Source organism: Peromyscus leucopus, chromosome 8b (genome assembly GCF_004664715.2).
Source record: "Peromyscus leucopus breed LL Stock chromosome 8b, UCI_PerLeu_2.1, whole genome shotgun sequence".
Classification (NCBI taxonomy): domain Eukaryota; kingdom Metazoa; phylum Chordata; class Mammalia; order Rodentia; family Cricetidae; genus Peromyscus; species Peromyscus leucopus.
The window spans coordinates 71612216-71753466 of NC_051086.1; the positions used below are offsets into that span (position 1 = coordinate 71612216).

Here is a 141251-nt window from a genome sequence, read left to right on the forward strand (position 1 = left end):
ATCAGATTGGCAGCTAAACAGTTGTATTAGATAATCCTCAAATCTGACATCCAGCCTGTTATGCTTGCTCTAGGGCTCGCTGCTTGGCCTGCATTTACCTTTTACTGTGTATTCATTTCCCTCCTAAGGTGTGCTCCTAAATGAAGGTTTCTATGTACGCAGATGATGATTTTACCTGTCAATACCAGCACTGTATTACTAACATGCAAAATACTGCAGATTTATTTTGACAAATTAAAGTTAACCAGTCACAACTGTCATGATGGATTGCTTAATACCTCAGAAGCTTCATCAGTTCACTGTGATGGTAGAAAAATGAAGTACTACTTCCCAAGGTGTGCACTTCCTGGTACTGGGCTGGAAAGGGAGGGTTGGTTGTACCATGATGCCATGGAGAAGGGTGGGTGGGAAGGCACCAAACTACAGAAGGGTTCTCACCCCTGCCACACAGCTCCACTAAGGACTGTCGAGAAGCCAGGCAAGGGTAGACATCAGTCAGTTGTCATGTAAAGCCTCCAGGGAGGTGGTTAAGGCAGATGTGACAAGTACCCAAATGACGATATCACTAAGCAGCAAATCAAGATTCTGACATTTCATTTAATGGAAAAGTTTTGGGTGCCTCCAGATTTCCTGTGCTAATTGCTTTAGTCTCCGATGATTCTGAATACAAGTAGACGAATCATGTTCCTTGTGTTTTGTCTTGGGAATAAGGGAGGTTTTATTTCACCAAGTTGCTAGTTGACCCAGCCCATGTATCTTGCTGTTTTCCAGGGGCCTTACAATTTGGTCCTCTGGAGAAAATAAGTTCAAGATATAAAGGGGTAGGTAGAGGTTTTCACTCTATTATCCTCAAGGACCACTGGACAGAAGATCTGATCAGTTCGTGGTCTGGCCCAGTATCCTGTTCCTTTCTTTTTTAAAGCATTTTATAGCCTGAAAAAGTCCCATGTGTATCTGTAAATCCCAGCACCTCTGGCCTGGCCCTGGCAGGTGCTGGCTGAGTTTTTGAAGTAGAATCCCTTGGTGCTGAATGCTCTCTGAGCTTGGGAAGTGGATTCCAGCTTCTCAGTAACCACCTTCAAGCACCTACTGTTGTTCCAGAAGACCCAAGTTTGATTCCCAGCATCCACATCTGGAAGCTCACAACTGCCTGTAACTCCAGCTCTAGGGGACCCAACACCTCTGGCTACTGGGAACATAAACACAAACACATGTATGCATAATTAAAATTTAAAAAAAAATCTTGTAAAGAGAGAACGGGGCCCCTCAAAGTAGGTGAGTCTTTCCACTTCAATTAGCATAATCAGGATAGTCCCCCACAGATAATTCCAGATCTGTCAAGTTGACAAGTAAAATACCAATTGCAGACCTAGTTCAATTGATCTAATTGAATATAAAAGGCTTAGACAAGGCCTGATACAGAGTATAGGACCTCAAACTCCAAGATTTCATGTGTATGGGTGTTTTGTACACATACACCATATATGTGCCTAGTGCCCTCGGTGTCCCTCACCATAGTTGTTAAGCGCCACGTGGGTCTTGGGAATCGGACCCAAGTTCTCTGGAGGAACAACCAGAGCTCTTAGCCACTGAGCCATCTCTCCAGCACCTAGAACCTCAAATTCAATGCACACTGTCTTCCCCTAGCCCTTTTCTTGTTTTGCTTTTGTTTGGGCCGTGCTGGGCATCGAACCACAAACGTGGTTCACATAGTGGGCAAGTGCCCTGCACTGAGCCACACCACCAGTCCTCTCATTTCCTGTCTCCTCTATGACGATATCAATCTGGACGGGGCTGTCATCCAGCCTCATCCCAGGAAGGAGAAAATCCGATGGAAGACACGTTGGGAAAACCACCAGTTGGAAATTAGCTTGAGAAGTGTTGAGAGGGGCTCAGGCTAGAATCCCGAAAGAACCAAGAGGTCAGGAGACAGGCTGTGTGTCTGTCTGGGTATGATGCGTCTTCCTTGGGGAGGCATTCATTTCTTCTTCCCTCCCCTCCCCACCGTTACTGAATCCGCTGGAGGTACAGCTCTCTTGAGTAATCCCACCCTCCTGGACATCAACCTCCTATTTCATCAGCGAGGCCACACAGCGGGCTAAACCGACGGTTCTCGACTTGTGGGTCGCGACCCCCCGTGACAGCCCTTTATCTCCAAAAAGATATACACTGCAATTCAGAGCAATAGCAAAACTACAGCTATGAAGTAGCAGCGAAAATAATTTTGTGGTTGGGGGTCACCAGAACATGAGGAACTGTGTTAAAGAGTCGCAGCTTTAGGAAGGCTGAGAACCATTGTTCTAGGCCCTCTTAATCCTGAGGCAATTCCACCCCTCCTAGGATGTCCTGGGCACGGTGCGCAAGGCAAATGCGGCGTTGCCATGGCTGCAGCAGTCCAGGTTCAGCGTTCTCTGCCTGCACCTTTGGTTTAATCTACTTTGCGGGCCTCCAGGCTGCTTCCATGACAGCCCTCTTTCTCCCTGGAACGGGATGCCAGCGCTGTGGGGGAGGGGCACCAGGCCAACAAACAACACTTTGGAGGGTCAACCCCGCCCAGCCTAGAACATCGCTGAGCTAGGATTGGCTGAGGTATACCGGGCCCTGATTGGTTGGGTTTTATCCTCTTGCTCATTCACAGAATGCTGGCTACTGCGTCTGCAGAAGCTTGCGTGTAGAACGCTGCTTCATTTCTACACTTGGCACGGTGGTTTGTACTCATTCCACGCAGACCAGCAAAATTCGGTTCTAGCTGGCTCCTCTAAGGATGGCTGGCTGAGTCAGTGTGTGTCTCGTACATCCATATCCTTTGAGAGCAAGCGAGGGAACCGGCCTGTGGAAGGGGTGGGGGAATAAATTTTGCAACCCAGAGAAGACCAAAATCTGTGGTGGAAGGTGACCGGCTGGGCTAGCCTTTCACCTATCCCAGCAGCATCTGCCCTTTGTATCATCCATACTAACGCCATACCTCCTTGCCTTGGACCATGGGGTTCTACACACCACGAAATGCTTTTCCTTCCCATTTACCTATATTTAAAATGTGGCAAAATGCTCTGGCTCCCTTGGAATTCACTCCTTACCCCAGGCCTCCACAGGTAAAGATGACTGCAGAGTTATGCAGGGAAAACTCAAAGCGAATATTTTTTTAAAATATTAATAAAATAAAATAGGAGGTGACGTTTTCAATTTTACAGTAAACAGCTATGCCTTTTCCCCACCCAGCTTTGCAGAATTCATTCGTTCTCACTCTAAATTACTGTGGGCTCTCTTGCTACTTTTAATGTAGACCTGGTCTGGCCTGGCTTAGAACTCCTAGAACTCAATGTGCAGACTGTCCTGGCCTTGAATCGCAGAGATCTGCCTGCCTCTGCCTCCTGGGTGCTGGGATTAAAAGGGCCACCACCCTGAGCTCTTTTTCTAGTTTTTGTTTATTGGTTTATTGTTTTCCTGGACTACTCTGGATTTCATACACCACACCTGTGACCTGTGAAGACTTCTCTGTACGTTTACTCTCTCACACCCCAGCCCAGCTATTAACTTTCTATATTTATATGATACTTTCATTGAATCAGCTACTTGTAGTCCAACCTTTTCCTGTGATGATTAACTTTATTGTCAACTTGAGTGGATTAATAAACACCTAGGGTATTAATGAGGCACACCTTTGGCTTCTATGAGGAAGTTTCCAGAAGATGACTCTCTGTGAATGTGGGAGGCACCATCCCATGAGCTGGGGTCCTCAACTGGATAACAGGAGGAAGGAGAAAGCCAGATGAGCCCTACCACGCTCCTCCTCTGTCTGTTGGTCTGTAGACAAGCAGCCATGATGGACTGCCCTCCTCTGAACCGTGAGCCAGAACAAACCCTCCCCGGAAGTTGCTTTGGCAGGCATTTGATCACAGCAGAGATATAAATAATTAATAGACCTTCTTTACTCCACACATTCCGAACTACATAGTTGACATTTCCAAAGATACAGACTCCAGGCTCCCATGGGGCTAGGGTGGTGGCTCAGTGGTTCCGAATGCTGGCTGCTCTTCCAGAGGACCTTGATTCAATGCCCAGCACCCACATAGCAGCTCACAACCATCTGTAACTTCAGTTCCAGGGGATCCAGTGTCCTCCTCTGATGTCAGTGGGCATCAGGCATGCATGTGGTGCACAGCCATACATGCAGACTCAACACCAATACACATACATTTTATAAAAAAGATATCCCTGCCTTGTCTGGATTTTTCGTTTTTTGTTTTGTTTTGCTTGAAAGTTCCTCATTTTGTGTTTGCTTGACATTTTCTCACAACATTCTTCACTGTTACCTGGAATACTGCGTGGGCAATGTCCCCAGGGTATCACATCTGAAAGCACAAGATGTCCCTCTGACCCACAGAGATGACATTAATTTTAATAGAGTACTGCCTGGTTCTCTCTCTCTCTCTCTCTCTCTCCCCACAACTAAGAAGTATTGTGAGGGGAGTGTGGTTAGGACTCTTCAAGCTCTTACCCTTCCTCAGGGTTTCCCTCTGAATTCACATGAATTGGTTTGATTCAGTCTTTACCATAATGGACGAGGCATCTCTGTACAAGAGACTGAGGAAGGGGCCGGTTGTGGTGGTGCGCATGTCTGTAATTCCATCACTTGGGACGTGGAAGCAGTGAGAAGAAAACACTAATCCAGGATCCACACATAAATGAGTCAGTGCTCCTCCTCCTCCTCCTCCTCCTCCTGCTCCTCCTCCTCCTCTCAGGCTCAGCTCAGAGCCCTGGGAAGCAGCCTCAGGTGGGAGGTCAGCTCCTCCATGCTGTCACCAGTAATGTGACACATCCCTTCTAGCCAACAGATGGAAAAGGAGCAAGCCCTGGAGGCTGAATGTGGGGGCTTCTGAGGGGCTGGTCCCCAGGATCCCAATCCTGCTATCTCCTCAGGATCCTCCTGTCCCAGGAGGCTTAGCTCTGACTCAGGAAGAAGAGGGTTTCTCTTTCCCTTCTCTCTCTTCTCTCCTCCCCTCCCCTCCCTCCCCCATCTCCAGGGTCTTGCTACACAGCCCTAGCTGACATGACACTCACTGTGCCATCCAGACTGGCGCGGTTACAGTTGTGAGCCTTTAGGCCTGACCTTGTTTTGTTTTTTAAAGAATCGCCTGGTGAGTGATCCCTCCCTCAACGCTGTCACTCAAGCACCCACTGCTTTGGAACCATGATGCTGGACAACCTAAGTGAGGCTCTTCCACAGAAGAATAAGACATTTTTTTTCCCCACTCCCACTGTGCTCAAGGACCAGTGAGGTAGAGCCAGGAAGAGAGGATGAGAGATCTCTGTTTCCCTCTAAGAAGGAAGGATCCTTCCCCCAGAATGTCACAGTACCTGTGGCACCTGCTTACCAAGTCTCACTCTGGCTCACTCAGGAATGTCCATTCACCCACCCCACTGTCCTCGGTTCCTTCCTTCCTTCCTTCCTTCCTTCCTTCCTTCCTTCCTTCCTTCCTTCCTTCCTTCCTTCCTTCCTTCCTTCCTCTCTCCCTCCTCTCTCTCTCTCTCTCTCTCTCTCTCTCTCTCTCTCTCTCTCTCTCTCTCTTTGAGATATGCTCTCATGTACCTCAGACTGGCCTCAAATTCACTATGTAGCCAGAGAACACCTTGAAGATTCTTCCTCAGAACAATAAGAATGGCAATAAGCAAAACAGGCATCTGTTGTTTGAGTATGAGACTGGCAAGGAATAAACTCTACAGCCAGACGACTCATGACTTTGCCAAGAAGCAGCAACTGACTGTTGAAACTGGGATCATGGCGGCACCTACTTCTGGGCCATTGAGCAGTGAGTTACTATGTGGTAGCCAGCACAAACGCACACGGGATGCTTGCTCTTTTTTTTTTTTTTTTTTTTTTTTTTTTTTTTTGGTTTTTCTAGACAGGGTTTCTCTGTGTAGCTTTGCACCTTTCCTGGAACTCACTCTGTAGCCCAGGCTGTCCTCGAACTCACAGAGATCCACCTGGCTCTGCCTCCCGAGTGCTGGGATTAAAGGCGTGTGGCTTGGTATGCTTGCTCTTGTGGTTGCTATTGTTATCACCAGGTGTGCGGTATTTGCTGGGCTCTGGAGTGGGGGACAAGTCTTTCTTGCTCTAGGATTTCAGATGACTTATTCGATCTCCCTGTATCTCAGTTCCCTCATCTGTAGTGCTGGGCAGGGTTCTTCCTGAAGAAAAGTGCTTAAAATGGAGCCAGAAGCACTGTAAATGATCAAGAAACATAGGACCAGCAAGATGTCTAAAGTTGGCCTCTGACCTCCACATATACACTCTGACACACATACATGCAGGTGATCAGTCATACAAACACACATGTACACACACAATAAATGAATGTAAATTTAAAAACTTTTAGAAAAGAAAATGAAAGCTTATTCCCCATAATTCCTATTCCAAACTATTGAGACAGATGCATCCTCTTTGCCATTTTGAGATTATGAAAACAGAGTCAGGGTTGGAGAGATGGTTCAGTGGTTAAGAGCACTGGCTGTTCTTCCAGAGGACCTGGGTTCAATTCCCAACACCTACATGACAGCTCACAACTCTCTGTAACTCCAGTTCCAGAGGATCCAATATCCTTGTATAGACACACTCTCAGGCAAAATACCAACACACATGAAATATAAATAAATCATTAAAATATTTAAAGAAAAAATGAGGCCATGTCACCCAGCAAGGAGGCGGCACAGCAAAGATTTACCTGTGCCTTGGCCTGACCAGCACTTTGTCACCACATCATACCCTGGGGGAGTAGGAGCTCAGGATGTACACGCCAGGCAGAACCTCCCCACCAGAGGACCAACAAGTTCTCCTCTTCAGTCTGTGAATTATTTGTAGCAAATACTTGCTTCTTAGTTGACTTACCTAACTGAGGTATGAGACCTCACTGTCCATACCTGTTTGTTTGTTTGTTTGTTTGTTTATGTTTTTTTTTCAAGACAGGATTTCTCTGTGTAACCCTGACTGTCCTGGAATTCCCTCTGTAGACCAGGCTGGCCTCAAACTCAGAGATCCACCTGCCTCTGCCTTCCAAGTGCTGGGACTAAAGGTGTGCGCTACCACCACCCAGCCAATTCCCATTAATTTTAAGTTTTTCTTCTTCTTTGAAAGAAATGCCTCATCCACGCCAGATACAGAGTCAGTCCTTGGTTCCATGTTCTAGGCCATTCCCTGTCACACTCTCCTAACATTTCCAAATCTACTTTGATGTTCACCAATCATCTGCCTTACAGATTGACTTCACCACCCCACCTACATGTACCATGCACCCCGCACTCCAGAGTGCAGGTCACTTGTAATCAAACGTTCCCCAATCTCTCCTCTATGCCTTTACTCACACTATACACAGGGTGGAAACACCCTTATGCCCACTTAGCTGGTTTTCTTTTTTGTCTCTCAAGGCTCAGCTGTGTGCTAACGCTTCTAAGGTGTCCTCATTGGCCCTCCCCCAACAGAGCTAACCACTTCCTCCCTGTGACCCCACAGATATGCATGTCACGTGTCATCAAGTGGCGTACACTTTGTGGTATTACTTACCAGTTACTTTACATCTGCTTTCCACTTATACTTAGTGACAGTGTCAGGGAGGGTTGCATAGTTGTCATTTTGGGGATCTCAGTGTGGGCGAAGGAGAGGAAAACAAAAGTGGTCATGAACCGAGTTGGAACATCCTGTGATAAAGGTCGTCATTATAGAGGGACTAGAGGTGTGGCTTATTTGGTACAGTACTTGCCAAGCATGCAGGAGGGTCTGATGTGTTGGTGCAAACCTCTAATTCCTACACTGAGGATGCTGAAGCAGGAAGAACAGAAGTTCAAGGTTGGGGCTGAAGAGATGTCTCAGCGGTCAAGGGCACTGGCTGCTCTTCCAGAGGACCCGGGTTCAATTCCAAGCACCCACATGACAGCTTACATTGTCTATAACTCCAGTCCTAGGGGATCCAACACCCTCATACAGACATATATACAGGGAAAATACTAATGCATATAAAATGAAAATAAATAAATCATTAATAAAAAATGGAAAAAAAGTTTAAAATTACCCTTGACTATGTATTAAGTTCGATGCCAACCTGGGCTACATAAGACATTGTCTTAAAGAATAAAGATACAATTATAGAGAAAACTTTATTTATATTTATTCTCCCTTCTTTTAATAGTGGTGATTTGTTTTTTGTTGTTGTCTGAGGTCTCCTCACCTGGCTTTAATGTTATAATAATGATTTATTAAATCTATATATTTGCTGGGCAGTGGTGGTGCACACCCTTAGTCCCAGCACTTGGGAGGCAGAGGCAGACAGATTTCTGTGAGTTTCAGGCCAGCCTGGTCTGCAAAGCAAGTTTAGGGCAAAGCAGGCATGTCTTGGGACTACTTCTGTTCCATAGAACCTGAATTTGGTTCCTAGCACCCACGTTGGGTGGCTTTGGTGGCTTATAACCTCTTGTAACTTCAGCTCCAAGAGAACTGACACTCTTCTGTCCTCCAAGCACTGAGATCAAGGCGTGTGTTACCATGTCCAAATTGATTTTGTTTTTGTGTTTGTTTGTTTATTTGTTTTTGTTTTTGTTTTGAGGCAGATCTTACTATGTAGCTTTGATTGGTTTCGAACTCACAGAGTTTGATTGCCTCTGCTTCCTAAATGCTGGGATTAAAGTCACTTGACACCATCAAGACAGGGTTTCTCTGTGTAGCTTTGTGCCTTTCCTGGAACTCACTCTGTAGACCAGACTGGCCTCAAACTCACGGAGATCCGCCTGGCTCTGCCTCGCAAGTGCTGGGATTAAAGGCGTGCGCCACCACTGCCCGGCAGGAATAACTTCTTAATGAGTGCATGAGACATAACTAGTTTTGGAATTTTTTTCTAAGATTTATTTTTTTTTATTTTTAGTTTTGTGTCCCTGTGTGAGAATATGCCACATGGGAATGGATGAGTGTCCTCGAGGGACAGAAGAGTATCAGTTCTCTTGGAGCTGAAGTTACAAAAAGTTTGTTTTTCAAGACAAGGTTTCTCTGTGCTGTCCTGGGACTGCAGAGATGACTCAGTGGTTAAAAGTCAGTGTGGCTCATGTAGATAGAGGACCTGAGTTTGATTTCTAGCACCCATACTAGACAGCTCATACTCATGACTGCCTGTAACTCCGATGCCTTTGACCTCCAGAGGCATCAGCATTCCTGGACACATACCCACAGACAAACATAATTAAAAATAATAAAATAAATCTTTTTAAAAAGCTGGCCCTAGCCAGGCAGTGCTGGTGCACGCCTTTAATCTCAGCACTCAGGAGGCAGAAGCAGCAGAATCTCTGTGAGTTCGAGGCCAGCCTGGTCTACATAGTGAGTTCCAGGACAGCCAGGGCTGCACGAAGAAACCCTGTCTCAAAAAGCAAAGCAAAACAAAACAAAACAAAATGTTGGTCCTTAGGCAACCAGTTACTCTCTCTTGGGGACTTGCTGGGCCGGTGGTCTGGGGGTGGGGGTGGGGGGACAGAGATAGTGATGGACGCATCCCCCACCACCCAGAAGCTCTGCAGAGACCAACTACACAGCTGCTGGCCTTCTAGGCTGCCTGGCTGGGTTCAAGGACAACCAGGGAGGAATGTGTCATATGTGGGGAGGTGATGAAGATCTTGGGGTACTTCTTAGGCACGATATTAGCACCCGTTCAGTTATCCACTTAGTAACTATTTCCTAAAAGGCATACTTCCCCCCGCCCCTCCTTTTTTGTTCCTCTAGATACTGCTTCTATGATTCAAACCCTCAAGTGATGTCACTGGCGCCTGACATGTCTCCTTTAGTTTCTCCAAGCTGTAGAAGGAGATGGGGTTACCTGCCCCTCCCCCCCCGCCCCGTCCTACCACAGGTCTTGTTAATGTCTTAGGTGGTGCTCGGAGCAGTGGGTCTCCTGGGGGTGAGGACAAGGTCGCTTCTGAAGCCACGGCTGCTTGCTTTTATGCCCTCTCAGTGCCTTGGCCCTGAGCTGGAGAAATTCTACAGGCAGAACATACTGTACTCCCTGGAGGCCAGCTGTTGGGCAGCAGCTGTTCACTGGCCTCATCTTCACAGTGAGTAATGATAGACATCCCAGTGGCCTGAGCTTAGCATGGGCAGGGTCTAGAAAAAGGCTCCCATCACCTCCCCGTTGTTTTGGGGAGCAGCGAGCATGGGGGGGTGTTGGTTCTAGCACAGGCAGGTGGGTGGGATGAGGACAGGAAGGGGAATAGTATAAAGACACCCCGGAAAGAGCCTCTCTATGGCTTAGTCAGCTTTCTATTCTCGGAACAAATGCCTAACACGGTCACCTTACAAAGGGAAGATTACTTTGGACTCGGTTTACCAGATTTCAGTTGGTGGTAGTGGGTTTGGGTCAAGGGACATCTATCTACACCTGTGTATCTCTCAGGAGGCTCCCTGAGAGGACGAATGTGTGGGGTAGTGACGTGGAGAGAAAGACCCACCCTCTGTGCAGCTCAAGAAGAAACGAGGGGAAAGAACGCATGCTAGCCTTCCCTTCTCTCTGAGCAAGTGCGTCTGTTGGTGATGCCGAGCTCAGGCACCAGCCCTGATCAGGTCTTTCAACATGGACTCAGTGTGAACTCCCACCACAGATCTCAGTGCAGGTCAGGACTGCTGTGCTACCCCACTTCTGGCTCTGAGCAGCTACGGGGTTCTCGGCTTCTCCAGTGTGCAGACGGCCATTTTGGGACTACCCAAAATTTTGGACTATCATGTAAGCCAACCTAATAAATCCCCCTTTTTATTGTTTTATTTTTATTTTTGGTTTTTTCAAGACAGGGTCTCACTATGTAGCCCTGCCTGTCCTGGAACTCACTATGTAGACCAGGCTGGCCTCAAACTCCAAGATCCATCTGCTTCCTGAGTGCTGGGTTTAAAAGCTTGCATGCCTAGCTTGTAAATTCCCTTTTATGAAACACATTGACTCAAACTCCAGGTTATTATGTGTTATGAGTTGCAGTGTTTTTTAATATATATGCAAAGTTTTCTGATTTTATAGAACCAAAACAAGTTTGTGGGTTTTTTTTTTTGTTGTTTGTTTGTTTGTTTGTTTGATTGGTTGGTTGGTTTGGTTTTGGTTTTTCAAGACAGGGTTTTTCTATGTGTAGCTCTGGCTGTCCTGCAACTCACAAAGTTCTGGGCTCCAAAGAGTCAAGAGTTTAAGAAGTCTTGCTCTATCGAGCCCTGACTAATACACAGTACAGTTCATGATCAATGTGCCCCATTGCTTTAGGGCCTGTGATGAGGCATGAGTTGGCAAAACTGCTCATCCCCTGGACGGGGAGTGAAAGAGAAGAGGGGGGAGCTAGGTACCACTACCCTTCCTCCCCTGGATGGAGGAAAGAGAAGAGGGAGGAGCTAGGTACCACTACCCTTCCTCCCCTGGATGGAGAGGGAAAGAGAAGAGGGAGGAGCTAGGTACCACTACCCTTCCTCCCCTGGATGGAGAGTGGAAGGGAAGAGGGAGGAGCTAGGTACCACTACCCTTCCTCCCCTGGATGGAGAGGGAAAGAGAAGAGGGAGGAGCTAGGTACCACTACCCTTCCTCCCCTGGATGGAGAGTGGAAGGGAAGAGGGAGGAGCTAGGTACCACTACCCTTCCTCCCCTGGATGGAGAGGGAAAGGGAAGAGGGAGGAGCTAGGTACCACTACCCTTCCTCCCCTGGATGGAGAGTGGAAGGGAAGAGGGAGGAGCTAGGTACCACTATCTTTGAAGTCATGGGAAGACTTCACCACAGCCTACTCACTAAACAGGCTAACACTAGGGACCAAGGCTTTCATGCAGAGGTGTCTGGGCAGCATCCCCAATCTGAACTGGAGCAGAGTTAAATTTTACCCTCCGAGGAAGGGGAAGTCACTTGCCATTCTCAAGTCTTCAGGGCAGCAGTTGCTAGCTCGGGCGAGGATGGTTGGTGGGCAGGACCCTGGTGGCAGAGTCTGAACCAGGGCCCAGCATGCATATGCCAAATGAATTCTAAAAGTAGCAAGCCCTGAGATTACTTTGGGGTTTGCCTGTGAATTCACAGTTCATGAATGAGATGCGTCTTTATCCCGGACAGAAACTTTGGCCAAGGAAAATGTAGAGATGCTGACTCTATCTGAAGGGGAAGTGGCCATGGTACAGCCTGTCCAATAGCAGTTATGTATTCCATACAGTAGACTCAAGAAGAGAGAGATGCAGGGACAGGCAGGTCATTAGCACAAGTGTCTTTGTCAGGGTGACTATGGCTGGGATGAAATACCAAAGCAACTTGGGGAGGAAAGGGTTGATTTCGCTTACACTTCCACATTGTAGCTCATCATTAAAGTCAGGGCAGGAAGTCAAACAGGGCAAGAGCCTAGAGGCAGGATCTGATGCAAAGGCCATAGTGTGTGTGTGTGTGTGTGTGTGTGTGTGTGTGTGTGTGTGTGTGCATACTGCTTATTGGCTTGCTCTTCAAGCCTTCTCAGGCTGCTTTTAGAATCCAGGACCACCAGCCCAGGGATGGAACCACTCGCTACGGGCTGGGCCCTCCCTCATCAATCACCAGTTTAGAAAATGCCCTACAGTCTTTCCTTAGAGGCCGATGGTAAGGAGACATTTTCTCAAATGAGGCTCCCTCCTCCTTGACAACTCTAGCTTGTGTCAAGTTGACATAAAACTGCCAGCACACCCAATCCACCTAAGAGCAGATGAAGTAATGTATTTATTACGACACTAGCAGTTACCGAACATGTAGCATTCCAAGCGCTGTTCTGTGTGTACCTCAGAATGTGTGAACTGATTACATTCTCACCACAGTCCTTTGAAGTAAATGCGGGGGGGGGGGGGACGACAGACGGGCTGGAGAGATGGCTCAATGGTTAGGAGAACTGACTGTTCTTCCAGAGGACCTGGGTTTGGTTCCCAGCACCCACGTGGTAGCCCACAACCATCTGTAACTCCAGTTCCAGGGGATCTGATGTCCTCTTTAGGCACACATGTGGTGTACATACAAGCATGCAGGCGAAACACCCAAATACATACGGTAAAATAAAATGAAGTAGACCTTAGCTAATACAGGTCAGGAAACGGAGGCACAGAACGAGTTAAGTGCCTGGCCTAAAGTCATGTAGCATGTCAAAGAAACCCTGGGAGTCGGCGCTGCTCCACGCCATTAACCTCCGTGAGCACATCCTGGGGAGCGGAGTTTGTTGGAAGAGCAGCGGGAAGGAACTGGGTGCTAGAGGAGGCTGTGAAGAAATGTGGGGGCAGGTGGGAAAGCCCTGTGAGACTGGGAATCTGTGGGGTGGGAGTCATTTCAAAGGAGCCTGAACAGCATCTGGGGCGGCATCGGAGCCAAGAAGTGGGGTGAGCAGGAGGTTCATGGGTTCAGACAGCCAGGTGCCTGCCAGGGCCTCCCACTGAGTGTAGCTCCTGGGATGCCTGGGGAAGAAGGCCAGACCACAGGAAACCAAAGCTAGAGCGAGGCTGGAAAAAGTAAGAGACGTGTGTCTTCGTTCTAGAGGAAGTCTACCATGAAGGGGAAGACATTACTAGGGCAATGACTTGTGGGTAGCGCAGGATGGGGACACGATTTGTTTAAAGGGGACATCTTGAAGCGCTGGTAGGCTTGACGCTGGGGGGGGGCGGGGGGAGGTGGAGAGAAAAAAATTTTTAGAGTCTTCTGAAGCAGGCAGGAGGCTTGGCTAGAAAGCAAAAGGCGTCCCTCCGCAGCTGAGAGGCCTGAGCCAGGCGGCAGCTGTGGGAAGGAAGGCGTGGAAAAGGAGGCATGACCACAGCTGGAAGTCAACAGAACGCCCAAGAAAAGGGGGGGAGGGGCCGAGGTGGTCTGCCTCTGTGCCAGAGGTGGTATTCCGATGAGGGAGGGTTGACTTTGAGTTTGCTGTTAGCCCCTGTGAAGTGTCCAAGGGACCGGCTGCTGGGGACCCTCGGCAGGCAGCTGATATGAGGGGCTGGGTTGTAAGCAAAAGACCTGGCCTGGGCCTCTGGGTGCTTAGAGGCCGTCAGTGGTGGGGGTGAGTGAGGTTGTCCTTGGCTACGAGATGCTGAGAAGGTTCTAGGATTGACCCCAAGGAGGGAGGAAGACATTAGCAAAGCCCATTGACAGGGAGCTTCAAGGAGGACTGTCCATCACACCGACTGGGTTTGTTAATGACTTTAATGAAAATACATTTAAACATTTTATGAACAATCCAGAGGCTTGTGCAAACAGGAAAATCTCCAGATTGGTAGTGCCGCTCCCCTCCCCCGCCCCACTCCTGAAATGTCAAAGCCACCGGGACAAATTAGAGGAAGATTGCGCCAGTAAGCAGAAAAGTGAAGGATGAACTTAACAGTGTATGTAGTATGAGGTGACATACTCAATACCATCATCAGACTTTATGGGTCAAGAGGATGAGTACTGAGCTCTCAGTGACAACCCAGAGAAAGCAGGGCACTCTAGATTCAGAATCTTTAGCCAGGGTAGACATCTAGGAACCAGCTCCCGACGGTTTGAAGGTTCCCTAAAATCAGGTGAAGGAGCATGGGCAGAAGGGACCAGGAGATCCTCAGAGGTGAGGTTTCTCTCAGGGTATCCTCCGATTCCACCCTGCTGAAGAAATCACCCTTGACATGCAAATGATGGAAACACATTTGTGTCTGGGGCCTTGGTTTGTGGTTTTTACCATCAGATGTTTCTGTGGGTGAGCATGTCGAGCCTCCTCAGCAAAGCTTGCGGACTGCAAAGCCTGCAGAGGAGGAAAGGGACTATTTCCAGGGCTCCACACACACATGAGCAACCTTTTCCAGAAGCAGAGTTTAACTCTTCCTAAGATGTTAATGATTCTACCTTCACTGTCTTTAGATGCCCACCCCCAAGGCAGCTACACTTCAAAGCAGGGCTTGGTAGTCGGATCCCCTCTGTCCCCTCCTCTCATCTCCAAATTAGTGCACGAAACCAAATCACGTGAGAAAATAGCCCAAGTGGATGGGCCATTGATTAAAAACAGTTAGTGGAAACCCTTATCCAGGCTCAGAAGCCCCTCAAGTGATGGGGGATGCTGGGTGGAAATGAGGTGATGGGTGGTAACTGCTAGGGTGAATGGGCCGTGGCTTTGATTTCCCGCCCCCACTCCACCATCTCCTCTGGCCTCGATATCAGATTTTATTTCCTTGCGAGCTCTAACTCCACGGAGGCTCCACTTCCCCGCACTCCTGGTGTCCCAAGGCCCAGAGGTTCGTGCTTTTTATGACACCCTCACTCCGGGCTCCTGGTATGTGTCTGCAACCTCTCGGGCCAACTTTGGGTTTAGGTGCCTCTCTTTCCCAAATCTCCCAAGTCTCAAGTCCCCTAACCTCAACTCCTAACGGCGCTCCTCAAGTCGGCATTGTCCAGACGCACCGCACCCGGACATAAAAAGAAGATCTGAGACTCCCCATTCAGCCTCCCGGTCCACTAGCCGAACGGTCAGTGCAGATGGCGCGGGAATGCACCGAGGAGCCTGTCCCCCAATGTTCCCCAGATGCCCTTTTCCCCTTACCCCCCGCAACCGCGCTGGCCTCCTGACCCCTATTCCTGCTTCCCGGTCTGGGGAGCGAGGGTCTGGGGGTGCCGCAGCCCGGGCCCCGGCGCGCGCGCAGCCCCGCTCCTCCCCGCGCGGCCCCACTTGTGGCCTCGCCGGCAGCCGCGCAGGGACAGCTGCATTTCTCGCAGCCCGCCGCTAGGAAGCCGGCCTCGCCTCGCTTTCTCCGCCTCCCGGCGCCCAGCCGCGCCGCCGCGCCGCCGCGCCGCCGCGCCACCGAGCCGGGCCCGCCGCCGCCACCGCCACCGCCGCCGCCACCGCGGGACCGCGCCCCTCCCCCGCCGCCCGGCCCCAGCGGCCCGCGGGAGCGGACGCGAGTGCGGTGCTCGGTAAGACCCCGATTCGCTCTCGCCGCCCCTACCGCGAGCTCGTGGGCGCCGCGCTCCACCCCGGCCCGGCGGCCCCACCTTCCCCGGGAGCATCGGCGAGGCGCGGCCGCGAGGGCCGGGCCGTCGCGAGTTTGAGTCCTCGCGCCGTGGCTACGGTTTCCCGGGAGCCCGCGCCTCCGCGCCGGTGCCGGGCCGCCCTCTCTCCGCGGCTGCCCGCTCCGTCCCCGGGCCCTGGGCGCAGGGGGCGTGCGGCACCCGGGGCCACGATCCGAGGGGTGGTCACCGGCTGGCGCCGCGGGGAAGGGACGCGAGGCCTGGGGAGCCTGCTCCTCCGGGGTCTCCGCTCCCCGGTTCCCCGCTTTGTGTGGACACCCACCCGGCTTCGCCCTGGCATGGGGGCGCAGGCTGAATGGCGATGGCCAGGCGGGGGCCCGGGCTGGGAGCTGAACTCCTTTTAGGGGGAGGGGAGGCTCGCTTCCTGCTCCCACTGTGGTCACCGGTCGGCTCAGCCTTTTCTGGTCCCACCCGGTCCCCTGGGAGCTGCATCTCTCCGCGACCCGGCTGGGGAAAGTTCAGAATGCGTTGTCCCCGCCCCTGCTCCCCCGCCCCTCGGACTCGAAGTGCCTGGGGCGCTGAGCTCCAGGGGGCCAGGGCTTGCCTTTATTCCTTGGTTTTCTCCTGGAGTGGTTGCTTTGCACCCCAGCATGGGCTTGCCCATCTTCTCCCCTTAAAAATAAAGTTTTTAGCTCCAAGAAATTTATACTGCTATGAAATTCCTGGGGAGGGTGTTTTAAGGGAGAGAGATTTTAGATTTCCCTTATTTGTTTATTGTAGGAATAGGGGATAATTGAGAGTGTAATAATGAGACACCCTAGACATGACGTTAGGTAGAAGACCGTGTGTCTTGATCTCCACCTGTTCCCTAGGCAGCCTGAAACCCGGAAAATACACTTTTTGTCTTGCTTATCTTGCAACACCCTAAGCCACCTGGCCCAGGAGAAAGGGTTCTGGGGGCCCCTTACTCCGTTCTTTATCATCTGATGAAGTGAACCAGGCTGCCCGAAGGAGGTGAGGGATACGTTTCCTTTTATGGAGGATATCATCTCTTTATGGATATCGTCTTTATGGATCTCATCTCATTATGAAGTCTGGTCCCTGCTGGATCAAGTGTGAAGTGGGGACTTCCATTTGAATGGAAGGTGGCACCTTTGTGCGGCTGGCTTGGGCCCCTGGAGGGGTTGAAATCCCCTGTCTGCTCCCTGCTGCTGCTGCTGGAAAGGAAAGGGGACACTGCTGGGCACAGTGTTGGAGAGAGTCTGGGCAGTTAGGATAGCTCAGGGCTGGTGATAGGACAGTGGGGGAAGACCAGGCCTGAGAGTTAGACCAAGGGCTTCTTTGGGATCTGGTGAAAGCTATACCCTAACCACACTTCCCAAACTTACGCAGGTGCTGGAACATCCATACGCACTGCCAGAGGGCTGATATACCCCCTTGGAACTAGGGTTCGGATTAAGACCCTGTGCTAGAGTTTGTGGTCTAGTCCAGGCCTTTTGGAACAGATTCCTCCTTTGTGGCTAGTTAGTAAATAATCCCAGGGCGCCCAAAGCAGAACTCTTGTGAGGTCCTTTCTCATGCCACTTTGAACTTGTGGCCATGGAGACCTGGAAGCTCTGGCCCAGTTCCCAGCTCCCTGCAGTTAGCTAGAGGACGGGGCAATTGAGGTGGCTGTTCTTCCAGGACAGAGTTTGCTGTCTGCGAGGTTGGGGAGACCTGAGGCACTGTGTTGGGGCCACAGGGCTATTGAATTAGAGGAAAAGAAAGAAACAGGTGCAGGTGGGTATAGAAGGCAAGCCTTTCAGGATCCCCTGTTCATCTTAGGGACATGAGGTTGAGGAGCCTTATGGAGAGTGTTCAGTGTGGAAAGAGCCTTCTAAGGAAGCCTTGGAGCAGATTTACCCAGGAAAACAGTCTGGGTATTTGCAGTTCCTTCCATATCTGGGGACTTCAGAACGCAAGTGGAGGCCAGACAGGCCACTGGGGTTCATCTCCTGTGCAGCCCCGAAGAGGGCAGCCCTGCTTTTCTTCTCCGTAACTCCCTGGGTGCCAGGGTGCATGGTGTGCAGGTGTCTGTTCATCTGTACCTGCTTGGGATCTGGGTGAGGCCAGGGGTCTTCCGTGTCAGACTTACCCACCTCAGTACTGAGAAGTCTTTCTTAGGCTCACACCACCTCTGATGGGCCAGAGCAATTGAATGTCCTTTGAATGATGCCACTAACGTTGTCTTTAAAACCAGTCACAAACAATAAATGCAGTAGCAACACTCAGAAATGGAACTCCCACCTCACGAAATAGGACGATGGCATTTTCGCTGTGCCAGCATGGGTCTTCAGATTGTGCTGAGTGTGATAAGAAGTTCTGACTCCATGGATCTGACTTGCTCCCCACCCCACCTTATGCCATCCCGTGAGCAGAGTGTTTGGCATGCAGCACCTCTCACATCTGTTTTTTTTTTTTTTTCCTTCAGAGTTCCCTAAAGTCACTCTGCTCCGTTACTAAGCAACAGAGCTGAGAATTTCCTAGAGCCTTGGACACAAGGCTCACCTCTGACCACGCAAGGTGGTACCTGTGGTTTGCTGGTTCCTGTGCTTGTGACAAATCAAAGTTGGGTCTGGAGACCCCCAAATGACTATGGTCTAGCAGTCCCTGATATGGGAGTTGGATGTCTTGGTGGCATGCAAGGCTCTTGTGGTGGGGTTCATCTTCCCTTGTGGCCAGGACTTATCTTTCTGCCGAAGCTCTGGCTTCCAGATGTTGGCGGACTCGAGATGTTAGCTGCACTGGCTGTCCTGCCGCTGTCTGATCTTCTCTGCCTCCAGCCACCCAGAAATACCTCTAATGTGCCAGAGCAATGCAATAGATTCCTTCCTAAGAAAGCAGCTAAAGTCATCTTCAGAAGAAGTCACAGGGCTGGGATGTCGCTCGGTTGGGAGACTGCTAGTGTACTTGTCTAGTTTCACAAAGCCCCAAGGTTCAATCCTCAGGCCCATATGAACTGGATAGGGTGGCATAAGCCTGTCATCCAAGCCCTAGAGAGGTGGAGACGAAGGGATCAGAAGTTCAAGGTCATCCTTAGCTACATAGAGAGTTTTAGAGAAGCCTGGGTTAGGTTAGACCCTGTCTCCAAAAAAAAAAGAAAAAAAAAAAAAAGATTAAAAAATAAAACTGTTCATAAACAGTAGATGGAGTAATTGCTTGGGAACATAACTCCCTTCTTTAAAACATGACCACTGCTTTTCTACTGTGTCAAGGGTCTTCAGTGAGTTCTTGGTTGGATACCGATGTCTAACCTGCACTTTATGAAGCAGGTAAGCCTTTTTTATGCCCATTTCTACCAATGTGTCTTTGTGATTGGGTTTGGGTTTGTGGTACTGAAAATCGAGTCCAGAGCTTTGCCCCTGCTGACACAGCACACGTTCTATCCCTGAGCTCCGCCTCTAGCACCCTAGCTTAGTGAGTGCTGACTTAGGCATCCCCAGGTGGCTCTGGATCTTACTCTGAAGCCTTGTTAGGGCATCAGCGTCTCATTCTTAGAAGGCGTTGGAGGAGGTCTCGCCTGTGCGCGGAGACAGAATGATTGTTCCTTTCCTAGAAGCTGTTGCTATTATTTCTGTATGTGGGCTCGGAAGTTCTGGTACTTGTTACTAAGGAAAGAATCTTTGGTCATGACGGTAGCGGCTGGGACAGATGTGGTGTTGTGGGGAAGGGGACAAAAGATGGAGGTCTGGGGTTGCTGAAATGTCGGGGTGATACAGGAAGGGGGAAATGACTCAGTTTTAGTAGGCTTGCTGTGGAATCAACTCTTCCCGGTTCTCTCAAAGAGTTTGCCCTATAGGCTGTGGGTAGAGGTAGGGGTAGGGCTGAATGGCTTTTCTTTTAACGTTAGTGTCGCTCCAGAGGCTCAAGGCACCCAGTGAGTGAGTGGAATGGAGTGGGAGGCTGTAGCAAAGAGCGTCCTGTGAAGAGAGAAGCACAGGGGTTAGAGATATGGTATAATGGGTAAAAGCTTGTGCTTTTACATGCACGCACGCGCGCGCGCGCGCGCGCACACACACACACACACACACACACATGCATACATGCACGCGCGCACACGCACGCACGCACGCACGCGCGCAAAAAATGTAATTCACTCCGCCAAGCAGCCGACTCCTTGCCGTGGTCAGAAGTGTTCTTTTTGTTTTGTTTTTATTTGTTTGTTTGAGACAGAATTTCACTGTTTAGCTTTGGCTAACCTGGAACTTGCTTGGTAGACCAGGCTGGCCTTGAACTTAAGATGTCCACGTGCCTTTGCTTGATGGGATGTGTTGATTTTTTAAAAGATTCATTTATTTTACATGTTTGAATGTTTTAGCCACGTGTATATTTGTACAGCACATGTGTTTCTGGAACTGGAGTTATGTTGGCGCTGGGAACGGAAATTGGGTCCTCTACATGAGCAACAATTGCTCTTAACCACTGAGTCACCCCTTCACCCCATCGTATGTGTTCTCAATTCTCAGGCTTGAAAGCTAGCTCAGTAGTTAGGAGTCCTTGTTTCCTCATGAAACCCTGTGAGATGACGTTCATTTTTCAGATGAGGAAACAGACCTAAGAGGTAGCAAGAGGATAAATAACGTGCCTGAGATCATGTATCTCAAAATGGAAGAGCTGGAAGGGGCCTGAGGGCGCCTGGTTGCAGGCTCACACCCTTGAAGACATCCTCAGTAGCTCCCTGTTTAGTTGGGTGAGCTGGGGATAAAGGGGCTGTGCTGCAGTCAGGGTCTGCCTACGCAGTGGCCAGTGTCTGGTAGGTTCTGCTTAATGCAGCCTGCTAAGAACTGCTGGCCAGGCAGTCTGCTGAGGCCTGACCTAGGGCACCAAGCTCACCAAGGCGTGGCCCTGCCCTCAAGAGGCCTGGAGTCTAATATCTAGTAAGAAGATGAACATTTCAGTCTAGCATTCCGGTCACCCTGGTGGGGGCTGTGACAAGGGGCTGTGACAAGATGAAACACTGGGCAGGTGTGGAGCTCAGGGGTAGAATGTGAAGCCCTGGGAGCCCATGCCCAACAAAGTGGAAATAAGATGAAACACTGAAGAATTGGGTAATTGCCAGTCAGAAGACGCGCTCCAGTGGACAGGGCGTCTTGGGGGAGGGGACTTCTGAGTGGGGTGAGGATATAGGGGGCAGCTGTCTTCCAGGTACTTGATCTTGCCCCGGCAGACAGCGGGTTCCTATTCTGTGATGTTAGCACAGCCCTGCTGCTGGCCTGTGGGTACGTGAGAAGGGTTAGGGTTTTGGGATCCTGTGACGTGTGGTTAGCTTCCTGGACGCCTTGGGCTCGTTTTTTTTGTTGTTGAGGTTTGGTGTGTGTGTGTGTGTGTGTGTGTGTGTGTGTGTGATGTTTGTTTGTTTTGCTTTGTTATTGTTATTATTTATTTATTTATTTATTTATTTATTTATTTATTTATTTATTTATTTATTTATTTAGAGCTGAGGGCCTTGTGCTTGCTAGGCAAGCGCTCTATCACTGAGTCAAATCCCCAACCCTGTTGTTGTTATTTTTTGAGACACTTTCCCATTTTAGCCCAAGCTGACTTGAAACTTAACTGTATTGGCCCAGACTGGCCTCAAAATCTTATAGTCTTCCTGCCTCAGCTTCCCAAGTGCTGGGATTATAGGCATGAGCTACCAGGCCAAACTTGAATTTGTTTTTTTTGAGACATAGTCTCACTTTGTATACCAAGCTGGCCTGGAACTCACTCTGTAGCTAGGCTGGGCCTCAAATTCATGGTAATCTTTCTGCCTCTGCCTCTTCCCCCTACCCAAAGTGTTGGGATTATAGACATATGCTACCATGCCTAGCTACCTTTGTGTGTATAGTTTTTTAATTTTTATTACTTTGTGTGTATGAATGTTTTGCCTGCATGTATGTTGGTACACCACATTCCTGCCTGTTGCTCACAGATGCCAAAAGGGGGGTCTTTCTTACATTCCTTGGAACTAGAGTTACAGATGGTTGTTAGCCACCATGTGAGTGCTGGGAATCAATCCAGCCAGTGTTTTAACCTCTGAGCCATCTCTCCAGCTAGGCTTTTGTGTGTGTGTGTGTGTGTGTGTGTGTGTGTGTGTGTGTGTGTGTGTGTGTGTGTTTTGGTTTTGTTGAGACAGGGTTTCTCTGTGTAGTTTTGGTGCCTGTTTTGGATCTCGCTCTATAGCCCAGGCTGACCTTGAACTCACAGAGATCCGCCTGGCTCTGCCTCCCAAGTGCTGGGATTAAAGGCGTACGCCACCCCACCGCCCAGCGCTTTTGTGGTTTTTAATAGCTAAGCAGTAGTTATGTCTTGTAATGCCTTCAGCAAACACACTGAAGGGGTAGAAGTCATACAAGCATTGCTGCTCAGAACACAGCTGCTCACTAGACAGAGGACCAGAGGGGAATGCATTTAAATTGCAGAGGAAGAACTCAAGGAAGAGACAGGGGGGATGTTCCAGACAGGCTGTAATGAGCAAGAAAAGTTACTCATTGGAGCAGAGGAGGATGCCTCCCCCCCACCAAAAAAAAAAAAAAAGTTTTGGAAATGGGAACAAGATTCATTTGTCTTTGTGGTTTAAGCTGTTTCATCTGCAGACAGGAAGATGAAGTGGAGGCCCCGAGAGGTCCATGCCTGCTCGGCGATAGGAGGATGAAAACTGGGATTTTTGAGGTGGAAGGTTGCTCAGCCCTGACTTAACCTCTCCTTGTACTGTGGAATTGTTGAGGAATGCCGAGTGACAGAGGGTAGCCTGTCCATGAATGTAGAGCCAAGATGTAAATCCTACCTCCTCAGCAGCTGGGACTCATGCCTGGCTCCCCGCCCTAAGGATGCTCCCTGGGAATGACCAGAAGCCTTGGGCAAAGTGGCGAGAAACCCTGAAGTAGCAACACTTGTCAGATCCTGGCCTCAGAGAGCATGAGCTCTGTTCAGAAGATGGTTGGGTTGCCTGTGGAGTTCCTGAGTTATCAACTTCAGCTCCCAACTGAGCACCAGGCAGACACAGAGGCCTCAGTGAACCCTGTAGAATGAATGAGCGAGCAGTAGATGATACACGTTAGTTCACGATCCCTCCCACTGACAGAAAAAGGGTCCTGGTAGGCTGAAGGGCAAGAGCGAGGTTAACAAAATACATCTGGGGAGCCTTCTCAAAATACATAATTCTTCTAAAGATTGTCAAGCGCCGACATATTCATTTATCATGGCTTTTTCCTGCCCCCCTGCTCCAAATAAAAAAAGGCTTCAACATTTAGGGAAAACATGTATTACAACAATCTCAATACATTTAACGAGATGGCTACAGAAGTCTCAGAAGAAAACAGGCTTGCTCTCAAAAGAAACTCAATTAAGAATAAATCAGGCTGGGCATAGTGGTGCACACCTTTAATCCCAGCACTTGGGAGGCAGAGGTGGGCAGATCTCTGAGTTTGAGGCCAGCCTGGCCTACATAGTGAGTGCCAGGACAGCCTGTAATCCCAGCACCCAAAAAAATCTTGAGTTCAAGGACAGCCTGGAGTATATAGTGAGATCCTATCTTAAAAGAGAAAATGGGGTAGAGGGTGTGGCTCAGCTGCTAAGAGCGCTTACTGCTTTTGCATCCATGTTGGACCGCTGATAACCACCCCAAACTACAACTCCAGGGGGATCTGATGCCTGTGGCCTCCCTGAGCATCTGTACTTATGGACGCGTGCGAGCGCGTACATGCACACGTACAATTTAAATAATTTATTTTAAAAACAGGGCTGGAGAGATGGCTCAGAAGTTAAGAGCTTTGCTTTTCCCGAAGCTGGATTTGGAGCTCCGCTCGGCCAAAGATGCTTTGTGGTTGTGTAGGGTGACCGGGCTCAGGAAATGATTTCACTTTGTTTGCGTCTGAGATTGGTTTCAGTTCCAGGCTGTACCAGGGACTGGATGCTGGTGAGAGGCAGGCCGGGGAGGGGCCCACTGGGAAGGAGTTTCACTGTTGTCTGTGTTCAGAGTGTCAGGGTGGGTGGAAGGGGAATTCCTGGGCTGAGCAGGGAAGAGAGGTGAATCTGAGGTGGAGTTAGAAAGCAGCTGTTGAGTGACGGGAGGCTCAGCTGGGGGGATTGATGTGGGGGTGGAGAGGGTGTGTGAAGATGTATATGCGGGTCAGAACCCCATGGTACATGATAAGACAAGAAAGTCACAGACTTAGGCCATAGCGAAGTCTTACCCATAGATTACCTGGGTGAGGTAGCTCTCCCACAAGATGGAGAAAGCCTACTAAGCGTGCTACAAGATCAAATGCATCATGTGCTGGCTTCCTTAAGACTAGCCCCTTCAGGCCTGCAGAGACGGCAGCTAAGAGTGCTCTCTATTCTTCCCGAGAACCTGATTCCCAACACCTCTGTCAGGTTGCTCGCAACCTCCTGTAACTGTAGCTCTAAGGGAATCTGACTCATTCTTCTGGCCTCTGAGGACACACATGTAGCATGCTAGCACCGCCCTGCCCCCGACGCTCTTTCCCCGAGACATAGAAGCACATACCTGTAATCCCAACTCTCAGGAGGTTGATTAGTTTGAATTCTATCTAGGCTGCATGGTGAGCTCCTGGCATGAACAGCCTCCTATGGTAACATTTGCTCTCATTTGACTGGATTTAAAAAAAAAAAAATGGCAAACGCAAGTTGAAGAACTAATTGTTGCAGATTTGCAGACCTTTGCATGCTGGCAATCCTCTGAGACCTCAAGCTGTCAATTTTCCCGAGACAGTTTGGGGCCAGCGGGTGGTTTCCCAGTGCATCATTACCCTAGGAAGTCAGAGGTTTCCTCCAGGCTGATTCTGGGGGGAAGCATACACAGATGTTTTTGGCCCTCTTAGCAAGTTACAACATCCTGCGTTTGGTTTTTCTTTTTCTTTTCTTATTTTTCCTCGAGACAGGGTTTCTCTGTGTAGCCCTAGCTGTCCCGGAACTGCCTCTGTAGTCCAGGCTGTTCTCGAACTCAGATCCATCTGCCTTTGCTGATATTAAAGGCACCACCACCCAGCTGCATTTGATTTTTCAAAGTCATGCATTCATTTTCCTTTTTTTTTAAATTTTCTTTTTCTTTTTTGGTCTTTTGAGACAGGGTTTCTCTGGTAGCCTTGGCTGTTCTGGAATTCTCTCTGTAGACCAGGCCAGCCTTGAGCTCAGAGATCCTCCTGTCTCTGCCTCTTGAGTGCTGGGATTAAAGGTAAACTGACCCAACATTTGTTTTATTTCTAAATGAGAAAACCAAGCTTTAAAGGCAGAGAGGATCTTGAAGATTACTGTCTGCTCCTAGAGGAATCTGTGGTCTCAGGCCATTACATGCATTGAAAAGTTGAATGATATTGGTTAAGACCTGGATATAACTCAGCTGATAAGAGTGTTTTGGGGGGTTGGAGAGACGGCCCAGCAGTTAAGAGCACTGGCTGCTCTTCCAGAGGACCTGGGTTCAATTCCCAGCACCCACATGGCAGCTCACAACTGTCTGTAACTCCAGTTCCAGGGGACCTGACACCTTCACACCAACGCACATAAAATAAATTAAAAAAAAAATAAAATAAAAAAATACTTTAAAAAAAAAAGAGTGTTTTGGTAGCATTTGTGAAGCCTTGGGTTCCCATCTTCAGTGGTGGTTGGGGCTAGAGAGATGGTTCAGTGGTTAAGAGCACTGTCTGCTCTTCCAGAGGACCCAGGTTTGATTCCCAGTACCTACATAGTGGTTCACGACCATCTTTAACTCTGTAACAGTTCCAGGGGACCTGACACCCTCTCCTGGGCTCCATGGGCACCAGACATGTATGTGGTGCATAGACCAGGCTGGCCTCAAACTCAGAGATCCACCTGCCTCTGTCTCCCAAATGCTGGGACTAAAGGCGTGTGCCGCCACTGCCCAGCTGAGAGTAATAATATTCTTAATGATTGTTGATGGGAATCAAATACGTGGTAAGCCCTTAGCATGGTGTTACCACAGTGGATGTTCTCCATCAGCACCGGCTGCTCTTACTGTTGTTTTACTTTGTGAAGTCACGTAGCTGTTAGTAGTAGCCAGGTCTCCAGTACTCAACTGTTTTCAGTCCTGCCTCTTTTCATCTCAGCCTGCTTTGTAAAGCTGCCTGACGTGGGTGCTGGGAACCAAACCCAATTTCTCTGGAGCCAAAAAAATTTTTTTTTTAAATTTATTTATCAGTCAGGTGCGATGGTTCGTGCCTTTAATCCCAGCACTGGGGAGGCAGAGGCAGGTCGATCTCTGAGTTCAAGGCCAGCCTGGTCTACAGAGCAAGATCCAGGACAGACAGGGCTACACAGAGAAGCCCTGTCTTTAAACAAACAAACAAACAAACAAACAAACACTCTCAAAAAAAACAAAAACCAAAAAAAATTTTACTTGTCAGCAATTTTATACATACATAGAATGTATTTAGATCATATTCCTACCCCATTCTACTGCCCACTCCCACTCCCCCATCCACCCTCTGACTCTCTTCTTACCAACAAATGCTCCTTCTAGTTTCACGTCTTTTTTTTTTTTTTTTTTTTTTTTTTTTTATTTAATGACTCACCACATTTAAGCGGGATTGCTAGCAAGCGCTTGGGTGTGTGTGTGTGGTGGGGGGAGTATTTATCAGATCCTGGGCAGCTAACCAGTGGCTGTGCCCCTGAAGAGAATGACTCCCGTTCCAGCCACTCATTGTGAGCCAACTCAGTCACGAGATGCAAGAAACGTTTACGGCAGAGTGTGTGCAGAAGCGGTCTGTCAACTTCTGTGTTGACAGCGGAGCTGGGAGACCTGGCTTGAACTCTTGCTAGCTACGGGCAGATCTGGGACGTGAGGACATGCTTGTGTTTAGATCATTTCTTTCCACACATACACGCCATTGCCTGGCATTTAGAGGATTCACCAGATTCCTTGCCTCTGCTGGGAAGCTGGGCGTGTGTGTGTGTGTGTGTGTGTGTGTGTGTGTGTGTGTGTGTGTGTGTGTGTGTAGATCATCCTTGAGTTCTTCTTAAACTGCGAGCATCCATAAGTAGAAGAGGCCGTGCAGTGTGTTGGGTGTCGGGGAGATGCCCTGTAGCTTGCCTGCACCAAGGGTGAAGACAGTGCAGATGTTTTTAGAAATATATGGGTTTGGCAGATGTGCGTGTGTGTGAGACCATGCCCACGCAAATGCTTCCCAAGTGGTTTGTGCTGACCTTTTACAAAATTGCTGACAGCCTAGGAACCTCCCAAGGGAGTCTGAAACATGGTTAGGAGCCGGTGTGGTCCCTAGCCTTGAGTCGTCTTTGTCACGTTTGGTAGGTGGCACTCTCTCCCTAAGGATGCTTTGGAGTGTTTTTCCTGGAATATGAAAAAGAACAGAAATTAATTTTGCTTGGCAAATCCCACATCACTCCCTTGAGACACTCACTGCCTTGGGCCTACAGAGTGGAAACTGGCTTTTGATGCTGATCCCTGGGACCTCTCAGATTTCCCCTACTGGGAAGAAGGAGCATGTTAAGGCATGAGATTTTTGAGTGTGCAAATCATTATCCTGTCACAGTCCTGCTGTGTAAGGACAGTGCCGTTCTCTGTGGGTCGATTCACTTTTTCATTTTGTGTATGTGTGTGCACATGTGTGTGCACCATGGCATGAATGTGGAGGCCAGGGGACAGCTTCTCCAGGAGTTGGTTCTCTCCTTTCACCTTGGTGGCTTTTTGTTGTTTTGTTTTGAGGTAGGGTCTCAGAATGTAAGATTACCAACCCAAGGCATCTGTCTGGCTTTTTTAAACCTTGGTTCCAGGGATCCAACTCCTGTTGTCAGTCTTGTGTGGCAAGCACCGTTACCTTGCTGAGCCATGTCTCTAGCCCCAGGAGATCTGATTATTTCCGGTTTACATAAGGAGAAACTGAGGCATAGAAGGTCATCACCTAGGTAGTCAAGGAGGTGGGATTTGAACTCAAAAAAGCGGCTGCTGGGTCTGTACCTGACTCCCCAGGGTGCTCTGTGTCAGAACAGTGCTGGGATTCTTCCTTGAGTTGAGGAAGGGATAAACTGAACCTAGGAGCAGATTAAGTGCTCAGCTCGAGCTGTTTTTGGAGTTCTGGGGAAACAGCTGTTTCTAAGTATGGGACAGAGCTGAGGCAATTCTGCAGGGACACAGAAGGGCCATTTTTGGGTAGCTTTTTACTCTGTGGAGAGGGTTTGCACCCCTATAGGTTTAAGATGCACATGTCTCCCTCCCCCTCTACGGCTCTGATTTGGAAGCCTGTCTTTAAACAGAGTCAGCCCAGCTGCTTGGTTGTAGGGATTTAGCAAACTGCCAGGGACAGTGGATTCTTGAGATAAGGAAGGAGAGGGGAGTCAGGAGTGGCCAGTGCACTTAGGTGCTGAGTCATGGAGCAGCCTGTGTCCAGTGGATGGAGGGCTGGGGACATAAATGACTTCCTTTTCTTATGAGTTGATTGAATAAGGGAACGAATCATCTTGTTAGTTTTTGTCCTGGAGAAGATAGAGTCCCAGTGACATGGCATTTGACTGAAGCCAGAAACCATCTGTCCCTGACCCTAGACAGATGCCTGGACCTTGATGGCCCCTGCCCAGAATGACATTCTTCCAGAGGCTTTGGAAGGGCTCTCAGCTTCCGTGCTGCTACCGCTCTTGGCGCCCGACGTCCTGGTGGGGTTCTGAGACCCTAAGGCCTTAGAGAGAAAGAGGAGTGTCATTCAAAGTGAAGGACTGGGGCTGGAGAGATGGTTCAGCCAGAGGATCTGGGTTTGCTCCCCAGAACCCACATATTAAAAAATTAGGCCTCAAAAAACCAAAATAAGAGCTGGAGAGATGGCTCATTGGTTAAGAGGATTTGCTACTCTTGCAACGGACCTGTGTTCAGTACTCAGCATCCACAACTGAAGTTCTCTACCTTCTTCTGACTTGCGCAGGCAGCAGGCACACATACGGTACACGCGTATACATGCAAGTGGAACACTCATGTGCATAAAATAAAATACAATGCAACAAGAACAAAAAACGAGCCAGGAATGATGGCACATTTATCCCAACCCTTGGGAGGCTGAGACAGACCGGTCTCTGTGAGTTCCAGGCTAGCCTGTTCTACAAAGTAAGTTCCAGGTCATCCCAAGCTGTGTAGGAAGAACCTGTCTCAGAACAAGCCGAGCATGTGGTAAGTATTTATAATCTCAGACCTGGGGAGGGAGAGACCAGAGCATCCCTAGGCTTGTCGGCAAGCCAGCCTCCACCGTTAGGTAAGTTCCAGGTCAGTGAGGGACCCTGTCTGGGGGGGAACAAGTAAGCTGGAAGTGGTGGTGCGCACCTTTAATTCCAGCACCCGAGAGGCAGAGGCAGGCTGATCTCTGTAAGTTCGAGGCCAACCTGGACTACAGAGTGAGTTCTAGGACAGCTAGGGCTACACAGAGAAACCCTGTCTCGAAAACAACAACAAAAGTAGACATCCTCTGAGGAGCAACCCCCAAGGTTGTTTTCTGGCCTCCACATGCATGTACACATCCACACAAAAGTAAAGCGCCGGTGAACTTCACAATAATGGTCGTTTTGAAGATATTAGCATACAAATCCTATAAATCATGCCTGCAAGCAAAGCCCAACGTTCAGTCCTCAGAACTAGGAAAAAAAAAAAAAAGCCATTCCCTAAAACTAGACAATGGAAAAATAGTTTTGACCTTCTGAGATATGAATGACCCTCATCCCCCTGCCTCTGAAGGCAGCAGACCCCTTCTGTTCCTCCTGCCTGATTCCCTGGACTGTCGTGGGAACATGCTGTTCTCTCTCAGACACCAGCTGCCAGCCTTTCACGTGTGTCCTTCCCAGCCTGTGACCTGGCTGTGGGAGACTGGGGGGCACATCCTGTTCTGAGCCACTCTTTTCCTTTCTGTGGAACTGTGACCTGTGACCTTACCTCAGACTCTGAGCGGAGGGCCCTTAGGGGCTAGGGAGCCGGCCCAGGAGAAGGAGGGTGCAGGTGCATGACAACTCTCAGCTGTTTAGGAACACCAGCAGGGGGTTGCATCTGCAGACTCTGGCTTCTGGTCACACACTTCCCAGAGTGCTGGCTTGTCTTGACCGTGCCTCTGGGTGCCATTTGCCTCTGCTTCCTTCCTGTCCGAAGCCAGCAGCAGTAGCTACTGTGAAGGCCTGCTCTGCTCAGACATTTCTACTTAGATAATTTGATGTTGACCTTATGCCAACCTCTGGCCAGGGGTTGCTGTCCTTTTGGATGTGGGAACTGAGGCAGAGAGGAAGTAACTTTCCTAATAACACACCTGCTTTCTGGGTGGAATTTTGTATGAGTTTTTGGTTTAATTACTTATTTATTTGGTTTTTGTTTGTTTGTTTCTTGAGATGAGGTCTCTAAGTAGCCCTGGCTATCCTAGAACTCGCTGTGTAGACCAGGCCGGCCTCCAAGTCAACTCACAGAGATCCACCTTCCTCTGCCCCCCGAGTGCTGGGATTGAAAACGTGTACCACCATGCCTGGTTTTGGCTTTATTTGATTTTTTGAGACAGGGTCTTAGGTGGTCCAGGCTGATCTCAAACTCATTATGTAGCCCAGGATGGCACTGAACTTCTAACAGTGTCAAGAATCTTTGGGATTAAGGCTTGTGCCACCAGGCCTGGTTTATGCACTAATGGGAATCGAACCCAGGACTTGAGTATGCCATAGGAGCATGCTACCAATCTGAGCTACATGGCATGCTACCAATCTGAGCTACACCCCTGCCCTTTGGTTTAAAGTTTTATGGTGATAAATGTCAGACGCACACCGAGTGTCAATACAGTGAATTCTCTCGGACTCATCACCAAGCCCTGGCAGATTCCTTTGGATCAGTTAAGAAGGTGCCTTCCTTCCAGGGTCTGCAGCTTGGTAAGCAGACAGTGGGCTGGATTCCAGCCCTCTCTGCCCCTCTGGCTGGGCACTCTGTGCTGAGAACAGCCTGGGTAACCTTATATGACAACCCTGCCTCGGTGTCTTTCTTCTCAACTTGCTTTTGTGGGAGCGAAAAGCACCACCAACCAGACACCTGACGGGGTGATGAGTGAGATGCTCAGTACTCGGTTAGCCGGGACGGGGAGAAAAGCTCATATGCTGGGGACTTTTCCTCTTCACATGAAGCTAGGACGCGATTCCAGAGGAAACTGCTTCTATGCAGTGGAGGGTGGAGACAGATGAGCTATGTCTTGCTTCTCCCTTTTCCTGTAGCCTCCTGCTCTCTCCCGGATGCCTCCTCCCTGATGCCTCCCCCTTTCCCTTCTGTGCTGAGGGGTTGGGAGGGAGACAAGGGAGGTGCTTGTCTGTGGCCATGGCCCTGGGCTGGCAAAGGGAAGTAGGTGGAGCCCAGGGTGTGAAAACCCTGTGTGAACTGTCGCTTGGTAGCCGAGCTCCCGCTCAGGAGTTCCTCACTGGGACACTCTCTGCCTCAGGTGGCTAGCTTGTCCGAGGCTCTGTGTAGCCAGGGCCTGGGTGGGAGCTCTGCTTTTGTACCTGGAGAGCTGTTTCTTTGAGTCCCAAGCAGGGCCTGTAGGTCGTCAGATAGGGGGCTCCTTCTGGGGAGCTGTGTATGTGTTTGCTTTGTTTTTAACTGCCGTGGCCATGCCCAGCACAGTGCCTGGGATTGGTGTGCCAGTACTGTTAGACAAATGTATGTTATACAGTTGATTACAAGGTATCCCAGGGAAGAGAGAAGTGTGCCAGAGGGCCCAGGCTGGTGCTTCATGCCTCAGACTGCATCACAGAGATAACCAAACCCTGACAGGCGGTGGCTTCACATAGTTGAGGTGTGGATTTTTGGGGTTTTTGTTTGTTTGTTTGTTTTTTTGTTTTTCGAGACAGGGTTTCTCTGTGTAGCTTTGCGCCTTTCCTGGAACTCGCTTTGTAGACCAGGCTGGCCTCGAACTCACAGAGATCCGCCTGCCTCTGCCTCCTGAGTGCTGGGATTAAAGGCGTGCGCCACCACTGCACCACACCAAGATTTTTTTTTTTTTTTTTAACAAGTCTTCATTGTGTACGTATGTGTGTGAGCATGCTAGAGCACTTTTGTCTGCTAAGCTGTCTCAGGCCTTTGTTTTGGTTTTGAACCGTGGCCCTGCTGTGGAGCCCAGGCTGGCCTGGAACCCTCGCCCCTCCCGCTTCAGTCTCTGAAGTGCTGGGTTAGCGGTGTGCACCAGGACACCTGGCCTGTTACTTCTGTTCTCATTTCACTGGCCAGAGTTGGTCGGGTAGGAATGTAGCATGGGAAGCTGGAAAGGGAGCGGGACAAAGGACTGTCTTCAGCTTCCAAAGGCCAGGCTTTTACATCCCTGTCCCTGACCACGGTCTGTCGCCGTGCCTCTGACCGAAGTGCTTTCCCAGTCACTGTGTTTTTACTCCGACAGAAAAGAGAGCTCCTGCTACTCAGGCCCAGAAAGGAGGTGGGAGGCAGCAGGGGGGGAGAGTCACACAGGAGGGCTTTTACCAACTCCACAGTGACATGTTGGTCTTGTGACATCGAATGCCACGTCTGGAACCCTTTTTCTTATCTGTGCAGGGGGACAGTAAGACCGGCCTGTCTTGGTTCAGACTCCACTGAGGGCAAGGAGCAGGGCTCTCTGAAGTCATGGGAGAATTGAGGAATTGAGAGCAGGAGACACAGCTGGCCTCCCCAGTGTCCCTGCCTGGTACCCCTGCTGGGTGTCCCTGCTTTTGTGAATGTGAATTTGCTATCATAGTCTCTTGGTCCTCATAGATACCCATCCTCTTCCTGGTAACCAGAGAGCAAATAGTATCTGAACCCTGAATCAAATAAACTCCTGTGGGAAGAATCTAACTGACTTAGGTGGTCCAACCAGCTGGTCCGATCAGCTGTGATTCGTGGACATGGTCATATGGTACCCCCATATCACTAAGGCCTCTCCCTTATGAATGGAGGTAGAGGCCTCCTCAGAGTAGGGACATGAGCTGGGAACATACTTGAGAAACATGCCAGACTTAACTCCTTGGACCGGATTGGATAGGGTTGGTGGGATGATATCTGGAAGAGAGGGCTGAGAACTGTAAGGGACCACTTAACTGTGAGCTGGGGTGGTGGGACCTCGCTGAGATCCTTGGGAGATTATATTACTGTAACAGGGCATGGGTGGGTTTCTAATGCTGTAAGGTAGAACTGGGAAGTCTTGGTCAAGGCATGGGAACTGTATGTTGGAAGGTCATGGAACAGGATGGGGGAGGGGGGGTGACCAGGGCCAGCCAAGCCATTGCTGGAGGTAAGCCAGGTTTGCAGGCTCCTGGATCATAACCTGGTAAAACAGAAAGCAAACGTGTACCTCTCCCCCTACATAAACACAGCTGCTTCTGGGGTTGAAAGGGTGTGACGGGGAGAAGATGTTGGTCCGGATTTAGCACTTTGGTCCGCGTCCCTACCCTACCCCGACTGGCTGTGGACCTAGAAACAAACCGTCTCACCCCTCTGGGGCTTGCTCTGCTCTGGTTTTTGAAGACGGTGTGTGGAGTATTTGTAGAGCAAGGGGGTGAAATCCGAACCGGACAGCTGGGTTTGGACCCTTGTTCTCCACTCGCTGGTGATGTGACCTGGGCAGACTTCCTAACCGCCAGCGTTTCCTCCTCTCCTCACAGGGGTATTGTGATGATCACAGGAAATGGGTGCTCAGTGAAATATGAATATTATTATTAGAAACCAAGGCCACAGGGCTAGGGATGTAGCTTGGAGAGGAGAGTGCTTGTCTAACATGCACGAGTCCCTGAGTTTGAAACCCAGCACCAAATCAAACCCACCCACTTGCAATCCCAGCAATGGGGAGGTGGAGGCCAGAGGGTTAGGAGTTCGAGGTCATACATCCTCTTCTATGTGAGGAGTTCCAGCCTGTTACACAGAGATCCTGGAGAGAGACGGAGAGAGCAGAGAGAGGAAGCGGGGCAGGGAGGAAGGAAGACCAGGACCAGTTCCAGGGACTGTGGCCAGGCGTAGCGACAGAGTGCTCAAAGCCTTGAGTGAATGTAGTGGTCTGTTTGGGGGGAAGCAATGGGGCGAACCCCTGAGAGGGTGGGAGCTGGGGGGAGGAGCAGAGAATTGGAGAGACTGTGACAGAGGCAGCCTGGGCCCCTCAGAGGCTGTGGATGCCTGGGGTGTCAGTGCTGGGTGGAGACCCTGCCCCAGTCAGGAGCCAGCTCTAGCCACCCGCCCTTCACACCTCATCCACTTCCCTGCTGCTCCACTGGGGCCTACAGGATGACTCCACAGAATTCTGGAAGTTTCTAGGCTCTTCCCTTCCATCCTGGGTTGGGTGCATGAGGGATGCTACCTCTAGCTCAGGCCTCCTGTTGGACATGAGGCCTTTCTGTCTTGAAGCTGCAGAGCTGAGAGGTTTTTGTTTGGTTTTTGTTTCTTTGTTTAAAGATGAAGAAGTCCCTTGGCCCACATAGCAGGTAAAAGGCAAAAGCACTCTAGGCCCTGCTCCCGCTGCCTTCTCCGGGGGCAGACCTAGCCTCCAGCTACTCTCACCCCACAGAGCCTCCAGTGTCCGGCCTTGTCCCCTTTCCTCCTCGCCTTTGTCCTCAGGTCCCTGCAGTTTCCAGCAGCTCTCTGGCTGCCAGGTCCAGACTGAGGCCTAGGACGGCCCTCCCCTCCCTTTCCTCCCTCAGCCGCCGAGGCCTTGCCTCCACCCATCTCACTTGGATCCAGGCCCCAGTGATAATGAATTACATAAATAAGTCATTTCCATTAGCAGCCCAGCCGGCCACTGGCCCAGGAGGCAGGACAGTTCCTGAGGCGGTATGGCTGGCCCTGGCAAGCGGCTCCTCAGCGGCGAGGTGGCTCCAAGCCCCTGATGTTTCCGCTTGGTGTCTTAGGGAGGGGCCTCAAACCTCTTCCAGTGTTCGATTTTCAGTCAGGAGCAGCAGTTCTCAACCTGTGGGTCGAACAAGCCTTTCCCAGAGGTCCCATATCAGATGTCCTGCATATCAGATATTTACATTAGGACTCATAACAGTAGCAAATTTACAGTTATGAAGTAGCAACGAAAATCATCTTACAGTTGGGGGGGGGGTCACCACAACGTGAGGAACTGTATTAAAGGGTCACAGCATTAGGGATGTTGAGAACCACTGCTCTAGAGGTTCCCCAAATATCTACTTCTAGTGGCCATAGGGCCCGGGTAGGTGTGTTTTAGGATAGCTGGGCCTAGAAGTGGTTAGAGGTGGGGCGCCTGGTAGCTCAGGCTGCTCTTTGGGGCCTGCCTGGGCTTGGCTGGCAAAGGTGCACAGTGGCCATGGCAACCCTTGTCTGCAGGCAGCCCCAGGCAAACACAGGCTTTCAAAGGGGGCCTTGTTCGCTGTGGGAGCCTTTTGGTTTTCTGGGCCTTTCAGACCTAGGGAGGAAAGGGAAGACAGAGGGGACAGGCTAGCCTGCGTGTGAGGAGAGGACACTCCTGCCCCTCCCCCTCCCCCTTTGCCCTGGCCCCAGGCATATTTCCTGGAGGCCACAGTTTCCAGACCTGCTTCTGGAGAAGGAAAGGAAGAGTGAGCAGAGGAGTGTGCCCGGTCTCCAGGCAACGGCTCTCTGTGCAGTTGAGGGGAGAGAGGAAAGTCGCTGTCACACTGGGCGCCTTGGTGTGGAAAGTCCTACACTGATTTCATCAAGCTGGCCAGGGCCACCTAAGCAGATTCTTCGCTGAGCATCAAAGGTGTAACATTTCAGAACACTGGAGCTGGGGAGGTGGCGCAATTGGTAGGCAGGCTGGTTGCCTAGCATACACAAAGCCCTGGGTTTGAGTCCTCACACAGCATAAAAAACTGGGTGTGGTGGTGCACACGTGTTCTACCAGACCTGGGGAGGTAAAGGCAGGAGGCTCAGGAGTTCAGGATCATCACTGGCCACTTAGGGGGTCAGAAGCAAAACAAACTTAGGCTGCAAAGGGCTTGGAGAGAAAGGGAAGGAGAGGAAAGGACAGGAGAGGGGAGGGGTGGGAGGGGAGGGAGGGGAGGGGAAGGGAGGGGAGAGGAGGGGAGGGGAGAGGCACTAAAGTCCTCATCAAATGTAAAGTGACAACATTGGCGGTTTGCAGTCTTGTGTATTGGTGAGTGGATTTAGTGTGAAAATTGATCGGGGACTTTGTGGGCTTTGAAGGGGGGCTCAGTTCCAGAATTCTCCCCTTCCATGTTTTGACAGTACACTCCTCACATATAAAAATCAAGAAGGCTGTCATGTCTGTCCTATAGCCACACAGGTTGTATGGGGCTTTAAAAAATTATCTGGTGGTGAACAATGTGAACACACTGACACCATTATGGAAGCCGAGGTTCATATCTAGTACCCCCTCGATTCAGCATCCCTCCTTATCCTGTCCTGGTGGACAAGGGATAGCTCAGGTGTGTGTGTAAAGGGTGGGACTCGGCTATATCCAGGACAGCTGTGCTGGCCACTCTGGTCATCAGGGATTCCAGGGCTTCCTTGAAGAAGGTGTAGGGAAAGATGCTAGCCCGAAAGCAAGCTCAGAAAGATGATGATTGGGACTGTGTCACTTGTTTTCGGTCACTGTCAGCCGGAGGAAGCAGCAGTCTACTAGAGCTCACTACTCAAGAGCCCAGTGCTCGCCTTCCAGGTCTGGTCCGGGTGTGGCGGGCGATCCAGGAACATGAGACCCATAAATAGGGACTCTGGCCATTCACACCCACCCAGGAAATCGTGAAGGGTCTCACTCGGGGTCAGACATGGGACCAAGATCAGGTAGCTGGGTTCTGCTCCTCCAACTCTTCTGTCTCCTCCCCCTTTGTGATTCTTGCTTGTTGTGTTGCTGAATTGGGTGAATTGGTGCCATCTAAAGGGACTTCCTCAGCCGGGCAGTGGTGACGCACGCCTTTAATCCCAGCACTCGGGAGGCAGAGCCAGGTGGATCTCTGTGAGTTCAAGGCCAGCCTGGGCTACAAAGTGAGATCCCCGACAGGCTCCAAAGCTACACCGAAAAATCCTGTCTTGAAAAACCAAAAACACATAAAGAAAAAAAAAAAAGGGGGGCGGGTGGGCTTCCTCAGCTGGGGTTAGGATGGAAGGCACTCATGAACTTTCCAAACATTTTTGGTGAGCATAAACTAAGAGGTACTGCCTAAAGCTGTGATTCTCAACCTTCCTAATGCTAGGGCCCTTTAATACAGTTCCTTGTGTTGTAGGGATTTGTTGATACTTCATAACAGCAATTCTGCTACTGTTATGAACAGTAATATAGATATCTGATATGTAGAATATCTGATATGCGACCCCCAAAGGGGTCATGACCCATAGATGGAGCACTAGAACAGTGGCCTGAAGCTTTGTGGGGAGAGGAGGAAGGCTGATACCATTCTTTATCAGGAGGGACTTGGTCTGATGGAGGAATTAGCAAACACATTAGAAGAGCATTGGGGATAGGAAGTGACAGATTTTCCTCATGGTTGTGGAATTGTTTATCAGCTGAGAAGCCTAAGCCATCAGAGAGTGTTTTCCCTCAGCAGCGCCACCCCCCCACCCCCATCCCTACCATCTTGCTACCCATTAGAATATTGGATTCTGCTGGGACAGGCAGGGGCTCAGGTGAGATTTTTTTTTTAAGATTGTGTGTGCGTTTGTGCATGCGTGCATGTGTGTGTGTCACACACACACACACACACACACACACACACACACACAGGCTCAAGCACATGTGGAAGTCAGAAGGCAACTTTGGGAGTCGGTTCTCTCTTTCCAACATGTGAGTTCTGAGGACTGAACTCAATCCTTCAGGCCTGGCGGCAAGCGCCTTTACCCACTGAGCCCTCTTGCTGGCCCGTGTTTTCACTTTGTCGCCTGGGCTGGCATTGACTTGCAGCCGCCCTCCTGCCTCAGCCTCCCCGACGCTGGGATGTTAGGCACCAGCCACCATGCCTGGCTGTGAGGTATCTCTCATGTGCACCCAGGACTGGGGACCATTCCTCTAGTGCAGTGGGTCACAAATGGGGACAGTTTTGCCTCCCAGGAAACACTGTCAGTGTTTGGAGTCCGTTTTGGTTGTCCCAGTTTGCAGAAGGGGTGGCTACTGGGATTTGTGGCTAGAGGCTAGGGTTGCTGTTAAATGGCTTCCACTATAGAAGACGGCCTCCTACAGCAGGGTGCCCGAGATTGAGCGATGTAGTGACTGCATCAGACCTTCTGGAGATGTTTGGAGGAGAATTTGGAGAGAGAGGAAAAGATGTGGAAAGGAGTGGGGGAGGGGCATTGTGTAGAGATGCCGCACAGAGCTGGGTTTGGAGGTGGGGCAACGTGGTTGGTTTCTCAGAGGGAAGAGGCACATAGCTCCCCAGGAGTCACCTGAGATCCGGAGGAGGTTTCCAGCCTGGTGCCCCCGGACCTGGATCTGTGTCTCCTTGAGGCACCTGGAGTTGAGAACGCTGAGCCCCTCTGCTGTGTTGGCTCTGTGTGTCTGTAATTGCAGGCTTTCCTCACCCTTTGTGAGTGTAGTTGAGGGGCCCTCGTTGGCCACTGCCGTCACCAAAGGTACAGTCTCTTCTGGCCCATGCCTTTGTGAGAGTTACTGCCCAGAAACTCACTGTTCTGGCTCCGGGGACCTTGTCTTAGTTGAAGACGATGTGGCCCTCCTGTCATTTACCCCCTCTTGTGCCATTGGTGTTTGGGAACTGCCTTGCCATCCCCTGGCACCTGCCAATGCTCCATCTGAGTTTTGAATAAGTGTCCAGTGAATCCTCTTGAGTGAATGGGAGACCCTTTAACTGCCTATTCCCCGTTTAATAAATCCTTTGCTCGGTTGCTGTAAGTTAACGAGGTTGAATCTCGGGCTTCTCGAATACTAGGCAGGTGCTCTGCCACTGATCGGCCTCCGTAGCCCAGTCTCTTCCTTCTTTTCTGAGGCAGACTCTCATCAAGCTGTCCCGGGCTGGTTTTGAACTTGTGGTCCCTCCTGCTGCCTCGGCCTCCCAAGTAGCTGAGATTACAGCCTGCACCGTCAGGTTCAGCTCTCATGCCCTAGACTGATGGCGGCTCTGAGACGGGCCTCTCCTGTCAGGAATCTCCAGGAGGTACGGCAGGTGCCGGGAGGGCCACCTGGGAAGGGGGGGCACCTGGGAGGGGAGCACTCTGTTTGCAGTTACCTGGCTGCTCATGGCTCTTTCTGGTGGCAGGAATGGCCACAGAGGAATGATTTCTGCCTTCCTGCTTTGACCACAGCATACCCTTCCTCTGAGGCTTCCAGTGCTTAATTAGGTTTTTCAGGTCTCATAGTAGATGTGAAATGTGAATCCCCACCCCACCCCCCTTTTTAAGTAAAAAGTGCTGCCTAAATGTGTGTGAGCAGTTATTCTCATGGGCATGGCTGTCTGAGACTTAGCTACAGTCTGGAACCTAGGAAGCAGGCATGGTGTCTCATAAGCGCCCGCACCCCCCTCCCCTCCTACCCCTGCTCCCCACCCTCACCCCAATAGGTATGGCTTGCATTAATGGTCCTCTAAATGTATTCCACGTTTCTTTTTTTCCCTCAAGTCCTTAGGACAGAAAGGCTGTGGTTTCTGCCATTAGGGGGAAGGGGGTCCCTGGGTGTCCCAGGCTCAGCCTGGAGTTGGAGGAGGTGTTTTGTAAGAACTGCCCGAGAAGCCACACCCAGTGCCAAGGCCTTCTGCTCTGAGGAAGCCAAGGTGAGTGACGAGGCTGGCACGATCCTTTACCACAGCGGCTCACTGTCAGGTGGAATACCCAGCTCCGGCCTCTGGGGCCCTGGTACACAGCTGCGGACAGAGCCTTTGCTTTTCCTTTTCCTTTTCCTTTTCCTTTTTCTTTAAGAAAGGGTCTCTCTCTATGTAGCCCTGGCTATTCTGAAACTCTATAGACCAGGCTGGCCTTGAACTCACAGATCTGCCTGTCTCTGCTTCCTGAGTGCTGGGATCAAAGGCATGCGCCACACAGTCCAGCTGCAGGTAGAGCCTTGATGCTGGAAGTCAGGGTCAGATGTGCAGCACTGGACATCACCTGCTTAGAAACGGGGCGCCAGGCACACCTTGGACATTGGAGTCACATTTTAAGAAGATGGTTCATTTGCACAGGTCTGAGACACTGAGGGACCAGGGCCTTTTCTGTGTGTTATTTTTTACGCCCCTGGCTTTGTAGACTGTTAAAACCCAGATTTCTGATTGTCTCGGTTGAAGGACAACTTGTTTCTTCTTTGTTCGTTGGTTCAGAGACCAATGCGCATGAGCAGTCTGTGCAAGTCTGACGGCACCCAGCCTGGACTGTACGCTGTTCTGAGAGGCGTGTGCTCGGATGCGGTGGAATGTGAACCTGCTGGAAAGGGTTGAATCCTCCCCTGCTTCCTTCTCCGTTCTTAGATGCAGGGTTGAGTCAGGCGCTGCCGTGTGTTGCTTGCTGTGTGTTCTTGGGCTACCTTGTCTGAGCTTCACTTTTCTCCTCCTTAAATTGGTGCTAACAATGCCCCCGTCTCAAAGGCTTGGGTGCCATTTAAAAGAAAAAAACACACGGGATTCACACTTGATAATCTTGGGCATCAAATGCTCATTCCTGACAGCTTGGAGCTGGTTGGAAATGCACCGTCACTGTGAAGATCCGAGCAAAGCCTGAGAGCAGAATGCAGACACTGTTAGGACATGTTTAAGCGTTGGGAAGAAGTAATAAACATGGTGTAGGAAATCCTTTATCCCACAGGACCAGCTGTTAACCCTTCCCCTTCTCCATCCACAGTGCATCCTAGATACCACCTCCCAAGCAGACTGGCTTCTCAGTAAGTTGCCTGTGGTTCTCAAATGGCCAGCATGCCTTCCCTTTCTGGAAAAATTCAGACTGCCTTCTTGGTTATTTCTTGAGCAAGGAGATGATGCAGTGAAAAGGTAGAGAATTTAACTCAGGTCAGATCTGTGTTCTGGAGTGTTCCCTCATTGACCTTTGGTTCTTAACTTTTATTTATTTACTAATTTACTATTATTGTGTGTCTACATATATGTGTGTGCATGTGTGTTGTCCGAGGACAACTTTCAAGAGTTTGTTCTCTCCTTTCCCCATGGAATCTTGGTGTCAAACTCAGGTAGCCAAGTCCGTTGCAGCCAAGCCAGGGGACTGTCCTGGAACTCACTCTGTGGACCAGGCTGGCCTTGAACTCAGGGATCTGCCTGTCTCAGTTTTTGGATTAAGGCATGTGCCACCATGCCTGGCTGTGGTGAGTGTCTTTAACCACTGAGCTGTCCCACCAGTCTAGGCTCTTAGTTCTCCGTGTTGTTTCTGGTCCCAGACACCTTTGATAATTTCAGTGCTGTTATTTTGCTTGCTTTATTTGATTTTACAGTGCTGGGGTTTGAACTCAGAGCTGCATGCAAGCTTTGTAAGCATCGTATCACAAAGCTACATCTCCAGTTCCTCTTTTGGTAATCTAAAGAGAACTTTGATTACCCCTCGACATGCTGAAAAGTCTGTGTACACACTAATATGTTGACCTGTGCATCCAATTTCACAGGAGACTGGTAGACCTAACAGAAGCTTCCCTAGCCTTTCATAGAGTGTTATAAGCACCACAACTATCAAGTGTGCATCTGAGGGGCTCTTGGGAGGCAGTAGGGTGAAGTGCTCAGGCCCAGGAGCCAGCTGCTAGGGTCCGTATCCTTCTTCTGCCGCTTGCTGGCTCCTTTTCTCCCCATGCTAATGAACACTTTGTTCAGGTCATATTGGGCAGATTCCCAGCTGAATGTGACTTGCTGACTTGTTGATCTTGGGTATAGTTGCCTATGCTATCTAAGCTCCATGATCCCCCATCTGTAAGGCTAACCTTCCTTGTGGCTGGAGAGATAGCGCATCAGTTAACTTTGGCATTGGCTGCTTTTCCAAAGGACCTGGATTCGATTCTCAGAACACACATGGTAGCTCACAATGTCTGTAACTCGTTCCAGAGAATCCAGTGCCCTCTTCTGGCCTCCATGGGACCAGACACACACATGGTATACAGACACACACGCAGGCAAAATACCCATACACATGAAAGTAAAATAAAATTTTAATTGCTTGCACTGTGAGACTTCCTATTTAGCTACTGAGTGACTCCTTATTCTGAAGGAAGCCTACTGTGTTAGCAGGGGCTTGTTCAATCGGTGCAGAGCAACAAGTAATTGGACCATAGTGAACATCTCCTTTGGATGGGTGGGGAGCAGAACCCTTGCTCTGAGAAATTGGGAGGGGGAATCAGGTAACTATGTCCTCTAGACACCCTGCTCCTGCTTAGTTAGCGCACTACTATTCTTTTTTTTCTCTAGTTCTGGAAATCCTTGCCTCTGGAGCTTCCCCAAGACTAGATGCCCAACACAGAGGGGTGAGGAGGAGGGAGACCTCAGTGTGGCCCCGAGGAGACGCCATTGCTCTCCTTAACTGACTCTGGTTCCTTTGCTCCAAGACTCTCAGCTCTCCGCAGTTTAAAGTAGGGCATCAACTGTGGTCGGGGCAGTGGCAAGGCTGTAGGGGGCTTGAGGGGACAGGGCAGGAAAGGAGGAAGTACCTCTCAGGTGCCCCAGACTAAGGACTTGAACCCCTGCTGCCCGCGCCTCTGTCCCTTGTAGCTGAGCTGTGGAAATCTATTGCCACCCTCCTCCCAGCCCTACACTCTCTCAGCTGTGCTGTGAGACTGCTCAGAGGTAAAGAATTCCAAACTTTGCCTCCCCCCCCACCCCCCGGCCCTTAATTACATTAAGGCACAAAGTGGCAGTGCCAGCGCCGGGTGGATCCTGGCCGGCTGTCCCAGGAACAATTGTAGGTCTGTTCTCACGGTTCGTCTCTCCCAGCTGTGCCTCTCCTCATCTCGGCCTCATTCCCGGGGACGTGGGACTCCAGCTTCCTCGCTTCTTCCCTGATCTCATTGCTTTTCTGTCTTTCCTCATCCTGGGGGCCCTGGGCACAGTGGCCTGTTGGCCCATTTCTTCAGTTCCTACAGCCACATCCAGCTCTATTTCTGCTGTGTGCCAAGAGCTTTGCAAAGTCAGGTGGTTTAGCTTCTCATTTGTATCTGGTCCAGAAGGGGAAGCAGAAGGCCCTCACTTTATTTATTTGTTTGTTTGTTTCTTTGTCTGTCTGTCTGTTTGTTTGTTTTCAAGGCAAAGTTTCTCAGTGTAGCCCTGGCTGCCCTGGAATTCACTCTGTAGACCAGGCTGGGCTTGAACTCAGAAATCTGCCTGCCTCTGTCTCCAGAGTGCTGGGATTAAAGGCATGCGCCACCACCGCGCTGCAGCCCTACTTTATAATGACACCCCACAATCTGTAGCACCTTCAGTTTGTTTATAATTTACTAGTTTTTATAAGTGCAGTCTATACATTTTTTTGGGGGGGGGGAAGGGCAGGGACTTGTGGGTCCACCTCCCAGGCCAGTGTGTGTGAGAGGGGTGGGGGCTGAGACAGGACCTTCCTGTGCAGCACAGGCTGCAGCCCTGTGACCTTTCTCCTGCCTGCCTCCTTGGCTTTGCGAGGGTGGCCTTCCCAGTCCTTCCCAGTATCCCATCGTCATGAAGGACCTTCTAGAGAACTTGCTTTTATCATCAGTTTTTTTCCCCATCATTTTCCCACTTTTCTTTCTTCCCTCCAACTCTTCTTATGCTTCACATCCAACCCTCTCAAGTGAATGGCTTCTTATTTGATTATTATTGTTGTGCACACACATACAAACACACACACACACACACGCACACGCACACGCACACGCACACGCACATGTGCGCGTGCAACCTGCTGCATCTCTTTGGTGTTGCTTGTGTGTATATGATTTCAATGTTGATCACTTGGTATTAGGTAACCAATCAGGGGGCTCATCCCTGGGAAGGGACTAATTATCTTTCTCTCAGCAGTGATCAGTGGCCTTCAGTCCTTTGTCTAGGGATGGGCCCCTGTGAAATTTCCCCCATCTGAGTTAGCATGTATATCGGTATTGGCATTGTTTGGGTCTTGTTTTGGCAGGCGTATTGGTGAGGTATAAAGGGTGTAGCTTGGCTGTTGATTCTAAGAGACACAATCTCACAGCAGACTTCCTGGTCCTCTGGCTCATACAGTCTTTCCACTGTCTTTTCCGTGATGGTCCCTGAGGCTGAGGTGCAGGGGTAGTGTTGCAGGTGTATCTGTTAGAATTAGGATCCCCATGATGGGTTGATCTCTGCTTTATGACTAGTTGTGGTTTTGTATATAGTTCTCACTGTAAAGAGAGGCTTCTTTGATGCAGAGTGAGAGCTATACTTTTCTGTGTATAAGGGAGGTTGTAGAGTGTAGTTAGGAATTATTCTGGTCCAGTAAAGTGGTGATAATAGGTTCTCCTCTAAGATCCATGACGTCATTAGCTTGGGGTAGTTGCTAGGTTTCTAGTACCAGACATGACTTCCCCCCTATGGAGGAGGCTTTGGTCCGATTAGACAGCTGTTGGTTGCTGCCCACATATGAGTGCCACTATTGCCTGTGTAGGGCTATCTTGCCATGCTGGTCATTGTTGTGGTTCATGGGCATCACAGCTGGATAAGACTCTTGATTGCTCCTCTCCCTTGGCGGCTTGCATAGCACCCTTCTGGTCCTATGAAAGCCAGACTACAGAAGAGAGACTTTCAGGGTAGATCCAGCCTGAATCCTGGGTCTGTGTGTGGTGTGTTCAGCAGTAGGGACTTATCATCAACCTTTGAGGGGCAGCCAAGGACGGTATCAATAGCCTTCATTGTTTTGGGGGTCACTTGGACTACCCTGACCAACAGTTTGAGTTGGGGGTTTCTCATGCCTGGCATGGGCTTTTGTTAGGTAGTTGGCTCTTGTGGGGAGCATCGTCAGCCCAGGTGGCATAGCTTCAATTAAGCTATGTGCACATGTGTATGACAGACTTACAGGTATGACAGATACTTTTAGGTAAATATGAAACACGATTCCTTGACGCTTCAGTGAACGTCCTAAATGTTATTTGCCCTCCTCCCTTGGCATAGAGGGTCTTCTCACTTTGTAACCCAGCCTGGCCTTGACTGCCCAACCCTCTTATTCCTCCCTCTACTTTTCTAGTATTAGGATTAGAGGTGTGCACTAGCTGGCAAGAATTTCTCTTGGTTTCTCCCCAGCTTCAAGGGACCAAGACATTACTTTTTTCTCACTCCAGGGACTACCTAGACCAGCCACTCAGGTCTTTAAAATCTCAGAAAAGAAATTCTCTAGCCTCCCCATGATCCAAAGACTCCTAATTTGGCCCCTAGCACAGACTCCTGGTCCTGTGATGAAGACATGAAGCTGGACCAGTTGGAGGAACCGCAAGTCCCTTAGCTCCATACAGGCCTGCCACAGTTCCTGAGGCAGTTACAGGCCTAGCATGCAGGCAGCCAAGAGCATGGCACCCAGGATCCTCTTTGCTGGCAATATCAGGCCTCTCTCAGGAGGCCCAGCCCCCACGGTTAGGCCTTATGGGAGACAGCTGCTGGATTTCCCGGTCTTTTGACCTGGTTTCTTCCTCACATTTGCAGATGGCTTAGGGACCTGCCGTTCTCCCTCACATGGGTGTGTCCCCAGGAGACCTTTAAGCCCCATATGGTGAAACGTGTCTCTTTTATGTCCCTATGCACTCAACCTCTGCCTGGGGTGAGTGGCGCCCCTGACTGCATTGCTGGGTGCCAAGTCTTTCACCAAACTCCTTTAGAGCATCTGAGAAGGGACAGCACTTGTGCTGTTCCCTGGGGAATTTCAGTGCCTCGGGAGGAGGGTATCTCAACAGGCTTTAGGGCGCCTAAGCCTGCCCAGCCCCCTGCTGTGGACAGCTGCCTGGAGGTTGGTGGTATCCCAGCAGGGTTTAGCTGATGTAAGTTAGAGTGCTGCTTTGCCCTGTGTAGTTCCTGGGCTCGTTAAAGAAAAGCCAGAAAAGACTGCATTCCCAGCCCAGGAGATGCTCATATATGGATTAAAGCCAGACTAAAAATGAAATGGAGCTGGGCGGTGGTGGCGCACGCCTTTAATCCCAGCACTCGGAGGCAGAGGCAGGTGGGTCTCCTTGAGTTCGAGGCCAGCCTGGGCTACCAAGTGAGTTCCAGGAAAGGCGCAAAGCTACACAGAGAAACCCTGTCTCGAAAAAAACAAACAAACAAATGAAATGGAATAGCTAAAGTGTTTTGACACTTACCCATTCATTTATTTGTGTGTGTGCATGCCACAGGGTTAGTATAGAAGCAGAGGACAACCTGGCCCTAGTAGTGGGTTCTCTCCTTCACCGTGTGGGCTCCAGGGATCAAACTCAGGTCATCAACTTCGGTGGCAAGCGCCTTTACCCACTGAGCCATATTGCTGGCCCTAGAATAGTTTTGAAAACGTTATTCTAATGGCTGAAAAATCTTTTATCCTATGACTAGACCATTGTTTACTATTGGCCCCTAACTCATCTTTAAGCCTCAGAATTTCACAGAGCGAAAGTTGGGAACCAGTTTTTGGGTTCTATGGGTGTAATATTAATGTAGGACCCAGCTCTTGGCCAACGTTCTAGGAAGAGAGGCCTGCTAAGGTCAGGGCTGGGACAGGAATTTCTGGTTCCAACCCTCAGCTCTGTAGTCTATAAACTCAGACACACATTGGCCTGTGGAAGCTTCTCATGGCTTGAGGGCAGGGGGCGCAGCAGAGGAGGTGATGGGGCACAAGTTCAGGTTGGCTGTGAGGTTCATCAGCTCATGGATTGAGCTTCATTTTCAGCCATGAGCCTGGCATGGTGCCTAGGTACCAGGAACATGGTGCTCTGTCTTGCTCCATAGCCTTGCTTGAGCTCTTGGGTACCTTGGCTCTTCTTCCAAAGACACTTGTGTGTCCACCCTGGAGTCACAAGGTGTTTCTTGTCTTTCTAGATCAGGGGGTTGAGACCCCAAAGGGGTCACATATCAGATATTTACATTATAGTTCATAACTGTAGCAAAATTACAGTTATCAAGTAACAATGAAAATAATTTTATGGTTGGGGGGGTCACCATATTAAAGGGGTCACAGCATTAGGAAGGGTGAGAGCCACTGTTCTAGAGGAAGTGAGCTACTGGAAATGCCCAGAGTGGGGGTCTTCAACAATAAATAGATGCCTACCTTTTCTCTTCATTACACTTGAGGGCGATGGTGTTGGATAATAATTATGATAGGCCCCTTCCATTTGTTGAGTCCCCTATACTTTTCTCTTTTCTTCTCTACTCCAGTGAAGCAGTGGATTCAGCCATAGAGAGATTTGAAAGTTTTGAATAGCAATAATGTATTGGTGTAGGAGGAATTGAATGGGGTTAGGTTCCATCTTGGTTCTCTCCTGGGTAAGTCCCTTGTCACTTACTGCTTGAGCCTCAGTTTCCTCATGTGTCCACGGAAGCAGAGGTCCCAGTTGGCACAGTTGATGTGAAGATCAAATGCAAGTATTTCTGTGAAGCTGCCTGCCTGTGCCGGGTTTCCAGCATTCAGTGGTGTTTGCGGTTCATGTTTCCCCAGAGCAACACTCTCTCTCTCTCTCTCTCTCTCTCTCTCTCTCTCTCTCTCTCTCTCTCTCTCTCTCTCTCCCCTCTCCCCCTCCCTCCCTCCCTCCCTCCCTCCCTCCCTCCCCCCCTCTGTCTTTTTTCGAGACAGGGTCTCACTGTGTAGCTCTGGTTGTCCTGGATCTCGCTCTGTAGACTAGGCTGGCCTCAGAGACCCGCCTGCCTCTGCCTCCCCAGTGTGGCAGCAGTAAAGGTGTGCGCCACCACACCTAGCTCAGAACAACTTCTCAGTGTGTCTTCAACGGACCCGCTCCAGGCAGGCAGCTTTCTCGCTTGGCTGGTAGGATGGGTCTGGCTGGCTGGAGGTATTATTCCAGCTTCTTGTGGCTGGGACGTCCTGCCAAGTCAGGCCATGGTCTCCACCCCACTCATCCGAGTGTAAGTAACCAAGGCCCTTTCCTGCTGACTGCTCCCTTGCTATCTTGAGAAAGGGGACTGTGAACACAGGGTAGAGAGTCACTACTCACTTACTGGTGTGTCTTTGTGACCACACTTGTGGCCAAAAAGCCAACAGGAAGCCAAAGACAGAGTCATCTGGGGACAGGCTTTGCTTCTTTGTGTCCCAATCTGAGGTCATGTAGTTGACTGCTTCTGGGAGGTAATACGTTTCCTGCCTAGCTGGGTAGAATGGACCAGCGAGGTTGCAGAGGAGACAAATGCTTTATAAGCTTTCTAGCCATCTAGCAATGGCCTGGAGTTTGGAGAACCATTCTTCTGGGGCCACGGACCAGCTGCATTAGCATCACCTTGACAATGATTGGAAATGCCTAATCCCGGTTTTCATACCAAGTGTACGGACTCAGAACCTGCCTTCTGGGAAGACACTGAGAAGATTCGGGTAGATGTTAAAAACTGAAAAGCTGATGTAGACCACAGTTCTCAGCCATGGGTGCAAATCAGAATCACCCAGATTGCTTTTCAAAGGTGTACTGATTTCCTAGGACCCACACTCACCCCCTGAAAAAGGATCAGGTCTGGGCATTGGTATTCAAGAGAGAAAGAAGTCAGATGTGGTATGCATGCTTAAAATCCCAGCACTTGGGAAACAGAGGCAGGTGGGTCAAGGAGGTCAAGGCCAGGGTCGGTGAGGTAGCTTAATGGGTAAAGGCACCTGCCACCAAGCTTGACAACTTAAATGTAACCTCAAGGATCCACCTGGTGGAAAGAGAGGACCAACTCCTGAAACTGTCCTCTGACCTCGACATATGGGCCATGCACCCCACACCACCACCACATACATGCATGGGTGTTTTTCCAGCATGTATGCCTGTGTACCATGTGTGTATCTGATGACCTAGAAGGCCAGAAACTGAGTTACAGGTGGTTCTGAGTCACTGTGTGGGTGTTGGGAATGGAACCTAGTTCTTCTGGAGGAGCAGCCAACGAGTGCTCTCAACTCCTGAGCCATCTCTCCAGCTGATATATTCTGTCCTGAACTTGCATTTTAAAACATGCTTTCTGCCTGACATGGTGGCGCACGCCTTCAATCCCAGCACTCAGGAGGCAGAGGCAGGCGGATCTCTGAGAGTTCGAGGTCAGCCTGGTCTACATAGCATGTTCCAGGACAGCCAGGGCTTCATAGAGAGACTCTGTCTCAAAAACAACAACAAAGTCATGATTTCTGTTGGTCATGGGACATGTCTATAACCCAAAACTCAAGAGGCGAAGGCAGAGAGATTGAGAATTCAAGGCCCACCAAGGCTACATAGTGAGACCCTATCTCAGAAAATAAGCAATAAGTAAATAAACAAACAATGTACTTTCTTTTTGATTCTATCGAGACACAACTGTATAATTTTCATTTAAATGCAAATATACCAGGTGTGGTGGCACATACTTTAATCCCAGGGCTTGAGTAGCAGAGGCAGGTGGATCTCTCTGAGTTCAGCCAGCGGAGTGAATTCACAGTGGATTCCAGGGCAGCCCAGGCTAGATAGTGAGACCCTGTTGCGGGGGGGGGGGGGGGGGGGGGAGAAAGAAAGAAGGAAAGAAGGAAATAAAGAAAGAGAGAAAAGGCAAGTATAAGCCCCTCTGACGCTCACTCCCCATCCCGTCCCACTCCTCAGAGGGAACCACTGATGACAGTCAATGGGGTCTTCCTAACCCTTTTTTTGCATTTCAAATGTGCTACTGGTGGATCTTTTCAAGTTATAATTCCTAGCCATCTCCCTTGATTTTATTGCCAGCTGTGTGTGTGTGTGTGTGTGTGTGTGTGTGTGTGTGTGTGTGTGTGTATATAGAGAAAAGCAAATATTCTAGTGCTACCTTCAACAAGATAAAGCCTGGATGGTTAACCAGCTGGACTCCTAGCAGTGCGTTCCCCACCCCTCAGAGTTTTCTCAAGCCCCGTAGGCTTGGATTCAGCCCTGGGATCCTGCTTTGCTAGAGAGTTGATCCAGATGCTGCTGGCTGAGGGCTGCAGTGGGAGTAGGGAGCTTTTGACCGCTTGGGCTGTGGGCTCAGGCAGACCCACGGGGCGGGGCTAGCTAGCGGAGTGGGCTGTGCAAGCACACACGCTTTCTGTGCCTCTGAATCGGAAACCAGAGTGACACCTGCCTTGTGAGTCACTTAAAACAAACATGAGCCAAGGCCTGTGAAGCCCTTAGCCCAGTGCCTGGCTCAGTAAATATTAGTTATTAATATTGTCTAGAGACACATAGCACAAAGTGGTCCAAGCTAAGCAGAAAATGCTTGCTGGTTAGCTACTGTTTGGAATGATACACCCCTCCGTTATTCCTTTAAGGTATGACCATCGTCACCATTAGAAGGTTGAATATACTTTGTAGGCCATCATATTCATGCTGTTATGGGGGCACTGTGGCCTAGACATGTTGAGTGACAGCCACATCCACATCCTAAGAAGCCTAGAAGCAAACATATACCCAGGCCCAGGGCAGGTGTTTGCAGCTGCCTTCTCCAGACAGCTGTGCCTGCAGTCAGTGGGTCTGTCACAAGGAGCTAGCATCCTCCAGCGTGGCTTCGGAGAAGATCAGTAGATTCCAAACCGTGGTCAATCCCACACCTGTCAAATGAATGAGAGAGAGAGAGAGAGAGAGAGAGAGAGAGAGAGAGAGAGAGAGAGAGAGAGAGAGAAAGTCGGAGATTGAACTTGGGTCATCATGCTCACAAGGCAAGCATTTCACTGACTGAGCCATTTCCCCAGCCCCTCGATGTCTTTATTCAAGGAATTTTGTTAGTCAAGTGTCCTTGGGTCAGAGTCCTTGCTTCCCAAGTCTACCTAAAATAAGGTGGTTAGATATGATACAAAGAAAATACAGCCAGCAAGCTTCTCTGGGTCCTAAGGACATTCTGTCTCCCTGGGACTCCCCTGTAAGACAGCCTCTCTGCTTGTTGTCTCTTTAGACAGGGGATGAGGTAAGGGGGTGGGGGCATCATGAGAACAGAAGCTGCAAGCTTTGATGGTGTACAGCAGGAAAGATAGGTAGAAATTGATACCTGAGAAGCCACGCATATCTGAGCATCCTTGGGAGTCACTGGGTTCCCCCCATGAGTTCCTCAAATATTCCCAGTGGGAAGACCATTCAACTTGAGTCCCAGAGATGCCACTTAGGTGTTTGCTCTGTGAGCACTGCTCTGTCCATTCTCTGGGAAGGTTTGCTGGGGGAGCCGTGACTCACTCCTCTCTTCTCCTCACTGCCTGGTTGACACCTGGGGCACGTGTCACACGTTCAGTCCATCTCCTCACCCTATCATGCTGTGTCCAGGCTGTAGAGTGATAGACTAAAGCCCAGAGCAGGAGCGTGGGCAGTGCCTTGGGGGCAGGGCTAGAGAGCCTGACTTCTGAGTCCATCTTCTGCCTCGGCCAGCGCTCACCCTTGGTCTCCGTTGAGAGGGGCTGGTGTGGCAGGTGTGTGGCAGGTAATTGTTCACAGGCTCTGCGGCTGGGCAGAGCTGTGTTTGAAGATGGGCTTTGCCTCTTGCCAGGCAAGTGACACCTTTCTCTCCTCCCTCTGCCTGTTTCCCTGTTAATAAACGGAGAGGATAACGGTTCCCTCGTGGGGCGGTGAAGAGGATGAGGGAGTCCATGGTTCCTTAGTGTCTGGCCCACACAGCATGCTCAGGGGATGTTTCTGTTGCTCTCCTTAGGTTTTGTTCCCTGTAGGGATGATAGACAGGAAAAGGCCCAGCTCTGTGAAGTCCTGGGGAAATCTCCAAGGACAGGTTGGCACCTAGCCTTGTCTTCTTCCCAACAAGACATGTGAGAAGAGGGTGCTTAGCGTGTGTCACCTGAGGAACATCAAGCCAAAGGGCTGGGAAGAGGGCTCGCCAAACAAGCATGAGGACCTGGGTTCAGCTCCCCAGCACCTACGGGAACATCTGGGCATAGTGTGCACCTGTAATTCCTGTGCTGGGTGGCCGGCCACTCGAGCCAGCTCCAGGTTCAGTGAGAGATCCTGCCTCAGAAAGTATGGTGGAGAGCAGCCTGTGGGCTCCACATGCACACAAACACACACACACACACACACACACACACACACACACACACACACACACACCACATCAGAGCCTCTGGCATCTGCTAAACATACTGTTGGCTTCTTCCAACCTCCACATGTTGAGGGCATTTCAAGCTTATTGTCCTTGTCTGTGGGGAGGTGGGGCCTATTCCCCACATTTCCCCTCCATCTAGTGGCTTGCACCCCTCATGGCCCTCAGACACCTGCTGCTTCCCTGTTCTTTGTTCCCTGTGCCTTTCTGTCAGGTCCTCTGGTGCTACCCGGGCCTCTCCCAGCAGATGTTTTATAAGCAGAGTCCTGGGCCCTCCTTCCGTCCCCTCCCCTCGGGTATTTCGCCCTCTCTTCTTATAAACTCGCTACTGGAAGTTACTCCCCCAGTCCCTCCCGGCTCCTCAGAAGTAAGTAATGAGGCAGAAAAAAAGCTTCAGCCTCCCACCCCTGCCGTGTCGTTTCCAGGAATTCCTTTGTCGAGCAAAGAATCCCTTTGTGAAGCGAAGAATCTCTCACTTGGGATTTCTGTTCAGGTTTTTCTCAGGAGTCGCGGCCGGGCAGACAGTTTGTTTGCCTGGGGGCCCTCGGAGGGCCAACTGAAAGCGCTCCCCATGTGTTTCTAGATCTGCCGATCACCTTTTATCCTTCCGCTGCCTTCCTGTCGGGGCACTGGCCCGCCAACATCGATCATGCTGGCCCGGAAGGTGGTGACGGGCTTGTGTTTCTTGCTCTGTGTTTTGTTCCTTTGCTTAGTCAATCAATCGCGTCTCCATGGAAACAGGTGCAGCCTTTTGTGTTGCTTTTGCTCTGGGTGAATCAATGCTCCCCACCTCCTCCCCTCTTGGGGATCAAAGCGGGAGGTGGGCTCATCACAGGGACTGACAGGGGGCCTTGTGGTGGCCTGGGGGGCGGGGACCAGGCTTCTAGCCAAGCAGCCCCACAGTGTGGCCGCTGCCCTGTCCACACAGGGTGTATAGTGACTCATAAATGCCCTCGCCCCCCCCCGCCCCCCCCTCCTTATTCTCAGAGGCAGCTGCTAGCCACCTGGGGCGGGTTCCTGAGTAGGGGTCAGCCTGCTAGCACCAGCTCTGCTTCTTTGGTGTGACCTTGAGGGCAAGGCCTTTGACCTTTCTAGGCCTTGCCTTCTAAGACATTGGGGAAGCTTAGAACTGGGGAGAAAGCAGGGCTATTGGCAGCAGAACTGCATTTACCGAAGGAAAACCCACATCTGGGTAACTGCAGTTTTTGTCTTCTGTTCTAGGATCAATAGTAAATTCCATGTTTGGTTCAAACCAGTGACATTCAAAACGGGAGCTCCTCTCCAAAGGAGCATGGAGGTTAAAATACAGCCGCTGCTCGCCCCACCCCCCACCCCCACCGTGAGTGCCCCATCACCGCCCACCCAGGGTATTCTGTCTTCCCTGCTGATGACAACCTGTCAAGGGACCTTCTGTTCCAGGCCAAAGCTCAAGTGCTACTGGGTAGCCAGGGTCTGCTTTGTGTCCTGAGGATCCCCCAGGGTTTCAGGCAGGGGCAGGCAGCAGGCAGGCAGGGGGTCCCAAGGGGAGCTTCCAGCTTTCTGCCTGAGCTGCCTGCCTGTCTGTCCTCTGTGTCTGGGTGGTGCACATCACCATCCAACAGGTACAATGGTCTGGTCGCTTTTAGTAGGAACTCAGGCACTAAATTTAATGCAGCCTCAGTCACTAACCTCAGTGATTAAATCAGCAAACCCTGCCTTATTATTTTTAAAAAGACTGCATTTTAATATCTAACCCCTAGGACCATCTGCTTGTTAAGTTTAGCAAAGGATGCATGTGACCTCAGATTTTGCATTGTTCAAAAACCTCCCCTGAGATTGGAGGTGGGGCCCCGTTGCCTGAAGAGACCTCTAAATGGGGTAGTTAGTAAAAATCAAGTCATCGGTTGCCTGCAGAATGGCCAAGGGAAGCCAGCAGCTTTCCAGGTCTATTCTGGGGAGTAAGCTCAGCCCTCTAACATCTCTTCTGGAGTCTAGCCGAAACCCTATTTGTTTTGTTATGTCCTTAAGAAAGGGAGCTAATAAAGAGTGAGACTCCTTCAGGCTTCCCTCAAAGACCGGAGAGTCTCTCCTTAGCCTTTGCCAAACGCACCCAGCGTTTGGGGGTTCCCTCCCTGGCGTCCCTCCTTCCGGTGTCTGCGTTTCCTGTTGGTTAAACACAGGGAACAGTAGCTGCCTCATCGGGTTGTTGTGAAAATCAAATAAAGGCTGTGAGATGCACCTTGCCAAGTGCCTGGCATATGGTCCGTTTTCAATTACGCCATCAGAGTTTGAGTAGATTTTATTTCCTTCTTGGGCTTCGGGACATCTTCAGGCACCTAGAAAGGCCAGGCGGGACCTCAATCCTTTGCTGCTAGTATCTCTTAGCTAGTATGGTATACCCCCAAGTCCCTTTGACTTACTTGGGACCCTCAGGGCAGGGATGGGTGAACTAGGAGGTTCTGAGTCCCTTTCTAGCTGGGAGAGGACCGTGGTTAGGGTTTGTCTTGGATGCACTGATAAGGCTTCCTGTCCGAGTCCCCTGGAGTTTTTTTTTGCTTTTTGGACATTGTTATTTTTTTGTTTGTTTTGAGGTAGGGTCTCAGTCGATAGCCCAAGCTGGCCTGCAACTCACCATGTAGCCTAGGTTGATTTTGAACTTGTCAGGATGCCTATCTTAGCTATTGTTGTAGATGTTCATGTGTGTGTGTGTGTGTGTGTGTGTGTGTGTGTGTGTGTGTGTGTGTGTAGTGTATGAGTGTTTTGCTTGCATGTATGTCTGTACACATGTGTGTGCCTGGTGCTTGTGGAGGTCAGAAGAGGGCGGTAGATCTCCTGGCACTGGAGTTACAGACAGTTGTGAGCCACCATGTGGGTGCTGAGAATCTAACCTGGGTCCTCTGAAAGAACAAGTTCTCTTAACCGCTAGAGAGACTAGGCCATCTCTCTAGCCTCAGCTTTATTTGTTTGTTTGTTTAGGGTTTTTTCTAGACAGGGTCTCTCTTTGTAGCCCTGGCTGTCCTAGAACTCAGCCTGTAGACCAGGCTGGCCTTGTACTTCTGTTTTGTTTTGAGACAGACAGAGTTTTACTATGAAGCCTAAGCAAGCCTCAAGCTTGTGCTCTTATTGTTTATTCTGTCTGTCTCTCTCTCTGTCTCTGTCTCTCTCTCTCTGTGTGCACCTGAGTGCATATGTATGTATCAAGTGTGTGTCTGGTGCCCACAGAGGTAAGAATAGGCACTGGATCCCCTGGAACTGGAGTTACACATAGTTATGCGTCACCATGCGGATGTTAGGAAGCGAACCTGGATCCTCTCAGCAGGAACACTATGTGCTCGTAACCACTGAGCGCTCTCCAACCTCAACTATGCTCTTCTTGTCTCAGTCCGCTAAGTGCTGGCACTCCGGGATCCACCACCATGCCTGTTTGTGTTTTAATCTCTCCTTTTTTTCTACCAAAGGAGATCGTCGTCACTCCATGCTTTGGCTTTACTTTTTTTTTTTTTTTTTTTTTTTTTTTAGTAATAAATACTAACAGATACTGAAACTCAGTCACAAGAATTGAAAGTTGTCCACAGGCTAAGAGAAACCAGCCTGTCTTCTGGAACTTAGTCTCATCAGCCTGATTAAAATCTCACTGTAGAAGGCCTGAGGGTCTGAAGCCCCAGTTGTGTGAAGGATTGTGGCCCGGTCTGCTTGGATGTCTACTGCCTTTTGATTAGGAGTCTCGGGTTTCTTTCCTCCGTCTAGTTAGACCCAGGCCTGTGTCTTCCCAGCCATTGTTCCCATTTGCTGCCTGCTTGCCTGGACATCTGTTCTCCTGATAATGTTTGCTCATAAATCCTGTCCCCTAGTGCAGGGTGGCTTAGCTGGAGACGGTGGAGTCCATAACCAGCCGCTAACCCTCACTATGGTTACATGACCGTATGACCGCAACCGTGTGTGCCTGTTGATGGGTACCAGCACCTGCATCTCAGGCCGGTGTGTGTGTGTGTGTGTGTGTGTGTGTGTGTGTGTGTGTGTGTGTGAGAGAGAGAGAGAGAGAGAGAGAGTCTCAAGGACTGAGGGTGGCTACAGTTGGGAAGGTTTTTCACAGGATGTTTTCTGTAGGCTTCTGCCATAACTCATGTTCTGTAATGCTTGGTCTCTGGGAAGAAAGGGATTTTTTTCTAATGCATTTTAAATGTTATTTACTTGTTACTTTATTATTATTATTATTTTAACCACATTTATTTGGCTAGTTATTTTTGTGGTGGGGATGGGGATCAAATCCAGGATGGTCTCATGGACTTCCGGCTCGAGGAGGGTTAGGGCATGGCTCAGCAGCCTGGCTCCTCCACAGACAAAAGGATAAGAAGAGATGGAGGGGAAGAGGAAATGAAAATGGACTTAAAAACAAACACTGGAGAAGGCAGGGCCATGCCCAGGTACTCTCAGGAGAGGGACAGTGGGGGAGTCTTGATGGTACTAAGATACCTCCCCAATGCATAACCCACTTCTTTCAGTGGAGGCAGGAAAAGGCTGGAAGACTTTTTCTGAATCTCAAACTTGCTCTGGGCTTCTGCTTCCCTCTGCCTAGGTGTCAAGTTTCCTAGGAGCCAGGATGAGGCTAGGGTCACCAGTGAGGAAAGGGTACAGAGGACAGGATGGCTCCTCTCTTGGAAACAGCTACCCACAGTCCTCTATCTGCCCTGATAACTGGGGTAGATTACTTGCAGGTAGAATAAATCACGGCTTCGTTCATGAGTTGGGTTTTCCTCTGGGTTCTAGAACACCCTTCGGAAATGCCCTAACCCTAAACATATGTGTTGTTCAGCATGATGGCTGTTAACCACAGGGATGTCGGCACAAGATCTGAGAATCAGAGCTCAGATCTCCAGCACCCACATGAATGCTGGGTGGGTAAATCCCAGAGCTTGGGAGGCAGAGACATGGAGTATCTATCTGTCTTGGTAGACTAGCTGATCCAGCAAGCTCAGGAGTCAAGTGAGAGAACATCAACCTTGGGCCCCCCTAGGCGTGTGCACATATGTGAGCCCACACACATGTTCAAACACACACACACACACACACACACACACACACACACACAAGTGAAAAACTGAAAGAACTGGGTTATGCATTGAGGAAGTGCAAGTTTCAGCTCATTAAATTTAAATTTAAATAGAAATGTTTATTGCCACATGTGACTAGTGACTACCTTTTTGGTTAGGAAAGTTCTAGAAGTAGGTTTCTTAGGAGGCCGTAGGTCATGCCAGCAATTTCCCAGAACTGCTTGCTCTCCCCTTATGTGTGCTTGCACACACATGTATACATCACACACACACACACACACACACACACACACACACACACACACAAACAAATGTTACCTGGCAATAGGATGTTCTAGATGCTGTTTTTTCTTGTTTTGTTTTGTTTTTTATGAAAGTTCACTGTTGAGAGCTGGAGAGATGGCTCAGTGGTTAGGAACATTGCTCTTCCAGAGGACCCAGGTTCAATTCCTAGCAATCACATGGCAGCTCACAACTGTCTGTAACTCCAGTTCCAGGGCATCCAACACCCTCACACAGACAGACATGCAGGCAAAACACCATTGCACACATAAATAAATAATTAATAAATGAATGAATGAATAAATAAATTTTTTTAAAAAAGGCTGGACAGTGGTGGCATATGCCTTTAATCCCAGCACTTGAGAGGCAGAGGCAGGAGGATCTCTGAGTTGGAGGCCAGCCTGGTCTGCAGAGCGAGATACTGGACGGCCAGGGCTACACAGAGAAACGCTGTCATGAAAGGAAATGTTCACTGTTGAAATCTTATCTCAAGTGAAGCAGAGCCGCCACTGACCACAAAACGCCCCCGCCACATACTTTTCCTTGTCCCTTGTATGATGGAGATAAGCAATCGGGAAACCATGCTCCAGCAAGTCTGCCTGGATCCCAGCCTCAGCGTGTGGCATCCCATTCAGGCAAGCCCAGGCTCCCTGACACATCCCCTCTAGGAAAGAGGAGCCAGTTCAGTCCATGATTGGTGACAGGACGCTTGTGTGAGGCCAACCATGAGCGTGCTCAGCCCGGCTGGAAGTTTGCTGCCATTTTTTATTGTGGACCCAATGTTTTGGTCTCAAGTAAGAGAGATTTTGGTCTTCTTCAAGACTGAGAGGTGAGAGGGCAGCCCAGCCCTCTGTTTTATAGATTTGTTTTTGTTGTTGCTTGTTTTGGTTTTTTGAGACAGGGTTTCTCTGTATAGCTTTCCAGCCTGTCCTGGAACTCGCTCTGTAGCCCAGGCTAGCCTCGAACTCACAGAGATCCACCTGCCTCTGTCTCCTGAGTGCTGGGATTAAACACGTGCGCCATCACCGCAAGGTGCGGGGCAGGTGGCTGGAGACACTGAGTACAGAACAGCCCACTTACGATGCTTCCACTTTGGACTTTTCAAGTTCAAGATGGGTGAAATTACAGTAGGTCCATGCCTCAACTTCAGTGTGGCATTTACCAAGTTCCGTGAAGGTGCCAACACTCATTATAAAGCGGGCTTTGTGTCAGATCCCTTTGCCCAGCTGTAGGCTAACATAATTGTTCTGAGCTCATTCAAGGCATATAGCGCTATGGTGTCTGAAAGGTAGATGTATGAAATGTGTTTGTGACTTACGATATTTCCAATCCACCATTCTCAGGATGCCGCTCCAGCAGTGGGGAGCGTCTGTATTTACCAGATGGCTTCTTCCTCTTATTCTGCACCCCCACTTTCCCACACCTAGAGCCTAGAAGCATTCTGCCATCCTTCCTCTGAGTGAGTAGTGTGTGCCGCCACCTCTGGGTGAACCCCCCTGCTTCTCAGGCCAGGTTCTTGCCCTTCTCTTCCAATGTCAGATTCTCCCTCTGCCCCAGGCAATCAGACACAGGCTTCCTTTTCCTGCACACGCACATTTTCAATCTCCCAGTATGTGACATCCCAACAATCGTCAATGTCCAGGAAGTACCCCTTCACTTCTGTCTCCCCCAGCCTGGTGGCATGTGGGACTCTGCAGGCCATGTGAAGAGTCCTCGTCAACAGGAATGCCATTGTATCCCAGTCCACTCTATGCAGATGGGGACAGAGCCCCTCTGTTAGCCAGGATTTCCTGTATGCCGATGGCTCTTTCTGAATCGCCCAAGGAGGGCCCCCTTCTGCTCCTGGTTCCCTGAACTCTACAACTTTATCGTCTCATTCTACCTGAGTGTGTAGGATTCACTTGTGTGTGTGTGTGTGTGTGTGTGTGTGTGTGTGTAAAATATACACAGTGTAAACGTTATCACATACTTTTACCTTAAAAATGAAATTATATTGATTGTGTGTGTGTGTGCGCGCGCGCGCATGTGTTTGAAAGTGTGCAGGTCAGAGAACAACTTGCAAGAGTCCGATCTTTCCTTCCATGCTGTGGATCCCACGATCAAACTCAGATAGTCAGGCTTGGCAGCAGGTGACTTTATCCACCGAGACATCTCTCTGGCCCCGTGTTTGTTTCTGTGTTGAGTTAGGTCTCCTATAGTCTAGGCTGGCCTCAGACATGCAGTGTAGCTGAGGAGGACCTCCATCTTCTTATCCTCCAGCTTTCACTTCCTGTGTACTGAGATTACAGGTGTGTATCATTACACATACATGCTGGGGGTTGAACCCAGGGCTTCATGCATGCTAGGCAAGCACTTTGCCCACTAAGCTACACCCCCCCCCCCAGTCCTATTAACCATTTCCTCCTCCTCCTCCTCCTCCTTTTCTTGGTTTTTCGAGACAGGGTTTTTCTCTGTAGTTTTGGAACCTGTCTTGGAACTCACTTTGTAGACCAGGCTGGCCTCGAACTCACAGAGATCCACCTGCCTCTGCCTCCCGAGTGCTGGGATTAAAGGCGTGTGCTACCACGCGCAGCCCATTAACCATTTTCTGAGGCACAACTCTGTGGCATTTAGTGTGTCCCTCAGTTGTGACGTCACCACCACTGTCCATTCTAGAACCTTATTATGCAGAGAGCAACTCTGCTCAGTAGATAACTCCCAGGCCCTGGGACCCAGAAACCACTGATTTTGCCTGTTCTGGGCATTTCACAGGAGACAAACCATATACCATTGTCCTTCAGGTCTGGCTTATTTTCAAGGTTCATCTATAGTATAGCATATATCAAAATCTCTCTCTAGTTGAGTAATGTTCCATTGTCCCAAGTCTCTCTCTCTCTCTCTCTCTCTCTCTCTCTCTCTCTCTCTCTCTCTCTCTCTCTCTCTGTGTGTGTGTGTGTGTGTGTGTGTACTACCCTTTGTTTATTTGTTTGATGGACACTTGAGTTGTTTCCACCTGTGGGCTATCATGAACAATGCTGATATCAATATAGGTATAATGACCTGTTTATTCCCTGTTTCAGCTCTCTTGTGTAGACACCAGTGAGCAGAATGACTGGATCATGTGAGAATTCAGTTTTCCACTTTTTGAGGCTATACCAATTTTTTCATCGTGCTAAACCATTTTATATTCCTACTGATACTGCATTTAATATTTTAAAATCTTTTTAAACTGCAGAAATAGTGCAAGGAGCATGGTGTGATAGTGCACACCTGTGATCCCAGCTTTCCATCGATGGAAGGAGGAGGATCAGTTCAGGTTACCTTCAGCTACATAGGAGATTTGAAGCCAGCCTGGGCTACTTGAGGATGTGTACTAAAAAACTAAAAAATCGTGGTGCACACCTTTAATCCCAGCACTTGGGAGGGCAGAGAAGCATGTGGGTTTCTGTGAGTTTGAGGCCAGCCTGGTCTACAAAGCAAGTTCTGGGACAGCCAGGGCTTTTATACAGAAAAACCCTGAGGCAAGTGGATCTCTGTTAATTTGAGGCCAGTCTGGTCTACAGAGTGAGTTTCAGGACAGCCAAGGCTACACAGAGAAACCCTGTCTCGAAAAGAAGGAGGGGGGGGAGAGGAAGAGGAGGAGGAGGAGGAAGAAGAAGAAGGAAGAAGAAGAAGAAGAAGAAGAAGAAGAAGAAGAAGAAGAAGAAGAAGAAGAAGAAGAAGAAGAAGAAGAAGAAGAAAGCTAATGTCTCTGTTTACACATGCTTTCTACCAGACTGCAGCCTGTGTGGGGAAGGCAGCGTCGGTTGAGCCTTGCATTGGAAGCCAGGCTCCCAGGGCCTCCTTCCCATAGTCTCAGCTCTTCCCAAACTGCTCCCAGTGCTAATCAAGTAAGCAGAGCTGTGAGCTCCCTTGGGCAGGAGGGCCACCCACCTGGCCTTAGGAAGTTGGCAGACAGGTCAGGCCACTCTCCCCTCTGGGAATACCAGCTTTCCCTTCAGCAAGGAACTCAGACTGAGTGGGGAGGTAGGTGAACAGCAGGCTGGGGTGTGTGGGGGTGTGTATGTGTTGGAGTGCACACACACACAAGTGTGTGTGAAGCTGTAGCTGTTAGCGCTCTAGGCTCTAGTAGTATTGGGGGAAGGGCATTCACTATGGTGGCTGGGGGAGGGGGGCAAGGCACAGACAGAGTCCCTTCACATGCTCAGCAAGACCTAGTTAGGCCTGGCAAAGGGCCACCTAGGAAGCAAAGGCCCAGCCAATCTTTTGCCAGTACCTTCCTCTGCAGAGCCCGGGGCAGCTGCTGGGAGCGAGGACACGGAGGCCTGGAAAATCCATAAACGGAGTAATCAGCCCCTGCATCTCGGCCCTTTGACTCTGTTTATTGCTTCCTGCCCCGGGAAGCCCTTTACAAACACAGCCGCGTTAGGGGGGGGGGCGGGGTGAGTGGGACCTGGTGGGTGGCCCTGCTCACGCTGGGTGTCCAGAGTGCCCGGGGAGTAGTGTCCCTAAACAAGCCTACTGATTGTTCTCTCTCTGCTGCCCCCCAGCAGATTCCAGGGAGCAGGGTGGAAGGGCGGGGGGGTGGTAAAAAGGAGGGTGGCATCTGAGAGTGAGGCGACCCTCACAGGAAGGCAGTGCCCTGCCGAGCTTTTTAAATCTTGTCATTGCCAAAGCAAGGGCCTCAGGGTCAATCAAGCTCTGATGCAGGGTAGGCAGAAGCAGAGTGAACCCTCGATGTGGGACCCTGCGAGGTGGAGTGGGGGGTGGGGGGGTGGGGGTGGCCATTCCCTAGGGCCTGTGGGCTGTGTGGTTCCAGGGTCTATGGGACTGGCTGAAAGTCTGTCTGAAACAGGATTTCATGTACTCCAGGCTAGCCTGGAACTCGCTGTGTAGCAGTGATTACCAGCATGCACCACCAAGCCCAAATGAAGCCGGCTTCTTAGTGTTTACATTGCGTCTTTAAGAACAGCTCCCCCACCCCCACCCCCTTCACTGTCTTGTCTTCCTGGTAACTGCATTCCTTCCCTCCCTTTCTCCCTCCTCAGAATTAACTGCACCTCATGCCTTTCCTGCCAGGGCTGGTGGCTGAGATGGGACTCTGTGGTTTGTGGTGTTGCTCGCTTGTTGGTTTTTTAAAGAATTGGATGATTATTGTATCTATTTATTTACTGTGTGCTCAGTGGCTTTGAGAAGCAAGGGTAGGGATGTGCCCTGGCACTTGTGTGGTCAGAGGACGACTTTTGGGTATTGGGAGTTGGCTTTCTTTTCGCCACGCGGGTCTCAAGGATTGAACTCAGGTGGCCAGACTTGGTGGCAGGTGCCTTTTGCTGTTTTTCCTCTCCTCTAACTCCTCCTTGTCAAGGTGGTAAGTAGCCCAGGCTAGCCCAGGCTAGCCTGGAACTTGATTTGTGGTGGAGAGTGACCTTGAACTCCTGATCCTCCTGCCGGTATCCATCGCGGGCATTCACTGCCACACCCAGTGGAGGTGTGACTCTGGAGGACAGCTACGGCCCTAGCCCTAGCAAGCCGGGCCCTTTGCGGTTCCAGGGCTGCTGATGCCTGTGAGGACTTGGGGGTGTTTTTCTCTCATCTGAGAACAGGATGGGGGGAGTGTGACACCTGCACCTTTGGAAGAGGACACCCTCTTTAGGGATACCAGGATACAGACCGGGTGGTCGGGGCGGGGGGTGGGGGTACCTGACAACTCTCAGATGCCGGCTCCTTCATGCTACTGGCCTCTCTGATTCAAGAAGCTTTAGAGGTGGCCTGATCCGTACACACTTGCTCTGTCTCTGCACCTGCTTTGTGTGTACTAGGACCCACGGCTTGTTTGTCCTTTTTTTTTGTTGTTGTTCCTTTGTCAGTGCTGGGGATCAAAGCCAGAACCGTGTACCGTGTACATGCTGGACAAGCTTTCCACACACAGCTACACTCCTTGGCTTTTCTGAGATGGGATTTCACAATATAGCCCAGGCTGGCCTTAGCCTTGTGATCCTCATTCCTCTCTCTCTGGGGTTAGCGCTGTATGCCACCGTGCCAGGCTTGCCTGTGTTTTAAAGGTGGCCTGCCTATGCCAACTTCCACAGGAGACCTGTGTTTGGGTTGTGCAACTCTGAGCCCGCCACACCCTCCCAGATCCCTTCTGAAAGTAAAATGCTGTACAGTCCTTGCTCAAGAACAAAGGCCCTCAGCTTAGCCCTGCATGTTAATGATTTTCAAGTGTGGCCACTTCCTCTTGCCTACCCTGACTGGCACTGCCAGGGGTGGGGATGTGACTGCCATAGTAATGTGTGGAGAGAGCCCAGACCAGCGTGGGGAGGCCCTGCTTTGGATAGTACTAGAGCCTGGGACCACAGTGGCAGAAATGGCCTACTAGCTTTATGAGCTGGGACACTCCATTTCTCACCCACCCTCTGTCTCCTGCCCTCTCACTACAGCTATGCTCTTAATGTCCAGTCTCTCATCTTCTGCTCCAGGAAGACTGGAGGGACACTGTTGCCAGGTTACTGCATGTGTCCAGCCCTCCTGGGCCAGTGTCCCCCTGTGCCCCAGACAGAAATACAGAGTGTCATTGTTTAGGTTGGAGTGTGAGATGTGGGGCAGAATCCTGACTTGGTCACTCCCTGGCTGTGAGACCTTAGGCCAAACTGTTGAATTACCATGTGCCTCAGTTTCCCCATGTGCAAATAACAGTTCCTAATTCCTAGGGTTATTGTAAAGAGTTCACGTGGCTAGCCCGGAGCCTGGCTGATGGAAAGGGCTCGTGGACTTTCTTCTAATGTTGCAAACTGTTAAGTGCATTGCACATGTAAAGCACAGTCGTTCGGAGCAGTCAGCGTGGCCAGAATGGAAGTGATTGACACTGAACTTCTTAAATGACGAGGATCAGCAGATCTTGGTATAATCCAGATGTTTCTCACTGTGGAAGTTCGGTTCCCATTTCATTCTCTTCATTCCTATTTGTTCTTCCCTTTAGATATCTTTTAAAATATTTATTTATTTGTTTTATTTTTAAAAATTAGTATGTGTGTGTGTGTGGGTATGTGCACAGGATTGCAGGGGCCTGAAGCCAGAGGTGTTGGGTCACCTGTGGTTGGAGTTACAGACTGTTGTGATCCACCTGAGAGGGGTGCCGGGAACTGAATTCCGGTCCTCTGGGAGAGCAGTCGGTGCTCTTCACATCTCACCCCCACCCTAGTTATTTTGTTTGCACAGGTTTACCACAGTGAAAGTAGTAGGGGTCTGAAGTCAGCCGTGGTGAACTGTGCACTCTCTGATGGAGAAGCCCAGCACCCGGGAAGCTCAGCGTGTTTATTATATACAGTTGAACAGGGAGGCAGGGTTAGTGCTTACAGCTGAATCGGGGAGGCAGGTTTAGCTCATCTTGGTAGGAGCAGTCTCTATAGGGGAACAATCTTCAGGCCATAAGTAGGCAGCGTGGGGAAGAAAACGATGATAGACTTTTTTTTTTTTCCATACACTATCAACATTCCCACTTGGACCAGAGGACAGCTTTTCCATCCCTCTGAGCCTCAGGGGACAGGGAGGCTTTGCCACTTTCCCATGAGTTTGAGGCTCTGGTCCTTGACATGGCTGACTCATGTCAACAGCTCACATCCACTTACAACTTCACACACTCAGGGCCTTCCTCTGCTCCCCACACAGCTCTAGGAATCCCCACAGCTACTCTGCTGAGGATTCATGAAAAAGTGGACATCTGCAAGCGATGTTTGCTCACTAGCTGAATATATAGTGTTCTCTCTCTCTCTCTCTCTCCTTTGTGTGTCTGTGTATGGAGGCCAGGGGACAAAGTCAGGTGTCCATTTTTGTTTCTTTTCTTTCTCTCTCTCTCTCTCTCTTTCTCTCTCTCTCTCTCTCTCTCTCTCTCTCTCTCTCTCTCTCTCCCTCTCCCTCCCTCCCTCCCTTCCTTTCTTTCTTTCTTTCTTTCTTTCTTTTTGATAAGGTCTTCCACTAGACTGGAACTCACTAAACATGCTAGCCTAGCCAGTCTGGGGATCTACCTATCTCTACACTAGCCCAGTACTAGGATTACAACCGCATGCCACAGGACTGGGCTTTGTTTGTTTGTTTTTTGTTTTGTTTTGTTTTTTTGAGACAGGGTTTCTCTGTATATCCCTGGCTCTTCTGGATCTCCGCTCCCAGGCTGGCCTCAAACTCAGCGATCTGCCTGCCTCTGCCTCCCAAGTGCTGGGATTAAAGGTGTGAGCCATTGGGCCTGGTTATAAAAATTGGGCTCTGGGAATCAAAGTCATCCCTCAGGCTTGCAGAAGCCACTGTTTAGCAGCAGAGCTGTCTTCCCAGCCTCCACCTGGTGGGCGTTCTGCCACTGTTGTTCGGTTGACACAGGGACTCACTGTGTAGCCCTGGCTGGCCTACAACTCTCCATTTAGATGAGGCTGGCCTCGAACTCATGGAGGTCTCCCTTCTTCCGCCTCCTGGCTTCCTACATCCTCTTTTAATGGTGATGATGAAAGGTTTCAAGGACTGAGAAATTGTTTGCTGCTTCTGGAAGGTTCTAACAGCTGCTGGCTACTCCTCATACCATCTCTGTGATGTCTGGATAACCTTGCAACCCGTTTGTATTCTTGGCACCTTGGTTTTGGCCTGAGCTAGGGGGGAAGCTCATGTCCACACACCCCAGGCTGCTGCTTCCCATGAGAGACAGAGCCTGTGCAAGTTTGGGCTTGTGAAGGGAATTGGCAATGCTTTTGTTTGGTGACTGTTGGCTTAGTCCAGGTGTGCGGACCCAGTGTTTACAGAATCCTGGTTGGCTCTGGGCTGGAGCTGGAATGAAGAAAATAGATGTTCAGGGGAGGAGGGAGAGGGTGTGGATAATCCAAAAGCCATTTGTTTAGGGCTTGGAGCCAGAGATAAGCTGCTTCTGCAGATTTTCCTAAATCAACCAGACAGGAACTCTGTAATGAGCCGTCAATGTATGGTGACCTAATAGTCCTCCACACTCACATCCCTACACATGCGAACCATCTGGACCCCCAGAGCCCACAGAGATGCACAAGGATGGAAGGACTCTCGGCCTCATATGGCCTTCCCGTCCATTGTCACACTAACCTGGAGGTCCAAAAGTAAGTCCAACCTGAGACCCCTTGCTACATAGCAATGGAGTTAAAACTAGCATCTACGTCTCCAAACTGCATCACCCTTTAAGACCGTGGTTCCACCTGACTGTGGGTCCGAATGACCGGGAGCCTGTGCAAATGTAGCTTCCCTGGACACCCCCCCCCCCCAGCAGTTCTGATTTAACAGCAGGGTGGAGAATGTGTTCTTAGCAAACCTCTAGGGACATCTGATGACGGTGAGTGTCATACTATCTGCTGATGCTGCTAGAATACAAAAGCATTTGCTTTCCAGGCCTGTAGGAAGGCACATGGGCATTCCCTGAAGCCAGAGATACAGTCAGCTCTGGAGGTGAGAGCAGGAGAGGTTGAGCCAAGCTGTTGTTATTTAGTTATTTAGCTTGTTTTGAGACAAGGTCTCATGTAGGCCAGGCCTTGAACGGCTACGGAGCTAAGGATGACTTTGAACTTTTAATCCTCCTGCTTCTACTTCTGTAGTATTGGTAAGACAGGTATGTATCACCCTGTCTGTTCTATGAAGTACCGAGGCTTAAACTTGGGGCCTTGGGGCTCCGTGCAAGCTAAGTAAGCACTCTGCCGACTGAAAGCCCCATGCCTGGCTTTAAAGCATAATGCAGGTGACCAGAGTCTTAGGAGGCCTGGCCGTCTCTTCTCTGCGCTGTGAGACTAGGCTGGTTAGATGTGGCCCGGTTCTGGACAACTTGTAGCACACACCTGACTCTGTTCACACCTGTGAAGTGTCTAGAGTGAAGTGCAGGGTCCTGCTCTATGGGACAGACTGGCAGGAGGGGCAGATGACAGGACACATAGGAAGGTCTGCCAAGCAGGCCTCCAACCTACAGCTTCTAGAACATGAGTAATTGCTGAGTGTGTGTGAGGGCAGACTTCTGCTAACACCAATGAGGTCCTGCTGACTGCTTCTGTGGAGGAAAGGGGGCCTTGGTTCTGGGATGAAAAGTATCCGGTTCTTCTGGCTCTGAGGGGCCAGGATGCAGTGACCTTCTGCAGAGGTATCCCCAGCACATGGTGTCTTTCCCTGGCCCTGATCCATTCCCCAGCCCCATCCGCAACCTGTGCATCCCAGTGGGTTTCGGTGGTCTGTTCAGTGCTCTTCATCTTCTGGCAGTTGAAGAGATCAAGACCCCTGGGAAGCAAAGGAGGCTGGTTGAGGGACTCCTGGGAGGTTCCGCCCCTTCCCTGACACTATTAACATTGAGAGACAGAACTACCAGCCCAGCTGGCCTGAGGCCTTCCCCACAGTCCTGCCAGGAGCTGGGCTTGCAGGCTGAAAGCGGAGCCTTGGCTGGACACGCCACTGCCTGGTTCTGCCAGTTCTACCCCGAGTCAGGTCAGCCTGACCCCACCAATGCTATAAACATGACAGGCACAGATGGCGGCTGGGGGAGGGGTGCTGGGGGGATCCTGGGGCCTCAGGTGGCCCCACTCTGCTGAAGGGAAAGCCTTGCAGGCCACCAGGGAGTACTAGGACTAGTGGTCCCCAAAGGGTATCATTTCAAATCGGCTTCAGAGCTGGGGAGAAGAGAAGCAGCCTGAGTAGCTGGGTGGGGTGAGAAGGGGTCTAAAAAGTGAAGAGGGGTCTGTCTGTGACTGTTGGCCTGGAATAAGCATGTGACTCGGCTTATGTGCCCTGGTGAGTGTGGCAGCGAGCAAGAGCCTGTTCGCACACGCAGGCCCAGGGGCTGTGTGCTGGAGGGAGACGGAGTGCGTCCAGGCTGGACCTGAGTCCCATCTCTTCAGTTAGTACGCTCTGACCTTCAGCCACTTGTACCTTCTAAAAGTGATCACGTGGGGCTGCCACTCTCTTTGTGACCAGAGAGAGGGACTTCGGAGTGTGTGTGTGATGGGGGTGACTGGGGATATCTGGTGGGGAGGCATGCTGGGTTCCCCTAACTGTGGAACAGGAGTCCTACAACTACTGGGCTATGGAGGGAGGGAAGCGGGTGGGGTGGGGGAGGGGGGCCCAAGGAGAGCAGGGAGCAGCCAGTGGCTGGGAAAGAAGCTGGCTCCTGCTCTAACAATCCCATCAGCCATCTGTGCTGGGCCTCTCTGGGTGGAATTTCTGACAGTGTCCCGGCTGGTGTGTGTGTGTGTGTGTGTGTGTGTGTGTGTGTGTGTGTCCGTCTGTCCCTCTCTGCTGCAGCTGCTGCCCGATCCTTTGAAGTTCAGCCACAGGCCAGCCACCGCTCTCTCAACCTCAGTTCCTTAGCCTGGCCTGTCATTCCTGGGCTGCCTAAGCTGTGTGTCTGAGTGTGCCCTGCAGCCTGTGGGCTGCCTCCCAGAGCCTGAACACCCCCCCCCACCCCCCACCCCCGCACCAGAGGGCAGGCTCCTGGGAGCCAACCTCCTGTCTTAGGCAGAAAGGTTGGGCCACCCAGGCTGGGGTAATATTCCAGTTACTCTGCCTTTACAAACTTCTTGGGTCCAGGTCAGGGCAGAGGGACTGTGGGCCCAGCTCCCCCGAGGGCTGTAGGATCCCCCAGGCCTCCTGTGTAGCTTTGAAGTATGCAAGGCTTATGCCAGCCCTACACCTTCGCAGTCCACCAAGAGTCCCCCTCAGAAGGCCCGCCCGAGAGGCATAGGTCTCCTTGTTTTACAGACTTGCTGAGAGACGCAAGTCACCCAGACACCTGCAGACTCGGGTCTGCTGCAGAATCGGGTCTGCTGCGCCCACACAGGAGCCACACATTTACTGTCTCTGTTCTTTGGTCTCCTATTCCAGCTCAGCTCAGTAACCGCCAACCACAGTAGGCTCTCAAGCCAAGGTCCTGCCTCCTCAGTGCTGGGGACCCTGACACCCCATTGCCTACCGGGGCCTTCATTTTTCCCTTCCTGTCCTCTGCTAGGAATGAGCAGGTCCCTAACCAAGGTTGGGCCAGAGGGGAAATGCATGATGGGAGTGGGAAGCTCAAGCTGTTCCTGGAGAAAGTCTGCCCAAGCAATCCAGCAGGTAGAGCTGGTGGGGAGGAGTCCAAAGCCTGGTGTTCTTAAAGCCGGACAAGCTCTAGGCTGGCTGGCTTTTGGTTTTTTTTTTGTTTGTTTGTTTGTTTTGTTTGTAGTTTTCTCTTTATTTCTTTCCTTTTTTTTTTTTTTTGAGACGGGTTTTTCTGTGTAGCTCTGACTGTCCTGGAACCCACTCTGTAGACCAGGCTGGCCTCCAACTCAGAAATCCACCTGTTTCTGCCTCCTGAGTGCTGGATTAAAGGTTTTCACCAAGGTTGTTTTTTTTTTTTGTTGTTGTTGTTTTATTTTTTTAATTAGAGAGACAGTATAATAGCTCAGTTTGTAAATGCTTGTCTACCATGCAGGAAGTCCTAAATTCATTCATCTTCAACCCTGTGAAAATGGGTGTGGCAGCACACGCCCTTAATCCCAGAATTTAAGAGTCTAAGGCAGGATAATGGGAAGTTTAAGGTCGCCGTCCTCAGTTTAAGTAGCAGGTTGGAGACAGAAGAACATGGACTTCAGTACCACACTGTTGATTCAGATTCTGATTCTGCCACTGTGTGAGCCTATGTACGTCAGTCAGCTTCTCTGTGCATCAGTTTCCTTACCTATAAAATGGGCAGAGTGATGGTTGCCGTGACTGGATAAGATAATGCATGGCAGGTGCTTAGCAAGTCCGGAGCAGGTAATTATGGATACTTGTATCATAATCATCAAAAAGCAACTCAAGGGGCCAGGATTATGGCTCACTGACAGAGCACATGCCTATCAGGCCTGAGGTCCTGGGTCCATGCCCAGCATGAAAATAAACAGCTGCTGGCCATTGTAGATAATATACATGCATACAGTGCACCTGAAAAATCACTGGCGCTGCTCATCTTTTGATGTTCTTTGGACTGTTCGCTTATTTTCAAGCTAGTAAATGAACGTGAACAAACATTTTGAAAGTATATAAAAACTCACAGCTCTCTGTCCCTCTCCATACACATGTGCACACATTCGCCCTTCCCAAACCCTCCCACAGCACACTCTAGTGTTTCGACTAAACTCGTGGGTGCCTTTCACTGTGCCTTTAAGTCTTCAGCAAAAAGAGACCCATCCAAAGGCCTTGTTTTTGCTTATGGTTGAATAGGATCTCATTATGTGTATATGGTTGGTGATAACATACCCTCATTTCACCAGCCTTCTACCGGAAGACACGTCCAGTAGCTCCAGTCATCTGTTACCCGGTGACTGCCAGGCTCACCTTTCAGTCCATATTCGGCATAGTTACAAACTGAAGTACGGGAACACTCCACAGAGGTGGGACTCACTAATCAGTGCGTAGCCGCACAGTGTGCGTCAGTGTGCCCGTTAGAGGCAGGGGCTGAGATTGTCATTCCTTAGGATTTCCTCTGTCATCCTGAGCTGAGCACCCCACCTGATCGTACATGACTTGGCCTAGATTTTCTAGGCATGTTCCCATGCTCAACTGTGGAGATGGCTCCTGCTGCTGTCCAGACTCTGGGGCTCATCTGCAGACCTTGCAGGTCCCACCAGTGGAAAAGCCTGCAGGGGAGGACCCTGGCCGGCATCTGGTTCCTCTCTCCAAGCGGTTGGGCCAAAGCCAGCATGAGCTCACTCCTGGAGCTGGCCCAGCTTCCTGGCCCTGCACCTGAGCTGCTGGTGGCTCGTTCTCCAGGTCTGGATCTGGACCGTTTCACTTGATCCCAGGCACGTACATGTTGCTGCCAGTTCCTTGGGTGGAGTGGGAGCAGCCCCTCTCTACCCAATGAGGTTCCATCTCCCCGGCCCAAAGTTGAACCGTTGGCTGAGCTGGTGGGGTTTGTTGATAGAAGGAAAAATTGTTGTGGAAATATTCCATAACCCGCCCAGGTTTTGGTGCTAAACAGCCTGTTACTCAGGCAACTTGACAACTCTGGTGGAATGGGACTACGCAAGCTTTCTGTTCTTCTGGGTGAAACCTGACCTGCAGATTCCCTGCACCCCTGCTCCCTGGACCTGAGCACTGTTTCATAGCTGGCAGACCCCCGTCCAGCGTCCCTCAGCCCCTCCAGGGTTAGTTTGCCCCCTAGGATTCAATGCCACCCCCAGTTCCGGAGTATGTCCTGTGTGCCCATTCTGTGCTCTGTGCCAGGAACACAGGGTTGCTCTCCAGCCTGATGGATGTTGTGTTGAATCCGGAATCAGACAGCTTGGCTTCAGATTTCAGCTTGGCCACTTAGCCGTGTGACCTTGAACAAGTGTTTCACACTCTCTGTAGCTCACTTTTCCGTCTATACCATCGGAGAGGGCAGGAGAACACCGACCGCTTAGGGCTGCAGAGAGCATGAAGAGCATTCACACACACACACACACACATACACACACACACACACACACACACACACACACACACACACACACAGAGAGAGTCCTGCTTTATGCTTTGGTACTGGGTTCTCCCAGTGTAGCACACGCTGGCTTTGAACATTTAGCGTTTTCCTGGGATTCCAGGTGTGAGCCTCCCATGAGCTTAGCATGGGAACTGGATGTTGCAAATGCCCGAGGAGCTTCATCTACAATCATAGCAGCTGGAGCCAGAGCTGGACTCCGAGGGGCGCCTTTTATGGCCACTAAGTGTCAGGTCAGGGATGAAGGATGGTGTCCTAAGGCCTGAGGATCTAGGGCCAAATCTGCCCACGGGGGAGGGGTATTCACCTCCCTGGGATCCTTTTGCCCTGGTGCCTCATCCTCATGTCCATTTGGCTACTCATGTTGACAAGGAGAGAGAAGTGTGAGTGGAAAGGAAAAGTCCCCCCCCCCTGTTTTTTCTCCCCCACTTTTCTTCTTCATATGTTTTAAAGAGTTCAACATAAAACAAAACAACAAAAAAGCCTATTTTCAGTGCCCTAGCCTTCCAGATCCACTTAAGTAGAAGGTGGGGGTGTAGAGGAGTTGGGCCACGTGGTAGCCCCGGGAAGGCAGATATGGCCCTCTAGCCTCTCACCCCTGCTGGCTGCCTAGCCTGGAAATCATGTCTGTTTGTAGCAGAGAGTTTGGGAGTTGCCTTTTTTTCCTCCATTTTATTTATTCTTTAAATTTATTTTTATTTATGTGTATATGTGTGCATGCCCCTGCGTGTATACCATATGTATGCAGGTGCCCACAGAGGCCAGCGGAGGATTTTGGATCCCTTGGAACCGGAGTTTCAAGGGGTTGTGAGCCAGCCAGTGAGTAGGTGCTGGGAACCGAACTCTGGTCCTCTGCAAGAGCAGCAAGCACACTCAACTGCTGGGCCGACTCTGCAGGACCCACGTCACCCTCTCACTTCCCACTCTCACCTCTCCTTCTCCCCTCTGCCGCCCTCTTTCAAAACGCCATATGTTTAACAGGTGAAAAGGGGGTGACTAGAGAGACGAGGGGCCAAAGCTGGTCACACAGCGGGCGTGGCAACAGTGTTGCCCCCCACCCCCGGGGCGCCCTCCTCCTCCCACGTCCGACCTGGCCTCTTGCTCCCGTTGCTGTGCCAGGGTTAAAGAATGGGCACAGGTGTGGCTGCCCTGCCGTCCTGGGGGCTCTGGGAATGAGGCGGGCTCTGTTGTCCTCGCAGCAGCTGTGACCCTTTGGGGCTGAGGATCCATTAAGCCGTTTCCGAGCCTTGGGCTGGAGCAGAAGGCTCGGCATTTAAAGGTCACCCGGCTTTTGAAGCTACAGCGACATTAATAGCTTGGGAAGAAAACAAGCCTGTGCAGGGGCCGGAGGACAAGGCGGCTCTGTCAGCGCGGCCCCTCCTCCCCAGGGCGCTTGGCGGCGCACACGCCCGCCCGCCCGCCCGCCGGCGCACACTCACACACCCACCGAAGCTTCTGCCTCCTGCTTGCCCACCGCCCGCTCCTCCCGTTCGGGGCCTCTTCAGTTCAGAAGCCGTGGAACTCGGCAGACTGCCCTGCACCCACCCCCACGGTGTCCGAGGTGATAATTGGATGAGGATGCAGCTGCCCGGGGGCCCAGCCGCTTCTCGGGCTCGCACCGCTTCACCCACTTGAGGTTTCGCCGGGACTTAGCCACGTTTACACATGACCTCATTCTGACCCCTCTGGCCCTGGTATCTGGAGTCTTGCTGATGCAGTCAGCCTGGGCCCTGCTTCCCCTCCCGGGTAGGCAGAGTGCAGATGTCACCCTTCAGATGTCTTGCCCTGAGGCCCCCGCCACGGCACCTGGCTGCACAGGGTCCCTAGTCCGGGTGGGCACTGGAGGACAAAATGCTTGGGTGGATTAATTCCGTCTGCCGAGGACAGAGCATAGAAAGTGGTGTCCCGCCTGCCACACATTGCCCCCCTCATTTCTAAGATGCCTGTGCTATCGGGCGGCTCTGCTGTCCTCCAGGCAGTCCCGAGGTGGGGGCAGGGCACAACAAGGTTCTGGGAGGGCAGCTGCGGTTAGCCCTTTCCCTGGAGCCGCTGTGGCCTGGGCCCTGGGACACCACCTAGTGGCCTGGCCTGGTGGAGTCACTGGGCTGAGCCTGGTTCCTAAGCAAGAAAGGAGCCCCTTAAAGACTCTCCAGGTTCCTCATGGCTAGAGAGGAAGCCTCATACCTCAAACCTCCTCCTGGGGTCTCAAGTTCTAACCCCCACATTTCTAGGTTGACCCTGTGCCTGCTTGGGGAAAAAAATGCAAATCAAGTCAGTTATGGAAGTGGGACTGTCCCCTGACCCCTGGAGCAGACATGGGTGTAGCCATCAGAATTGGGTGCCAAGGAGAAGGCCCTGAAGACAGGCAGAGACAGCTTGTGGGACAGGAGCTGAACCACCTTAGCCTCAGTCACTCTGTCTAGGAAATGGGGTCCTAGAGCCCCTCTCTGGGCCTTGTAGGTGGCAATGGGGAGTAAGACAGCAGAGGAGAGAGGGCTAATTTAGACGCCCACCGTTTGATCCTGTGTTCCCCCGCGGGTTGCTGCTCTGCATGCCCGCCTGGCCGGTACGGACTGACTGTGCCGGGTGCCGCTGCGACACTGGGTACAGCAAATCCACCCTGGGGAACTCCGGTCTGGGGTAGAAGATGGCCACCGACAAGCGTACCAGCTATCGTGTTTGTGACAGAGGATGACAAAGCAGAGCAGAGGTCAAGGGATGCTGGGAGGCAGACTGGGTCTGCAGAGCCACCCCTCCCCCCATAGTGCCGCAGCAGGGGCCAGAAGGAGGGAGAGAAGCAGCTGTGGGATTTGTGGGATGGCAACACAGTGACTTCCTAGAGCCCGAGGCCCTGAGGGAGAGTGTAGGCTTGTTGGTGGCGTGATAAGCGCATGGGTTGCTCAAGGCAGCCGTCTGGGTCTGTGTCTACGTGTGTCTCCCCGTGGGTATACCTGTGGGCATAGGTGTCTACTTTTTTTTTTTTTTTTTTTGTCTTTCTTGAGACAGGGGCTCTTGTATCCCACAACGGCTTTGAACTTGTGTAACCGAGGATGACCTTGAAGTTTTGGTCCTCTTGCCCCCATGTCCATCCTGAGGGCTGGGATTACAGGCGTGCACCACCACACCTGCCTAGTACAGTGCTATGGGTCGAACCCAGGGCCTCCTGCATGGCAGACAAGCGCCCTACCAACTGAGCTACCTGCTCAGCTCCATACATATGCATCTGATGGCAGGAGCCCAGGGGCCGTGCCAGGCCACAGGGAAGCTCTGGGAGGTGGTCTGACTAGCCACCAGGGGCTTGGGAGGTAAGGAAAGACATGCCACCATAACGTGCAGTCCCCAGGGAGGCGGAGAGGTGGCAAGGGGTGAGAAGGAGAAGCCACCATGTCCGAGGGACCATTTAAAGGCAAGGAAGGTAGGGACTGTAGATTGAATCGAGTGTGTAAGGGATATGTTCTTAAAGATGTTCCCAAAGCTTTGACCTCAGCTGTGAAGCTGATTGGGCAGAGCTGGCATACAGACAGGAGGCACAGGCTGGATTGGACTGACCCACTCTGTCAGAGCTGCTGGTGGGCACCTAGGTGGAGGCCATAGTAGGCTGGATAGGTGTGGGGTGGAGGGAATGTCTGTAGGAAATCCAAAAGCGAAAGCCAGAGGCAGCTGGAAAAGGGTACTTAAAGCCACAGGATTTACTCAGGAAGCAAGTGTAGTGTGGGGTACCCAAGGCCTGTGACCAGCTCATCCCGGCCTGTCCCAGCAGGGACTTCCTCCATCCCAGGAACCCACATAAGTTCCACCCCAGCATCCCTCCCACATACACACTGCTTCTGCCAGCAAGGGAGCTGAGGTTCGGAAGCCTGAAATCATTTCCCCAAGTCACACAGTCTTCCCGGGGTCCGCTGTGAGCCCAGCCCTCTGGTCCTCAAACTGCCTCACCCCTAGGGCAGAGCAGGCCATAGCCTTCATGAACAGGCCCTCTTAAGGCAGGAGGCTGGCTGAGTTGACCTTGGACAAGGCTGAGTGAGCCACACTGGGGCAGCCTGCCCACCTCCCTGGGCCGGGCTCCAAGTGACTCAGGCCCTGCAACTTCTCACACTCCAATCGGAGGTTGGCAGCAGGCCGCTCTGGGCCTGGCTCCCTGGGCCCTGGGGGGAGGACAGGTATGGAGTTTCTGCTTCCAGGTCCTGAGGTTACCCACACCCATTCGCTCAGGGAGAGGTCTAACGGGCCTGGCAAGTTTGATTCACTTCCTCTACCACAAGCTCATCAGGAATCCCCTTCCTGTTTTCGTGCCCACACTAGCAGTGGGTTCAAAGAGGTGTCCTGCTCTCTCCAAGGTCACATAGCCAGGTCTGGGGCAGTGCCAGCAGACCTCCCCTGTGCTGTCTGGGTCATGTTTCCTTTGATGGAATGTCCTAAGCTGAGGCACACGTGGCTGCATTTCTCAGGCTCCTTGGCTCTTAGCCCTGCAAGCCTTACTTGGCATTTTAGCTCTTGGGAGGTGGGATGCTAATTCTGGTTTTTCTTCCTACCTGGTTTTGGACAAGTTACTTGACTTCTCCGAACTCATTCCTGCCAGTATAAAAATGAAGGTGGGCTGGAGAATTATAATAAAGATAAAAGGAGCTTTGATAAAGATGATGAGCGAAAGTGCCCTGCACAAGTTCGTGATCCTGGGTGGTCAGGGTGCCCCCATTCTTCCATGAGTTTTAAAACGCTGTTCATTTGAGCAGGGTTTTCCACAAAGGCAGCCGGACTTGCTGATTCTTTCCCTTCATGCTAGCCTGTCTCAGCCCTGGCCTCAGGCTGGCTTAAGTTTAACAAGGAGCAGAGAGGACGATACTCTGAGAACCTAGCCCCTACATGGTGCCAGTTACAACAGCATGGCTGTTGGGAGTCTCTGAGTCTTGGCCGTCCATCCGTCCGTCCGTCCGTCCGTCTGTCAAATCCTGTTTCCCTGGCTTCCTGTTTCTGAATCACTTTCTCCAAACCCACAGAGCTGCCTTGGTGGAAAGATCTAGGGTTTTCCATTGCTCACTCCATGTTCTTGAGCTCCTCATCAACTGCTTGGGGGGCGGGCAGGTTTGGGTGGTCCCCTGAACTGGGGTGTCCTGTTGCGGAGGCCTCAGGGCCTGGCCTGTGCTGGGAGAGTTCACATATCCTTCAGTGATCTGGAGGGATGCCTGGGTTGGTAGCCTGGGGCTGGGAAAGCGCCCCCATACCCACCACCCCTCCCAAGGGCAGTGCAGCCCTGCACCCCTGCAGCCTCGTGGGGCAGCCTGCCACACCTGACACAGGCTGAGAGCCACTTCGGTTCCTTTGCATGGAAACGGGGTAAGGAGCCCCTAAGAGGAAGGCTCTGGGCAACAGAGGGACAGGAATTCCCACAGGAGAGCCAGCAGTTGATTCCAGAATGCCTTTCAGGGCCGTCTCAACACTCAGAGGCCCAGCAAGCACCCAGGGGACCTGTGAGATGAAGTTCATGGCATGAATGTGAGCCCATCTTCTTTCTTCTTTGTCTTTGTGGACCAGGTCTTGGCTTCTTCCTTCATGGAGTCGCCCTTGGCAGAGTGACAAGCCCGGCCTCTGATCTTTCTGGCTGAATTACGCCAGGGGCAGGGAGATGATGGCTGTACTCTCAAGGGCCTCAGCCAGAGCCTCTGACCCTGTGTGTAACAACATGGAGGTCTTGGCTTCTGGGGCCTGGTGACCCAGAGGTTAGAGACCTCAGTGCAGGCCTCCAGAGTGGAGCACTCCTAACGGAACCACTGAGCTGCCTCAGACCTCCTACTGTAGGGGTGGGCGGAAGGGGAGGGCAGGAGGGGAGAAGGGGATTGGGTGTTGCAGCCACACATCCGTGGCAACCTTCTTTGGGTTCATTCTCATAACCAAATCCCTGGGCTGATCACCTGAAGCCACCTTCTTTCTCCTTGTGACATGGCTCTCCTTCCCCGGCTGTGATAGCCTCCTCTGGGCAGGCAGGAAACCAAGGGAGTAGGGTGGTAAATAATGGTTCACTCTGTTGACCGGCCACTGCTCAAGCATGTAACACGATGAGGTGGGTCTCTATGTCCTGACGTGGGAAGATGCCCACAGTGTGCCCTTAAGTAGATAAAAGTAATGGCATAGTGGAATTTATGTTTTAATCACCTGGTAAAATAAGCTCACACACATGGGAGCATGTGCAAGGATGAAATACCCATACATGGTGTGGGCACATGATCTCATTAAGTAAGTTCTGTCAGGGCAGGAAGGGACCTCGGTGTCCGCTAGCTATTCAGAACCTGTGTGCCTGTAATTTTCCACTTTCACATCCAATCCACTAGCTGGGCATGGTGGTACATGGCTGTAATTCCAGCACTTGGATGATGAAGGCAGGCAGATTAGGAGTTCAAGACCATCCTTAACTACAGAGTGAGTTCAAGGCTAGCCTGGACTTACATGACCCTGTCTTTAAAAATAAACAGAGCTGGACGGTGGCAGCACATGCCTTTAATCCCAGCACTCGGGAGGCAGAGGTAGGCAAATCTCTGTGAGTTCCAGGCCAGCCTGGTCTACAGAGTGAGTTCCAGGATAGCTAGGACTACACAGAGAACCCTGTCTCAAAAAACCAACCAACCAACCAACCAACCAACCAACCAACCAACCAACCAGACAAAACTAGCAGCATGGTTCAGCAGGTAAAGGCACTTACAGACAAGATTGATGACTTGAGTTTGATCCCCAGGGCCCACATGATGGAAGGAGAGGACTAACTAACCCCCACAAGTCGGTCCTCTGACCTTCACATGTGTGCTCTAGCACATGGGTGCCATTCCCACCACAAAAATCAATGTAATTTTTAAAAAGTTCTGAAAATCCAATCTAACACCCCTCCCCCCCCCACCCCCACCCCCCCCCCGTGCAGGCCAGAGGACAATTTGTGGGAGTCAGTTGTCTCCTACCATGGCGGGCCCAGGGACTGAACTCAGGTCAGGCTCTTTGGCAAGCACCTTTACTCACTGAGATATCTCACTGGCTCCAGGTTTTGGTTTTTGGAGACGTGTTCTCTAGTTCAGGCTGGCCAAAAACTCCTAATCCTCTGGTCTCTGCCTCCCAAATGCTGGGATTACATACATGCTCCACCAGGCCAGGTTCTGTTCAGTGGTGGAGACAGAACTGAGGGGGCTCCACACAGGCTTAGGCAAGCACCCCACCCGGTGGGCTGCATCCCCAGCCCCTTACCAAGTGCCTTTAGACATTGTCCTCTCTCTTTGGTCTGGCAGCGATGTCACCTTGGTGACCATTTCAGTGCCTGGCTGAGAGTGCTGGGTGGTGTTCTGTTGTGGATTTCAGTCCCTAATCATGCCTTTCATTCCTGTCTGTGTGTCCTTGTGCGCTAGCCTTGGGTACCAGCTAGGTTGACTGTGGCAGGGAACAGAGATGGACTATGAACTAGACTTAAATGCATAGGGTTCTTCAGGACAGTTTTGGGAAGCTGAGCATGATGGTATATGGCTGCAATCCTAGCCTTCAGAAGGCTGGGGCAGGGCGTTGGAAGGAGATGGGTGGGGGTTAAGAGTTCAAGACCAGCCTCAGCTACACTTGTGTTTGAAGCCAATATGGGCTAGATGAGACCCTATCTTCAAACAACAACAAAAAATGAAAACAAAACAAAAGAAATGAATAGCAAAGAATAGACATACGTATTTTTCCTAGGCTTATTTATTTACCTATTAACACGTTTAGTATGCACAAAGCCCTGGTTCTTCCCCAGCACCCAAACTAGGCTAGATATGACAGCTGGAGAGAGAACAGAGAGAAGCAGGTCTCCCTAGGCTGGGTGGGTGTCACCTCGTTTCCTAACAACCCACCACCGAAGAGTTTGTTTGCTTCTGCTTCTGACTCTGTCCCTCCTTTCAGGTGACACCATCAGTCCATTGCAGCCCCCTGTGGCAGGATGACTCCGGGATGTGGATGATCTGCGGTACAGCCACAGCCTGGCCAAGGTCCGCATGCCGCCACCACCCCGGACCCTGTCCCCCAGCCCGGGCCGTGCATTCCCGCCAGGCATCCCTGTGGACGCAGGAAGCACGGGAGTGAGTCTTCTGAGCCCGCGGAGCAAGCAAGTGGCTGACGGAGGGACCCCTGGCCGGCGGCTCCTTGGCTTGTCAGAAACATTCTTCCTCAGCGACTCTGCAAGATGACCAGCCTGTTTCGTAGGAGCAGCAGCGGCAGCGGCGGCGGCGGAGGCGGCGGCGGGGCCACCGGGGCTCGCGGGGCCGGGGCCGGGGCGGGGGCCGGGGCCGGGGATGGCAGCGCAGCCCCTCAGGAGCTCAACAACAGCCGGCCGGCCCGCCAGGTGCGCCGCCTGGAGTTCAACCAGGCCATGGACGACTTCAAGACCATGTTCCCCAACATGGACTACGACATCATTGAGTGCGTGCTGCGGGCCAACAGCGGTGCGGTGGACGCCACCATCGACCAGCTCTTGCAGATGAACCTGGAGGCGGGCGGTGGCAGCGCCTATGAAGACAGCTCGGACTCGGAGGACAGCATCCCGCCAGAGGTAGAGTCAGGGTCGGGCAATCCACCTTCGGTAGTGGTCCAGTCTCTCTTAGCGGCTCTGGGTTGCCCCCCCCCCACTTCCACCCCTTCTCCGCCCTGCGGGGTGCCTGGCTTCTAACCAGGTATCTCTCTTTTCCTTTGAGAAACTTTTGATCAGGCAGTGACCTATATTATGAATATCAATCATGTAGTCATTCAACAAACACCCAGCAAAGCAAGCACCCACTCATTGGTATGCTAGGGATAGGACAAGACCCCGGACTAAGTAAAGGTACTTGTTTAAAATGTAGGTGCCTAGGCCCCACTCCAACATCTGACCCCTCAGTTTTAAGACTGAAGTCTCCGGCATATATTTTTCAAGAAAGGCTCTTGGACCGCAGAGTATCTCCTTAGCCAGTGCAATCAGAGGATGTCTTTGGCGCTCACAGGCTAGTGTGGGTTGGAGGCCGGAGTCGAACCGGAGTGGGAGAGCCGTGAGCAGGAGAGAGACTCATGCCAAGAGCAGAGAAGGAAGGCGAACTGGCCCCAGGACCAGAGAGGGTGAGAGACCAGTTAGGCTGGCCATACCCTCCACGCAGAAGAGTGGGGAGACCCCTACAGACAGGGAGCTGGAGATGAATGCAGAGTGAGGGGGCCTGGGAGGAGTATTTCAGCTCCAGCCCTCAGGTCCACATAAGCAGGGAGCCATTCCCAGGGTGGAGGGCACGGCCAGCCACAGAGAATCAAGGCCCTCCAGTGGGGGTGGCTGGTTTTCTACGGCCCCATTCAGAAGTTCTGTGCCCAGCCAACCCCCAGCCTAAAAGGGCATGCAGTTCTCAGGCTGAGGTGAGGCATGCAGTTAGTATAAGAGCCATGCATGAGACAAGAACCGGAAGATAAGAAGGAACTGCACTCTGTTCTTCCAGTACTGAGGGCCGAACCCAGGGCCTCTACCTGCCATAGGGGCACTCTGTCACCAAGCCACACACGGCCCTCTTTTTACATAGGATCTCCCTGTGCAGCCCAAGTGAGTCTCGTGCTTACTCTAGTCCAGGCAGACCTTGAACTTTCCATCCTCCTGCCTCGACTTCTCCAGTAGCTGGGGTGACAAGCATGCTCCACCAGGCCCAGCTGAACTCCACTCTTTCCAGAGTCCGGATGGTGCTGGGTATCTCAGTTGCTTCAGAAATCCGTCTTTTCTGTTTCTCAAACTTGATGAGAACAGTCACCCTTGTTTACATGAGGACTCTGGACCAGATTTGACCTCAGGGCCTGGCCGGCCTTCTTCCTCCCCCTCCCTCCCTGCCTTCCTTAGTGAGTGCTTCTAGGATTCTTGCTCCAGGGAGGAGAAGCCAGCTGTGAGGATAACAATGACTTGTGCTGGTGTGATGTGTTTCCCCAGGCATACAGGGGAAGGTTTGCAATGAGTAGATGTTACTCATGTGTGTGTACATGAGTGTGTGTGTATACATGAGTGTGTGAGTGTGTGTGTGTGTGTGTGTGTGTGTGTGTGTGTGTACACTTGTACATGGGTTTTCATGTTTGTGTGTAAGCCAGAGATCAATTTGGGGTGTTATTCCTCAGGAACCAGCTACCTTATTTTTGGGGGGACAGAGTCTCTCTCTAATTAGGCAAGGCTGGCTGGCTGGGGAGCTCCAGGGATAACGACCACTGTCTCCACACCCCCTGCACCGGCATCGCTCCTGTGGGCCACCAGCCCCGCTTCTTACCCAGGTGCTGTGTGTTGGACTCCGGTCCTCAAGCTCGCGTGGCAAGCGCTTTGCCGACTGAGCCGTCCCCGGCCCTGTGGATGCCTGCTGTCTTTGCACAGCTCCCCGTCACCTTTTCCTCTCTCACACACCCCTTTGACCTGCTGGATCAGTCAGTGGAGAGGACGCTGGAAAATCCAGACCCTTCTTGTTAAAAGGAGGTGTGAGTGTGTGTGCATGTGTGCACGTGTAGGTGCATTCTTTCAGCGTGAGCTGGAAGTTTCCTGCATGCTTTGACTGTCTATGGTCCTGTCGGGTCTGATGGTCTGGCAGGCGGCGGGGCGTTTCCTGCTTTTCCTTTTCCCGCGGTGCCCATGGCATCACAAGCCTCTGCAAGGCGTCCTCAGCCCCAGGCATCCCTCCTGAACTGCCGTCCCGGTGGTGGAACCCCTTCTCAGTTCTCCTTGGCTGTCCCCCAGCCCCCACCTTTGGAGCCCTGCCTGGGCCCATCAGCAGGCAGCCCCGGAACCAGTGCAAAGTGCCGCAGGAAATTTATGAGCAGCACTAAGAATGACTATACCTGCTGACTGGGAAAGGCCCCCTCTCTAGAGGCTGATGGATGGTGGGCTGGCCCACGGGGTATTCTTGTCACAGAGAAACAGCTCCTGTCAGATGAATGGCCCAGACCCTGCCTCCCTCCCAGCCTCCGGAACACCTGGCAGGCGTTCATCACCCACAGTGAGTTAGGCCCGGAGGCCACAGAACCTCCAGCACCTTTAGAGGCAGAACAAGCTCCTTGTGGCTGGAAAGATGGAGCCGGGGTGGGGGTGGGGCAGGAAGATGCTGGGGTTCCCTCTCTGGGACTACAGATCTTCCTTTCTAGAGCTGGCCTGCCCACCCGCTGCCTCCTCCCCACTATTCCTCTCTAGAGGCTGGGTTTGCTGCTCTGGGAAGCTGCCCTGTAGTCTACAGGGCCTGCCCGCATCTCTGTGCTCCTTGAGTCTGGGCGCGTGCCGCAGATCAGAGGAAACCCATGGGACTCTCCTCTTCCCTGCACCAGACCAAGCTTATCCTGGACCCTGTCTGTCCCTCAGAGCCAAGGGCTGTGGGAATTGGGAGGATGCGGGCTGGGGGAGGCAGCAGCGAGTCTTCGGGGCACCCTAGGATCTTGCTGACATCTCCTGTGCTAGGCAACAGGGAGACACCAGGGACCAGGACCCCTTCTTTGCCCCATTCCCTTTCCCTGGTGTCTCTCTCTTTCCTGGTGGAATGTGGTGAGCAGCACAGGGATCTGGCCAGCCAGGCCGCCTCATTCTTCTTTTTCTGCAGAAGCATCTGTTTAAATACTTTCCGCCTCACAGGAAAGAACACGCATTCCAGGGCGGGGGCCTCCTTGGGTCAGGCTGGCGTGGTGCGCATGCTCACTGCCAAGGGCATCCCTGCCAGCCCCCTGCGCTGGGCCCGGCTGGCCAGGGGCTCAGGTGTGTCGGTGGAACCTGGACTGACAGGCGCACGAGGCACAGCGTTAGGGTTGACATCTGTAAACTCAGAGTTCAAGTGGGGCTGGGGGAGTCGGGGGCTGAGGCAGTTATCGTCTCTGAGCCCTTCCCAGGTTCTTCGGTCTCTGAGAAAGTGGGAACAGAGCTGTGAGGACAGGGTGGGGCGAGTTGTGTGTCGGGGATCTGCCCAGATGCCTCTGGGGGCAGATTCATATCCACCGATAATAGGAACTCAGCCTTCGCCCTACCCTGGACCTTTCTCTGCCTCCTGCTGAAGAGAAGGGTCTAGAGGGACAGTGGGCAACTAGGCTGTCCACCCTGAGCATCTCACCTGGGTGTGCAGGTTTGCCTGAGGGAAGGCCATGACTGTGGAGATCATGGTCCGTGCTGAAGATTCCAATCTAAAACCAGCGAGTGGTTTTGCCATGTTACTTAACCAGACGCTGCCTCCCGGGGCCTGTAATCTGAGCCGCTCTGCAGGCTGGGGCAGGAGGATCAGAAGTGTTGTGGACTGCTGTCCTCTGAGGTGACATGGCCGTTAGCATCTCAGAGCAGCTCACACCAGCCCTTCAGCAAGCTTGGGCCTGTTCCCTCACAGCAGGCATCGAGGGTCATTAGGGAACATCCCCTGCGGTGTTGGCCACTCCCTCCCACACCAGCTGTATGCACTTCTGCTCCAGCTCAGGTGGACGGAGATGCTGGAATACACAAGAGGGTAACCAGAATCAGGGACTCGATGAAGCTTTCAGGAGGTTGTTGCCCACGCTGGGCTGGGCCTTTTGGCGATCCAACTGGTGGGGGTGGGGGTGGGGTGTCACTCCCTCTAAGTAACTTCTCGACTTGGGTGAGATCACTTCTTTGGTCTGTTGTTGGTGTCCTCTCTTGTTCACCCCCCCCCCCTCAGGAGAAGTAATGAAACAGGTTCGAGGCCAGCCAGGGCAACTTAGCGAGACCCTATTTCAAAATTCTAGGTAAAAAGAGTTGGGCTGGTGGCTGGAGAGGTGGCTCAGCGGTTAAGGGCACTGACTGCGTTCCCAAAGGACCCGGGTTCAAATCCCAGCACCCACATGGCAGCTCACAACTGTCTGTAACTCCAAGATCTGACCCTGTCTTACCTGCAAGCAAAACACCAATGCACATAAAATAAAAGTAAATAAATTAAAAAAAAAAAAAGAATTGGGTTGTAGCTCAGTGGTAGAGCTACATTTGCCCCACATGTGTGAGGCTCTGGGTTCAATCCCAGGAACCACAAAGCAAATAAAACACACTCAGGCCTGGATTTCCTCATGCGTAAAATGGGATTTCACTTGCTAGACTGGAAGGGCTAAGATAACAGATACGGAAATACACAGAGGGAGGGTATGGGTGATGCCATCATCAGAGAAGAGCACAGGCGTACAGAGGACCCTGGTCTCGAGTGTGCAGCCCACGTGATGGCCACCAAGCTCGAGAAACCTCTCCCACGGCCCGGAGTCCGCAGCCTCCCGCTCACTGTCTCTTTCCTCCACCCTGTGTTCACTTGGCTGCACTGGAGCATTGCCTGGGTAGATGCTGCCGCCGCTGTGAACAGTCCTTTGGGGCCGTGTGTTGTCCTCTTTGCTGGGTATAATTGAGGGGCCATGGGGGCCACATGTTAGTGTTAGTGCACGAGGCTGGCTTTGCCAAGGAGCGGCTTCCAGAGCAACGCACACCACTCTCTAAGACAGGTCCTCGCCCGTACCGATCTCATCTGAATGCCACTGAGCTTCAAGGATGGACTACTAATATCGTCAATAAGTATTGCTCTGTATCTCTTTGTCGTCTCTGATTCAGATCTTGGAAAGGACGCTGGAGCCGGATAGCTCTGAGGAAGAGCCTCCGCCTGTATACTCACCACCAGCTTACCACATGCACGTGTTCGACAGGCCTTACCCGATGGCTCCCCCAACGCCACCGCCCCGGTGAGAATCCACTTTGTCTCAGGGACAGTAGGGAGAGATGGAGACAGGAGTTGGGTTTGAATAAAACACAGTGGGAAATTGGCTTTCCCCCGCAAGAGGTGATTCTACCAACTGCCAGCTTCTACTGTGACAAGGTACATTTTTTCCCAGACACCAAGGAGAACTCTCAGAACTTCAGCACTGTGGGGCTGGGGAAATGGCTTAGGCAGAGTGCTTGTTGGGCAGGCACAGAAGCCTGGGTTCGAGTTCCTAGTCCTCTGCATATAAAAGTTGAGCGTAGCAGCACACATCTGTAATGCCAAAGCTGGAGTGGCAGAGACAGGCAGATCCCTGGAGTTCAGGGACCAGCTGATTTAGCGCACCAGTAGGTTCCGGGTTCAGTGAGAAACCATCCCCAAAATAAAGTGTAGGGACATGGCTGTCTTCAAGTACCTACCTGCGGAGCAAGCACGGGGACCTGAGTTTGGATTCCACGTAAGAAGCTGGACATAGCAGCACCTGCCTGTGGGACACAGTTAATTAAATGTGGTACAGCCTCCAGCTTCTTGGAACGTGTAATCAAGGGAGAGGCAGAGTAGGAAGCTGAGCTCATGAAATATGGTACTGGCCCTTCCCTTCCCCAGCCCATGGACACGTTAGAAATTAATCATCGTGCCGTCTCCTGCTGAGGCAAGATGAACCCCGGGATCCCTCTCAGCCCAGCACCCCCAGGTAGCCATCGGTCACCAGTGGATGACTCTGTCTCCCCTGGGCTAGTGATGTGGAGAGGATTTTTAAGCAGTGTGAAGATGTGTCTTTTTCTGGGCTAGTTTGATGATTGGAGACAGGAGAGGGGACAGCAAGGTCCCCAGAGACTTGTCTCAGCTCTGAGCCTCTTGTTACTGGAAGCTTGAAAAGCGGCCACCAGCAGTGTCCACTGGACGCGAGGTGCTTGCTTTTCTGGGCGCTGTGTTCGGTGGCTGCCGGAGCCCAGGTGTGGTCACCTTGTCCTTAGAGTGACAGACTGAGTGGGAGGGGGTGACACAATGGGAGCCTGCTGTTCTGATCCCCCCATTCTAGGCATCTTAGGAACCCCAGAACAGCGAGAGTGGGGAACTTGGAGAGCTAGTAAGAATAGCTGCCATTTGCCAAGTACCTTCCAATGACAGGCGCTGCCATGGTTCTCCACGCAGTGACTTACGTGGTCAGCACTGCTGTTACCCATTTCACAGATGAATATGCTGAGCCTCAGAGAGGTCCCCTGCTGTCCCCAAGGCTAAGAGCTGGGGTGTGAACCCAGGTCATCTATCTGACATCCAGGCCATCACTCTTCATCGCCGTCACCCCCTGCTGAGAAATCAGGCTGTAGCTTAGGGAGCTGAGAGTCTGGAAGGTGAGCTGGGGAGGACAGAGGTCCTCCGTCCATCAGGTCAGGGACCGGAGAGAGCTGGAACCTCACAGTGGCGCAGGGGATGCAGGCTGGGAGGTGGGAGTTGGATGCCGGGGTGAGGCCTAGCTGGAGGTCACACCTCTGGCGACTTACGGAGCTCAGGGGTAAAGGACTTTCCTTTGACTTCTGCTTTGTTGTTGCTGTGACAAAACTCTTGAAGGAAGGGAGTCGAGAGAGGAGAGATCGATTCTGGCTCGTGGTTTGAGAGGGATTTTAGCCCGTTACGGCAGGGAAGGTGTGGTAGAGCCACCCTGTCAGCAAGAGGGCGGGGCGGTGAGTCTTCACATCACCATGCAATAGGAAGCAGAGAGATTGGTCCAGAGCCAGAGGCAGGTATGATCTTCCGAGCCTGCTCCTAGTGACCTACTTCCGCCATCTAGATCCCGCCTGCCAAGTCCATAACTTCCCGAAGCAGTGCCACCAGCTGGAGACCGGGTGTGCAGACATACAGCCTGTGGGGGGACATGACAGACCCACGCCATAGCATTTATTCCAAAGGACTTAAATACTTTCAATTACATTTATTTATTTATGCGTGCATGTGTGCATGCGTGTGTGCGTGCGTGCGTGCATATGTGTTTGTATGGGGTGTGTGTGTGTGGTGTGTGCATGTACACGCACACATGCGCACTGCTTGTCCCCTGGACCCCTCCCCTATAGATCAGAATTTAGGGGAGCTACACACAGGGGGGCCCAGAAAGCTGCTGTCCAAGACGTGGCCTTAAGTCCACACATCTTAGCATTAGGCTAGTGAAACTGAGGACAGGAATAGTTCCAGGCAGAGGAAATGGCATGCACAAAGGCCGGGAAGCGGGGAGAGGGGACCGTCCTGGGGAAGCTCCTGAAAGTGTAGAGCATCAGAGTGAGTGGAGCGCACACAGGTCGTGGGCTCTGTGGAACTTCCAAGAGCACACACCTTACCCGCGACTGCAGGAGACTGAGGCTGCTCCACAGCAGGGTGCGGGTGGGCTGGTGTGCTAATACTCTTTGGCTGCTGAGGGTTAGATTTGAGAGCGGTTACTGGTCTGGTCCCTTTCTGTCACTATGTCTCTGAGAGGAGCCTGTGATAGGGCAGTTTCAGAGCTTAGATACTGTCTTAATGGGTCCAAAGAGACAGGACCATCCCAGAGGAACAAACCTGGAGTGCTGGGATCCTTTGCCCAGGTTTTCCCTGAATGACCCAGCCATGTGACTTGTAACGGGGTCTAGCACACGTGGACAGCATGTCCAGACTCCACTTAAATCCCCTTCTGGAGCCTGGCAGTGGTGGCACACACCTTTAATCCCAGCACTTGGGAGGCAGAGGCAAGCGGATCTCTGTGAGTTCTAGGCCAGCCTGGTCTACAGAGCGAGTTCCAGGACAGCCAGGGCTACACAGACAAACCCTGTCTCAAAAAACAAACCACCACCAACAACAAAAAAGCCTTCTGGAAAGGTCCATCTCTGAAATCCTTCCCAACCAGGTCCAACATCCTGTGGATAAGTGTCGGGGAGTCCCCCCACCATACTTGAAGTTCTTTTTGGGGGCTCCAGGGGCTCAGTACCTGAAGATCTTCTTGGCCTCTGTCTCCTTCCCCCATTCCTTTTCTTCATCTGTCCGAGTCCCCAGGAGACCCCTCCGCACAGGCCGCCTGCTGTTTTTGTTTTGAAATTGCAGCCTTGGAAGTTTTGCCTCAAAGCTCATTTCTGACATTCCTTTCCAACCACAACGGAGTTGCCGGGCTGCCTCGGCTGGGCCAGCCCCCCTGCAGCTGAGGGTGACTTCATCCCAGGGCTTGGCGAAGGCTAAGCAGGTCCTCTCTCCAGGACCCCTGCCCAGAAGCCAGGGAAGCCTCAGGAGAAAAGGAGGTCTCCCCATGTCAGCTCCCACCCCATGGGCATCCCAGAAACACAATGGCCGGAGGGTCTCGGTCAGAGTTTGGACTCTCCCTCTGCAGCCATCATGGATGGCTTCCAGGTGTGAATGAGTTGGGGTGTCGACCGCACCCCAGATGAAGCCTAGATAAGCCTTCATTATGGCTGAAACTGGTGTCTGTGGGACGGACAGGAAAACAGAACTTGGGACAGGGACGTAAGTGGCTGAGCATTGTAGAGGAAACCTGGCCTAGGAATGTGTGTCCTGGGTTCCCCTGCAGGCGCCTCGCTGGGGATCCCTGTATGTCTCCAGGCTGCGATCGAGCTCCCCCTAGCTCTCGGCAGCTGGTTATTCGTCTGCTGCTGCCCCCGCCCTCCCCTCGTACCCACCGGGCCACCAGCCCAAAATAGAAAAGGAAAGGAAGTTATTTCCACAAGTTAGCAGCAGACGGAAAAGCCCCCCTCCAGTGCGGGGGCGGAGGGATTCCTGAAGCTGGAGGCCAAATCAAAGCCAGGCTGAGCCCAGCACGGCCCCCACCACCCTGGGCCGCCTGCCTTCTCCATGTGTCATTTCCCTGATTCAGCAGGACACGTGTCCTGCGGCTGCCACGCAGCAGGCTGCTGAGGAGCTGTGGAGCCTGCTGGCCCAGCTCCAGGCCTGGGCTTAGAGATGGAGCCCTGGGGTCAGGGCAGGCAGGCCCTTCTTCCTCTCCTGTGCTGGCCACCTGACGCAGGCACACCTTGCCTGAGAAGAGTCCCCATAGACCCCTGAGAAACAAGACTCTAACCCTGGCTTCTGGCAGTTCAGACTACAGCTCATGGGGGGGGGTTAGGGGGACAGCCAATACCTTGGAAGGAGGTCAGCAGGGTCTCCCCAATGGTCCCCACCCTTTGCTGGTTGTAATTGAGCCAGAACGGGAACTCAGGTCTGCTTTATTGTCCAGGAATCTTGGGAGCTCCCTTTCCCAACAAACCAAGGACAGGATGGGCTGTTGGCCAGCCACTTGTCTGCTGTTGGGTGGGGTGGGGGTGGGTGGATATCTGCTACTTGACAAGTTCAGCACTGAACCAGCTGTTAGGGACATAAGCAAGCACAGAAGCATATGATCCACCCCCACCCCCAGTCTGTAGGGCACACTCATAAAATCTGTATCTAAATCCACAACATTGACATTTGCACCAGAGGTACTGAGTGACAGGAAAGCAGCCCAAGGCCAAAGCCAAGGCCAAGGCTGAGGAGTTGGAAAGCAGAGCTGACTGAGGAGAGGAAGAGGTCCCCAGTGCTCCTGGCCTGGCTGCCTTCCTGCTTGGTGTGCCATTTCCCTCATTCAACGGAGTACACACCAGTACCTTTGTCCTGAAGGCAGTGGGGGCATGGGATGCTCTGAGTAAGGCCTCCATCTACCTGAGGACCCGTGACAGGCCAACAGAGCTGTGGCTAGGCCTGACTGCTGCTCCCTGATCTCCTTCTCTCCCATCCCCTAGGATTGATGTCCTGGGCTCTGGACAACCTGCGAGCCAGAGTCGCTACAGAAACTGGAACCCACCGCTGCTCGGTAACCTTCCTGATGACTTTCTCCGAATCCTGCCCCAGCAGATGGACAGCATTCAGGTAACCAGCTGCCCTCAGACCTGCATGCCTGCCTGCCTGTCCAGCGTCTCATCTGGGCTCTTCACCCAGTGCCAGCCAGGTTTGCTTCCTGGTTTCCAAGGCCAGGCTGAGCTGCTTCTGTTGAATAGAGTTGATAAGGAAAGAGAGATGAACCCATGGCCTTGCTTCTCGACTGACCCCATGGTTCCTGTTGGGCCCAGGGAAGGTGGCAGCCTGGGGAGACTCTCTGGCTGCAGCCATCACCTCAGGCTGGAGGGAGGGAAATGGGGCAACTCATAGTGGGGTCCAGGGCTGCTCCTTCCTCTCCTGGGAAGCTTCTTTCGCATGGTGGTGTACTCCAAGGTGGCCCTGCTGGTGGGGCCCGCAGCTGCTGAAGGCAGAAGGCGGTGTGGGACTGGGAGTCCATGGACAGGTGGCTGAGCTGTTTGTAAATCGCTTTCGGGATGATTTAGGTTCCAGAAGAGGGAGTGAGGTGGCCCTAGGTTGGGAGAAAAGGTCCTTTTGATGTCATCCCTGCTTTTGCTACAGAGTTCTGAGTTGTCCCAGTCAATATTGGCCAATGACTGGGTCCTGTTGGGAAGAGGGGACTACAGGGAGGGGCTGGAGGATTCTGGGAAAGCACACATGCATAGACTGGTATACATGGACTTAAGTCGGCGATCTGTATGCTCACTCTTCCTCAGAGTCACCCTGGGAGGAGCTCCAAGCCTAGGGGTGGAGAGGGAGACCCACCTCCAGGGCCAGGACCTGGGCCCTGTGACCAGGACAGCCGCTGGAAACAGTACCTGGAGGACGAGAGAATTGCCCTCTTCCTGCAGAACGAGGAGTTCATGAAGGAGCTGCAGCGTAACCGTGACTTCCTTCTTGCCCTGGAGAGAGGTGGGCACCCAGCCTCACCACGAAAGAAGACAATGATATGGGCAGTGGCCTCGGGCCCAGGAGGGGGCTATGTTGGGGGCCAACTTGCTGGGCACTTTCTAACCTACATAAGCATAGCCCTCCCTGGGTTGTGCAGGAGCCCCAGGATTCAGCCAGTGGTGGTTAGGGAACACCTGGGAACTCAGAGGAAGAAGGATGTGACCACTGGGGCCTTCTCGTCTGCCCTGCATTGGCTTTGGCTTGGATGCCAGGAAGGAATGCTGTCTTTCCCACCAACCTCTATCCACAGGACAGAAGGACCATGTCTTGAGCCCTAGGGAACAGGGTTAACTGGCTCCTCCTCTAGAATGGGAGGCTTCCTGGATGGAAGAGGTTAGAGCAGGGTATTTGCATGGTCTGTGGATGGGTTACCCTGCTCCCAGGCTGGCTACCTTTCCTTTTGAGGTAGGATTTGGAGACAAGGCTGCAGAGGTGGTCTTGTAAAGGTCACAGAGGGAGGGAGGGAGGGAGGAAGAGAGGGAGTCTGATGTGTTCGGGGAGGACAGAGCAAATTGTACTGCCGGGTGTTGGGCTGGAGGGAGCGGACCCACAGGCGGCACAAAGGAGTCTTGGCTGGGCATCCAACCTGCAGCCCCAGCACTGAGGAGGCTGAGGCAGGAGAACCATGGGTTCCTGGAGAGCCTAGGCTCCGTATCAAACCCGTAAAATAATAGGATAAAATAGGTTTGGACTCTGGGGAAAGCTGCTGGTTCTGACATCCCAACATTGCGGATGCTTTTAGGCAATCGTTTCTATTATCACAAGTTCTTCAAGAGCTGGTAGACACCGTGCCTGCCTACTGTGTACTGTGTGTGTGTGTGTGTGTGTGTGTGTGTGTGTGTGTGTGTACTTATGTGTGTTTCAGGGGGTTCAGCCTCCAGCAGCCTCTGTGTGCCCACCCCGGGTGCCCTGGAGCTCACTTCTTTGATAGAAACCATCTCCTTTTCCAGACCGATTGAAGTATGAATCCCAGAAATCCAAATCCAGCAATGTGGCTGTCGGAAACGACTTTGGCCTGCCCTCCTCTGTCCCAGGTAAGCTTGCTCTCCTGAGAGAGGACCTGATGGGCTCAGTGGGCCCACACCCCAACTTTACCTTCAATTTTGAGAGTTTGGGGGTAGGATGAGGAAACAGACCAAGAGTGAGATCTGAGACCCCTCAGCAGGCTAGAAGGGAGGCCTTCTGTGGGGTGAGATATCCCTTCAGTGAGTGGCCCTCGACTCTTGCTGTCCTGGGAGCTGTAGGTTACCACAGGCTGGCTGACCTCCCAACTCTTTCTGGATCTTGGCCTACCAGAGGACACGCTGAACCATGTAATGTCCCTTAATAGCAACTGGGAGTAGAAAGGCCTCAGAGTCTGGTGAGGCCTGGCCTAATGAGGCTTAATGCCTAATAGCAAACCAGCAAAGGTGAGACCCACAGGTTGACTGTATCCAGGGCGTGGAGAGGGTGAAATTAATCTGGGAAGGGCTCATTCATTCGCTTAAGTAGCTGAGGACTACCCGCTCAGAGCCATGCCCTCCCATAGGTGAGGAAAATAAATTCTGAGCCTTGAATTCTAGATGGTTCAGCATGGCCTCAGGAGGGCCAGAGAAGCCCAGGCAGTTTACAGTCCCTAATATAACTGCTCCTGCCCCAACTCATTTCAAACTACTGCATCCCTTCCCCTCCAGTGAGTGCCCCAGCAGCATGGGGCCGCAAGGCCAGAGGGTGAGGGACAGCGTTTTAAGGACTCACAGACTACAGGGGAGCTGAGGCTGGCAGTGTGAACAGAGATCCTGCTTTCACACCTGGCCCCTGGACTCTGGATCCCTGGCCAGTTACTGCCCTCACCCCATGTACATATCCAAAAAGGCTCAGCAGTTTTTTCCAGGAGCAGAACCGCCATCCTAGAGCTGAGCCGGCCGGGAAGGCAGGAGCAGAAGGGTCAGGCGCCCCGCTAATCCCAGCTCAGAGAGAGAAAATCCTGCAGAACTGATTCCTAAGCAAGAGGCCAGGAGCTTAGGCCCCCAGCAGATGTTCATCTGGGAGTTTTCATGGAGCTTCTTGTCCTTGATCCCAAATTACTAAGGGACAGCGGGGCTGCTGAGCTGGATCAGAGTGACTGGAAGGGAACCTAGTAGGCAAGGTGACTCAGGATGAGCTAAGTTAGAGCATGGTGAGCGGCGGATGGAGGGCAGTGAGACGCACTATGAGGAGTGGGTGAGGAGGCTCCCTTCAGGTGGCTCACCGAGTTCTGACTCTTGGCTGAGCCCTGCTCTTACTCCTGTTCAACTTCTGGGAGGGAATAACGGAGGGGCTGAACCCAGAAGGAGGACAAGATCTCCCCGGCATTCTTGGCTCGGTGTCCTTTCTGCCTCAGTTCACTGGAGGTAGGATGCACAGAGGGCCGTGATGTGCTGGCAAATGGCTAACACTCTGCTCTGTTCTGGGTGCAGAAGCCTGGCTTGCCACCCCTTGGGGTTTTCATCACATAAATCTTCCCCATCCAACTCATTTCAAACTACCATCGTGGCTTTGAGGATACAGGATTGTTCACAGAAACCCTGGGCCAGCCAGCTTCCCACACTCGCAGCCACTCTTAAGACTGCCCCCACTGGCTCAGAAGAGGAAAATGCATCTTGCAAGAAGAAAGTACTCTTGCAACTTGCCTTACACTCCCGTGGTTAGGGGAGAAGCCCGAACTTCCGCTGTAAGGAAAGGACAGACCTAAACAGCCATGAAGCGGCACCATCTCGTTTACTTTCCCGGGGCCCTGGCGGCTGCTCAGTCTCTCTCTTAGTGGGACCTCAGAGACCCAGTGGGCCTGGTCCCTCAGCAGGTGTCTCCTCCTTCCAGGAACCAGTGACACCAACCCCACTGTGTCAGAAGATGCCTTATTCAGGGACAAGTTGAAACACATGGGAAAATGTGAGTCCTGCGCCTGTCCCCTCCCTGTCCCAGCTCTCTTGAGGCAGGCCCCGGGGCCTCATAAGAAGGAAGGAGCCCCCACCCGTGAGGATTTTTAATGCTATTGACTCTTGGTGAACTCAGGTGACATTTTAATCACAGGCTAGCTCAATCGGCCTTCCTACCTTACTTTATTCTGCAGCTGAGTCTGGAGACAAATTAAGTTTAAATCCTCTTGAGCCAGCTGTCTGCAGAAAAGTAATGCATGCCAGTGTTCACGTTCTCTGTGGTGTGAGGGCTTGGCCGAGACAGGAGGCACAGGCTGAGTCTGCTTTCTGTGGGGATGGGAGGCATTTGGGGGTAGGGGACCTCTTCATATCATCCTTCCCTTTCCAATCTCACAGACTCATAACCAGTGGGAATGAGGCTGGGATACTTTCAAGGTTTTATTTCAGGGAAAATTTCCGATGAGTCATGGAAATCTAGGACCAACTGTGGAGGTGGCTGGGGAGGGCGGGAAGACGGCCTTGGCAGCCGGCAGGAAAGAAAGCCAAGATCTGTGGCTCTCGCCTCTCGGGAAGGAATACCCGGATCTTGGACAGGAGGCAGGCTGCGTACTTGGCTAGCGGTGGCCTGTACTGCCCCTGGAGGCCGACCCGGGATGGCACACTTGCTCCCTAGGTGGCACTGGTATCTGCAGTTCCTGTCACTTTCCTCTTCCCGGTCCCCACCCCAGGGGCCTGGTGCTGCCCTGGCTGCCCCCAAACCTGGAGGGAAGCCATCTGATGCTCTGGCTGTCTGGAGCGTGAAGGGCTCATTCTCAGTCTCTCTGCCCTAGCCACGCGTAGGAAGCTGTTTGAACTCGCCCGAGCCTTCTCTGAGAAGACCAAAATGAGGAAGTCAAAGAGGAGACACTTGCCGAAGCTTCAGTCGTATCCTTCTGCTTGGCGCTGGGTTCGGGGGTGGGCGTTAGGAACGGTGATGGAGATCCCGGCTGGAGCCCCTGAAACTGGACCTCCTCAGCACTGGGATCTGGCTCTGGCCTCCCTTCCTTGCTTTGCAAACCAGGACACCTGTCATCTGTTCCTTGGACACCGTCCTTCTTATGCTTCCTGTGACTTCTTTGCTTTTGACCTTGAGCCATCTGCATTTTGGGAGAAAACACGTGGTCCCCCCATTGAAACCAGCAAATCTTTCCCTAAGTTTGCTAGGTGGACTGGTTCCCAGGTCCCCTGCAGCCTTGCCTCTGGAGGCCTGCTTTCTCGCTTTTGGTTCTTCAAGTGAAAAGATGTTTCCCTGTCTTCGTACCCCCAAGCTCCCGTCCATGCCTGGCCAACGGGGCCAGGATACTGAAAGCTGAATAGCCAACAGGGAACAGGGAAAAAGTCACTTCTCTGTCCCTAGAGATGGAGGCAGAGTAGGGGGGTTAGGGCCTGGCTAGCTGCTGGGTTGATCCCAGGGGAGAGCCTGGGGGGCAGTGTTAGGCAGTTAGAGAACAGGGGGGATGATAGAGGTTGGGGGGTTGGCAGGACAGAGCACAGGCAGACTGGATAAGCCGTGACAGTTCCCGTTCGTCTCTGGGATAGTTTTCCTGAACAGGCTGGCAGGCTGGGAGCTGCTGCATCAACAGCCAACCTCCTGGATGATGTGGAGGGTCATGCTTATGGTGAGGCAGGGCGGGGGACGTGGCGTTCCAACTTGCTGGTGATGGGTGACCCTTCAAGAGGAGGTCCTTAGTGCTTCATGTTCAGCAAGGGGACACGCAGTCTAGGGGACATGTCAAGCGTTGGTAGGCCACAGAAATGTGGTGCACACGATGCCACTCCATTCCTGTTGTCCCTAAAGGGGTACCCAGCAAGCAGGTACTGTTCCTAGAGAATGTTCTCTAGGGAATGAGGGATAGGCAGGCCGGCCTCATACATGGACAACCATGAGTTAGAAAGCTTCAGTTTAGCTGGGTGGTGGTGGCACACACCTTTAGTCCCTGCACTTGGGAGGCAGAGGCAGGCAGATTTCTGCCAGTTCAGTGCCATCCTGGTCTACAGAGCAAGTTCCAGGACAGCCAGGGCTACACAGAGAAACCCTATCTCAAAAAACAAAGTAATGGGGCTGGAGAATGGCTCAGTGGTTAAGAGCACTGGCTGCACTTCCTGAGAACCCAGGTTTAATTCCCAGCACCCACATGGCAGCTCACAACTGTCTGTAACTCCTGTTCCAGGGGATGCTCCTACAAACATATATGCAGGCAAAACACCAATGTACAGAAAATACAAATAAATAAATTATTAAAAAAAAAACCAAAGTAAGAAAAGAAAAAGAAAGAAAGAAATCTTCAGTCTGCGGGCCTTGAACTTTTTACCCAGTCCCTTCTAAAGGCCACAGGGGTCAAAAGACCCAGCGAGGCCACTCATGGACAAACCTTCATCATCAGGTTCTTAAAGGGTCAAGAGATGGCACATGCCTTTAATCCTAGCACTTGGGAGGCAGAGGCAGGTGCATCTCTGAGTTCGAGGCCAGCCTGGTCTACAGAGTGAGTTCCAGGACAGCCAGGGCTACACAGTGAAACACTGCCTAGAGAAAACAAAAGATAAAAAAAAGAAAGGAAAAGAAAATGCAAAAAGAAAAAAAGGGGTGGTGGTGGTTAGGAGTCACCTAACCACCATGCAAAGACTAGAATGCCTTAGGGGTCTTCTGGATAGTCCATCATCCCTATCCCACTTGATAGATGAGAAAACTGAGGCCCAAACAAAGGGTAAGACTTGTCCAAGGCTGAGCTCAGTGGTAGAGCCAAGACAGCACCCGGTGCATTTTGCCTCTCTCACCACGCCCACCCACTGCTACCCTGGCATCAGGACCCAAGCTAAGGGACAGCTGAGGCAGCTCCCCTGCCCAGTCTGGGGACAGGCCCAAGTGAGGTTCTGCAGGGTGGAAGATGAGGTGGCTTCCCTTTGCCTTTCAGATGAAGACTTCCGGGGAAGGCGGCAGGAGGTGCCTAAGGTGGAAGAGGCCCTAAGAGAAGGACAGTAAGAGGTAAGGCTTGGGGCCACAGCTTCTAGGGGCAGCTTGGACACCACCCACCATGTGTCCTCCCAAGGATCCAGAGGTGCTGGGCTGTGACATCACAGTAACCCTGATCCTGGCTTACTTTTCTTGTGGTATTGCACATGGTTTCCCCCTGCAAACCAACACACACACACACACACACACACACACACACACACACACACACACACAATACACACACACATATACATACATACACATAGACACATATATATACACAGACACACACACACACACACACATATATATACACATACACACACACACATATACATTTATAGTTTAGTTTTACATAACCCCACTACCCTTGAATGTACTGGCTATATAGATGAGGCCAGCTTTGAACTTCACTTCTTCCTGTTTCTACTTCCCACATGCTGGAATTACAGACTTGCTGTATCAATTCTGGCTTTTGTACTTTTAAGAATTTGGTTATTTATTCATTTGACAAACAATCACATCTGCCTGAATCATCGTCATCATCATCATCGTCATCACAGATGCCTTGAACAGGAAAACCAAATCGGCTTTTGACCTCGAATAGTTTGTAGCCCCATTGAAAAGACATTCTGAGACACACAGTGAATGTTAAGAGGATAATGGAAGCATTGTGGTCATGCACATGCAGAACTGTGTTCGGTCCCCTGCTTAGGTTGGATGGTCAGGGTTCTGGAAATAGCCCCTGGAGTGGCTGCTTCTGTCTGGAGCCTCGGGACTGGCCTGCCTTTCCTCTCTCCCTGTGTACTCTACTGGGGGAGGGGGTGTACATAGGAAACGCCAGCATCTCCTGCAGAAACTAGGCATGCCTGGCCCTCTTCAGGTGCCCCGTCCCCCATGAGGCACAGCCTGCCCACCCATCTGCTTTGCTTGCCCACCTGCTGTCCCGGTCCCAGTGCTCAGCATCGACTAGGCTTTCTTGAGCCGTTGTGCGGTGGGTCTGGTCCTGTTTCCAACCATGGAGGAACAGATGCCCCTCTTATGGTGGTAGTGGCAGTGAGATAGCCCAGGCCACAGAGGGTAGAGCCAGCAAGTGCAGGCAACACACTCTTCTCTCTCAGGACTCCTCTTCAGCTCTCTTCCATGCTTCCCGGGCTTTCCTTACCCACAGAGCTGCACCCCAGCTTCCTGCTTTTCTGGGGTACCCAAGTAAGGGGAGCTAAGGAGACACCCCCACTCGTACCCCTTCTTGTATCCCACTGGTACCCAGGAGAGAGGAGGACTACCCAGAGCCGCCCCATCTCAGAACTTGCTCATCATCACTTTTGAACTGTCCAGCTTTTTCTCCTCTACAACTCCCCTGTAAAGATCCCCCAGCATCCGCTGCAAAGTGGCCGCTCCAGAAAGGGACCGAATCCGGGCAGTCACCTGCCAGGTCCAGGGCCTGCTGTGCATTCTGGCTCCCTTCCGTGAGCAATGCCCAGGTTTTGACTGCAGCTGGTCTGCCTAGGAGTCCAGGAGTCCTGGTTGTCCCCTCCCCCATAGGAGCCCGTCAGTACCCCTCCCCCTCAGTACCTATTCATCGTTCTGCCCTGGACTCTTCTGTCTTGTCCCTTCCTGCTCTAAGGGCCCAACTGTCCTCTTCCTCAGTAGCTGCTCCTCCAGATCTGCTGGCTCTCCTGCTCCCCGCGATCTTTACAGTGTACCCCATCAGTTCAATGCAAGCTGTTCTCTCCTCCCTGCCTCCTGCCTCCTAGCTTTCCCCATCACTCATGTCTTCATGGCCCTACCTGTTAATCCCATCACCAAACATCACTGTAGTCCTACCTCTCCCGTGCTTTTCTCGTGGGTCTTCCGAGCAAAAGTCTTAGGAACGCAGCCTGGTGTCTGAGGCCCACCACATTCTAGCCTGGCATCACTTTTCTGCCCCTTCAGGCTCTCTTACTTAGTGTAGCCTCCCCTGCCCCACCCCCGCACCCCCACCTACTAACGGGACACAGAATGGGTGGAGCAGCCTCCCACCTGTAAGGCCTTCACAGGCAGAGCTTCCTTCCCACCCCATTCTCCCCCTCCATGTCTTGCTGCTAGGATCCTGTGGTTGAGCAGTGGGTGTCATGTCGTCCGAAGCAGAGTTCCAGGATGATCTAGAACCACTGGAGAAAGGCGGTGCCTCCCTCATATTCTCCAGGAACCAGGCAGGGAAAGACCAGGGAACCCCTTTGATGAAAACATCACACGGTTTCCCTACTCCCCAGGTGCCAGCAGCTTCGCCTTGCCAGAGCTGTTCTGACCGGGTGGAGGTAACCAGAGAGGAACACCCGTGCCCTCCAGCTGCAGCCGAGACAGACGGTGCTTGCAGACCACGGCCCAGGCTTCTTCGGCCACAGTCCAGCCCAGCCACTGCCACTTTCCACGGGACTTAGAACTTTCAGAGTTGCTTGTGATTGGAGGAAGAACCTGGAGCCTTAGAGACAGCAGCCAGCCACAACCTGGTCTGTAGTCTGTCTCCTCTACCGCGGATGAGCAGAAATTCAGGAACCACCCCTCCCTTTAAAAAAAGAAAGAAAAGAAAAGAAAGAAAAGGAAAAGAAGAAAGATCCCAGAAAGCGCCAAGGTTGCAGTTAAAGAACTGGCAAAATGATCCATCCGGAGACTCTTTGGGCCTGAAGAGGGCTTTCCTGCTTCTCTTTTCCCGTCGCTCCTGGCATCCCCCGTCCCCTGTGGCCTCTCTTTCTAAAGGCCTCCTCCATCTCAGCCCTGGCCGGAACTGCTGACTCTTGGCCCCGACCTGCACAGAACTCTGGACACTCTGGTCTTGCCGGGTCCAGCTCATAGGGCTGCTTCTATTAAGGGCTGGCTGTTACCTCCGGCAACCTCCTCTTAACCCAGCAGGGATGGGGAGGGTGACCCCGGAGCTGGAGGATTCTATCTAAGCCTGGTCTTTAGTTTGGCTGAAGACCGAAGCTGGTTCTTGATTTACATCACAGTGGGGCTCCTCAGGGGCTGGACTGGTCCTGCTGTTTTATAAGGCAGGGAGGTACTGGAGTTTCGGGGTGAGGGTGACCCCAACTGAGAAGGTGCAGGGCTGAAGTGCAAGTTGCCGAGGCTACCAGCCTGGGGCAGGGGTGGGGGATGGGGGAGCACCTGGGACAGGAACTTACCGGGTGCCTCAAGTGGAGACCCAGAGGTGATCTGAAGAACAGAGGTGATTCTAGGATCGTGTAGCCGGCACCAAGGGGCTGGAGGCCGCAATTGTGCCTCGCTCGTTCCATGATCTGGGAACTCATCGACCTTTAGAGAGAGCTGGGAAGCCTGGGCAGGCGCGGGGCCCTGGTTGAAAGTGGGATCCGATGCTTGGGTGGCGGCGGCGGGGCTGCTAGGGACTGGTAGGAAATGGGAGCGTGGTGGAAATGGGACCGCCATCACCTCAACTCCTGCCGGCGGAGCTTCCCCGGGCTCGGGAGTGCGGTGCACACAGAGTGACCGAGTTTGGAAACGTGCGTGCGCGGTGCAGGATGGGGGTGGGGGACCACGCTGGCACCCAGCCAGTCCTGTGACCTCCTGGAGAGAAGGACACTTCCCCACCCCCCACGAGCCCGGGGCGGCTAGACTGTGTGCTCCTAACGGGTCTGGACCTTCCCTGCTCCAGGGTCAGGCGCAGGAAGGGAAAGCTCTAGGTCTCTGTGTGTCACTGCGTTGTTTTTATTTCCTCCTGTGTGTGGTTTTTAACTTGGAGCTGTTTCATAGGAATTCCGGTAATAAAGACTTGGTGTTCTCTTGGTGCACTAATGTGGCCAGCGGCGTGGGCTGGACCCTCCCTCCTTTTTCCCTCCGCAGGGGATAGAGTTTGGCCTCTGGAGAAGTGCCAAATCCTTGGGCCACCTGCCTTGCTTCCCTCCCCATTTCCACCCCCTCCCCACCCCCGCCCGGGTTAACCCTCAGGGTTGTTTCTGGAGTCCATAGGACCCAGGCATCCTACACACCGCCTCAGGAGGTGACACCAGCAGCCCTTGCGACCTGCTGGCTGTGTGTAACGCTGCTTCTTTCTTCCTCTTTGCCGTGCAAAAAAAAAAAAACAACAAACCGCTTGCTGATAAGCGAGAAAACAGGGTTGAGAAACCCCAGCCTGTGGTGTAAAGTGCCACACCATGCCTTCCTACGTTAAACACAAAGCTTCTGGATTAACGATGAAGCCGACCAGCGGTTCGAGGTGTGCATCCCAGGGGCATGCACCTCACACTTGAGAGGGACTGTAACCATTTTCCTCTAGAAGTCCCTCAACTTCCGGTGCCCGCAACTCAGCTGGACTCCCCTTCACCTTACACAGGCAGGGACAGGAGGCTGTACTGAAAGAGGAAACGGATGCCCTCTCAAGGTTAAAATTCTTCCTTGGGTGGAGCCCAAGGCTTCCTTGTGGCATTTAACAGCTCATCTTTCCTGTTCTGGGCTCAGGGTCACCCCTCCAAGGGTGTGCCTCTTCCCCTCAATTTCACTTTTTCACGCTAGGATAAAACAGCTGTCCCCCGGCCGTTCCATTAGCCCCTCCCCCCCCCCCCGCCCCTGGCAGATACAGGTAGGCTGGTATGGCATCCCTGAGATAGCTGGCATGCTGCACTAGGTAAACTAAGATTCTCTTCCAGCCTTAGGCCGGTCATTCAGGAATATCCTAGGGCTATGCGTACTGAAGGAAAGCTGTAGAGCCATCTGTGAGCTTATAGAAATGCTTGTTCTCAGGGCTAGACAGCTGGCAGATTGGCTAAGCACACACTCACTGCTCCTGTATAGGAACCAAGTTCAATTCCCAGCACCTCCACCAGGCAACCCCCAGCCGCCTGTAACTCTCGTGCCGGTGGATCTGATGCTCACTTCTGATATCTCTCTCTCACACACATACACATATGTGCGTATTTTAAAATTAAAGCTTAAACAATGAAATGCTCCATTCCAGACCTTCTGCATCAAAAACGAAGGGTGTAACCAAGCAATCTGTGGTCCCTACACACACTGGAGTTTGGGAGCCATAGTGTAAGGCTACTTACTACTCCACTGCTCCCCAGATGCCTTTTCAAAATCCCCATGCTTAGTACTCCAGACCAATGAAATCAACAACTGTGGGTTTTGTTTTCAAAGTTGCCCAAGGAGGTTCAATTTTGCAACCAGGTCAGAACCAGGGCTCCAGGCTGTCAGGTGTTTCATGAGTGGAGTTGATCTTGCCCAATAACCACTTTACAGATAAGGAAATGACATAAATTTAAGTGACATGCCAGGATCACAGAATTGGGGATGAGGTAGTCTAGCAAAGGCGCCCCAGGCTGCCTTGCCTGAAAGCAAGCACCTTGCTGCTTCTGCTACCCCTTTGCTCAAAATGTGCTCCCAGCAGCTACCACCCGGGAGCTTGTTAGGAATGCTACCAAAAGTTACAACCGGAAGGCATTGTAACAAGCCCTGAAGATGACTCTAATCCATACTCAAGTTTGAGAACCACAGTTCTGGACCAGCAAGATGGCTCAGTAAGTAAAGGTACTGGCTGCCAAGTCTGACACTCTGAGTGTGATCCCCAGAATGCACCTTGGAAGAAGAGAACCAACTTCTGAAAGTTCTCTTCTGACCTCCGTGTGCATGCGCACACGCACACGATTATAATAAATAAACATAACTAAAAAAAGAAGACAGCTCCCAAAGCTTCAGAATTATATCACATGTTTTTAACAAGTGACTTGTATGAACACTGTAGCTTAAGAAACTCTAGAACATCAGGTCTGAGATTTGCACTTTTAGAATGCACGTGTACTTGGTTTGCAGTTGAGCCTGGAAACGCAACTGTAAAATCTCGGGTGATTCTGATATACAAAGTCTTAGAGCCATGCACCATTTTGTCTAGTACTGTAAGCTGCGACTGAACACCTTCAGTGTAACTTGTAACTACCCTACAACAGGAGGGGGCGGGTGGGAGAGCCATAATCGGGGTTAAAGAGTGTGAAGAACAGACCCAGAAGTGACCAGCAACCCTTTACACCACACTCATCTGCACATGGGAAGCTCCTGGAAGCCACACGGTAATGTTCAAAGATTTCTGTAAAAAGGCAGCCAGGCTCTCTGGAGTCTGACCCTGCCGGTGCCCCTGGCCTTTCATACATTTTGGCATCCCTGGGCATTGGCTCTAACTTGCAGGAAGACCATAGGGTTTGAGAGACATTGTGCACACAAGAACAGGCGTGGTTATTATGCTGGAGTCTCAACTTCTGTTTCCTAGTTCTCTGGGAGCACCTGCTTGGGAGTAAGGGATAGTGGTCAGAGAATCTGTCCTGAAGACCAAGAGGGGCAGGTGAGGTGTGGGATGGCGATGGTGATAGCATTTACTAGGGGTTCACTGTGTGCCGGTCACTCTTCTGGGGTGCTTCCTATGTTGTGTTGTACCTAACCCAGGAACGATGACATGAAATCAGTCCCGTTACTCCCGTCTTTACCCACCGGGAAATGGAAGCACAGGGAGGTACAGAGATGGAGTTGAGAGCCGTCCTTAGTAAACGCTAGTCCCTGGATTTGAACAAGCCGGCAGTAGAATTCCAGAGTTGATGCCTAAGCGCTAAGCTACCTGTTGGGAGCAGGTGGAGGGCAGGTGATAGGATCCAGGATCCCCACATGGACACAACTTGTGAAGAACAGAAAAAGGCCTACCTGCTCAGAAACACCTCCCAGGGATCTGTGACCCAGCAGTGTGTCCGGAACTCCCTATTAACATTCTTTATCTGGATTTAAAAACAGTCTCCTAGCGTATGCAGCAAACCGGAAGCCGGCTATTGAGAGAGAAGCACGCAGAGGCCTTATGTCCATCATCACAGCATAGATTCATTTGTTGGATTAGTGGTCTGGGCCTGCAAGAGGGAAGCTGGAACTTTCTGGAGCTGGGGTGGATGGAAAGGGTCTGTGTAAACCTACTGCCCCCAGGTGGTCATTTGCAGAAGTGACAGTCACTGACCACAGAAAGATGAACTATCATTTTTTGCAGGAGGCCTTTGGCCTCAAGCCATACAGAGCACAGGGAGTTTGTTTCTATTGCCTCATTTGGAGAAATTTGTAAAACAAAGATCGTTTTTAATTTAAAATGTCACTAAAGCTATATAAGCTTCAGGACCCATAAAACAAGGCTGCCCTGCCTGGGAGGACTGCCCACAGGTGTCACTTCTAAATTTTTTTATTTTATTTTTTTTTTTATTTTGTGTGAGAGAGGATCTCACTATGTAGCCCTGGCTGGCCTGAAATTCACTCTGTAGACCAGGCTGGCCTCAAACTCGCAGAGATCTGCCTGTCTCTGCCTCCCAGTGTTTGGATTAAAGACCTAGAAGGTGTCATTTGTAGAAAACGAAGAGTCACTATTCTTTTTATTTAAAAACTCTGTTTATTTATCTTACTGTTATAGTTGGGGATGAAACTCGGGGCCTCACGTATATACAGGCAAGTGCTTTGCCACTGTACTAGACCCCAGCTCTCGGGATCACTAATTAAAGGAGAAAAACAATCATGTCAGGAGGATTGTTCCAGGGACTCCAGTGTGAACAGCTGTGGAGCTTCACCTAACACTGCAAAGTCTGACTTGTCATCCAACGTGTAGCCTGGGGCGCTGGAGCGATGGCTCAGTGGTTAAGGGCACTGGCTGCTCTTCCAGAGGTCTTGCGTTCAATTCCCAGCCACCACGTGGTGACTCACAGCCATCTATGATAGGATATGATGCCCTCTTCTGGCGTGCAGGTGATATATGCAGAGCACTCATACATAAAATGCAAATAAAGTGTGGCCTGGGTGCAAAACTCACAAAGCTAGAACCAAGAACATCCACTCAAACTTGCGATGTCAACTTGAGAAAGTTGTTTACCCTCTTTGCAGACCAGCAGCCTGGCTGTCAATCAGCCCAGAAGCTTGTTAGAAACACAGTTCAGGGCCCCACTCCAAACCAACCTAATCAGAATCTGCCTTGCTCGAACTCCCTAGGAACCCCCCCCCCCAGGTTCACAAGCCCTGAAATACCTGCCCTGAAGGGGTCTCATCCTCCGTGATCCATGCAACCCCTCAGAATGATTCTAATCAACATAAACTCCAACAGGCAAGCTGCTCAGGCTCCGCTCACTCTCGTTTCCTTGCCTGTGGAAAGGAGCCAAGTCCCACAGACCTCCAGGGCAGGTATGGGCACAAAGTGTTGATCTCTCCTTTGTCTGCACTGGCGTCTCCTTCAGGGCAGCCACCTGTTAGCGCAGGGAAGCTGGGCAGCTTGTAACAATGTCTTGTGAGTTGTTAGGTGGGATGTCCCTAAGTGTGGAGTCCTCGGAAATCATCATCAGTTATCTTTACCGCACAAGGGCTCTGCAGTCCTAACACACCGATGCTTCACAACAAGGCTTCTTCCGCCCCACCCCACACCTCTGAGACAGAGTCTCACTGAGTAGCCCAGACTAGCCTGAACTTGAGGCCCCTCCTGCCTCCACCTCCCAAGTGCTGAGATTACGTTTGTGCGCCACCCCTCCCAGAAAAGACTTTCTGTTGGGTCTTATGGTTAGCTCCATTTTACAGAAGACAGTTGAAGCCCCAGAGGATTATAAAAAGTCCCACTGAGGCAGGGGACAGCCAGAGGTAAAAATGACAGGACACACTCAGTGCATGGTGGACTCTGATGACATTTTCTTTTCTTTTCTTTTCTTTTCTTTTTTTTAAAAATTTTATTTATTTTATTTTACAATACCGTTCAGTTCTACATATCAGCCACAGGTTCCCCTGTTCTCCCCCTCCCACCCCCTCCCCTTTCCCTTAGCCCACCTCCCATTCCCACCTCCTCCAGGGCAAATCCTCCCCCGAGGACTGCGATCAACCTGGTAGACTCAGTCCAGGCAGGTCCAGTCCCCTCCTCCCACACTGAGTCAAGTGTCCCTGCATAAGCTCCAGGTTTCAAACAGTCAACTCATGCAATGAGCACAGGACTTGGTCCCACTGCCTAGTTGCCTCCCAAACTGATCAAGCCAATTAACTGTCACACCTATTCAGAGGGCCTGATCCAGCTGGGGGCCCCTCAGCCTTTGGTTCATAGTTCATGTGTTTCCATTCGTTTGGCTATTTTTTTTTCAATAATTGAGTAAAACCGAAATTTATTATAAGCCACAGTCGTCCTAGGGACCTCCATGCTATATATATATATATATATATATATATATATATATATATATATATATATATATATAGCCTTCATGGTTCTATGGGTTGTGGCCTGATTGTTCTTTATTTTATATCTAGAATCCACTTATGAATGAGTACATACCATGACTGTCTTTCTGGGTTTGGGTTACCTCACTCAGGATGATTTTTTTCTAGTTTCATCCATTTGCCTACAAATTTCATGCTTTCATTGTTTTTCTCTGCTGAGTAGTACTCCATTGTGTATATGTACCACATTTTCTTCATCCATTCTTTCGTTGATGGGCATCTATGTTGTTTCCAGGTTCTGGCTATTACAAATAGTCCTGCTATGAACATAGCTGAGCATGTATCTTTATGGTATGAATCAGCATTCCTTGGGTATATGCCCAAGAGTGGGATGGCTGGGTCTTGAGGTAGTTTGATTCCTAATTTTCTGAGAAACCGCCATACTGATTTCCACAGTGGTTGTACAAGTTTACATTCCCACCAACAGTGGAGGAGTGTTCCCTTTGCTCCATATCCTCTCCAACATTGACTGTCATTGGTGTTTTTGATCGTAGCCATTCTGACAGGTGTAAGGTGGTATCTCAGAGTCATTTTGATTTGCATTTCTCTGATGATTAAGGATGTTGAGCATTTCTTTAAATGTCTTTCAGCCATTTGTATTTCTTGTTTTGTGAATTCTCTGTTTAGCTCTTAACCCATTTTTTAATTGGACTGTTCTAGTTTCTTGAGTTCTTTATATACTGTGGAGATCAATCCTCTGTCAGATGTGGGGTTGGTGAAGATCTTTCCCATTCTGTTGACTGTCTTTTTGTCTTATTGACTGTGTCTTTTGCCCTGCAAAAGCTTCTCAGTTTCGAGAGGTCCCATTTATTAATTGTTGTGCTCAGGGTCTGTGCTGTTGGTGTTTTATTTAGGAATTGGTCTCTGGTGCCAATGCGTTCAAGAGTGCTTCCTACTTTCTTTTCTATTAAGTTTAGTGTAACTGGATTTATGTTCAGGTCTTTGATCCACTTGGACTTGAGTTTTGTGCATGGTGACAGATATGGATCTATTTGTAATCTTTTACATATTGACATCCAGTTATGCCAGCACCATTTATTGAAAATACTTTCTTTTTTCCATTGTATAGTTTTGGCTCCTTTGTCAAAAACCAGGTGTTCATATGTGCATGGATTAATGTCAGGGTCTTCAATTCGATTCCATTGGTCCGTATGTCGGTTTTTATACCAGTAGCAAGCTGTTTTTATTACTATAGCTCTATAGTAGAGTTTGAGGTCAGGGATGGTGATGCCTCCAAAGGTTGCTTTATCATATAGGATTCTTTTAGCTATCCTGGGTCTTTTGTTTTTCCATATGAAGTTGAGTATTTTTCTTTCGGATGACATTTTCACACAGTATGTCTTGCAAAGGCCTCAAAGGGAAGCCAGACTCGGTGGCAGGATCAGATGTGTGTAGGCAGTCGTAAGTGGCCCATGGACACTACAGCATCATTTGTCCTGACTTGGCTTTATTCATCCATGTTGCTCACTAGAAAACTCACTAAGAACTAATGGAGGGCCCTGCACCAGGCTGGGTGTGGGCAGAGACAGGCCCAGTTCCTGCCCTGAAAGAAGCCCAGTGAGACAGACAAGTAGACAACCAGAGCTGTGAGGGAAGGACTAGGTTGGGGCACTCAGCCCATGTGGCTGGGGATGGTGGGGGCTGCAGGTGTGGGCATCCTAAGGCGCATGCTCAGCTAGAAAGGCAAGCAGAGCCCGCCAGCCTGGAGAGGAGCAAAGGCATTGTACCCTCCCTTCCCAAGCCTGCACCCTCCTTGCTCTGGACCTATTCAGTAGGTGTGTGTGTGTGTGTGTGTGTGTGTGTGTGTGTGTGTGTGTGTGTTTGAGTCAGGGTCTCTTTATGTAGTCTAAGCTGGTCTGGAACACACTATGTAGTCCAGGCTGTGCAGCCCTATAAATTTTGGTGGTGTGTTTGTTTTTGAGACAGAGTTTCTCTGTGTAGCCCTGATGGTCCTAAAACTCACTCTGTAGACCAGTTGACCTCGAACTCACAGAGATCCGCCTACCTCTGCCTCCTGAATGCTGGGATCAAAGGCATGCGCAGCTGCTGCTGCCGCCGCCACCGCCACCACCACCACCACCGGCATATAATTCTTGTGCTGTGTATGAATATACACTATTTCTTTCCTCTCATTTAAAGCAATTGCTGGGCCCAAGGAGATGGCTCAGCAGGTAAGGACACTTGATGCCAAGCTGGGGCACCTGAATTTAATCTTTGGCGTCTACACGGTGAAAGTAGAGAAACAACTTCCACAGGTTGTCTTCTGGCACCCCTCATAATTTTTAAATATTTAAATGACACAATTGTTTATTCATTCCTTGATCCCAGATCTCCAGCACATGAAGCTAGCAGTTCTCATGATTTTTTCAATGTTCTTTCTGTATGACAAATTCCTGTGTATCTCTCTCTCTCTCTCTCTCTCTCTCTCTCTCTCTCTTTTGTTTTTTGTTTTTTTGGGACAAGGTTTCTTTGTGTAGTTTTGGTGCCTGTCCTGGATCTTGCTCTGTAGACCAGGCTGGCCTCGAACTCACAGAGATCCGCTTGCCTCTGCCTCCCAAGTGCTGGGATTAAAGGCGTGCACCACCACTGCCCGGCCCCGGTGCACCTCTTAAATAAGGGTGCTATTTACAAAGATGTTGGTAGAATATAGGGAAACCATGTAGGGTAGGTATGTAGATGGGACCCCAAAGCCAATGACGAGAGCACAATTCAACAAGCTGAACCAGGTCTGAGGGACAATTGTGTAGAGTGGGTAGGCTGTGACCTGTGTTCTTGGAGTGTGAGGGAGGGAGCAGGAGGTAGAATAAAGCCCAGTTCCACTCTCCTCCTTGCTTCGACTCCCTGCCAGTGCCTCCAACTTCAGAATCAACTAGGATCTAACTGGAAGCAGAGGGCAAGGGGCTGGTGCGTGCAGTCCACCGAGGTGGGGTTCCTGCAGTGTAGGTGAAGGTGAAGAGTGGCAGAGGGTGGATATGGATCAGCTGGCAAACGGGAGTGTTCAGCTCTTACTATCCAATGTTGCGGGCAGACCTACCTCTCCTTCATTTCATATACTGAGTACTTAGAGTACTAAGTCCATGAGAATGTGACTGCATTTGGAGACAGTCTTTCTACTGTATAAAGGTAGACCCTAATCCAATATGAGATTAAAACACACATAGCTTTGCTCACGGAGAAAAGACCACATGAAGACGAAGAGAGAAAGCGGACATCTACAAGATAAAGAACCGCACTATAGAAACCAACCAACGTGCTGGTATGTGCCTGTAATACCGCTACTGACGAGGCCAAGGCCAGAGAATTGCAGAGTTTGAGGCCAGCCTGGCCTACAGAATGAGTTTACTCTGTGCATAAGGCTTTATAGTGAGATTGGCCCCTCCCAGCCGCAAGACAAGGACTTAGGTAGCCTAGCTTGCCTTCAAAGCTTTGTCGCTGAGGATGACCTTCAACTTCTGATTCTCTTACTTCTGCCTCTGGAGACCTTGGATGACGCGTGTGCATCATCATATCCTGTTTATTTAATGCTGGGTTTTGTGCATACTACAAAAGCACTCTATGAACTGAACTGTAGCCCTGGACTGACAGCTCATCTCAATGAACCACCACCACCATCTGGCCATGGGGGCACATGCCTTTAATGCCAGCACTTTGGAGGCAGATGCAGTAGATTTCTGTAGTTCAAGGTCAGCTTTGTCTACATAAGTTTCAGGCCAGCCAGGGTACTTAGTGGTACCCTGTCTCTAAACAAACAAACAAACAAACAACAACAAGAAGCAAGGGGCTGAAGTGATGGTTCATTAGAACACATACTGCTCTTGTAGAGTCAGGCGAGAGCTTGTGTTTAAGGGCTAGTAGGAAGGGCTGGAGAGACGGCTCAGAGGATAAGAGCACTGACTGCTCTTCCAGAGGTCCTGAGTTCAATGCCCAGCAATCACTTGGTGCCTCACCACCATCTATAATGAGATCTGGTGCCCTCTTCTGGCCTGCAGGCATACATGCAGGCAGAACACTGTTGGGTGTCTGTATAGCTGAGTGGTAGAGTACTTGCATGTGAGACACTAGGTGCCTCCCTCTCCCATAAGGCGATCTGCGGAATGCCATCAAAGGCCGCACTCCCAGGTGGCCATCACAAGAGTGACACTGTGACTATCACGGGACAGTTGCTGACCAGCACCTACTGTGTACCCTAGCCTGTCCCATTCAGCCTACTCTAGAAGACACAAAGCCTCAACTGTCTGTTCTTTCTGTTCCCAGCTACCCAACAACGTCATCCTGTGTTATGAGCAAACATGTCTTGAGTGTGGGCTTCTGATCAGCCATGTCTCCACACTCCCAAGTATTCCTTTTTGTCCACCAATACTCTGTTCTTTCTGTTGCAGAAGGATCAAATGTGACAATGGGAAGGGGAATTTCAAAGGTTCAAGGTGGATCACTCCAGGATAATTAAGAAAAATCTCCCACTTAGTAATTTCTTCTGACTTGAGAATTTATGTCTTCTGCTTTCCTCCATGAACTTGGAATAAACCTTTCTTCTCTCTCTCTCTTTCCTTTTTTTCATTTCAAGTCAGGGGTTCTCTGTGTAGCTTTGTGCCTTTCCTGGGACTCGCTATGTAGCCCAGGCTGGCCTCAAACTCACAGAGATCCGCCTGCCTCTGCCTCCCGAGTGCTGGGATTAAAGGCGTGCGCTTCCGATGCTGCCGCCGCCGCCGCCACCACCACCACCACCACCGCTGCCACCGCCGCCGCATGGCGGAATAAACCTTTCCAATTCTTTTGCAGCATAGTCTGTGCTAGCTTACAGGGGCAGGCCTTGGAGGGAAGGGGAAGTATGCCTAGAGACTAGGGCCGCAGATAGCTCGGACACAGACAGATTAGAAAGTTGTTGAAGACTGGGAAGGTTATATTTAGCCAGGAGCGTGTTTACTCCCCAGAGCTGACTCCCTTAGATCTCAGGGACCTGGGAGCCAGTTGGCCCAGGGGCCAGAGTCCTTTTCTCTTATTTCTTTCTTTTTCTTTTTAGATTAAACATATGGTATAATGTCCTAGTTTATAGGCAGTGGACTTGCAGACACATATCTCTCTCTCCTCCTCCTCCTTTTCCTTCTTCATTTTAAGATTTTGTTTTTAAAACTAGTGTGTGTGTGTGTGTGTGTGTGTGTGTGTGTGTGTGTGTGTGTGAAGGACAGCTGCAGGCTGGTGCCCACGACCTCCAGAGCCATCAGGTCTCCCTGGAGTTGGAGTTACAGGCTCTTGTGATGCTGGGAACTGAACTCTGCAAGAGCAGTATATGCACTTAACTGATCTGCCACCTCTCCAGCCCCTGTTCTAGAGTGTGGAGGCCGGAGTGATGCTGCCTCTCAGCTCAGGCCCCAGGTCACTGTATCTCCTGCTGCTAAGGCCAGCTTTGTTAAAGCCTTTCTGCTCCGGTCTCCAGCGTCTGGCTAGTTAAGGTAGCAGGCAGGGCACAGGAGAGTGCCCAGGCCGAGCTGGATCCCGGTTCAATCATTTGCATATCAGACAGAGGTTCTTAAGTTCCTGCGGCTTTGCTTGCTCACCCCTAATGAGGATGATAATGGCTACGCTGTGGGTAGGCGGAGTTATCTCTGAGATAACGCAAACAAGCGGCAACTGCCCTAAAAACATTCCCTGCTTCCCTTCTGGGACCTCCCTTAGAGTGGGAGGATTTTGAGATGACTTCATGCTTTTTCCTAGGGACAAAGATAACCGGCTCCCTGGAGACCTAGTGTGTGATTCAAAACATTCATTGGGTCAAAAAATTTACATATGAATACAAACTCTTTACAAGGCGAAATAAAGAGAAAAACCACCTCTGAATTTACCCTTGCATTTTTGTCCTAGGGATAACTGAAGTCCACAGTCCCATGTGCTTTGGCACAGATTTTATCCTCATACCAAACACTGGCACCTGTGGATGGATGGTTTCTTTTTCCCTCTTACAGGCTGGGATCCTCAAGTGATGCAGTTTTTTGTTTGTTTGTTTGTTTCTGTTTTCATTTGACCACAAGCCATGGGCACTAATCTAGGTAAACACAGATGAACTAAGTTTGCTGATTTTAATAGCTGCATAAAGTTTAGTAGAACCAATGAACTCTAATTTTCCAGCCACTTTTTTGTTTGTTTGTTCTGAGAGAAGGTCTCTCTACATAGCCCTGGCTGTCCTGGAACTCACTATGTAGACCAGGCTGACCTCGAACTCAAAGAGATCCTCTGCATCTCAAGTGCTGGGATTAAATGACCCGGCCATTTGACGAATTTTAATCAATTAACTATACGTATATGGATATTTTGCCTGCATGCATGTCTGTGCCTGGTGCCTGCAGAGGTCAGAAAAGGACATCGAATTCCCCGGAACTGGAGTTACAGGTGATTATGTGAGCGCTAGAACTCGAATCTGGGTCCTCTGGAAGAGCAACCAGTGCTCTGAACTGTTGAGCTCTCTCTCCAGCCCGATGGATTTTTTTCTTTTTAATCTTGTCATGACAATCAACAATGATGACCCTTGCACAAATACCCTGATGAAACGCCATAATTTCTACGGAGTCCTTCTCCCGATCTAAGGCATCCATCTCTCCAAACCCACACTTTGAGAAGCTGGCCACTGACAGGCTACTTTCCCCCAGATTTTCAGCTTCCTCCCCGAACAAGTTAGTTATGAACACTTTTCACGCTTTAAACTCCAGAGCTATCGCGCGGGCGAGTGCCGCCTCCAGAGGAGGGAACGCTACTTGCAGGCAGCCTTCCACTGAGCGTGAAAGCAGATTGCTCCAGCGACCGGCTTAAGGAAGGAGGCCTGGACGCTCATGTCACCTGGGAAAGTGACTTCGCCCCTCTTTGGGTCTCAGCTTCCTTCTGCGTCGCCTAACTGGCCAAGATTAGGTCTAATTGAGCCTGGAGCCGGTGGCTTCAAACGTCAAGAGTGGCTGGCTGACTGTAGGATGTGCCTCATCTCTGCGAGCCCCACGGTATTCCCTCCACACTGCCCGACCTACGGGAGAGGAGGAGGCTTCCGAAAGTCAGCAAGAAACCAAGTGCCACATTCAATCTTTGCCCTGGACCAGTCAATTACGACTCCGCCGTAGCTTTGGCGCACGCCTGCCCTTTCCGGATCGGCCATCGATTGTTCCTGTCTGGCACAGCCCCCCCCCCCCCCCGCCCCGTCCCCGCAGGAGTAGCGGAGCGCGCCCGCTCAGCCCATCATTTGCTTCTGCCTGACTCCGCCCTCCGGACGGCGCTGAGGCGGGACTGTGATCCTCGGCTCGGCCAGCAGCTTGTCCCCCCCTTCGCTTGCTTGCTGCCGCTTCCGCTTCCGGCAGCAGCTAGCGGCTGTCGGCCCTAGGTGACCATGGCGGGGAGCCGGCTGGAGACGATTGGGAGCGTGTTTTCCCGGTGCGTGCTCAGAGTCGGGCGTGAGCAGGGTTCCCTGAGGGTCACGCCGCTCCTGGCGTGGCCGGAGCGGGACGCGGTTGCGGGTGTCCGAGCCCGGAGAGGCCCTCGTGCTCGCTCCTGGCTCGCAATGTTTGTCGACGTCCCCGTGGAGTTCTGATCTGTCACTTTAAAGATTCGCCACCCCACTTCGGGGGAGACCGCTAGAATAAAGAAGGGGCTGAAGGGCTTGACCGGACGGTCTTGGCGTTTCCACCGTGGAACGGTGGCTGGGCTGGGGGTTGGGATGCATGCGAGGAGATAAGAGTGGCCTAAAGATGAACGTGGTGGCTCATGCCCATAATCTGAGCACTTGGGAGGCGAGGCAGGACGATCGCCACCAGACCGAGGCCAACCTGGGCTACGTAGCGAAGTTCAGGACAGTCAGGCTACTGGAGGACTTTTTGTCAAAACAGAAAGACAGCCTGGCGTGGACACGCTGTAATCCTAGCACCGGAGAAGTTCAGAGAGGCACTAAATTCAAGGTTATCCTCGACTACATACTGAGTTTAAGGCTATCCTAGGCTACGTGAGACCTAAACAACAACAGGACTTAACACTGGCCGTGCTAGGTTGCTGTGGAATGTGGCCATGTCTCCTCTAGGTGGGAAGTCCTGCTCAGCTCACCTGAACTGCGCTGCTCTGGCCTGCCTTAAGTTGTTTCAGGGACTTTGACAGGCTGTTGTAATGGACTGACCGTGGTTCTGTTCCCTCTCTAAGGACGAGGGATCTGATGCGTGCTGGAGTGTTGAAGGAGAAGCCGCTGTGGTTTGACATATATAAGGCCTTTCCGCCGCTGAGAGAGCCTGTCTTCCGAAGACCCCGTTTGAGATATGGTAAAGCCAAAGCTGCCATCCAGGACATCTTTTACCACGAGGATCGGATTCGAGCGTGAGTGGCTGGTCCCCTGTAGTGAACACGGATGCACCAGACCTTCAGAAAGGAAGGTTTATGTAGAAGTCTGCTAACGAGCTGACAGGGGCTTGCTCTGTGGAGTTGGTCTTGTTTAGCAAGTCAAATAATGACATCTCACTCTTCCCTGTGGTAAGAGGAAACAGAAGTGTTTGTTTGGCTGTTGGTTTGTTTGTTTGCTTGAGACAGGATTTCTCTGTGTATCCCTGGCTGTTCTGGAATGTACTCTGTAGACCAGGCTGGCCTCGAACTCAGAGATCCACCTGCCTCTGCCTCCCGAATGCTGGGACTAAAGGCATGTGCCACCACCATCCGCCAGAAACAGAAGTTCTAAGAGGTGGAATCTGGAGCCCCTAAACTGACAGAACATCGCAGCTGATATTGTCTGTTTGGTTATTGGTGGTCCTTTTTGTGTGAGGTACCGTGATAGGCCCTTCACAAACATCAACTCATAGACTTTAATCCTGTCAGAGTGGGCAGTTATCATTGCCTCTGTTTTCTTCAAGAGAGCTGTGAGGCTCAAGAGGTTAACGGCCTGTGGCTGCACAGGAGGGGCAGATCTGGGAAATCAAATTCTGACTCCAAGCTTAAGTTGGCTGTCATATCTGCTTCTTTGGAAGTGGATATCGGAGGAACATGGTCTGTGGATTTAACATCTAGTGGTCATTGAAGCCAGTCAAGAAAGGATGCTTAGAAGTTCAAAGCACTTAACGTCATCACCAGAAATTTGAAGAAAGTGCTATGTACTTTATTTCTTTAGCATCTATTTCTTCTTTGTTTTTCCTCTTGAGACAGGGGCTCTTCCTGCCTCTGCCTCTGGAATCCTGGTATTACAGGCATGCATCACCACGTCTGGTGTAGTAGTACATATTCATTATAGAAAATTGAGAAACAACAGGGAAGCATAAAGAAGATGATCAGATCCCCATCACCCTATCTTCTGAGGCAGTGGTTTGAAGGCAGCTCCTGGAACTTAGCTTTGTCACTTTGGAAACACTGTCCCTGCAATCTTGTTTCACATTGTAAGACAAAATACTAGAGTTGTAAAGGCGAAGGAAGATGCTGCTGTTTAAAAGTGTGTTCCCACCCCACCCCCACCCCCAAGATAGGGTTTCTCTGTGTAGCTTTAGAGCCTGTCTTGGAACTCACTCTATAGACCAGGCTGGCCTTGAACTCAGAGATCCACCTGCCTCTGCCTCCTGGTATTTTGTTGTTTTTAAGATTCATTTTTATTTATTTATTTTTTTCTTTTTTCTTTTCATTTTTATTTTTAATTACATATCTCTATGTGCATGTGAGTGTAGGTGCCCCTCAGAGCCAGAGGTCTTGCATTTTTTTATTTTTTTTATTTTTCGAGACAGGGTTTCTTTGTGTAGTTTTGGTGCCTTTCCTAGAACTCACTCTGTAGACCAGGCTGGCCTTGAACTCGCAGAGATCCGCCTGCCTCTGCCTTCCAAGTGCTGTGATTAAAGGCGTGCGCCACCACTGCCTGGCAGCAGTTTTTTTAAAAATAAAGATTATTTTTATTGTATGTGTATGGAGTTTTGCCTGTATGTTTGTCTGTGTGCCTGTGTGTTCACTGCTGGAGGAGGCTGGAAGAGGGGGACAGATACCCTGGAGTTGGAGTTAGCGTCAGTTGTGAAGCTCCTGTCCTGGGTGCTGGGAACGGTGGGCACCCGGTCCTCTGGGAGAGCATAGTGTGTCATCTTAACTGTTGAACCATCTCTCTAACCCACAATGCCTCTCTTCGTGTGTGGAAGCTGCTGATTTCATTTTACAGGTTTTCTGCCGTGCCTCCTGTCAGACGCGGTTCTACACGTGTTAGGCACTAAGACAGACAGTCTATTCACACCCACCAGTTTTCGTTTTTGTTGGCCTCTGCACCTTTGTGTTTGGGAAGGTCTTTTTCAGGGAGCTCAACTATCTTATTTAACTTTAACCCAGGGTGATCTTGAACTTGTAGTCTTTCTGCCTCTACCTCCCAACTTCTGGGATTCCAAGTATGTGATATCACATCCGAGTTTTTATGTTGTTATTGCTGTTGCTTTTTTTTTTTTTTAAAATATAATTTACTACATTTACTTCTCTGTTTAGTATATGTGTGTGGGCATGCGTGTGGGGTCAGAGGCCAACTTGTGGTGGATGGTTTTCTCCTTTTACCATCTGAGTCCCGAGGATCGAACCCTTGTCATAAGGCTTGGGGGCAAGCACTTCTTTCTCACTGAGCCATCTCGATGGTCCCAGGCCTACCTTTCTTGAGTTACTTTTAAAATACTAGTCAGGTGTTGGAACAAATGAAAGTATGTGTTCTTTAATTTGCTCTCTACTCCTTCTAACCTAAGTAATGTTGGAAAGTAACATTAGAAAATGTCCTTAAACTTCTCTTTCTTTTAAATGATGAAGAAAAGTTCAGATGTCACTCTAGCTGGACATGGTGGCTCACACGTGTAATCCCAGCACCTGGCAGGTGAGGCAGGTGGGTCAAGAGTTTGAGGTCAGCTGGCGCTGCCTAGTGAAACTGCTCCCGATAACCAGGGGCCATATCTCAGCGATCGGGCTCACCTGGCGTGTGTGAGGCCTCGGTTCTTCAGTCTCTAGTTCTGTCTCTCTGACAACTCCACCCTTAGAAAAAGACCTACCATGGACCAGGTACTGTCATCTTCTCAGTGGCTAGTGCAGCTCATGGCCTCTTGTTCATAACCGTCTGTTGATGAACCGTTAGTGGTGTGATGATTGGAGGAAAGCACCAGGCTGGCGGGAGAAGACAGTGAAAAAGGAGATGAGGGGTTAAGACTTAACTAGTTTATTAAAAACTAGTGTCTTTTGAGACGGGGCTGACTCCAGTGGAGGCCAAGCTGATGTCAGTTTTCTGCAGCTTTTTACCTCAGCCTCCAAGGTGCTGGGATTACAGACATGAGCTCGCACCCTCTGCTCTCCATAGCACTTCCCGACCCACAGGACAAGCATGTTCTTGCTCTCTGAGACTTTCAGACATTTCTGCTCGGGTTTGCCGCCTGTATGTTTTTGCCTCTTTGTGCTTTACTGTGCTGAAGTTGGACTCAGGTTCTGATCCATGCTGGGAGCACTCAGCCTGTGAGACACCACAGACAGCTCAGGTTCTTGTCCACACAGGGAGCACTCAGCCTGTGAGACACCACAGACAGCTCAGGTTCTTGTCCACACAGGGAGCACTCAGCCTCTGAGACACCACAGACATTTTGGTGGTTTGGTTTGGTTTTGAGGCTCATTGTGATTCCTGGGTGGGACTTGCTGTGTAGATCAAGCTGGCTTTGAACTTGGAGACATCCCCCACCTGTGAGAGTGCTGTCTTCTCACTGTGCCTTCCTTGGGAGAAGCATGCCTTCTGTCTTTTCGGAAGGACACCAGTGCTGTTTTGTTTAAGGGCTGTGTGCGTGACCTGATGAACTCCCAAAGCTGCTGTCTCTACTTTCACACCCTGGGGTTTCCACAAAGGAATCTGAAGTTGATAGCAACCACTACATAGGAAAATGGGCAGAGAAGATGAATAGTTTACAGGAAAGGAATCCAGTTTGCTTTCAGACTTGAGAAAATGTCCAATGCCATTCTTTTTCTCTCTCGTTTTGTGTGTGTGTGTGTGTACGCGTGTGCGTGCGTGTGTGCGTGCGTGCATGCGTGCGTGTAGTTGATGGTGCTGAAACTATAATTACAGTTTCCAGCCTATCAGTTTGGCAGGGCTCGTGAAACAGGAAGACAGGCACTTGTATATTGTGGAAACTACCCGAGTGTATGTTTGGCACTGCTGCTCTGAGAGGCACATGGGCAGTTTGGGAGGTTGGTTTTTGTTTTGTTTTAACAGATATATAAGCACATAGCTTGATTTCGCTCTACCATGTCTGTGGATTTATTTATTCATGGACTCACCTGTACAGCACACAGGCAGCCAGGTGTTCTTGCAGCAGTCTTGATGGCAAAGGACTAGAAACAGTCTCTGCACTGGTTTGAGACAGACTCTGAAAACACAAGATATGGGGTGAGGGGTGTGGGTGGTACTGGCCTCTGTGGGGGTGATCGAAATGTTTTGGAGGGCCAGCGAGATGGCTCAGTGGGTAAAGGTGCTTGCTGCCAAGCCTGAGGACCTGAGTTCAAGCCCCAGGATCCACATGGTGGAAGGAGAAAATCTACTCCATTAAGTTGTCCTCTGAGCTCCACTCATGTTGTGACATTCGCCACCTACACACACTTAAGTAAACAAATAGATGTAATTTTAAAGTGTTCTGGAACTATCGAGGTGATGGTTGTAGGATTGATGGCATGAATGTCACTGGTACAGTTAAGAAGGGTTGTTAAAATTTTCATTGTGTTTTATTAAAGTGGAGATGTACATGTGTGGACATGCTTGAGTACATGCTACAGCATCCATGTAGAAGTCAGAGGACAACTTCACAGGAGTCCTCTCCTACCATGTGGGTTCTAGGGATCAAACTCAGGTCGTTAGGTTTGGTGGCAAGTGCCTTTGCCTGCTGAGCCCAACAAGGACTAATTTTTCCCCAGTTTAAAAAAAAGGAAGATGGGTACCCTTCTTTTGGTTAAAGGATGTGGCTGGGAGGCGTGACAACAATTCACTGTGTGAGAACACTTCTTGTGAAACTATGAAACCCGAGTGTGAATCTCCAGCACCCGTGTGAGAAGCTGGGCCTGCGTACATGTGCCTGTAAACCTCAGCCTTGGGGGGCAGAGGGAAAGCAGATCTTGACAGTGTGCCACTGACCAGCCTAGCCAAAACGGTGAGCTTCCAAGCCAGTGAGAGACCTGGATTCAAAGCACGAAGTGGAGAGTGGTGGAGGAAGACACATGATGTCCTGCTCTGTCCTCCACGTGCCCCCAACACTCTGCATGTGGCACACACACACACCACACACTCACACACACACACACACACACACACACACACACACACACACACCACACACACACCACACACTCACACACAGAGTGATGCATCTGTAGTGTTATTTGTGGTGGGGCATTTCGGAATGTGGTGCCCTATTGCTCTCTGAGAGGGGAACAGGGAAGTTGGGGCAGCATGAGAGGGAGTGTTGGTTCTCACCGAGCTCCTCTGTCCCCTTGATTATGCACTGTTCTTTGGGTTAGGCCCTGAACTTCTCAGGTCTAGCATTGCTCCACAGTCCTCTGCCCCATTCCATAGCCTATCGTGGAGATTCATATTGTTTTTGTATTTTCTAGGAAATTCTTTTCTGTCTATGGATCTGGTCACAAAGCTTTTGATCTGTTCAACCCAAACTTCAAGTCTACCTGTCAACGGTAAGTATTCCCCAGGCCTGAGTAAATCAAGCTCCCCCGAGGATTCAGCTGTTTTTTGTTTTTTCCCCCCGGGGAGGGGGTTTGAGACAGGGTTTCTCTGTGTAGCCCTGGCTGTTCTGGATCTCGCTCTGTAGACCAGGCTGGCCTTGAACTCACAGAGATTCACCCTGCCTCTGCCTCCCGAGTGCTGGGATTAAAGGCGTGCGCCACCACCGCCCAGCTCAGCTGTCATTCTGAGGAGTTGTGTGGCGGTCTCCCTCGGGAGGGGTGCTCCTCTAGGCAGCTCTCTCTGGGGCTGGCTTGCTACTGTGCAGCAGATCTCTCTGTAGCCCCAACCCAGGCCTGGGGTGGGCTGCTTGGAATTGCAGGTTTGTGGAGAAGTACATGGAACTGCAGGACCTGGGAGAGACAGATGAAGAAAAGTTGTTTATGGAGACAGGGAAGGCCCTGCTGGCGGAGGGGGTCATTTTACGACGAGTGAGAGAGGCAAGGAAGGTGAGTACCTCCTTGTCAGAGCTGTTCTGTCGGGCCTCCGGGGGTGGGGCTCAGCAGGAGTGTGTGTGCTCAGCTGTGCATGTGTGTGAGTGCGCACACGCATACACACACACACACACACACACACACACACACACACAGTAATTTCAGTTGGCGTTGTCTCTCTGGCAGTAAAAGGGGTGGTTTGCCTGAAACCTTAGCTCATGCCTTTGACCCCAGGTCAAATGCTGCTGCATTGGATATCCCGGGTTCTGTGACCACTGCTCACAGCATGTTGCTGTCAAGCCCTTGAGAATGTGGTTCAGGAGACATTTTTGTGCACTTGCTGTTTGTCAGCAGACAGTTGACTTGAGATGTCACTGCTGAGCATTTCCCTGACGTCAGGGTGCGCCTGGTCACACAGCTGCAGCCAGCCGTGTGCACTGGCGGCGTCTGAGACACATGCTTGTGCCTGATCTTGTAATCAGCACGATGGTCGTCACACTCCCTCAAACCCTGACAGGTCAGTGTCAGACCCCAGGCTTCGCCGGAAGGAAAGCAGCCTCCGGAAGATGCCCAGGAGCCAAAGACGGACGCCTCCTCTCCCTGAGGCCCTTCTGTGCACCGAGCGTGCCCACCACCCGGGACAGGCTCGGCTGAGCTGTGGACTCTGTTGGCCTCCATCTCTCAGGCACATCTCCTCTCTGTCCCCATTTCTGGGTTGTCAGAAACCTCAGTACCGTGGTTTGAAAGCACCAGTTTTGTGAACTTTTACTTATGACATGGTGATATAAAGGGTTCTCTAATGCTTTCAAAGTCGATAACATCTGGAAACTTCCAAAGGTGCTTTGTGCTGGCTGGGGCTGCCGCATTGAACCTCACCTTTGTTCTCGTCTGGATCCCACAGAATTCTACTTGACCACATAGTGTGGCCCAGTGTGGCCCCTCGGCCGAGTGTTTGTCTGCAGGTGGCGTCTGTTCCTTTTGCTGTAATGCTATTGACTGCAGCTCGAAAGGCCCAGCAGAGGCCCAGGCAGCTGCAGTAAGACTGAGGACCTGTCTGATGTGGACGAAGACCAAAACCATGACTTGAATGTCATGGGCTAAGTGTGGTGGAGGTGATTAACATGGGCTTGCAGCTCATAGGCGGCTTAGAAATGTTTGTTGAATGAATAAATGATTACACTTAGCTAAAGACTGGTGTTTTTATTAGTAACTGGATTTCCAAGATGGCAGGGCTTGGGGCAACTGATTCAGATGGTCTTCTCCATGAACACCCTCCTCCTGGCTGCTTCACCAGACCGTGTTTTACTTGTAAACGAGATGCCCGTTGTGATGCAGCTCTGTATTTGTGGGTAGTAGTTTTCATCCTGAAGTCAAAAGCAGCTTTAGATGGTCCTTACCTTAAAGCCTCTGTGGCTTTTCCACGCAGTTGTCTGAGTGCAGACCTCTGTCTGGACTGAAGGACAGAGTCCAGGTCTCGCCTGTCCACCTCATTGTATGGGAGAGCGGTGAAGGTGATGCAGCCCCGGCCGAAGGGCCTCTGTGCTGCCCGGTGCTGATGCTGCGCTATGATTCCTCACCATGGGGGCTCTCACTTTCACATGGAGAGGCAAATCAAATCCCATCTATTCGAAGACTTCAGACACTGGGTCCCAAATACCCGGGTGGACTGTGGGGAGGGCACTGGACAGCGGTGCTGCAGATGTTGTTCTCAGGAGGGGTGGACTGTGGGGAGGGCACCGGACAGCGGTGCCGCAGATGTTGTTCTCAGGAGGGCGGTCCAGGAGCTGGCTTAGCGCCCTCCAGGCCTTACATTTCTGGGTTTTTAGTTTTTAAATTCTGCTTCACCATCAGGATGTGAGAATGCCTTTCTCCACATGTTCTGATGCTGAGGTCAGCCTGTGGAAGGGAGGGGACTCAGGCTAGCCCTGTGGAGGGGGTGGAGAGCTACCACAGGGACTGTGAGGTTAAGGACCAAGTCCCGCTGTGTGCAGAGGCCTCCCTCAGGCTGCTCTGGTGTTTGGAGAGGACGGGGCCCCTTCTTGCCATAGAAAAGTCTAGAATCAGGTTGAGAAGACAGTGACTTGAGAAGCAATGAGGAGGACAGGAGCCCTTCTGAATTACTGCAGAAACCTGTGGTAGGGGGCTCGGGCAGAGGCTCAGAGGGCTTGAGTTTGATCCCCAACATCCAAGTGAAAAGTAGAAGCCAGCCCACACATGCAGTCCTAATGCCAGGAGACACGTCAGTGGGTCCCAGGTCCAGTGAGGCAGCCAGCTAGCCGCCTTGCTGAACTCCGGCCAAATTACAGATGTGACTCAGACGGGGTGGTGGTACCTGAGGGAGGACACCCGAGGTTGACCTGGCCTCCACATGTACGCCCATGCTCACACAAAACGAAGCATGGTAGAGGGGTGTGTGTGTGTGTGTGTGTGTGTGTGTGTGTGTGTGTGTGTGTGTGGCGGGGGGAGGTGATCCTCTTTGGGTTAGTCTTGGAATACTGCCTGAGGGAATCTGGAAGGTTCTGTGCTGGACCCCCTCAGCCTTTAGCGATCAGGGTCTAGTTCAGATGGTGGCTCAGTTTGGAAATTTTATGGTTCAGATTGAGACTCGACCTCCTGCTGAACCCGCATAGGGACCGTGCTCGGGCCCTTCACTGTGGTTTGTACGCTCAGTCTGCTGCCCACCCTCCACCGAACTCCCCGTGGCCTGCATTCAGCTACAGGCGTTTCTTCCCTACTAAGAGAAACAAGGACAGACATTTTCACTTTGTGGCCACTGGAGCACTGAACAGCATTTCAGGAGCAGGCCCTCCCAAGAGCTCGGGCAGCGGAGGGGCTGAAGCCGGAGGCAGGTGTCCAGGCTTCAGTGAAGTCTGCGGAAGACGAGCCTGAAGAGCTGGGTCCTCCTGGATGTCCGTGTGCGCTGCTGTCACCCCGTGCCCGTCACAGTCACCAGCCGACAGAATGAGGGCGAGCCTGGCCTGGCCTGGGGTGGTGTTGTGAGGGGAGGTGGTGAATGCACAGCTTGCTGGTTTTGTCGTGGGTTTGGATGGGTATTGTGAGGAGTGATGGGAAACGGGTTTGGACAGACAGGGTGGACTCAGACCGTGACGGCCTCGGCAGCCACGGGGAGGACTTCGGTTGGGTAGGAAAGCGAGCCCGCAAGCTACGTCGTGAAAGCAGCATCAGGTCAACAGAAGGCTTGCTCAGGACTTGGGAGAGGGAGGGAGGGGAGAAGAGCCAGCTAGTCCCAGTCACAGACGTGAGTGACCAGGAGACTGGCAGTGTTGTGAAGGGGGGGGGCAGTGGGGGAAGGAACGGGCACTCAGGGAATAGGGCTTTAATTCTGCTCGGGTGGAGGTTACGGCTCAGTGCCCAGGGGGCGGGGATAGAGGGCCCAGGCACTTAGGAAATGGACGAGGTCTCTAGTAAAGGAATAAGGTTCGGAGCTAGGAGAATGAATGGCTACCGGTGATGGCCATGGCAGTGGCGGTGGTGGCAGCCATGGCGGTGGCAGCAGCAGGGTACAACAGTGTGGGGTCTGGCCAGGGAGAAAGGCGATAAAAGTGAAGCCAGGGCCCGAGGAGGTAGCCAAGTCAGTGAATGTCCTCCCCTCTTCACACATCTGCACACCGGTACCTGCACCTGAACACAGGGAACATGCAAGAAATTGAAGCCAGGTATGGTAGTGCATCTCTAATCCCATCACTTAGGAGTCTGAGGCAGGAGGATTGCTGCAAGCTTGAGCCAGCCTGGTCTTTTTTAAAGACACAGCCATGAAAGTAGGTCGATAAAGTTTCCCCTGAGCTACCACTGGTACCCGCCAAGCTCCGGAGGATCCAGATGTGGCCCACCTGAAGGCCCTGGGCCTCGTCGTCCATTCTCTTCCGATCTGGCCGTGACCAAGCCTGACAGGAAACTGGATTGGGTTGGCAGTCTTCCCGAGTCTGTCTTGGAGTGAGGGCATCTGACAATATGGCCCTGAGCGTAGAGGCCAGCTGCACCGCCTCAGCCAGAGGGAGTCAGTGGGGGCGGGGCGGGGAAGTGGGGGTTCTCACTGTTGGCCTGCTCTGTGCTCTGGAGGACTATTCCAGAGGCGGTCAGGCCCCAGCACCGCCGTTGGGTGAGCTGTGGACTGCTGGGGCGTTTTCGTGAGCCGTTTGGTGGAGGTCACCTTGGCTGGCACAGGAAGGGCAGTTGCCCTTCTGTGGAAAAGACGAGAAATGGTTTCCATGTCACCCCTAAGGTAGCGCTCAGTGTGGCATGTTGGCCCCTGATTGGATGAGCCTGGCTCCAGGCCAGTTTCTGTGGAGATGGTGGGCCAGATGAGTGGCTATTGCTGAGGCTCAGTGAGAAGGTTGCTAGGGGAGGACAAAGGAGCCTGAGAGTAAAGGGCCCTGTCCCCGGAACACGTCACCACCAACTGCCGTTGCTTCCTCCCGCCAGCGACTGCAGAGGGAGATTTTGCTGTTGCTGAGTTGCTGAAGCTGACAATCACATTGCATTTCAAGCTTAATTTTCCCCTTGATTGACGCTTTTCTGGGACTTAACTTCAACATCAGTCACCCGACCTCCTCACTGCTCGGTTCTTTTAATTAAAAGATGGTTCCAAGCCACAATGAGTAGGGGGCCATCTATTATTTATCAAGCATTTGCCTCCCAGCAGTTAGTGAAAGGTCACGGGCTTCAACGGGTGCTTTGTTTTTGGTGAGCAGCTTAGATGAAAAAGATAGACCGTCAATCCCGGCTCCCTCCTGTTTGCTTACTGGCAGGACACTGTTTAACAGTCACTGTGGCATTTAGGATCGCAGGCCTCAGAATCATGCAGAAAAGTGCATGTGCGTCCCTTGCCAGCACACGTCTCCAAAAGTAAACATCAGGTTGTGATTATGGTTAATAATGAGGTATTGATTGTCTGAAAATGTCACCACCCTGGAGCAGTTGGCGGCGTCACCACTAGATGGCGCTGCGCTCTCACGCTGTTCCACTAGAAAGATGGCTTTATTTCCTTGCCTCCGGGTACCTTGTCTTTCAAGGTTGGTAAGTGTCCTTGTGAAATGATGTTCTGGCTGAGGTTGAGGAAGCGGAGGTCCTAGGGTGCTATTGGGATGGAGTGGGGATGGGAGGGGACAGGCCACGGGACAAATGACAGAGGCCTGCGGCTGTATGTGTTTAGGGGACGGGGTGTGTAGCTCTTTGCACTATAACAAGAGCCAGAGAGGAAGGAGCTCGCTGTGCTGGGCCCCTGGAGACTGCCCAGAGCAGTGTTTCCTAACGTCTCTTCTCAATGTCACATCTGCAGATTTCATGGAGAGGAAGAGGGAGGGACGGTATAGGAAGGGAGGCAGTGAGGGGCAACCGGAACCCCCCCCCCCAGAGGAACCAGAAGTCTAACCTATGGCTGTCTTGTGCAGTGAGGGGACTCGATTTCCTGATCTGTGAGACGGCACTCACAGCATCCACCTCACTGGTTGTGGATCAGAGGGCAGCAGAAGCTGGGGTCTTGGCTCTAGTCTTTGCCTTCTGTGTAGACGGGTTGGGGGGAGTGTGCGTACGTGAACGCAGACAGACACAACGTGGCACTGAGCTGCCCCACCCGTCACGTGTTTAAGCCCTTGGCTCTCTCAACCCTGGACCCCCCAAAGTTACCACCTCTTTTGTTTGTTGTTTGGTTTTTTTAAGACAAGGGTCTCAGCCGGGCATGATGGTACACATCTTTAATCCCAGCACTTGAGAGGCAGAGGCAGGCGGATCTCTGAGTTCGAAGCCAGCCTGGTCTTCAGAGTGAGTTTCAGGACAGCCAGGGCTACTCAGAGAAACCCTGTCTCAGAAAACCAAAAAAAAAAAAGGATCTCACTCTGTAGCCCTGGCTCCCATACTTGGCTGTTACCATCTCTTTCCAGCACCATATTCATGAATAAATAAATATGTATTTTTAAGTGAAGAGTGAAAAAGGAAAGAAACAAAAACATATCTTAGGAGAGTACCTATTCCTGGAATGTACCCAGTGGTAGTAGGCTTCTTTAAAAACAAGCAAAGAAACAAGAAATTTATTTTTATTTAGTTACTTCTGATGGAGCAGGGAGAAGAGGGAGAGGGAATAAAAGGGAGAGAGAGAGAGAGAGAGAGAGAGAAAGAGAGAGAGAGAGAGAGAGAGAGAGAGAGAGAGAGCAATAGACCAGGTCAGGTTGGCCTTGAACTCACTATGTAGCTGAGGATGACCTTGAACTCCTGACTCCCGCTTCCACCTCCCAGGCTGTTATGCTGGCTTGCATGAGTGCCCATGGCTCTCCTCTGTGCCAGGGCTCCTCATTCTCCCCTCCTGCGGCGTACACTCAGGAGAGGTGACGGGAGCGATCACCTCCTTCCTCTACTGTCTAATGGAAACAGCTGAGCTCCAGTCCCGACGCTCCTGGCTTGGAGAATGTCACTTAACCATGAGCCACATCCAACCCCAGCATAGAATTTGGAACCTAACAGACCCTTGAAAGTACGTATGTCAAGTGAATGTACCAATGAACGACTCCCCACCCCGACCACGGAGATGACAAGGTCAACGCCAAGTTCATGTTAAGTACCAAAGTGGAACTAGATGCTGTCTTCAGTCAAACTTTGGAGACACCCAGGCTTTCTGCAACAATAAAGATGCAAGGAAAAGAAACCACCCCACACTGAGAGGGTGCAGAGCCTAAGAGAGCAGCATTCACCCAGGGCTGATGAGTGGGAACATCCAGGCTGCTGAAGAACTCCGAGGAAGAAGCTGGCTGCTCCAACCTTGTCAGGGTGCTTGGTTTAAACTACAAGATGCTTCTGTGTTCTCTCTTGAATATTAACTGCCTTCTTAGGAGACCTCTGGGGCTTTACCACCAGTCTCCCTGGGCTCTGCTGAGTGAGGTGGGTAGCTTTTCCATCCTGGATGCCTGGATGCCACTCACACACATGGAGTAGATGTCTTCAGTGGCAGGGCTGTAGCTGCCGGCCTGGCCTGTGTTCTGTGCCAGTCCCAGGGACTTGATGGAGTGTCCACCAGGGTCAGGAGTTTGAGGAGAGTCTTACCCAGGGTTAGCTTGTCTCATCCCTAGCAACTCATCGGGGTCTGCCTGCCTCCCAGCTGCCTCAGGAAGGCCCATTGGCTCTGGGGATGTGGGAGATGCTGATGCTGCCTCCTTTGTTGATGCTGAGCCTGTGGCCAGCATCTCATAATGCCAGGGCATGCTCCGGCTCTACAGACTATTTCTGTATCCCGAGGAAATGTCACTATCCATCTTTTCTTTCACAGAGACCCATGAGAGAATGCTCTGTCACATCTTAGTTCAAGGAAAACTGGTGCTGCTTCTGAACAAGGGGGAAGATTTATCTTTTATGGTTTTGGTAAATCTGGTGTCTTAGTTTCCGAGTTAGCCTTGACAGTTAAATTCAGTTAAATCTCTATTCGGGCATAGCTCTGGGATAGTATCCTCAAGCATACAAAAAGAACAAAGAATATATAAAATACAACCACATACATACAAACATTAGCCCTGGCTGCATGCCGCTCCGAGTTTGAAATGACTGAAGTTATAAAATCTAAGCAAAGTGTTTCTATGTAAATTCTTGATTTTGTACCTTGTGCTGTCTTCTTGGACTTGGCAATTATCCTTTCCATGAATTTTTCTTCCCAGGGGCCTGATGGATAGCTCAGTGTTTAAAAGCACTTGCAGCTCTCCTAGGGCTCAAGTTTAGTCCCCATCACCCATGCTGGACCTCTCATAACTGCCTATAACTCCATCTTAGGGGAGCTGAGGTCCTCTTCTGACCTCCCCTGGCACTGGCACAGACATGGCATTCATACACACAGACACATACACAGAAATAGAAATAAAAATAAACCTTAAACCTGGTGTGGTGGCATACCCCTTTATTCCCAAAACGTGGGAGGCTGGAGCGGGTGGGTCTCTGTGAGTCTGAGGCCAGCCTGGTCTACCTAGCAAGTTCCAGGACAGATAGAGCTACATAGAGAGACCCAATCTCAAAGAATAAATAAATAGAGGCTGGAGAGATGGCTCAGTGGTTAAGAGCACTGGCTGTTCTTCCTGAGGTCCTGAGTTCAATTCCCGGCACCTACAGGGAAGCTCACAGCCATCTATAACTGTTGTCTCATGTGATTCTCATGGGCTCTGGTGCCCTCTTCTGGTGTGCAGGTGTACATGCAGATGAAACGTCCATGGACATAAAGTACATAAACAAAGAAATCTTTTTTGGTTTTGGTTTGTTTGTTTGTTTTGTTTTTTTTTCCGAGACAGGGTTTCTCTATGTAGCTTTGCGCCTTTCCTGGAACTCACTCTGTAGCCCAGGCTGCCCTCAAACTCACAGAGATCCACCTGGCTCTGCCTCCCGAGTGCTGGGATTAAAGGTGTGGGCCACTACTGCCCGGCCAAATAAATCTTAAAAGCAAAATAAAATAGATCTTTTTAAAAGTGTGTACCCTTCTCACACACACAGCCCTGTCTTGGTGTTGAGGTTGCTGTCTAGGATGCTGCAAGGACCATTACTGTGCCTGTTTCTTTGTGCGTTCACAAGAAAGAACTCGGAGCCAGGGCTCACCTCTTTAGTGAGATTGCTGGGCAGGGCAGCCTGTCCTTAGCTTTCTGAGCAAGGTGATTAATTCTCCTGCATGGTCGCCAAGGGTGTGAGGGCCTGGGGGCCGCACCCATTCCTCCTCACTTTACATGCTCCGTTTGCTTAAGTCTTGTTTAATCTTCCATCCCCTTTACTCCAATGTCCCAAGGCCTCCGTTTTCATCATACTATGTGTTTCTGTAAACACCCATTTTCTCCGCTTCCTGCCCTAATTCTTTTGAGCAAAAGCATCATAGAAATAAATGAAAATCCAACGAGGCTCCATGGAATGAAGAATACAATTTAGAGAGGTAAGCCTGAAGACTTTGGGGCCCTCAGAATTAAGATAGTCACTAGAGCACTAAGCCTGGTGGAATGCTTTCTTCTGCTTCTGGCATGGTGCTGGGACTTGAACCCAGATCCTCTGGTATGGTAGGCTCATGTTCTCCCCAACCGTGCTATGCCAGAGCATGCCAGAGCTTTCTATAGGACCCTCAGCTCTGTGCACGCTGTCTTCTTCAAGCTTACAATACATCCATGAACACTATTGTTATTCAGCACCTTGTCAGGCGAGACAGTCTCATGCCACAGTCTCTGCTTAGAACCATTTTGCAGGGAGGGTGTTCTGGTGATATGACCCAGTGCGTGAAGGTGCTTGCCACCAAGCCTGACCGTCTGAGTTTGACCCCACGACCCACAAGGTGGAAAGAGAAGACTGACTCCTGCAAGTTTTTCTCTGACCTCCACATGCACACACTAAATAATAAATACATGATTTAAAAAAATGATTGTGTATGTGTATGTATGATGTGTGTATATGTGCATTTATTTGTGTGTATGTATGTGTGTGTGTTTGTGTGTCTGCAGTGTATGTGTCTGTGTATCTGTGAGGTGTGTGTGTCTGTGGTGTGTGTGTGTGTGTATGTGTGTGTCTGTGGTGTGTGTGTGTATGTGTGTGTCTGTGATGTATGTATGTGTGTGTATGTGTTGGTAGTGTGTGTTTGTGTGTCTGGTATGTGTGTATATGTGTGTGTGTGTAGTGTGTGTTTGTGTGTCTGGTGTGTGTGTGTATATATATATGTGTGTGTGTCTTTGGTGTGTGTGTGTGTCTTTGGTGTGTGTGTGTATATGTGTGTGTGTAGTGTGTGTTTGTGTGTCTGGTGTGTGTGTATATGTGCGTGTGTGTAGTGTGTGTTTGTGTGTCTGGTGTGTGTGTATATATATGTGTGTGTGTCTTTGGTGTGTGTGTGTATGTATGTGTGTGTCTTTGGTGTGTGTGTGTATATGTGTGTGTGTAGTGTGTGTTTGTGTGTCTGGTGTGTGTGTATATGTGTGTGTGTAGTGTGTGTTTGTGTGTCTGGTGTGTGTGTGTATATATATATATGGGTGTGTCTTTGGTGTGTGTGTGTATGTGTGTGTGTGTGTGTGTGTGTGTGTGTGTACATGTACAGGGTGAATGTCAACCTTGGCTATCATTCTTCAGGAGCTGCTCACTTTGTTTTTTGAGACGGGTTTCTCACTTAGCCTGAGGTTTACTGATTGGGATAAGCTGGCTGGCCAGTGAGGCCCATGGACCCTCCTGTCTCCACCTCCCTAGAGACGGATGGGAAGCATGTGCTCCCCCCCACGCTCAGCTTCTTCCTGGTTGTGTGGACGATCAAACTCAGATCCTCATGCCTGCATAGCTAACAGGCTGAGGCAGCTCTCCCGGCCCCACAGGGTATGATTTTAACAAAGCAATTCCTGTTGGGTGGCCCAGGTTGTAGTTTTCACAGTGCGGGTGGTGGGGGGGACCCTTGGACTACAGAGTGGATGGCACTCCTTAGGGTCAGGGCATGCAATGGCCCTGGCCTCCTATGTAATAAGTACTTAGAATGTTTAGAGATGACAGGCGTAGATAAACCCCACTGGACAGGAGGGACCTTCTTGCCCTGGCTCATGATTTCTCAAGTTTTGAAAGCCCATTGGCGTGAGAGATCTCCTGTCCCTATAAACATTGGTTTAGGAAGGGAGAGCCCAGTGTGGGCCCACACTCTGACACCGGCCATGTCAGGACACAGAGTGGGCTGCTGCCCGTCACTTCCTCCCTTGGCCACCACAGACTTATTGAGCAATATATTATGAGTGTGCCTCACTCTGATGATGTGTTATGGATAAATCATTAAGGCGGCAGCTCACCGCCGTGATGTATTGGTGTAATAGATCATCAGACTGAAGCCTTCTCCCGACATACGGGCTGGCTCAAAGGGTGGTGTCATTCAGGGAAGAATTAACCCAGCAGCAGAGCGGGCTTAATTACAGGATAAAAGGTTCGTGAAGGCGAGGCTGAAGTCCACCCCGCCAGCGTTTTGATTCTCCATGTAAAAATATAATCGGGCTTCCCGAGAGAACTTCTGATTATTATTTTCAAACAGCCTTCTGCTTTAGCACAACAGTACAGCTCACTATTTGGCTGCAGGGTGCTTTCTATTGAAGGGAGGGGAATCTGGGGGTGGGGGTGGGGTGTTTGGCCCTCGCCATATCTGAATTATTGTCCTTTCTATTTGTAGGCCACAGAATGAGTTAGGGGAGATAAAATCCAGGAGGTCTGCCTTCCAGGCCTTCAAAATAATGACCATTGGAATGGAATGACTCGTCCAGATCAACACTACCGGGGGCAGTGCATCTCAGCCAGTCAACTCCCCCTGGGAGCTCACGAGGGGAGGGGGACGTCCCTGCATGTCTGAGGACGTACGTGTCTTAGGGTACTGTTATGGGACAGTTCACAGGTACCTAACATTATGCTGAAAGCTTTCCTCCAGGTATTGTTGAGTCTAACTTAATTGACACCACACTGGGAGGCAGGCATCCCCCCCCCTCCCCTACTTTCAGTTGCCAGACAACAGAATCAGCCCAGAGCTGGCCTCACGGCCAAAGTCATACAGCTGCTGGGTGCTGGAGTCTGAGTACTGTATGCTGCGGGCGAGTCTCAGCTGCCTTCTCCCATCCCCAGTTCTACTTTCTCTGAGGACCCTAAAGCTGCTCCGCTGTGACCTACAGACATTGGCATGTGCCCAGAAGATGTGTTTCGGGGCTGTGTAGCTCAGTTGGTAGAGTGCCTGCCTGGCAGGCTCATAGCCTGGGTTCCACCCCCAGCATGGCACAAACCGGGAATGGTGGTACACATGTGTAATTCTACACTCGGAGTAGAAGCAGGAGGATCGGGAGTTCAGGTTCACCCTCGGCTATGTGGAGAGTTCTGAGGATAGCTTAGGCTACATGAGAACCTGTCTCAACAACAACAAAAATAGTTGAAAAAGTGGGGCTTTTTAGAAAGGGGATCTCTCAGTCTGTAGACCAGGCTGGCCTTGAACTCACAGAGATCCTCCTGCCTCTGCCTCCCGAGTGCTGGATTAAAGATATGCGCCATCACGTCACCATCGTGCTCTTCAAGAAAGAAACGAGAATGAGGATAGCCTGGGACCGTTATCTGTTTCCAGACACATTGGCCAAACACTAGGTGCTCCTGAGGACCTGCTGAGGCTCCTAGTTTTCACTCAGTGCTTCTTACAGTCTGCCTTCATAGTTGAGTAAGACCTCAGTCTTCATTAATTATTTAAGTATTTTCCTTATGATTTAGTTATGTGTGTATATGTTCATGTGGGTGCCCGCAGACAGAAAAGAGCATTGTGTTCCCTGGAGCTGGAGTTATAGCAAACTCCCATCCTCTGGAAGGACAACAAGTACTTTTACCTGCTGATCCATCTCTCCAGCCCCTGCATTTATTTTTTGAGACAAGGTCTCACATAGCTCAGACTGTCCTTGAAGTCCCGATGTAGCTGAGGTTGACCTTGAACTCATGATAACGCCTATCTTTACCTCCCAAGTGCTAGAATTATAGGCTTGACCTGCTGTGCACGACTTGTTTTTTATTTTCAGAAAGGGTCCGACACTGTGACTGGGGCTCTTCTGAAATTCACTGCAGGCTACAGCCCATGCTGGCCACAAAGTCACATTGCTCCTCCTGCTTCAGTCTCCTCAGGACTGGGGTTACAGGCATGTACCGCCCCACCACGCCAGGATACAGACTGTATTGGATAGGTTGGATTGGGGTTCCAACATTTTGTAATCATGGGGAGACGACCTAACCTCTACATGCTTCGATTTGCTCATCCGATGTGGTCCAGCACTGCTCCTGCTTTGAGGGGCTGCAAGGATCAAGAGAGCCTGAATACTAACCTAGCATTTTGGGGTGGGGGCTACCTCAGTCGATAGAGTGCTTGTCCAGCATGCAGAAAACCCTGGGTCTGACTCCTGTCCCTGCATGGGCATGGTAACACATAACTGTAATCCTAGCAATTAGAAGGTGGAGGTAGGAGGGTCAGGAGTTCAAAGCCAGCCTGGGACACATGAAACCCTGTTTGAAAAAAAAAAGTAGCCAGGCATGGTGTGCACGCCTTTAATCCCAGAAGTCGGGAGGCAGAAGCAGGAGGATCTCTATGAGTTCAAGGCCTGGTCTACAGAGTGAGTTCCAGGGCTGTTACACAGAAAAACCCTGCCTCAAAAAACAAATACACAAAAAACAAAACAAAGCAAAAAGCCACATGAGGATTTTAGAACCCGTACAGAGCTGGGTGTGCCAGCACGTGCTGGTGAGCCCGATGCTCTCATGGTGAAATGGGAGATGGAGACAGAATTCCTGGAAGGGCCGGGGCCAGCTAGCCTGGCACAAGCAGGTGCAAATGATAAGGGACTGTGTCTCAAGTGAGGTGGCAAGCAAGGACCTCTACCAGCCTTGTCCTTTGACCTCCATCTGCTTGCTGAGGTGCGTGCGTGTGCACGAACACACACTTGTATACATGAATGCACGCATATGAGCGCACACACACTCGTATACATGAATGTACACACATGCACGCACACACACTCGTATACATGAATATACACACATGCACGCACACAGAGGTTTTGTTTGCTTGTTTGTTTTTAGAGAAGAAGGTCTGTGGAGAGGACTCAGTGGATCCAGGTTCGGTTCCCAGTACCCTCCTGATGGCTCACAACCGTCTGTAACTCCAGTTCCAGGGGCTTTGACATCCTCTTCTAGCCTGGGCGGGCAAGAGGCACACAAGCAGTGCACAGACATACATGTTGGGGAAATACATAGACAGGACAAATGAAATATTTTCAAAAGGATAAGAACTTAGCATTCTATCAACGCATCGGACATGTCACCGTGACTGCAGCTTCTTGGGACAGCATGACTGCATCCAGGTGGAAATGGCATTTGTATTTTGCTGGTTTTCAAATGTAGGATTATGCAAAATGACATTTCCTGTTTGTAGTTGGTCAGAAAGATGGCTTAGTAGGCAGAGGTGCTTGCTGCCAAACGTGACAAACTGAATTTGATCCTGGAGACCTGCATGCTTTGGAGGGACAGAACTGACTCCCACACGTTGTCCTCTGACCTCCACATGTGTGCCATGGCATGTGAGCTCCCACATACATGTACATACTCACACCCCCACACACGCTAAAAAAATATGTAATAAATTAAAAAAAAAAAACCCTCTGCTGGGCAGTGGGGGCACAGGCCTTTAATCCCAGCATCAGGAGGCAGAGGCAGGCAATCTCTGTGGGTTCAAGGACAGCCTGGTCTACAGAGTGAGTCCCAGGACAGTCAGGGCTACAGAGAGAAACCCTGTCTGGGGAAAAACAACAACAATAACAACTAACCAACCACCCACCCAAACAAACAAACAAAAAATCTTGGTGAGACTTGGCTCCTGGAGACTGACTGGCACTGCACGGTGTGGGCATCTGCAGTGAGTCTTCTGATAGAATCACTTAATCTGGCCTCTAAAATCAAGGCCATCTCCTTGTGAAGGACAGCAATCTGGGTGAGATAAGATGGATAATCCTGTATTATAGAATTTATTAAAGATGTCCAGATTACAAATTGGGTTGTCTGTCAATCAATCAACCTGTTTTCTCCATTTTTCTGTCATTTGCTAAAAATACTCTTGCATACTCCTGAATCCCCCGTGGACCTCATGAACGATGGCAGCCCTTCCCCTTCACTTTGGAAGGACAAGCTTGGTTATGCTCCCTGGCAGAGGTCCCTGGATTTGCCCTTGCCTTACAAAGGCTGGACTATAATTGTCTAAGGTTCTTCCCAGTTATGTGGTCTTGAGGGAGGGAGATGGGTACAGAATATCTCTGACCAATGAAGTGTGGGGCTGGCTGCCTATTCCTGCTGCTGGGTAACTTCCATCATCTTCAGTGGGAAAGGACCGGCTAGGAATAGTGTGCAAGGCTCCACTGTTGGACAAGTGGATGGGCAGCTGCAGGGGTCCCTTGAGTCGAAGGACTGAATCAGCCTCCTTTGGGTTTTCAAACATATTGACCTGAGCTTGGGAGATGTCTGAAGTTGAGTTTCCTGGAAGCAGACCCTGAGCTGGAGAGCTCCAGGCAGGACACGAGGTAGAAGCGTTGTCCGGAAACACACATGGAAGGGGGGGGGGGTCAGGAAGGCAGGATCTGGCAGAGGAGATGCTACCTGCGATGTGCTTGGAGGCTTCCACTGACCCCAAAGGGAGCTCTGGAGCTGGGATGGTCCTGCAGCGTTGTCTAAGGGAAGAGTGCTGGACCTTTGCCTCCCTCCTGCCTAGACTCACGAGGCGGTTATCAACCTGCTGCTTCATCCCGTAGGAAGAGGTTTAATTTAGGTCAAGCAGTTTCCAGGGAGGGATGAAGCTTTGAGCCATCACAGCCCAGATCCCCAGTAGTGGAGGGCTGAGTGTGGATGCCTTGAAGACAGGATGGATGGGCAGCATCCTGACAGCCCACCCTGCCAGCTGCCCAGACTTTCTTACTCTCATAGTGAGTGTGATCCATCTTTAATGGTACCTCTAGGGTGGTAACTGATTTTGTTTCCTGGATTAATGGGAGGAACCAGAGTCCCCGATGATAGGTTTGACATCAGGGCTCCACTGATGTTCATTATAGTTCTTTCTGTCGCCTGTGCCAGGGCCGTCCTGTCCCAGCTGGCATCTCTGCTGGCTTGTCAGGAAGGATGCCCCACACTCTCGTTCCTGGCAGTATGGACATTTGGTACTAGTTCTTTTCCGGCCTTGATGTGGTTCGTTGAAACTGGGAATAGGGAATCAAGAAATGGCCCAGTTGAGCTATCTGGGAACCAGAGTGTTCCTCCACCTTTCGAGAAGTGTCAGCAGCCCTGGCTCACACATCGTGATCTAGGTACTTAGCTTGGCCTTTTTCCTCCTCCACCAACCGTGCAGAGGACCCCCTCATTTACACACGAGTGTGAACTGAGGGAGGAAGGCCAGAGGCACCACCACTGGGCACAAGTGAACACCTTTCCTAGGCTACCACTTACACTAAGATAGCCTGAGCCTGTGGTCACTTCCCGATGGGTTTTGTGCTATGGAAATTAAGCCAAAGGAAGGCGTCTGAGCTACAGAAACTGTTATTGCAGCATCAAAGACACGCCTCAATTCTGACCCCCTCTGGACAATGAAGGTGAGGGGCAGTCTGGAAGTGGCAGGCGTCAATCACTGCAAAGATGAATAGGTTACAAAATGAAGGCCACACACACCATCTTGGGAGACCAGGAAGTGATTGGAAGGCCAGAGAAACAACTCATGGCCAGTAGGAATCAGAGTGGGAGCCAAGTAAGAATTCAAATCAGGAGTTGAGCAGCCAGCAAGCTGAGTACAGTGAACTGGGGTGTGGGTAGGGAGGGGTCTTCCCCCAAGAGTCCTGTGTGATCATCCTGACCCGAGTGGGCCGGACCACAGCTTCCTGTACTGCCGTGGCAGCCACACAGCTGTGTCTTCCCTTTCACCCAAATGACAATCTTTTTTATTTATTTATTTTTTCAGACCGGGTCTCACTATACAGCTCTGTCTAGCCTTGGGTCAATCTGTGTAAACCGGCTGGCCTCAAATTCACAGAAATCTGCCTGCCACCTGTCTCTGAAAGGCTGGGATAAAAGGCTTGCCAGCTCACACAGCCTTAACTCATCCTTTTCGCGTCAGTGCTTACAATTAAGGCAATCCCAAGCATCCTAATAAAATGTCGATTTTTTATTTTATTTTTTTTTTCAGTGGGGAACAAAAACAGGACTTGTCAGACAGCGCCCTGTTAGCATTTAGGCATCTGTACTGGCCTTCCACCACGCCGTAGGGTCCTGACTGGATACGTCCTCAGCTGCAGCCACTAAGAGCATGCCCTGTGTGCGTTCTCTACGTTCCCTTATAAAAGGCAGGCTTTGCACCCCCTCCTCTCCTCCCCCATCCCCGTCCTCTCCCCTCTCCCGTCCCCCCTCCCCCTCCTCTCTCTGCTCTCTCCTCTTCTCTCCCCTCTCTCCCCTCTCTCCCCCTCTCTCCCCCTCTCTCCCCTCTCTCCCCCTCACCCCTCCCTTCCTCCCTCCCTCTCATCCCCAGGGACTGGTCTCTGCTCCCTTCTCTCCCCTCCTCTCCCTTCCCCTCAATAAACCTCCCACGTGGGCCTGTTGTATGGTGTGACTCCTTCCCGCCGTTTTAAAGATACAACATTCGGTGTTGTGACTCCGGTAGGCTCTCCTCGCAGCCTGAGGTGAGCCCGGAACCTGGTCCGCCCCCAACAGCCTTGCTTTCCCACCTAACAGATCGCTGGGACTCTCCAACACCGTCGATTGGTAAGTCCCCGCTTCTGGCCATTTCCCATGAATGAGGCTTCATTTCATTTTTTTTGTTGTTGTTGTTTTTTGTTTGTTTATTTGTTTTTGATTTTTCGAGACAGGGTTTCTCTGTGTAGCTTTGCGCCTTTCCTGGAACTCACTCTGTAGCCCAGGCTGGCCTCGAACTCACTGAGATCCTCCTGCCTCTGCCTCCCGAGTGCTGGGATTAAAGGCATGCGCCACCACCGCCCGGCCCGAGGCTTCATTTCTTGAGCACAGTCCTCACCTTCTGGCTTTTCTCGAAGTCCTGGTACCAGGCAACTGTGTTTCACTCGGGCTCTTAGCCCGTGGCCCCTGTTTTTTGGATGACAGTCCACTGAGCAGCCTGTACCTGATGAATCTCTGGGACACTAGAAATTCCAGCCCTTGGACCTTCTCTACCTCACTCATGGAAAATGTTCCTACCTTATCTTAGCTTATCTGTCTTTGTGGTCAGACTTAGTCCCATACTCCTTAGATGCCAATCAAAACGGCCGCTTAGCAGCACCCCACATCCCGGTATCTCACAGGACCTTTGCAACGTCTGCCTGCGATCCCATTGGTGGAAGGGGGTGCCCTACTTTCAAGCTTTCTCTTACCAAGTCCCTACTCTGACGTAGCCTTTCGCTCTTTGCTCTCCCCCTCCCTCACACCCCTTGTCCTAACTTTGTTGCGTGTGGCATGATTGTTGAGCGGCACACCTTCCAGGACCCGCCAAGGATACCCACTTGACGCTGGCACTCTACCCGCCTGCTCCGCCTGCAGCAGATTTACTCTCTGTGACAAATCTGCTCTCTCATTCACTGACAGCGTTGCCTTCCATTCAGTACCAACAACTGGGTCTCTGGTGGGGCCACCCGCCTCTGACCATTCCCCTGGATGTGAGACTGGCCTCAGTCTTTCTTGGACCAGACAGTTGGGGAGCCCAGAAAAAATTCTCCACTTTCTTTCTTAGGGGCACCTGGCGGTGCCACCACGGACTTAGGTTTTGCTATTTCTTCCTCCTCCTCTATCATTTCTTGGGTACTTTCCTCTGGTGGCCTTCCATCTCCTGAGGAGCCGCCCCCTGGCTCTGCTTCACTTATTTCTTCTTTGTGCTCCCATGACTGTTCGGGGACATTTCTGTCTCTCCATTTTCTACAACAGGTTCTGAAAGTTCCATGCTAACAGCTGAATTTGAACCTTCATACAATAATGACTGTTCTTGAGAGGACTCCACAGGTGCTGGCTCAGAGGTTAAGAGCACTGACTGCTCTTCCAGAGGACCTGGGTTCAATTCCCAGCAACCACATGGCAGCTCAAACCTGTCTGTAACTCCAGTTCCAGGGGACCCAATACCCTCACACAGACATACATACAAGGAAAAACACTAATGCACATAAAATAAAAATAAATAATTTGTTAAAAAAAAGCAAGTTCTATTAGGAATTGAGCTCTATCTTATTTACTTTTGACAGATAATAAAGGCAGAAGATCAATAAACAACACAAACCCCAGCAACTCAGAACAATGGCAGCTAACTTGGGTTTTCAAATCAGAAGTCTGTTTAGCCTACTTTTAAAAACACCAACTGCAGACAGCTAAAAGAAATCTGGGCACCAGCAAGGTGGTTTTGTTATTTCTGACTTGCTCGATACAAGTGTGAATGTGCAGCATTGCATTATAGCCTGGGCAGATGATGGATTTGTGCTCTATAACCACTCTCTGGGCATCAGATGTGCGTCCAGAATGCCAAAGATTATTAAAATGACAAAGGATAAATTCTGGAAGAATCTCCTCCTCCTCTTCGGTTCCTTTCAGTCTGATTTTGAGGTTTTCACCTGGAGCTACAGAATCCATTTCTACTTCCTCAGAAAGTATCCCAAGAACTTCCACTTTGTGCTTGTTTGGCATCATTACAAGCTGCTGGCCTTTACAAATAGATCCAGACTCCAGCCTCCCCAGGACCACAGTCCCCATGTCCTTGTGCTTACCGACGATTGGCAGCCTGATTGGTCCCTCAACTGATCTATTGAAGTTTGGCAAATTATCCAGATGTGGAATAAATGGTAAGCCAGCGTACCAAGGACAGAAATCTGACTGCTCTTCAAGCTTCGCTCCAGTCAGTCCTGAACAGGGCATAAAATGAACGTCCTTTTTGGGATGGAAGCCAACTTTTTTCAAAAATGGTACTAGTTTCTCTTTACGTTCTTCCTAGCTCTCATCAATCCAGTTTACCATTCTCGGGGAACCGAGAAAGAATTCTCCACTTCCTTCTTTTTCTTTGCTCCAAGATTTGCTTGCGTCTGTCTACACTCTGTCTGTCTCTGTTTCTGTCTACTCTCTCTCAGAGTCCTGTTTGTTACAACATGCGAGGCGAGTCAGAGATGGAGAAGCCAGCTTCATCCGGCTCAGCATGCGCCGGTTTCCCCTTTTATATATATATATATATATATATAAATATGTGTGTGTGTGTGAGATTTGGATTTAACCCTATATGTGTAAATGTAAACTGGGTTTAATTCTGCATATATGTGTATGTAACTTGGATTCAACTCTGTGTTCATGTGCTTGTAATTATTGTTTAGAAAAACATGTTTTAAACAGCAACCGTGTGGCTTTTCTCCATCTTGGCTGGTGACCTCATCGTGATATAAGCAGCTATATGGCCGGCAGCCATCTTTTACTGAAGTTAAAGAGTACACTTCTTAGTCCTAATGAGCCCTCTGTTCACTGTATCTCTTTTTAAACTAGGAAAGCCGCAAGCCTCAAATACTTTGACCGCCCTCAGTCATTAGCCGCCTGTGTCTCCTGGTAAATGGGATAGAAAGAGGGTGTCAAGGTGATTTTGTGGTGGGAAGGACCACGCGCTTCAAGGTTTGTTATGTGAAGATAGGAAAGCTTACGTGCTGATAAGGAGAAAGTGATTTGATATGTATAAAAGAATGAAACATGTTCCAGATTTTTCTCTCTCTGTTACTGTTCACAACCTTGATATTAATTGATGGAATTCTGATAAGCTATGCATCTAGCTCTGGTGGAGTACTAAACACTGTCTTCTACCACTGTGGTATCCTAGCCAAAAGTTCAGGATTGTAAATTCCCTTTGGTTGCTTTCTAATGTGTCTAAAACTTATCTCTTTTTGTAAACTCAAAAGTTCTTGTGAGCTCTAGGGAGTGGACTTGGATTCGCCTTGAACAACATCTTGCCAGGTCTAAGAGGTACCAGACGGTTCCACAGAGCCTGGACAGCAAAGTGAAACAGCCAGCTACCCCAGGACATGGCCAGCACCCTAGTTTTCTCAGGTCCCCCGAAGATGATCGATGCTCCCCAGGCCAGCAGGAAGCAGTCTCGAGAACATAGTGCCCCCATCCCTGCCTCATCTGCTACCCCATTCTAACTCCTCACCTTTTCATGATGAACAAAAGGGAGAGTGTTAGCAGTCAGGCATCTGTACCGGCCTGCCC

The 141251-nt window shown here is 51.0% G+C and overlaps 3 protein-coding genes across 5 annotated transcripts in view; all 3 read left to right on the top strand.

Annotated features, from left to right (window-relative positions):
* Vezf1 (vascular endothelial zinc finger 1) overlaps positions 1-260 on the top strand; it is a 16270-nt gene extending 16010 nt beyond the window's left edge. For both annotated transcript variants that reach the window (XM_028878224.2, XM_028878225.2), the window contains exon 6: positions 1-260. This exon is cut by the window's left edge and continues 3066 nt beyond it. The gene's annotated coding sequence lies outside the window, so the exon portion shown is untranslated.
* Positions 261-15837: 15577 nt separating this feature from the next.
* Positions 15838-100913, top strand: Cuedc1 (CUE domain containing 1). The gene is made up of 11 exons (XM_028878223.2): positions 15838-15909; positions 79651-80296; positions 85295-85422; positions 90191-90317; positions 91001-91196; positions 92186-92269; positions 94074-94145; positions 94963-95056; positions 95732-95790; positions 97084-97154; positions 99380-100913. Exons 2-10 carry the CDS (start codon positions 79931-79933, stop codon positions 97149-97151), a joined length of 1194 nt encoding a protein of 397 aa, XP_028734056.1. The 5' UTR covers positions 15838-15909; positions 79651-79930; the 3' UTR covers positions 97152-97154; positions 99380-100913.
* Positions 100914-113653: 12740 nt separating this feature from the next.
* Positions 113654-121696, top strand: Mrps23 (mitochondrial ribosomal protein S23). 2 transcript variants are annotated; one of them, XM_037200847.1, is made up of 5 exons: positions 113654-113780; positions 114537-114707; positions 119955-120032; positions 120362-120527; positions 121030-121696. In XM_037200847.1, exons 1-5 carry the CDS (start codon positions 113737-113739, stop codon positions 121114-121116), a joined length of 546 nt encoding a protein of 181 aa, XP_037056742.1. In that variant the 5' UTR covers positions 113654-113736; the 3' UTR covers positions 121117-121696. The 2 variants fall into 2 exon arrangements, with proteins under 2 accessions (XP_037056742.1, XP_028734054.1); XM_028878221.2 differs by having other exon boundaries at positions 113664-113780; positions 120401-120527.
* The last annotated feature ends 19555 nt before the right edge of the window (positions 121697-141251 follow it).

Excerpts from the sequence above, each read along its gene's own strand:
- Mrps23 (XM_037200847.1), top strand. The coding sequence starts at position 113,737 with ATGGCGGGGAGCCGGCTGGAGACGATTGGGAGCGTGTTTTCCCG. Across the intron at positions 113,781-114,536 it reads ATTGGGAGCGTGTTTTCCCG|GACGAGGGATCTGATGCGTG; the intron begins GTGCGTGCTCAG and ends TCCCTCTCTAAG. Across the intron at positions 120,528-121,029 it reads GAGTGAGAGAGGCAAGGAAG|GTCAGTGTCAGACCCCAGGC; the intron begins GTGAGTACCTCC and ends AAACCCTGACAG.
- Cuedc1 (XM_028878223.2), top strand. The coding sequence starts at position 79,931 with ATGACCAGCCTGTTTCGTAGGAGCAGCAGCGGCAGCGGCGGCGGCGGA. Across the intron at positions 80,297-85,294 it reads AGGACAGCATCCCGCCAGAG|ATCTTGGAAAGGACGCTGGA; the intron begins GTAGAGTCAGGG and ends TCTCTGATTCAG. Across the intron at positions 90,318-91,000 it reads AGCAGATGGACAGCATTCAG|AGTCACCCTGGGAGGAGCTC; the intron begins GTAACCAGCTGC and ends ACTCTTCCTCAG.